Source organism: Bos indicus, chromosome 3 (assembly GCF_029378745.1).
Source record: "Bos indicus isolate NIAB-ARS_2022 breed Sahiwal x Tharparkar chromosome 3, NIAB-ARS_B.indTharparkar_mat_pri_1.0, whole genome shotgun sequence".
Lineage (NCBI taxonomy): Eukaryota > Metazoa > Chordata > Mammalia > Artiodactyla > Bovidae > Bos > Bos indicus.
The window spans coordinates 19,295,821-19,435,037 of NC_091762.1; the positions used below are offsets into that span (position 1 = coordinate 19,295,821).

At 42.7% G+C, this 139,217-nt stretch overlaps 3 protein-coding genes across 14 annotated transcripts; 1 reads left to right on the forward strand and 2 right to left on the reverse strand.

Moving 5' to 3' along the window:
• Positions 1 to 5,147: 5,147 nt before the first annotated feature.
• Positions 5,148 to 24,770, forward strand: CELF3 (CUGBP Elav-like family member 3). Of its 10 annotated transcripts, none has more exons than XM_070785672.1 (14): positions 5,148 to 5,420; positions 6,177 to 6,282; positions 7,495 to 7,577; positions 12,778 to 12,826; positions 13,164 to 13,292; positions 13,544 to 13,623; positions 14,703 to 14,846; positions 14,962 to 15,103; positions 15,338 to 15,487; positions 15,901 to 15,966; positions 16,245 to 16,373; positions 16,603 to 16,746; positions 17,674 to 17,811; positions 19,383 to 24,770. In XM_070785672.1, exons 1-13 carry the CDS (start codon positions 5,163 to 5,165, stop codon positions 17,799 to 17,801), a joined length of 1,608 nt encoding a protein of 535 aa, XP_070641773.1. In that variant the 5' UTR covers positions 5,148 to 5,162; the 3' UTR covers positions 17,802 to 17,811; positions 19,383 to 24,770. The 10 variants fall into 10 exon arrangements, with proteins under 10 accessions (XP_070641773.1, XP_070641775.1, XP_070641776.1 ...); XM_070785674.1 differs by having other exon boundaries at positions 16,248 to 16,373; XM_070785675.1 differs by having other exon boundaries at positions 13,167 to 13,292.
• A 1,057-nt stretch (positions 24,771 to 25,827) lies between these two features.
• SNX27 (sorting nexin 27) lies at positions 25,828 to 106,219 on the reverse strand. Of its 3 annotated transcripts, XR_011565688.1 has the most exons (13): positions 105,703 to 106,218; positions 79,572 to 79,803; positions 57,328 to 57,520; positions 55,707 to 55,771; positions 53,781 to 53,885; positions 50,762 to 50,840; positions 46,794 to 46,957; positions 38,558 to 38,647; positions 31,938 to 32,087; positions 31,491 to 31,619; positions 31,076 to 31,135; positions 26,764 to 29,740; positions 25,828 to 26,608 (listed from the first exon to the last, which is right to left on the reverse strand). XR_011565688.1 is itself a non-coding variant. In XM_070785671.1 (12 exons), the coding sequence occupies exons 1-12, from the start codon at positions 106,011 to 106,013 to the stop codon at positions 26,564 to 26,566; spliced, it is 1,623 nt and encodes a 540-aa protein (XP_070641772.1). In that variant the 5' UTR covers positions 106,014 to 106,219; the 3' UTR covers positions 25,828 to 26,563. The 3 variants fall into 3 exon arrangements, 2 of the variants coding, with proteins under 2 accessions (XP_070641772.1, XP_019811055.2); XM_070785671.1 differs by lacking the exon at positions 26,764 to 29,740 and having other exon boundaries at positions 105,703 to 106,219; XM_019955496.2 differs by having other exon boundaries at positions 25,828 to 29,740.
• Positions 106,220 to 113,716: 7,497 nt separating this feature from the next.
• LOC109557015 (small ribosomal subunit protein eS27-like) lies at positions 113,717 to 114,035 on the reverse strand. Its single transcript, XM_019958373.2, has one exon. The coding sequence runs from the start codon at positions 114,027 to 114,029 to the stop codon at positions 113,772 to 113,774; it is 258 nt and encodes an 85-aa protein (XP_019813932.1). The 5' UTR covers positions 114,030 to 114,035; the 3' UTR covers positions 113,717 to 113,771.
• Positions 114,036 to 139,217: the final 25,182 nt, after the last annotated feature.

The following is a 139,217-nucleotide window of genomic DNA, read 5'->3' on the forward strand; positions in this document are numbered from 1 at the left end:
GAGGAAGACAAGCGCATGACAGAGGATGACATGGTTGGATGACATCACCAACTCAATGGACATGAGTTTGAGCAAGCTCTGGGAGACGGTGAAGGACAGGGAAGCCTGGTATGCTGCCGTCTATGGGGTCACAAAGAGTTGGACATGAGTGAGTGAACAAAAAAAGAGCGAAACTGGAAAAGGGATTCCTTAAGGCAAACTCTCCCAGAATTTGGTTCCTGACCCTCTCACTTAAAGCCTTAGTAGTAGTAAAGGAGAATCTAGGCTTCTTCCCTTTCCACTGGCCCAGAAGCCAAACCCCTCCATCTATCCTGTAGACACTGAAGTCTTGGGTTCTTAACAAAACATGAAAGCACCCTATAGCAAGGAATGAACCGAGTTCTACAAAGGAAGGAACATTCTCAGACTAAAAATGCTGGACAGGACCTGGGGACTTCCTGCCAGAAGTTTCCCATCTTGGACTGACTTTCTTGTGTAGATTAACTGCTCCTTATAAATTCTAAATCATGTCTCCCACTCCCAATGATACACAGGAGGGGAAAGGCAGTTGGTCTTCAAGATGTGTTCTTCTACTAGCTAATTAAGAAGAGAAAGTGAGACAAAAAGTCAGAGAGCTGAAAATAGCACCTAGAAAGGGCAGGAGGCTGTCTGACAATACACACAAGTGCTGAGTTTCTACACCCGCAGAGATCATGCCCAGCAGATTGCCTGAGAGGCAGGGAAGAGAGGGCAAAAGGAGGCGGTCTTTTCAGATTTATGAACAACTGCATCACGTGGCACATACACCCAAGGAGCAAGGAAAGAGCTTAACAAACCCAATATCAGGCCATGGCCTGGGAGGGGTCTCTCTGCCATCTGCTTCTCAGAAAAGACTGAGGAGGGAATTCCCTGGTGGACCAGTGGTCAGGACTTGGTGCTTTTTCTGCTGGGGCCAGGTTCAATCCCAGGTCAGGGAAGTAAGATATCACAAGCTGCAGTGTGGACAAAAAAAAAAAAAGACTGAGGAAAAGAAGTGAAAATGTTGGCAGTTCTCAAGCCAGGAGAAAACCTCCAGAGGTAGATTAAATAGTGGCCTAAAAGCTTCTTCCCAGAAACCCCATCTGGGTTAGTAATCATTTGGGTTGTTTTTTAGGAGCGTGAATTATAGTGAGAGGCTGGCCAGATAAGCTGCCATCTGTCGGAAGTGATTCTTTTCGGCCAAAGCAGAGGTTAATCAGAGGTGATGCTTCTCCCGGCCAAGACCTGTCTCTGCCCACCCCTCCACTCCCCAGAGAAGTTAGTAGTAAAACCTCTAGGTTTGTACCGTCCACTGTGGTCATCACCAGACACCTGTGGCTGAAATTTGCTGCATCAGATGAGCTATAAGTGCAAAGTACCTGGATTTTGAAGACTTTATTTTTTTAATCTTTTGTTTATTTATTCTTGGCTGCACTGCATTTTTATTGCTGTGCATGGGCTTTCTTTAGTTGCTGAGGGTGGGGGCTACTCTCTATTTGCTTGTTCAGGCTTCTCATTGCAGTGGTTTCTCTTGTTGCAAAGTATGGGCTCTAGACTGCAAGGGCTTCCATAGTTGTGGCTTGAGGACTCAATTGCCCTGCAGCGTGTGGAATCTTCCTGGACCAGGAATTGAACCTGTGTCCCCTGCACTGGCAGGCAGACTGTCAACCACTGGACCACCAGGGAAGTCTGACTTTGTATTTTAAAAATGTACAATATCTCGTTATTAATCCTTATGTTGATTACATGTTGAATATTTTGGATATGTCATATAAACTCATTGAATAATATTTTGAATATATCAGTTAAATAAAATATGAAAAGATTTTTCATTTTTACTTTCTTTAATGTGGCTACTAGAAATTTTTAAATTATTTATATATATATATATATATATATATCTTGCATTATAGTAAACAGTGCTGGTCTGGACTGGAAAATCTACACGCACACGCACACACACACACACACACACACAATAGGCATATACACAGAATTCCCTCCACGCCCCCTACCCTCGTGCATAAAATGATTAATGTCCTTCTTCTAGGCTATGATCTTCTTGTGCTTTGAGAATCAATCAAACCTTTCTTGACTGACCACATCCCATGACCTAAACCCCAAATACACATATGTGGAAATAAGAGAAGCTACTTTCATTTTTTCAAACAGCTTCCCAGGTGGCACAGCGGTACAGAATCCACCTCACAGTGCAGGAGGTGCCTAAGACTTGGGTTCGATCCCTGGGTCAGGAGGATCTCCTGGAGCAGGAAATGGCAGCCCACTCCAGTATTCTTGCCTGGAGAATTCCATGGACAGAGAAGCCACGGCGTCACAAGGAGTCAGATACGACTGAGCATGCACACGAGTGAAGGGCCAGTTCTCACTATTGTAGATTGCGTTGGCCTGTCTTACCTCTCCACTTGAGGGAAGGAAGGTTATAGCATCAGTTCTCTCTGTACATTCTTATAGATTCTGCTGCAGAAGTCTTCACTCTTGATTTCAATTAGTGAGGCCAGCAAGTGTTTGGTGACCAGTCACTCTGCCCACACATGCCATCACTACATTATGTCCTTTCTGAAAAGCATCCCAATTATTTAGCACTTCTCAGTTCCTAAGAATCTAAAACCAGGAGTGTGCTCTCCCTTTATAAAGTCAATAATCTTTTAATGCAGGACATCTTAATGTTGAGCGCAAAAGCACAAGAAAGAGGATGAGCTTGCAGTGGTGGGAAGAGAAAGTACCTTGGAGGAATGAGGAGCTGGAAGCCTCATTTCCTCCAGGAAGGCAATTCCCCAGTATGGGCCTCTGGGTCATTTCCCCCCACACACACCCCCCACCCCAGCATTTACCTCATAGAGATACCCTCCCCCATGGCTGGAAAGAAAACAGAGATGTGCCCAAAGTCACCTAGCAACGAGGGCCTAAAGAGAGCTCCCACCTCTTTCCCCTAAAGCCTGCCTCTCCTCTCAGACTGAAACCTTCCATCTGGGGACCACAAACTAAACGAAGGATTGAAGACATTTTGCTGCCTTGCAGCTGTCTCCTCAGTTGCTGACTGGGAGGAGGAGTGAGGGGAGTTCATTATAATTCGCTTTTGTGAATGTTTAATATTTCAATTAATATGATTAGCCCCAAGCCTGAATGAGCAGCAGGGCGGCAGGTCTGCTGACAAGACACAGAGTAATGAGATCAACAGGGCCATGGGGTCTTCCTAGGCTCTGTCCTCAGAGGGCGAGATCTGTTTAGCATCTCCATAAATACCAAGATCAGATTAGGAGGCAAGGGAAGGAGCAGAGGGGGTGGGGAGGTGAGTGGAAAGTTACTTTTCAGATGTGTTTGCACTCTTGACTCCCTGGCACTGCCATCTCGTATTCTGGCCACTCTGGTCAGAATGCTGGTCAGGTGGTCCTCTACCATCTGCCACCACACCCATTTTAGAGGACCCTACAGGGAGGACCTGGACATTCATACAGTGAAGTATAATCATGTCTGTACACACACACACACACTTTCTCTCTCTCTCAAACATACATACCTGGAAGAATGTGACTTCAGGCCACAGGAGGGAAGGGTGGAAGGGGGTTAATGAAGGATTAAGCAGTAGAAGAAAGGATATGTCTCACCTAGGGCTCAGATGAAGACACAAGAGGAAGAAAATCCAGGCTCAACCACTCCCCGCATTCCCACTAGGAGATGTGATAGGGGAGTTAAACCCGTGGATTTGGAACCAGACTGTCCGGTCTCCGGCCTCCGCTCTCAGTTAGCTATATCTCTTTCTAATGCACGACCTTAGGGAATTCATTTAATCTCTCTGTGCCTTGATTTCCTCATCTTTACTGGGAGATAATGATAGAGCCTACATCATAGGGTGGTGCTGAGGGTTAAACAAGTTAGTCAATATAAAGCACTTGAACAATGCCTAGGACATGAACCAACACCATAAGAGCCCTCTAAGCAGTGTTACTGTTATTTCCCTTTACAGAATAAGAAGCTGGCCTGCCCAGAGAGCCTAGGAAAAGGGGTGCTGGGATTCAGGTGGGACAGGTTTCAGATGTGGAGACATCAGCCTCATTCTGGGGTGACGAAAGGGTGACAGGAGGCAGGGTGTCCCACAAAAGCTGTGAGCCCTGGTAGGTGAGCACCAGATGGCGGGCAAGGGCTGCCCCGGCTAGGAGGTTTGAGGTCAGCAGATACTCTCTGCATTGAGGGGGAGCTGTGAGCAAGCCCAGTGCATGGAGGGGTCAAGCTCCTTTGACGTCATCGGGTAAACTGATTATCTACAGTAGGGCTGTCTAGGGGAGTACTGGCCCCCAAGTGTGCTTCTGTGCGACCTGACTCGGTCTCAGAGTCCCACTCAGGGAACCTAACTGGGGCAGGGGGAGGAGAAGGAAGGAGCGTTTGGGTTTCCTCTGCACTGAAGGGGAGCTTGATGGTTGTGATTCTGCCCACTGAGGCAATCAGGAATCTACTCTCATCAGAGGTTCTTTGCTTTGACTATTTCTTCAAGAAATATTTGTTAAGCTCCTACTATGTGTGAATAAGACATTGTGCTAGACACTGTGAACAGTAAAATGCTGAATTAAACGGTGTCCTGGTCTTCAAGGAGCTTCCCAGTGAGAAAGCTGTCACCACCCGTGACGCTGTCACCACCAGCTGTCACCACCACCGCTGCCACGCTGCCCACGCGCGTATTACACACAAACCCCCCAGAGGGCAAGGAGGGGGCGTCAGCAAATGCCAGCAAGATCGAGTTTTCCTTGCTGTCTTTTCTGGAAAACATACAATTCCCTCTCTGTACTCTTCTCACCCTGCTCTCTCTTCCACAATCCCGTTTCCATATTTCTCTCTGGGTCCCTTCTGCCCTTTCCCCCAGGCTCCGTGACCTGCTTCCTTCCCCAGCTACACCCTTCTCCTCACCCGCCCCTAACCTGCCCAACTGTCTCTATGCCCTCTTCTTTCCCCTGATTTCTTTCCTTGGCTCCCCACTCTCAGTCTCCCCAGATGCCGGCTCCCCTCTCTTCCTCCCCCTTGCTCCCCTCTCCTGGGTCTTCTCTTCCAGCACCGGGGACAGCTCCAGCCCCCGGAACAATGGACCCCACCTTAGGGCTCCTCTGTAAATTCTCCATCTTAGTACCTTGCCCAACTCGTGATTGGGGAGTGAGATGGGGGAAGGGTTATTATCAACAGGACCAGCTGCTCTTCTGGGGGTGGGAAGGGAGTCAGGGAGGAAGGAGATAGAAAGAGGGCGTGGCTCTTGTCTGGATTGTGCGTCCCTCTCCAGGGTAGAGAATTTGTATTCCACCCCTGAGACTGACATCACTGATGTCAGGGGAAAGGAGGTGGGAGTGGGGAGGGGGGTGTGGAGGGGGGAGGTTTTTGTTGAGGAGAGCGCGGCCGGAGAGCAGAGCTCCGGGACCCAGGTGACCGGGAAAGCAGGCAGCCCCAGCGGCGGGAGCAGCCAGCAGCAGCCCAGGCCCGGGGACCGGGGTGGGGGTGGGAGGGGGGCTGAGGGGAGGACCTGAAGGGGGGCGGCAGGGCCAAAGGGACCCCCGGAGCCCTGCCGCCATCAGAGACCAAGCATCTGGCATCAGGGATCTTCGGACCCAGCAGAAGGACCAGCCACAGGGGAGGTGTCCTCCAGGAAAGCCAAGGAGAACTCCACCTGCCCCACATCAGGAGTGCCCCCCTCCCAGCGCTGCTGGCCACCATACCAGGACCCTCAGCCCTCAGCTCCCATCCCCGTCACGCTCCTCAGACCCCCTCTGCCCTCCACCTCCAGCTCTCATCTCAACCCCCAGTTCCCAGTGCTTCTGCTACCACCCCGACCCTCCAGGTCTTGGCCACACTGCCCCCCATCCTGGGATCTCTGCCAGCTCTCTGGGAGGGAGATCATTTGTTTGGGCTATGCCCCCTGGTGGCATGACAGTGTCTGCCTAGACCCCTGACCCCTAGCCTTCCACTCCCTGGGCCTCCTTTGTGTGAAGAGCTGCCCCTCTGCTAGCACTGTGGTTGGGGCCACAGGGAAAGCCAGCCCCGGCTGGGCCCCAGCCCCGGCCACTTGCCTCCTTGCTGGGCAGCTCCCCCTGGCCTTCGGGCCTCTCCCTGCTCCCCTCGGCCCCTTCTCCTGGGCCGCCCCGATGAAGGAACCGGATGCCATCAAGCTGTTTGTGGGGCAGATCCCGAGGCACCTGGAGGAAAAGGACCTGAAACCCATCTTCGAACAGTTTGGTCGGATCTTCGAGCTGACTGTCATCAAGGACAAGTACACCGGGCTGCACAAGGGTGAGGGGTCAGGCCAGGCTGGAGAGGCTTCAGGGAGTGGGCTGGGAGGCTGGGAGGCTGGGAGGAGGGGACAGGCCAGGCTGGAGGGATGGAGTGGCTGGAAAAGGCTGATCTGGAAGGAAAAGAGTTCCTGGGGTGGGGAGTGTGGATGGAAGAGCTAGAAGAGAACTCAGCTCGGGTGACCAGGGGACTTCAGGTGGAGGACTCAGGAGAGCCTCTTCGGGGGAAGAGTTGTCGAGGGGCTGCAGAGGTGTGGCTCCCTGAGCTGAGGCGGATGATGTGGACGTGTACGCAAGGAAGGATGGAGGAACGAGAGAGCTGGTTTGAGGGACAGAAGGTGGGCAGGGGTGTGTGTGTGAGGGAGGTGTCGCGCACAAAAGGAGAGTCTTAGTAGCCTCAGATACTACTGGGACAGGGGTATGGACCCGGGGTCACGTGCTCAACCTGGAGAGAGTGGATGGATGTTCATGGACTGGGCAGGGCAGCTCCAGAAACTAGAGAGGGGCCTGGAGTGACTGTAGAATGACAGGGGCTGGTGAAGATGTAGGAAGTGTAGGGACTGGGAAGTTAAGGGAGCTGGGGGTGAAGAGAGGCCTCAGGGCTGTGCAGCTAAGCAGGGTCAGGCCCAGGGTCAGTCAGGTCCGGAGTCAGGCTTTGGAGAGCCCCTGGTGGTGGGGCTCAAAGGGGCCACACTGCTTCCCCGTCCACCAGCCCAGGGACTCCTGTGCCCCGCTCTTCCCTTCCTTCTCTAGTCTGCTCTCCACGCTCGGAGTTGGAAAGAAAGGAAGAAATAGCGAAAATGGGAGAGGGGAGGGGTGATGACCAAGATGGAGGGAGGTGGAGGCGAAGGAGGAAGGGGAAAGAAGACCAGCTAAGGAAGAGAGGAAACCACAGACACGTACTTGTCTGGAGATCACATGCCCCTTCTCCCCCCACACAAAGCCCCAGCTTCCGACAGCCCAGGCTTCTCTCTCTTCCATCACCCCACCGTGGAAGACTCCCGGTCTCGAGGTCTCTGCCCCGTGCTCCTCAGCCCAGAGACTCCTGGGGAGAACGTGCACCCCCTCTCAGGCACCTTCCCGCCCCAGCAGGCAGAAGGTAGCAAGAAGGGAGCACTCCCTGGTCCTCAGGCTCACAGGGAAGGAGAGCCTTTTAGGGAGGGGAGATGGGGACTCACCCCAACCCGGCCTCTCTGCCCCTGCCCCTTCTCAGGATGTGCCTTCCTGACATACTGTGCCCGCGATTCAGCCCTGAAGGCCCAGAGCGCCCTGCACGAACAGAAGACGCTTCCAGGGGTGAGTCCCACTCCAGGGCCAGAGGGCTGAGAAGGGCCATAGAAGGGGCACCACCTTCCCAAGACACTGAACATATCTTCCACCTCCTCTGGTCACTAGGAGGTCACTTCCTCCTGGTAGCTCCCCTCCTCCTTGCTGAAGATGCATGCATTTCTTCCCACCGATATGGAAGGAAAACAGCAATGAGTGGAGTATATACAACCTTTGCCAGCAGCAGAGGCAGCCCCTTCCCCACCCGCCCACCCGCCCCTGGGGCCACATGTAGAGGAAGGACTCAGCTGGCTGGGTGGTGTGGGGAGAAGACTGTGGGCACCAAGTGCAGGGCAGAGGGGGGCAGGAGGCGCTCAGGCACTCTTTCTGGCTCTGGGGAGGAAATCTGTGAGATGGGAGAAGCGTGCTTGCACCCTGAGATGAGCAGCTGGTGCCTGCTGGATAGGCATCTCTGAGCTACTTCTGAGGTCGAACAAGCTCACCTCGTAGCTCCCAAGAGAAACCACAGGAACAGTGTCACAGGGCATCGGGGTGGATCAGGGCCTGGTGGGCCTGGGCTGGGAGTAAGCCCTGAGGAGGGGGGCAAGGGGCAACAGGCAAGGGCAGGCAGCCATCAGCATGGAGGATCCGGCCTGACCCCACCGAGCGTGCCTAGGGAGGCAGGGTGGCCTCCAACGTGGCCTCCCCCCGCAAGGTCAGAGCTCTTTGTCTTCCTCTCAGCCATCCTTGCAGCTTGTCCCAGGCCTGGGTGGGGGGAGGGTGAAGACAAGAATAAAGGCTCTCAGACTGTGCCCCCCAGTTATGCATCCTGGGGGAAAAGGATGAGCCATTTCTTTTCCGTATCTCTCGGCTTCTGTGGCCTCCCCTGGAAAGTACCTCTTGAGAGCTAACTCCATCCTTCCCTCCAGCCAATATTTGCTGAACAGTCTGAGTGCTGGAGACACACCTGTCACATCCCCTTGTGTGGGAAATGGAGATGCAGCCTGTTTTTCTAGCTCTTCCAGGGAGGGAAATAGACAAAACAGATGAAAAGAGGGTGCGGGGAATCCAGGAAAACAGGACTGTCTCCATCACTCCCAACTTCACACCCTCCGTGGCTCAGTGACCCTCTGTGGCCCTCGACCCTCAGTGCCCCTAGGGCAGCAGACGCACTGCCAGGTCCCCGCCTGCACCCACCATCTTCCCGGCCACAGCCCATGAAGTGAAGGATCTGGGCATGTGTGAGCAGGCTCGGGTTCTAAGAAGCACGTGTGTGTGTGTGTGTGTGCGTGCGCTCATTTGTGTGTATCTGTGTGTCTGTGTGTGTGTGCACTCCTGTGTGTGTTTGTGTCTGTGCTCATGTGTGTATGTGTCTGTGTGTGTGTGCTCGTGTGTATCTGCGTGTGCTCGTGTGTGTCTGTGTGTGTGTGTGCTTGTGTGTGTGTGTGTCTGTGTTTGGGCACAAGCATCTCCAGGAAGCCTGGTTTCCATCGCATGACCTCACGACCCTCCTTTTTCTCTTTCTTCTGTGGAGGCCCCACACAGATCAACAGTTTTCATTTCCATTGCTGTTTCTCTTTCTCTGTTGTCACCCATCTCAGAGTTCCTGTGAAAAGAGGAGTGGGGAGGGCCAAGGGAGGAGGTAGAAAGCAGGGTTGGGGGTCATGGGTGAGAGAGATGGCAGGGATGGGCAGGAGCCCCAGGGCCATCTATGCCAGCAGGGGGCTTCCTCCCTGGCCCTGTCCCCCTCCGGCCGCCTGTGTGGCTCAGGCATGGCTCCATCCTGGGTATGGAAAGATGCTGCCTCCTCTTCCTGAGGAAGTAAGGCCTGGGCTCAGAGGTGAGTGAGGAGGGCACCCCGGTTAATAATTGTCCAGCCCTGCCCCGAGCTCCCAGCTGACGCTGAGTTCTCACTCTGGCCCCTGCCCCAGATGACAGAATCCAGACACACCTCACAGAGCTTTCAGTAGGAAATGAGGGATTCTGTCCTCCAAGGGGGCCCGTGTAGGGGGGCCCGTGTTGGGGTTTGGGGGAGCAGACCAGGGCAGCCTAGGGGAGCCAAGCTCGGCCTGACCCTGTGTGCCCCAGGTCTTTTCTCAGCCACCTGCCTTTCTGTCAGCAGTGTTTTCCTTCAGATGAGTGTGCAAGTGTGTATGTGTGAGTGTATGTGTGTGTCCAGTCTCCAGCTCTGGTGCAATTGTGTTGGGAAGTTCTCCCTACTGTCTAATCTCCATGCTTCCTTCTGCAGGTTCTTTCTTTAATGGGGGTGTTTACTCTCTCTCCTTTCCCCCATCTTTGTCACCCCAGAATCTGGAAGGTACCGCCATATTTGGGTGATGTGTAATGCTGCAGAGAGAAAGAATGGGAGCTGGACCTATGGCCATGGAACCCCATTTCCTTCTCTCCTTCCTAAGAGTTCCCCGGAGAGGCTCTGTCACAGGACCCTGAATTCTCTCTGTGAGCATTCTCCCTGTGGCCTCCTGGAGGTGGTGGCGTGAAGGACTCCTTCTATCTGGCCTACCTTTCCTGCTCTACATGAGTCCCCCCTTCACCTTGCCATTGGGCAGGAGGATTATGGCTCCACGAAAGGGGCCTCTGTGTGATCTGGGACACCGGGCTTGAGTCTGGAGCTGGGAGTGGCAGGGCACCAGGCCTCTGCCTTCAGAAAAATTAGATTTGTGGGCATGGGGAACTCTTCTTGGAAGTGAGGTCTTTGCTCTTGGTGAGAAGAACTTACTTACAAGTGACCATGTTGGTGGGGGTCTTATAGATACTTGGTTGGAGTATAAATAGCCCCTTCTTCTTTGGGAGGCCCTGGGGAGGGCTTATCACCTGGCGGGTAGTAGCTAGGGAAGAGAGGCACCCGGCACCTGGTTGCCAGGTAAACACGGCCCAGCTGGACTCAGGGGAGGGGGCAGGTGTGCCCGAGCTGAGCTAACAAAGGCTGAGCTTCCCACAGGAAGTGCCAGGCCAAGAAGGAGAGGCTGGGAATGGGGCACTGGGGGCTACCAAGGGAGAAGGCTGTCTGTGGGGGAGTGGGGAGAGCCTTCCGTCAATGTGGTCTATGCTGTGGTCTGTGCACTTGTTTTTGTGCGAATCTATATCAGCTGTGGATATTTATTGATATGCTATTTTTGTGCCTGGGAGCCTTGCAGGGCAGGAACACCATTCTCTCTCTCTGGATCCCAGGTTCCCCATCCCCAACCAGAACAGCAAATCCCCAGGGGCCTGTTGGGAAGGGTTAGTGCCAAGCCTAAGAATTCCCCAAAGCTGTGACTCAGGTCCTACTGCTCCTGTAGTGAGGTTGAGATGTTGGCTGCTGAGATGCCCACGAGGGGACTTCCTGGTTGCTTAGACCAGAGAACAGGAGAGGAGGAGAGTGAAAGAACGAGAGGCTGAGTGGCTGACCACTACCCCTCACTGCATGCACACACATACACACACACACACACACACACAAACACACCCTTGAGGAGATTGAGCCTCCGATGGGATAATCCCAGATTGCTGAAGGATAAAGCTGGGGCAGATTGGCCAGAGGATTTGTGTGTCTGTTACTACCCACCCCTGCCAGCTGCTCTCAGATCCAGAGACTAGGGGGAGGGGTGGACAGGGAGAAAGCATTGGTTGAGGTGGGGCCTAGATTGGATCTGGAGCTGAGAAAACCTCACCTGCAGAGTCCAACTGGACAGACTGGCATGATCGCCACATGGGGACAAGGTGCATGTGAGAAGTGGGCAGGGACAACTACCATTCCTGCACTTCGCTGGGTGATGCGCTGACACATGAAGTCTCAAGGGCTGAGGGCAACCTGACTCTAGACTGCCAGATCCAGCCCATTTCACAGATGAGGAAGCTGAGGCCTAGAGGAGAGAAATGTCCAAGGTCACCCAGCTAGTGAGTGGCAGGGCCAGCCCTCAAAGTCTATCTAGTGCCTTTCCTGAGGGTTACTTTGGTCCCACCCTTGGAATGTGGATGGATGGTTGCTTCTGTTTATTTTTTTTGGCCACTAGAACAAGGGCAGCTCCACCAGCAGGTGAGTGGGGTGACCAGGTGTGGCCCCAACAGTCAAAGTCTTCAACAGCAAAATATATTCAGACCTGAAATACTGAGTCCTCTCCTGCCTCTCCAGTTCCTAAGATGCTCCCCACCCTGGTGAAGGAAATCAACCTGCAGGAGTCATTCCCAAGTCCTCTCACCAGACAGGAACACAGAGAAGGGAACTGTCTGCATTTCCACCGGAAGCTGAACAAAGGGAGATGCTGCAGGGGTAGGGAGAGGGTAGAGTTCAGAAGGACTTCTGGGTACCCGGAGAATCTCAAAGGAGCACGGGACAGCATTTCCCCCCCTAGAGCTGTCTTGATAGTGAGACACCAAGGATTTGATCTGGAAGAGGAAGACAGGAGATTGGACAGTATGGCTCCAGTGGAGCCTACTCAGCGCCTCCCTCCAGAATCAGGAAGCTCTCCTGGGCCCCTCCCCCACCTTTCTGCCCCCACCAAATCCTCCACCCCCAACATACCCTGTTCCCACCCCCCTCCCCACTCCTTCTCCGGGTGTGTGGAGCAGCAGAAGTGATGACGTCACCACGGTCGCCAGGGCGACGGGGACGGATAAATCAGGCTGAGTGGGCGGTTGCCATGGCGCGCATTCTCCCGTTGCCACGGAGACTGGGCATCTGCTCCCTTTGTGCTGCCCGAGTGCCTTCCCCCTGGGGTCAAGGGGTGTAGGGGGGCAGAAAAAGAGGCAGCCACACCTCCAGGGGTCAGACGGAAGTCGGAGCATCTGTGGGGTCTCCTTCAGTCTAGAGTCTTCCTTGGGGCTTGCTTGATGGGGTGGCCTCTGCTGCTCCTACTTTGTAGAACTGAGGCAGCCTTGCTGAATAGCCCTTGGTTGGGCTCTATCTCAGGACCCGGGTCCTGTGGGCAGCCCAACTCTCCCCCTAAGGAGAGCAGCACCTCTCCTTGGCCGAATCACCTGGGGCCCTACCTGAGCTTGGAGTCCTGCCCCACGAGCACCCTCCTCTCCTTCCTCTCCTTCCTCTACCTCTAATCCCCTCGGGTCCTAATCCCAAACAAGACTGAACCCCATCCCTTCCTTCCCACCAACAGTTTAGAGGGCTGGGCCTGGGGCTTACTCCCTCTAGCCTCTCTGCAGGTCCTGGCCTGGGGAGGGCACCTGGGGCGGTCAGAAGTGGTCCCCAGCAGTTCCTTTCTCTTCTCTCCTTTAGATGAACAGGCCAATCCAGGTCAAGCCAGCCGACAGCGAGAGCCGAGGAGGTAGGTTCTGTACCTTTGGAAAGGTGGGCATGAGTCAGGGTGGCCAGAGGGGATGTGATCCAGCCCACTGCTGAGATGGCAAAACTGAGGCCCACAGGGGAGTGTAAATCAGCCCTTCAGAACCGGGGTGTCCTCTCTATGTAACTGTAGCCTATCCCCCAACCATCCCCATTTCACACTCTAGAGCCATTGGTCCCCAGGGTGAGGGAAGTCCCAGGGAAGAGCGGAGGTGAAGGGGAGAAGGGGAGGGGTCTCTGCCTGTCCCAGGCTGGAGCAGGGCAGGGAAAGTGCCCCCAAGGCCCTGCATCTGCCCCTCCTCCTATGCCCTCCCCGCCAGAAGACCGGAAGCTCTTTGTGGGGATGCTAGGGAAGCAGCAGACAGATGAGGACGTCCGGAAGATGTTCGAGCCTTTCGGGACCATAGACGAGTGCACTGTGCTCCGGGGCCCAGACGGCACCAGCAAAGGTAGCCGCCGCCGGCCCTCCCCCACCGCCGGCCCTCCCCCACCGCCGGCCCTCCCCCCTGGGCCCTCCCCCGCCGCCGGCCCTCCCCACCCAGGCCCTCCCCCACCGCCGGCCCTCCCCTCCCAGGCCCTCCCCCACCGCCGGCCCTCCCCCGCCGGGCCCTCCCCCACTGGTTCCATGGGCAATGGGGACTATGGGGGCACCCTCCAGGGTGGGCACTCACCCCTTCCTCTTCCCTCTTGAACTCTTCAGGCTGCGCCTTCGTGAAGTTCCAGACCCACGCGGAGGCTCAGGCGGCCATCAACACCCTTCACAGCAGCCGGACCCTGCCGGTGAGTCCCACCGCTGCCCTAGCCCTCAGGCCTCTTCCAGCCTCACTGGGCCCAAACCAGACCCTGGCTCAGAGTGAGCAGTCCGTTCTGGATAGGATCTTTGGATTTATTAAAAAAGAATTTTCTAGTAGAAGAATCAAACTTCTTAGGGACAGCTTTCCCTTGGAAAGACCATCTCTGCCTCTTGTCCCCATGCCCATCCCCCATCTTCAGTCCAAAAGCCCTTGCCCTCCTCTCCAGGCTCCTCCAGCCCTCAGCCCTCTTCACTTTTCACTTCTTCTCCTTCCTCCCCGCCACATCCCCCGCCCCCAATGGCTGGACATCAGGACACTTGCTTAGTGGCCCCACGCCCTCTGCACCTTCATCCTGCTGCCCTACCCCTCCGCTCACATTGGCAGTGGGTTAGCTAGCTGACTGCTTTCACAGAGGGCTCCCCAGCAGAGCAAATCCCTCAAAAGAAACTAGCTAGCTCCCAAGGAAGTTTGGAGTTTGGTTTCCCCAAACTCCATCAGGTTATCTAACAGAGGCTGGGCAAGCAGGCACTTAGCAGGGACCTGGGTGAGAGGATACAGCATCAGATAGAGAAATGCGTTCCAGAGCCCAGGATTCTACAAGGATTCTTGCAAATGTTCCAGGCTAGTTTTTATTTACTAATAGCTTAGGCTGGTGTTCAATGTCGAGCTGTGTCCCCTGAGCACACCGTGAGGACTGGGACACGGGGGAGCAGCTACAAGGCAAGATGAGCTTGAGATTAAACATTTGCTATAGCTGATCCACCCCGGGGATGATTTCCGGCTCAGGATCTGCATGGAGAGGCCAGGAGTGCCCTTTGCATTCTGGGAGCATCTTCTGCTTTCCAGAACATGGCTTCATATTCCTTGACTTTTCCTGGTCTCTTGCACGACCTGTCACGGGGGGAGGGCAGGATGAAAGCCTCCCCATTTGACATCGGCGCTATGATGGCTGCCCTCCCAACGAGGCCAAGCCAGGAGTGGAGGAACTGAGGCCAGGTCCTAAAGGCTCTGGGGAGGAGAGACACTGACTCCATCCCTCTGACCACGTGTGGGGCCGGTGCTCAGGGTGCCTCATCCAGCCTGGTGGTGAAGTTTGCCGACACGGAGAAGGAGCGCGGTCTCCGCCGAATGCAGCAGGTGGCCACCCAGCTGGGCATGTTCAGCCCCATCGCTCTCCAGTTCGGCGCCTACAGCGCCTACACCCAGGCCGTGAGCATCTCCCTCCAGGGTCCTGCCCCCATCTCCCAGTGCCAAGGCCCAGGGTGGAGAGGGGAGCCGGACCAGGGTGCAGGGGCCCCACTCTCCTCTCTTCCTCTGTTCCCAGCTGATGCAGCAGCAGGCGGCCCTGGTAGCGGCTCACAGTGCCTACCTCAGCCCCATGGCCACCATGGCTGCCGTGCAGATGCAGCACATGGCCGCCATCAATGCCAACGGCCTCATCGCCACCCCCATCACCCCCTCCTCAGGTAAGGTCCAGGCAGGGCTGGGCTGGGCTGGGCTGGGGTGCAGGAGGCAGCTCATGGGAGCTTCCACATGGTGGAGGTGGGGAGGGGGGCTCAGGGAAGCGTGGGGTTTGGGAGGGGTCGGGGTCAGACAGTAGCCTGCCTCCTCCCCTCCACCTCCAGACTTGCTGACCATTTCTCTGCATCTCCGTGTGTATCTGCTTCTCTGCCCTGTCTGTGCTGCTTTCTCCTCCCCAGGAACCAGCACGCCTCCTGCCATCGCTGCCACACCCGTCTCTGCCATCCCTGCTGCCCTGGGCGTCAACGGCTACAGCCCAGTGCCTACCCAGCCCACCGGGCAGCCTGCCCCTGACGCTCTATATCCCAACGGGGTTCACCCCTACCCAGGTGGGGTTTTCTGGCCGCCTGCCCACCGCTCTCCCCAGTAACCATCCCCCACCACTCTCACTGTGGGCAGTCAGGACCCCCCTTTCCTCTCCAGACTCCGGGGTGACAAGGCACTTTCTCCTGCTCTGTCACCCAGGGCAGGGATGTTCTTTCCCCGTCTCGGCCAGGGAAGCTGAGGCATACAGAGGCGAGGCAACTTGTCCAGGGTGGCACAGCCAGCCACGACTCAAGTCTTGCTGATGCCAGGCTCTCCCCTCTGCCCGCGACTCGGTGCATGTCCACCCTCTCAGTTCACCCCCATGCCCTCCCATGAGGTTGTCCTCCCCGCCTGCCTGGCCTTGGCTCCCAGAAGCACAGGTGGGGCTCCCTGCTGCCTCTGAGCCCCCTCTCATGGTCAGCGCTGCTCTCCCCAGCCCAGAGCCCCGCGGCCCCCGTGGACCCGCTGCAGCAGGCCTATGCGGGGATGCAGCACTATACAGGTGAGGAGCTCCGGGCTCAGCCAGGGTGGAAGGGTTGGCGAGAGGAAAAGAGGCCTGGGCTTCCTGCTTTCTGCCAGTCACCCCCTCAGATTTACCTCAGGCCATACCTTCAAGGACACACCTTTATGGGCATGGTCTGAGGCAGCCCTCCTCTGACACCTCTCATCCTTGTCAGCTCCATTGGCCAGCCTATGGGCAGAGGGACAGGGTTGGTTAGGAGGGCCAGGGCCAGGGACATCTCAGAACCCCATCAACTCTGTTCTCCACAAACCTCCCAGCAGCTTACCCAGCAGCCTACAGCCTGGTGGCACCTGCGTTCCCACAGCCTCCTGCTCTGGTGGCCCAGCAGCCCCCGCCACCCCCACAGCAGCAGCAGCAGCAGCAACAGCAGCAGCAGCAACGGGAAGGTGTGGTGTGGCCTGGGGTGGGGGGTCCCAGCTAAGAGCTTTCAGGGGTGGGGTGCCCTTGTCGTGGGCTCCAAGGCTACCTCTGGCCCCGTGCATGGGGATGACAGTGGGTAGGGGACAGACGCAGTGGCTGGATCCCTGGCCTACATGTTGGGGGCTGCCTTCCCCGTCTCCTTGCAGTCTGTCTCCCCATCACTGAGCACCTCCTTCTGTCTCTGCTGCCACCCAGGCCCTGATGGCTGCAACATCTTCATCTACCACCTGCCCCAGGAGTTCACGGACTCAGAGATCCTCCAGATGTTTGTCCCCTTTGGCCATGTCATCTCAGCCAAAGTCTTTGTTGACAGAGCCACCAATCAGAGCAAGTGTTTTGGTAAGAACACAATGATCCAAAAGAGAAAATAGGGCACATTTTGCCCAGACTCCAGATGAGGACAAGGTCTGATGCATTTGAAGGCACTTTGGGTTGCAGTGGGGCTTCCCAGATGGCACTAGTAGTAAAGAATGTGCCTGCCAATGCAGGAGACTGTGAGAGACATGGGTTCAATCCCTGGATGGGAAGATCCCCTGGAGGAGGGCATGACAACCCACTCCAGTATTCTTGACTGAAGAATCCCATGAACAGAGGAGCCTGCCAGGCTACTGTCCATAGGGTCGCACAGAGTGGGACATGACTGAGTGACTTAGCATGCACACATGCACATCTGGTTGCAACAGGCCCAGTATTTGAAATCCAGATCATCCAGGAGTCTGAAAGAACCATTTTTTCCACTCCTGATATCCCATACCAGCTGCTGCCCAGGCCCATCCCTTCCTCCAGAAACCGCATCTTTCCTCCTTTAAGAGTTGGTCAAATCCATGCTCCGAGTGGACTGAAAGAGGCTCAGGAGCTGGGGTAGTTCAGTTTTCAAAAGGAAGGCTTAGGAAGCAGGGTTTAGTGGTCTTAGTTCTTTGAAAGGCTGCTTTGGGGGAGAGGGGACGTACTTGTCCTCTGGGCTTCAGATGTCATTTAGGGTCTGCAGTGGAAGTTTCAAAAGGCAGGCTCTGAGCTATCCAGGCCAAGGAGGGGCTTCCCCTCAAAGAATGCAGAAAGGAAGGTCCTGGCATATGCAAGAGGGTGGACTGGACTCATCCACTCAACTACTACTTAACTGAAAGCCTCCGGTGTGCTGGGCAGTTTCTGGGCATTTGGGAGACATGGAAAAAGTAGGGTGATTACAGGAAAGCAAAGGGTAGGCCTTGGCCTAAGCTCAGGGGAGTGAGGGGGGCTGGGCCAGGCCTTATGACCCTCTCATCTTAGGCTTTGTGAGTTTCGACAATCCAGCCAGCGCCCAGGCTGCCATCCAGGCCATGAATGGTTTCCAGATTGGCATGAAGCGCCTCAAAGTCCAGTTAAAGCGGCCTAAGGATGCCAATCGGCCCTACTGAGGGCACCCAGGTGGGTCCTGCTCCCGTCCTGTCAGCTCTCTAGCCCCTCACTGCAGCCAGGGCCCCCCCCCTTTTCCTAGCCCCCTCAGGGATGCCCACCCCTGGCTCTGGGCACTCAGCGACCTGGAGCAGCTTCCTCAGCTGTTTTCAATCACCCAGGTCTTTCTCTTTCACTTTCTCTTTCACACACACACACACACACACACACACACACACACACACACACCGTGACCCCAGAGAGAGCCAAGTCTGTATCTACCTGTGTCCACTCCCTAGAACTTCCCCAGTACCTGGTCTCGTTTGTCTGGTCAGTGTCCATGTGTCTATGTGTCTCTCTTTCTGGTTTTCCTTTGGGATGGAGTAGAATTAGGGGAGTACGGTTTGGGGACTAGGGGGACTGGTTTAGGGTACTGGAGGGTCCTAAAATCACTGGCTCCTAGAATATCTGTTGTCCTGAGGAGTGGGGACATCAGGTCATGGTGCCCTGGACCCCAAGTGGTAGCAGTAGACCCATGGCACAGGGGAGAGTGACAGAACAGACTGGGGGGAGTCTGAGTGTCAGGCCTCTGGGAAGTACCGTTGGTTCAGGTGAGGTGGCTGGAATGCTGGACTGCCTGTGAATTTTACATAACAGGCCCCCTCCTCCCCATTGCCCGCCACCACCCCAACCTCATGGCCACAGAGCTGTGAGCTTTGATTACTTTTGTGTTGTTTAATCTCTTTTGGACCAAACCCCTGAAAAAAACACAACCCAAGAACAATACCCACATTTTCTGTTTTTCCCCCTTTCCCCCCAATCCTGGCTGCTTAACTCCCCCCCAACCCTGGGGGTCCCCCAGCCCAGGGCCCGTGTCCATTGTCGGCCGAAGCCCCCATCCCCGGACCCCTGCTCCGGGCCCCTGTAAGTTGCATGGAACGAGCGTGTTGTCTTTGGAGCCGATTGTTTGTTATTTGGGGAGGGGGCCGCGGAGGGAAGCGCCCCCCAGCCCAGGGTCAGGGCCGGGGGCAGCTCGCGGGACGTGCTTGGTCAACAGTGGTTGGTGACTGTGGTCTGTGTTCCGTGCATTCTCTCTGGCTTTCTTTGTTCCTTTTCCAAAAGGAATGAGAGCACCCCCTAGGGGCTGGGGCGGGTCTCGCCCACGAGACTGCAGCCCCGGCTCCGCCCCGGCCTGCTCTGCCGCCCTTTTGCGGACGCCCCCTTGCTCTTCTCCAGGTGTCTGTCCCTGTACCTCACCCTCCTTCCTCTGAGTCCCCTCTGCCTGCCTGTGTGTCACCTTGTGTCTTTGCCTCTCCTCTGGCCCCTGTCTCCACACCCTCCAGCCTTTCTTCTCACGGGCTGTTTGAGTATTTCCTTCCTAACATCCTTCGGTTACCTGTATCATCCGCCTCACCCTCCCGTCTCCTCTCCTCCACCCTGGCCCCTTGTCGAATGGCTGGGCGGCCAGACGGTTCAGTTTGGACCGAGGCTTTCCTGATGACCTGCCTTCCTCAGCGCCCCCGGCTCCCTCTGACCCCAGGGCCCGTGACCTGCATCCGCTGCCATCTTCCCCCAGGCCTCACCTGTGTTTCCTTCCTTCACAGGTCTGGAGACACCAGAGGAAGGGGTGCCTCGCCCCTCTTCCCACGGCTGGCCCCGGCCCTCTCTGCACATCCGCCCTGGGCCTTGTCTGGGCTCTGGGGCAAACGCTGCTTCGTGGCCCTGGGGGCACAGGACACCGGCCCACTCCCATCACCCCGCCTCCCCCAAAGGGCCTTTTCCTGCCAGGTGCCCTTTTGGCCTTTTGTGAGGGAGCACGGACCAGGCTCGAAGGCTCGGGGATATCTGCCTTCTGCTGAGGCTCCTGTGATGGGCCTCCTGTGCCCAGCTTTCGCGCCTCCCTCCTCCACCACTGGGCCTCGTCTACCTGTGTGGCCCAGGAGGGCAGTGGGGGCCTCCGACACGCTCCCCACCCACCTCACCCCAGCCTCTTCCCCACATTAGGGGGTTTCTCAGAAGCTGGTTTTCACACTCCCTGCCACCCTCAGCTTGAGGTAGGATAACCCTTAACCCTGGGCTCCCAGCCCTAAAACACTGCCTCCCCTGAGGGCCCCCCTAAGGAGGGTGTGGGGGAGCCCTGAGGGCTGCCTCTCCGCCAGTCAGCCACAGAGACCCTCCTCCTTTCATGAGGAAAAGACCTCCCCCAAACCCCTAAAAATGTTTACAGTCTCTGCTGGTCCCCTCCGTGTAAATACCACTACCACCCGTGCGTTATCCAGCCCGGCCCAGCCCGGACGCTGCCATCTCTCTTTCTGGGAGTTTAGACAATATTTCCCTTGGATTTTTTCTCTCTCTTGATTTCTCCCTTTGCTTTGGGGGGTAACTGGGTATTTGGGAAGAGGGGTGCGGGGCGGGCTAAAAGGGTTTATTACCTGATCATTTTCTTTAGAAAGAGGTTTTAGGGAAAAGAAATGGGGTGGGGGTGGGGGTGGTAAGGGGAGAGTGGGGAGTCAGTTTCAGACACTTCTCTATGCTTAACTTATTTATTTATTGCATTTTACTTTTAAAGAGTTGGTCTTTTCTGTCTAAATAAAGAAAAAAGTTTAAAAGCTTCAAATAAGTGTCTTGGAAGGATGGAGGTAGAGGATCTGGTGCCCACAGTGGGTGGGGGGAGGAGGAGGTACGGAGGGTGAGGTTGGGGAGAGAAAACTCTATGAGGAAGGCCCAGACTTCCTCATAGGAAGTCCTTTGAGCACAGCCTAGGCCTTGATCATGCCTTCATGATCTTGTTCCTCTGCCCTTCTTTTGGGCTTAGTTCTGGAATGCTCTACAGAGCAGGCACAGAAGGGAGAAAGCAGGTCAGCAGGCCTCTTTCCCATAGCCAGCCCTGTCCATCTGAAGGCTGAGGACATGCGGCCTCACACTTCAGACCTCCACTTGTCCCTTGTTCACATGGGGGAGCTGTGGGATACTGGGAGCGGAGTGTGCCACTGCCATTTGTAATGCAATTCTCTGTACCTGCCTGATTCTCTTCTAGGCCCTTAATGTGCATTTCCTCATTTCAACAACCCTCTGTTCTTGCTGTTCAGTTGCTCAGTCGTGTCCAACTCTTTGCTGCCCCATGGACTGCAGCATGCGAGGCTTTCCTGTCCTTCACTATCTCCTGGAGTTTGCTCAGCTCAAATTCAGGTCCATTGAGTTGATGACATGAGGCAGGATATAATTTTACAGACAGGGAAATGGAGGATGTGGAGGTGAGCTCACTTACCCAGCATCACAGAGTGACGAAGGGATGGTGCAGGAAGGGAACCCAGGCCCCAAAGCCCATGGCACACTTGTCTCACAGCTTCACCTACCTGTCGGTGACCTGAGGCAAAGATCCCAAGAAGTATCTAGAAGGCTGGAGCAGTAACTCCTATCAAGCAGAAAGCGGATGCATTAGCCCTAGTCTCTCGGGTTTCTAGATTCCACTCTGTAAACTGCTTTCCTGCTGGGGTTCACACAGGTGTTGTCTTTAACTTCACAACATATGGGCCATTTGCTTCTAGGCGGCTACCTGCAACCTCACCCTCATAACTTGCTTACTTTCCAGCCTAGATCTGGCCTCAGACCAGAGCTCTTCCGTGAGAGGACAAGGATGAGTGAATCCCCACAACTCACCCCCATCTACGCCCCATACTTCTGCCTTTTCTTAAACTGCCCCAAATTAAGAAGAGACAGAAAGAGAAGTAACGTGTGGCACTGGAGGGACTATCTGTGGACATTGTTTCAAAAAACAAAAAAACAAAACACATCTCTTGGCTTGGTAAGACATCAGGGATGGGACTTACTCAGGATTCTGAGCCAAGTCCGCAGCATATGAAATCTCCAACAGAGACATGGGTGTGTGTGCACGTGGTCAGAGATGGGATGAGGTGTGCATGAGGAAGAAGGTCACCAGAGCTGGAATTAATATTGTGAATTTTCCCGAGCTGCTCACTGTAGCTTTGCAACAATTTCTGGGTCAGGACAGAAAGATGGAAGGTTGGGTTTAAACCAAAAGGCACCTCCAGTGATTTACTGACAGCTGGGATCTCCTGAGATGTGGGGATTGAGGGGACCAGGAAGGCTTCCCCTTCCTGGCATCTTTCTCTTCACACAAACAGGGAAGGCAGCATTCATTGCTTGTCACTGCTTGCTGCTGTCCCGCCTCCCTCAAGGCTGCAGCCAGTTTTTCTCCAGAGAAGTATTAGGCGAGTCAGGTTGGATGGGGATGAAGAAGACAGGGTTCTTCTGAGGAATCAGAACATCTGGGCAAAGATTCTCCAGGCCCTTTGATGGCAAAACAAAGGAGGCCACCTGAGACAGAAAAGGGGGCTCCTAACTTGCCTGGCAAATCCCATGAACAGAGAAGCCTGGTAGGCTGCAGTCCATGGGGTTGCTAGGAGTCGGACACGACTGAACGACTTCATTTTCACTTTTCACTTTTATGCACTGGAGAAGGCAATGGCAACCCACTCCAGTGTTCTTGCCTGGAGAATCCCAGGGACGGGGGAGCCTGGTGGGCTGCAGTCCATGGGGTCACTAGGAGTCAGACACAACTGAGCGACTTCACTTTCACTTTTCACTTTTATGCACTGGAGAAGGAAATGGCAACCCATTCCAGTGTTCTTGCCTGGAGAATCCCAGGGATGGTAGAGCCTGGTGGGCTGCCATCTGTGGGGTTGCAGAGTTAGATACGACTGAAGCGACTTAGCAGCAGCAGCAGCAGCAACTTGTAGGAACACAGATTTTTCAGACATCATACTGCTTCAAACTTAGCAAGAAAGGTATAAAGGAGAGGTAGTTCTGTTAGCTGATGAAGTTCACTAACCTTTCTTCTGAGCAGAAGAGGCCTCAAAATAAAATGCAGAACAAATAGGAAACGATGACAACAGGATCACTTACCTTCAAGCCAAACAAGAGGAAACCGCATTGGTTTCTTCTAAAATAATCAAGTTACTGTTCAAATGTTTATGGCAGCATGAAGAGAAGAGAGAAGGAAAATAACTTAAGGCAGAAGAGTGGAGTGGACAGGTTAATAGCAGGGATTGGGGGAAGCCTTCTAGTTTGAGAGATAAAAAGACATTTAGGAAAATATCCTCAGTCGGGAGGGGGCTGTGGTGATGAGAATGTGGTAAGTCCCACCATTCCTTCAGTGCATTCCCATCCCGTCTGTGTTTTCAGATCTTTAAAATACATGAATGTAATACAAGCTGTCTCGCTTCTTTAGGGTTGGACTCTTCAGTAGCTTGAGGCCCTCTCTGATTTTCAGGCTCTCCATTGTCTTTTCATTCTCCTGCTAAAATTTCAAAGGCTTTCACAGCCTTGGTTGCTTGAGTTTGTGACTGAAGCAATTCCCACTTTTGGCCAAACCTCATTCCCTTTTCCAAATTTGAGAACTTGAGCAGCCCTGGCTCAAGCTCCCAGCTCTTAGATTCTCCCCTCTCTGGCTCCTCTTTCAGTCTATCTTCCCGAGTAGTCAGCTTCCTTTTGCTCCTCATAAATGGGGTTGCATCTTCTCTTTACTCAAAGAAGATGATGGCCAGATACGTGTTTCTAACCTGCTGTTTCTCCTGAACTCTGTTTCGGTGTTGCCTCTCCTCCCTCCATCCTCCTCCAGGAGAGGCTCCAGTAGAGGCTCACTGTGAACTGGCCCAGCCCAAACTGCAGTCACACCGTTGCTCTCAGGTCTCGGATCCAACCCAACTGCAAAGCCCTACTGGCTCGCGCTCACTTACGTCTGTTTCTCCATCTCACCGCCACCCACGCTGTCCAGGTTCTCCTCACCCATTGGAGATCTAGTTTCCTCCCCACCCATCTCCACATCCCCCCTCCTGTTCTCCGGAGAAGACATCCATCTTCTACAAATTCATTCACAGGTATCTACTCTGCCTTGCTCATCTGCCATGTCCCCACCATCCGAATCAGTGCCCAGAACATTAGGAGGTGCTCAGCAAATAAGAAATAGCTGCTGGACACCTGTATCCACATTTCTCACACAGGCTTAAACTGCAACAGGTCCAAAGCTATTTTCTTCCCCAAAGTTTCACATCTTAAATATATCCATTTGCCACTGAGCCATGAAACCTTGAGAATCTTTTACTACTCTCCAGTAAACTCAATGTTTAATGCTAAATCGTAAATGATTTTACTTCCGTAATTTTTTCATATTCATTTCCCTCATTTCAAGTTAGTACTGCATCCACTTACTAATCAAGACAGTCTCCTACTGACCGACCCGTGTATGTATTCTGCAACATCAAAGTTTCTCAAGTGCAGCTGATGAAAGATGAAACTCCTCTTTTTTATTTTTTGGCCATGCTGTGCGGTTTCTGGGGTCTTAGTTCTCCAATAGGGTCTGAACCTGGGTTCTCAGCAATGAGAGCGTGGAGTTCTAACTGGGGGATCACTGGGGAAATTCTCTTTAAAAAAATGTAGAGACTTTACCTGGCATTCAAGGCTCTTCAGAGGCTTATCTTCCATTTTATTCCTATACACACCTTAGATTCTAATCAAACAGAACTGTTTGTTGTTGTCTAGACAAGTATTTTGATACCTCCAACCCATGTATTTTCATTCCCAATTACCAGTGTTGGCACATAACAGATCAATGAGGTTCGCTGAATGCCTTCTTGTTGAAATCCTGCTCTTTCTAAACAGTTCACTTTAAACACCATTTTCTTCATCAAGATTTAACTGCTTCATCCAAAGATCTTTCTCTCATCTTTTCTAGTCCTTTTGCCACTTAACCTTCCACAGCTGGGGATCACGGCCATTCCTCCAAGAGCCTGAAAGTCAGGAGAGTTTCTTACTTTGCTTTTGTATCTATTGCAGTATCTAACACAACACTCTGCACAAAGTAGATAATCAATATTTGACTTTACCTTCTGTTATTCTAACTCTGGAGTTCCACTTTCTACCCCTCTGTGGATTCTTTCCTTATTAAATAAAAAATTGTTTTTCCCAATTAACACAGTAGTATCTGTTGTTGTTCAGTTACCCAGTTGTGTCCGACTCTTTGTGACCCCATGGACTGCAGCACGCCAGGCCTCCCTGTCCCTCACCACTTTGAGAAGTTTGCCTAAGTTCATGTCCATTGCATTGGTGATGCCAGCCAGCCATCTTATCCTCTGACGCCCTCTTCTCCTTCTGCCCTCAATCTTTCCCATATCAAGGACTTTAATATCTACCAAATTTCAATTATTTAGTACTGGCGGCTGAGTGAGAGACCCATGCGATGTCTCTCCCCGAACTGCCAAGCAAAATGTCAAACTACTCCTTGCTCTCATGGTCTCTAATCAAGGAGCAAAAGCATGTGGCTCACGATTACAGAAATAAAATAGGAGGGTCTATAAAAATAATTTAAAACATCCAACCAAACAAAAACGCTGAACTTTTCACAACAGATTCAGCCCAGAAACTAACACACAGAGTAGAATAAGGATTCTAAAGTACAGGTGCTCAGTCCACAGCAGCTGAGACTCTTCTGCAAGAGCTAAAACATGCAAGACCATGTGTGCAGAGGAAGGACTCCAATCACCCGAGTACACAGTACAGAGCTGGGACTCGTTAGAGGTGACATGTACCTTTCGGTTCAGATTCCAGAGGGAAGTTTCCTGTTACTTGAAAAGTGAAAAAGAAAGTACATGTTGCTGGGCCAGGGGGACAGTGCTAAAACCTGTCCCAAGGGCTCTGCCAGACTCTATCTACATCAGGCTGAGGGAGAGATGTCCTGTGAGTCAATGTGGAGCTTCAGTGAACTGGCACAACCAATCCTGAGAGCTGGAGAAGGAACTTTCTGGAAACTGAACTGTGGACCAGGGGCCTCCCAGCTTCTCCTTTCTCCTTCTCCTTCTTCCACCTCTCCCCAACTCCTGCTCTCAAACATCCTCCTCACTAGTTGTGCAGGAGAGCCAGTTACATGTTTCTCCCCATCTTCAGATGGATCATTCAAACTCAAATCTCAAACATCCTTCTTCACCTCTTCCCACACAACCCAAAGGATTTGTAGTCAAGGAAACCAAAGAATAGTTTCATCAATAAATCAATTTATTTAAAAGAATATGTTACAATTAATTACACTAAGTGACATTACCAAACAATTTTAGAGTGGTTAGCTCTAGAACAAGGAATGAAAGAAACACTGTTAGCCATTATGTGTCTGTGTATTTTCTCTTCACATTTCCTAAATCACAAATAAAAAATACAAGATACTGCAGTGAAAATACAATTAGAGTTTCTCTCAAATAAATTAAAAGTGTGCATGGTTTGGGGAAAACTGAAGCCCAGCTCACTGGCTTACAAAGGGGGCGTGATATAAAACTGGTGTCCAAGTTTAGCAGTTGGCCAGTGCCTCCACCCACATCACTCCCCTCTTCAATTCTGTTCCTCCCCAGAACCCTAAGCTTCCCACACATCCTAGATTACTGCTGAGGAGTGAGCTGACGCCACTGCGTATGAGTGAGCCTTGGCATGACGTGCTCAGGTTTAGAGGAAGAGGAAGGCAGGAGGTGAAACCGGAAGGTGGGGGACTAACGACGCACACCAACCCCCTCTCCTCTCTGAGTATTCAACCACATCACCCTCCCAAAGGGAAGCTAATGTGACACAGTGAACCTGGAAGGAACCTAGCAGGTGTGCTGGGGCCCAACAGACCAAATGGTTTCTACTGCTGAATCAATCCAGAGAACACCAAGGACAGAAGGGAGGGCACCGCTGTCCCTCTAGGTTTGGAGACTTCCGGTCACCCAGGATGACATCCCCTTTAAGAAAACTGCCTTCCAGAGCCAGGTCCCCGAGTTGGCAAATTCTGAAATGAGAGACAGAGGTATCACCTCCCATCAGAGCCCTATACGGCTGCTCCAAGCACTGGATTTAGAGGTACAAGAGAGAGTGACCCAAAGCTACTGGCCTGGGCAAAGGATGAAACCAGATGGGCCAGGTATGGGGATGCTGAACATTTACCTAATTCCTCCCTGAGAGCTGTCCAGGCCTAGGAGCTGCCCTGAGCACACACCTGTGCTGAGCTTAGACCTAGAGCAAGGGGAGGGGAGAAAAATGGAGAGTAAAATTAAACTATAAAGAGCAGAAAACCCAAAGCACGGGCCAAGGGAAACTTTCTACAGAGATAGGTTTCTCAGGGCCTGCATTTTTCTCCTGACCCCTAACAACTTTGAGCTTTTATCAAAGAGGATGGGAACTCTCTGTGGGGGTGAAAGGAGAGGAGACCAGGGCAATCCTGCTGGCTTTGCTGCGGGCAAAGCAGGGCGCAGGGGGACTTCTCCATTTCCTGGAGACAAATTGCAAAAAAAAAGACTGAGGAGAAGCCTCCCTGAGCAGAACCCAGGACTAAGAAAGATAGTAGGGATTTGAGAAAGGAAGTGCAGAGTAATAGGGAAAGGGTATCACACGAACACTGCTTCATGCAAAGAAGAGCTTGACCCTAGGAGCTGCACAGCCCCAGAGACCTCTGCCTCCATCGCAAGACACCTGCTGTGAATGGAAGAGACGAGAAAGCCTTCCTCTGGGCCTTCCCTCCTTCCCCTTCTCCCCAAGCTGGGGCTTTGTTAATGGAACAGCCTCAAGTAGGGGCTGGCCCTCAACATATTCTCCCAACAGGCTAACCATCCAGTGGGCCCCACCCAATCTCCAAGTGCAAAGTGAGTGCCAGGTCAGGGCGGAGGGAGGGAACAGCGTCTACACACGCTAAGAGCACCCCCGCTGCTCTCACATCTGCAGGGCAGCCTTTGGGCTTCCCATGGACTCCAGGATTTGTTCATTCCTCTCCCACTCTGACAGAATAGGAGCAAACTGCTATTTTTAAAGTGTGAACGGAGCTGGGGCCAAAAACCTCTTCAGCTCCTTGGAGTGGGCAATCAACATACCTTCTTCCCGTGGTCCTCTGGCTCATTATTAAATTCACTTATGCCAGAAGAAGTTAATTCTGTGCCAAAGCCTCCAAGGCAGGGCTCTCTCTCTGCGACTTTAAGCACAGCCTCCTTACAGTTTGCACTCTGCGATCCTGCCTGGTTTGGAGAAGGCGAGGGAAGACTGGATGTCCTACATGATACCACACCCCCCGGGGCAAGTGCCTGCCAGGGTAACAGAGTGAGAGAGAAAGTAAAGTGCCTCACAACCATCTGCAGAAACAAGTTACAGAAACAGAAACTTCAAACCACCCCAACACTGCTCAGTGACTACAGCCAACTATGATTGCCTCCCAGTTAGACAAAGCAAAAGATGCCACTCTGTGAGGGCTTTTGTGCAGAAGGCAGAGAAGGAAAAAAGTAAAAGAGGCTCAAAGATGTGTTTCAGAAACAGCAGAGCCTGACTACGAGCTCTCAACACCATCTCTTTGGAGCCTGGGGGTTGAGAATGTTGCTCCTGCTGCTCTCACGCCCGGAGGGCAGCCTTTGAGAGAGCGACATTCTCAACCCCCAGTCAGCCCTGGCCCCAGACCCAGGAATGCAGTTCTTAGGTCTCAAAAGGTCTAACTGCAAGGTCGGATGAGGCGCTCTTTTAAGGGACAAAAATATTTTCCTTCAATCTCCTTTTAATTAAAAGTTGAGATCCAACCCAAATCAACCATATTCCTACTGTTCCTTTCTGGGTCCTCAGCTGGCTTAGACGGGTTATGGTTTTGCTTGGCTCAGATCACTGACCCATTCCAAGTTTCCCCAAGGCCTTGGGGATATGGTCAGATCCTTCCCCAACATGGTTGTTTAAGGAAGTCACAGAGAACCTAACAGTTACGGTGTTACTGGTAGGAACGGAGTAGGAAGAAGCTTACGTACACAGCGCCTTTCTTCTTTCCTCCCCTACCTAAGTCCAATCTTTGTGCCTAAAGATGTCAGCTTTGACTCTGGTCCTGAGTACGACCCCTGCTTTACAAACAGCAGAGAAATGGGCAATCATGACCATGAAGTGTTTCAGGCGTCTGGGCATCAACCTCCTGAGCTCCCCTTCCCGTTCATTCTAGGCCTGCTGGAAAAGCACACAGGGGGCCCTTAGGAAGCAGGAAGATGTGGAATGTGGCTAAAGGCCATGAGTGGAAGACAGAGAAATGGACCAGGAACGTTGTCTTGGAATCAAGAGAGACCACACCAAGTCTTCAGACTCTTCCTGCAGATCTGCAGCCCCACTGCCCTTGAAAAACACACTTCTGTCTCCTCCCCAGCAGCCTTTTGAAGATAAAGAAACTATGCTCCTTGCTCCTCAGACTCTATGGCAACCCATGGTCCAAAATCTTCATTCAATACAAAAAAGGGGGGAAAACCCGAGCAGGTTGTAAACTTTTCGAGTCCTTCATGAGGAGAGGTATTTTTCCCTGTAAAATTTTTTTTTTCCTTTTTAAAGTTTGTTTCAAAATAAAGAGAGCAAGAGAGAAATCATGAGTTCTAGTGAAAGGTGTGTAAAAACACAAGCTAAAAAAGGTACTGCCATCAATATGAAATTTAAAAAGAAATATATATATGTATATACGTGCAGCTAATTTGCGTATATATAATTTTTACATACATACATATATATGTCTGAACAGTGCAAATGGATGGAGTTCATAGTTCCAGTTCTAAAAATATAGTACAAGGAGAGTCTGTTGGTATGAGGCCCAGAGGAAAGGACAAAGATCCCTTTGGCGAATTGGTTGGGCTTATTTCTTTTCCTGTCTTAACTCAGCTGACTCCTGGTGCTGACCCATCTATTCTTCTCTACCAGCTCAATTACAGAGATATGAAACTCAGAAGGATTATTAATGACATTTAGTTTAGGGCTTTTGAATATAATGACTTTTTTCCTTTTTCTCTTCTTTTGTGTTAATGGTTACTCTGTCTGACATGGGAGACGAAAGGGATAAGAGGATGAAGGTGAAGAGAAGGAACAGGGTAATGAAAGGCTAGGTGGCCACATCTCTCTGTTGTGACCTCGCCATCTGGAAAATGTTCTGAAAGGAAAAAAAGACAAGAGTTACTGGGAAGCCTCGGGTGTCTTCATCTCCTCCCATCCAGAGACAACCCCTCACACAGAAAATGTACGACAGGATGACTCGACATGATGGGCCTCATCACTGGATACAACTTTCCATCAAGAATCACAGCCTTTTAGAGCTGGAAGGGACCCAGGAAATAACTTATCCAGCTCAGTCTTTCAATCTCACAGATAAGCAAAGATGAGAAAACTGAGATCCAGGGAGGCCAATTTGAACAGAATCACAGAAAGAAAAATGGTCAGGAGAGAATCCAGATCTGATCCCCAGAGCCCTGTGTGCTTCCTAAAAAACCAAGAATATAAATGTTCATATTCCTTACTTTGCTTTCTGAACCTCAAAAACATCTTCTTGGAGAGTAAGCAGCTAATTATTCAGAATCTTTTAAATTCTGTTCCATCACTAGCATGTACAGACAGCAGGAAAGCAGCAGGAGAAACCACACACACACACACACACACTCCTGGTTATCCTACACGCTCTTTAACATCTCATCTAGTCAGGACTAAAGCTAAGTACAACTGCGCTTCTGGACCAGGAACAATACGGAGGGCGACTGATAAAAAAATAGGTAGAGGAGGGTCCATGAAGCCACGGAGATGAACAGCCTGTGGCCAACAGCCACCCTCTTGACACGGGAAACAGGGATTTTTTTTTTGCATAGTCTGGTTTAGCATCCAAAGCTAATGACCTCTCTGGAAAAGTATCCTGGTTCATGTGGGATGACTGGTCTCTAATACTCCTAGAAGAGTGTCCCGGCTCACGTGGGATGACAAGTCTGTACCTAATATTCCTAGAAAGTGTCCTGGCTCATGTGGGATGACCGGTCTCTAATACTCCTAGAAGAGAATCCTGGCTCATGTGGGATGACTGGTCTCTAACTAATACTCCTAGAAGAGTGTCCTGGCTCACGTGGGATGACAAGTCTGTAACTAATACTCCTAGAAAGTGTCCTGGCTTATATGGGATAATGGGTCTCTTAACTAATACTCCTAGAAGAGCATCCTGGCTCATATGGGATGACCGGTCTCTAACTAATCCTCCTGGAGGAGTGTCCTGGCTCGTGTGGGATGACTGGTCTCTAACTAATACTCCTAGAAGATCCTGGCTCATGTGGAATGACTGATCTCTAACTAAGACTCCTCAAAGAGTGCCCTGGCTCATGTGGGATAACCAGTCTCTAATATTCCTAGAAAGATGGAAGTGAGGGTCCCAGGTATTTGGATAAAGGAGTGTACATTATAAACAAACAAATAAAGATGAAAAGGTCAATTCAAGATTGTTTAGAATTACCTCTTTTCTCCACTTGAGCTCGCAGAACACCCTCTCGAAGCATTCATGCATGTAATTAAACTGAAAAATGACAAAGCAACATTCACTGCCTTCTCCAGACCAGGCATCACAAAACCATTCCTTTAAACTCCTACCCAGAGTCACCTTCCAAACTTGCTCAGCCTGAGAACAACCTTAAGAGACTCCATAAAACCCAGGCCTGGCTCATCTCCTATTCTCTGGCTCCTTCTAGTGGTAATTGTGAGTCAAGAGGAAAGTGAAACTGCTAATCTAAAGGAAAGACAGAAGAACCTGGGGATTCAAACAGGTTCAGATCTTGACTGTTATCCCTACAGCTCCATTTATGCGTTTAGCTTTCGGAGAACTTTAAACCCAATCTACTTTCCCCAAGCATGTTTCCCCAACCATCACTCACATATGGTGTGAAGATTTTAACCCATCGAGGCTTCTTCTCTCCTCGCGCATATTCAAAACAGAAGGCCATTCCTTCTTCATCTGTATCCCATCGCTGCATCTCATCCCATTCAAATGCTATTACCTGGTTCTGAACAATCAAGAGCATAAGTTTGAGAATGCTGGGGAGCTTAGGTAAGATGGGTTCTGAACCAGGCAGCAGAAAAGAAATGTAGAGATGTCTATAGCATTTCATGGAAAAGACTGACAGAAGAATAAAAGTCAATGTAAACAGCCAGTGAAGGCAAGGAGCAGTGTGCACCCAGAGCCCAGGTATCCCAGTCAAAACAATTTTGATTCCACTCTCCCCCACCCCAAGTAGGACCAAAACGTAGCGAGTGAGCACCAAGCATTCCCTGCGTTCCCGGTCCTGCCCCGGCCTCCTGGGGCGTGCTCAGTGGGCTCTCACCTCCAGCTGTCCTTCTTCAGTGCAGGCATGCAATTTAAAGTGCGTGATGCTGATGGCTGTGATGACATGCCCCTTCCTCCTGGAGTCGCAGGCACAGTGGGGGAAGATAATTTCATTGTAGCCCTCACAAGTCCTTAGCATGTTGAGGTACTAGGGGAAAAAAAAGGAAAGAGAAACAGTGCTACTCTAGAACTATACCATCCTCAAGAGCTGCTGAGAAGGTACAAAAGAACCAAGAAAATCCTCGCAACCTATAGACCATGCCTCTGGCCTCACATGCATCGTTAAGCTGGGACAGGACTCCTGGATGATCCTTCAGCCTCCTCCTAACTTTCACTTTCATACTTCAACACTTGTCTCTTTCTCTACTTAACAAAGGTAAATAAATGAAGCCACAAAAGAGACTGCAACCAAGACTCCAAGGAGGGAACTCATAATGCCATTTAGTCCCGCCCTCTATTTTCACTGTACCTAAGGGACGAAGGCAATGGCACCCCACTCCAGTGTTCTTGCCTGGAGAATCCCAGGGACGGGGGAGCCTGGTGGGCTGCTGTCTATGGAGTCGCACAGAATCCGACACGATTGAAGTGACTTAGCAGCAGCAAGGGACAAAATCAAATTATCTGAGAACTAATGTTTCTCATGCCCTCTCCAATCAAAAGTTAGAGTGATCTCAGTGATGAGGAGTAAACCACCCAATCTCATATTCATAAAAGGTTTAAGCTGAGAGAAACTTAAAACTTAGTCACTTTATAGAAACCCAGAATAATATGAGACTTGCTTAATGTTACACGTAATAAGTGGTACAACCAGGATTACAAATCAGCTTTAGTTTCTAGGCCTCTGATCCTTTTTCTCTATTACCAACTAGTCCCCTTCAGCCCCGCTGTCCCCTGGGTCTCCAGCATATATGTCTCCTTAAAAAGCATCTGGACCCGAATCAAGTGACCTATGTGACCCTCGCAGGTACAAGGCTCCCCAGAGAGGTCTCTGAACTCTTTTGACTCTTTTCCTCCACAGTTAAGGCTAGCCTCTCTCTTCCTTAACACTACTTTGAATTGAGGGGACAGAGTAAAAGAGAAGGAGCGGGAAAGAAAGTAGGAGAGAAACAGAGAAAAGATGATAAGAACAAAAGACGACGCATGGACTCTGACCTGGTTTCCTCATAGCCTGCCTGGGAAACAAGCAAATGGTCTTGCATCTGTGTGACACCACCATCTGCATGTCACACAGGAACAACAGGCACAGTGGAAATGTGTGCAGATAGAGAGTTAGAGAGAAGACAAAGGTGGATCCCCTAGCTGATTTCAACTAGATGCGTGAGGAAGTTGGAATACACTGGAGAGCTGCCTTCTGCCTCACCAAGAGAGACACAGGCACAGAAAGACCCTACGCTGCCTACACCTGTGGCTCTGGTGCCGAGGGGCGGTGCCCAGCGCTGCTTCCTACTGCCACCAGGGACTGTGTGGGGAGGTCTAAGAGGCGGGGCGGGAAGGAGTCACACCACAGGTTCCCCTCCCTACTTTGTAGTTACTTCTGCTCAGGTAAAATAACCACCACTTTAAAGGTGAAAACTTAAAAAAGGGAAGCAAGAACACAGGGTCAGTGTCAATTCAGAAGGGCCAAAATACTTGTTTGCATCATTTTTCTTCTGTCTCCTTCCTTCCATTACCCCACTGATCACCCTTTATCATCATCCTTCCTGAGTCAGTGATAAACTGCCTAGCCCTTCTACTGGCACTATGATCAAAAGAAATCTCTGGCTACTTCATTCTGGTAAATATGACAGGCAGTGGATGATACAGGAAAGACCTCTTCTGGGGTTATGACAAGATAGGAAACTGCACCAAGGAGTGATCCAGCTCCTGGGCCCAGATGCCCTGGGCTTGAATCCTGGCCCCATCACTTCCTAAATGCGTAATCTTGGGCAAGTTATTTGAACTCAAGCAAATTACTAAACCTAGGAGCCTTAGTCTCCTCTTCCAGAAAAACAGAAATAATAACATTAAATAGCATCTATACCATACAGCTAATTGTAACCTCTGAAAGTACTTAGTACATAATTAGGTATTCAATATATGACAGCTACAAAAAATAATTTTAAAGGCTCCATTAAGGTAAAGTGTCACTGGGGAAACAAGATTTTCCCAAAATTATCAGGTCAGGTAGTATTTCTCAGCTTTAAGAGGGCAATCTCTATATTCTAGGATTTGCAGAAAGTGCAGAGAAGAAATACTTAAAATTTTACATGTATCAAAATTTCCAAAAGGGAAGTTAACCTTTATTTTCAAACATATTTACTTAAGGGTATAACTATGTATCTGTTTGTATTTCAAACAAAAATTACCCTGTCCATTCTCCTTTCATATTATATTTTTAATAAATATGTATCCTAAATTAGCTTCTCTGATTTGCATACCACTTAAGATGACTGCCCCACATTAGGCAAGAGAAGAGGACAGGTATGGCCTGAGACATTTTATAAACATTCACTGTTCAGCAAGATAGGTAAATACCAAAATAGGACAGTTATTCAGGCAGAGACAAAGTACTTAACAGAGCAAACACTTTCAGTGGGGGGATGGAAATCCATTCTGGAGAACTCTCTGTTATCCCAAACTTCCTGCGGAGGGTCAAACCAGATCTAATATTGAAATCAAGGCCTGAGAGGAACCATGGGAACCAACTCTCCCAAATTTCAAGGGCAGCAATTCTCAAGCACCTTAAGTTTCAGACTCATTAGGGTGCTTCTGTAAAAATCTTTACAAAGATTTCTAGATCTTGCCCCTAGAGATTCTGGCTTAGTATACGTGAGGCAGAGTCCAGAAATATGCACTTGAAGCAGGCTTCACAAGTGACTCCTGTGTAACTGAGCTGGGGGACTACACTTTGAGAAACACTGACCTCCACATATACCACCTTATGTGAAATCATTAAAATTACGCTGACAAACACAAACCCAGAAACCTCTATTTGTCAGTTCAATAATCGTAAGACATAAGTTACACACATTCACTATTTGAAAGAGAGTAAAAAAAGACAGAGAAAAAAGAAAAAACAAGTCTTGTATACATTATATTCTCAACCATCCAAATTTGAGATTCAATCTAACTTTGTAAATAAGTAAAAAACAAAAACATTTTGATCATACTGGGTATTACAAACTACGGCAAAGGTATGAGCTATCCTCTGTGTGTGGGGAGCAAAGGAACTTATGCAAAGCTTATTTATCTGTTAAGAACTTTGTGAGGTTTCGTCAAGACTCTACTTGATAACAAGCAATCCTAACATCCCCAATTTACAAAAAAGAAACTGAGAGTGAGAAGTTTGTGAATGGCTGAAAGTCTCACAGTTATCTGGCAAAATATCGTAGTGATCAGGCCTAATCTTAGGCCTATCAACATGCTAAGCTATTATACATAATGGTATCAAGACCCACGGGCTCTGAGGGATCCATCAGAGGTGGAAGTTTCAGTGTATTGACCATGACCACTGTCTAGGCTAATGTCTCTGAACACTAACACTTGAATAAAATCTAAGCTTTTTGGGGGGAGGGGGAGGAGAAGGCAATGGTAACCTACTCCAGTACTCTTGCCTGGAAAATCCCATGGACGGAGGAGCCTGGTGGGCTGCAGTCCATGGGGTCGCAAAGAGTCTGACACGACTGAGCGACCTCACTTTCACTTTTCACTTTCATGCACTGGAGAAGGAAATGGCAACCCACTCCGGTGTTCTTGCCTGGAGAATCCCACGGACGGGGGAGCCTGGTGGGCTGCCGTCTATGGGGTCGCACAGAGTCAGACACGACTGAAGCGACTTGGCAGCAGCAGCAGCAGCAGGAAGTCTTTAAAGTCAGGTTGCGATATTACATGGCCAGTACAAAACTGTACACTGGCACCAGGCTTTCAGGAGAGCAGACCCCATGAACGCTTAAGCATGCTTTACATGGATACTCAAGACGACCCAAGGGAACATCGACGCACGAATTGCACTTGAGTTCTTCACCTTGTATGACAAGATACAGACGAGTCTAAGAAATAACTTCAAAATAGATTACTATGTTTGTTAAACTCAGACTTGCTCTATTTTGCCACAGAACAACTCAAACCTATTTATTTCTCTAGCACCTTGCATTGTGCCTGGCACACACTTGGTGCTCAACAAATATTTTTTGTAAATGTATAAATGGAAGACAGTGCACTTAGAGTGCTATCTGTACAAAGAAACAGTATGTATTCCACATTCAGAAGCTTTTATGAAATTACTTTGATTCTATTGGTTTTGATAAAGCCAAAGAACTATTGTAGGGGTTAACAGCCCTTTTCACCAAAAGATGCAGACGTTTTGGTCAGAATTATGCATTAATATATAGAAGACAATACCATTAAAGAGGAGGTGGAAGCTCAGTTTTAAAATCTTGTCTCCCACACAGCAAAATTTCCTTAACCAAAATTCTGCGAAGACTTAATTCCATTTAAAAGACTTGGGGAATGTCTATTTCAGCCTGTTGGTATGCAGAACACTGGTAGATGGTTCCCTCTTTGTCATATGAGTGATAAAATAAATATCCCACCTAGATACAAGACTAGGAGCTAAATAACTTCAGTGACTAACTTGTTTGTATTCTTATTCCAAACATTCCCTCCTAAAAACTGCTCAGAAAGTACAAAAGAAACTCAAGTGGCCTATTAGAATTATTACCAATGCAATTATTGCCTTCTGTAAAAACTGTGCTCAACTGCTCAGTTGTATCTGACTCTTTGCAACTCCATGGACTGTAGCCCACCAGGTTCCTCTAACCATGGAATTTTCCAGGCAAGAATACTGGAGTGAACTGTGATTTCCTATTCTATCGTGTAAAAACTATATGAAAACTATTAGGAAAAACTATAATTGGAAAATTCTCAACTATATGAACTGGCCAGGAAAGAAGTTTTAAAATGATGAGTAGAGTCTTTATAAATGTTCTTTATACATTTTATTTTTGACAAGTTTCATCTCTCCATTTATGGCAGATATAAATTCAAAACTATTTTTGAAATATTCTAAGAATATAGTAGTAGCCCTCTCCAACAGAACTTTCTGTGGTGATGAAAATGTTCCGTGTCTGAGCTGTCCAATACAGTAGCTACTAGCAACTCACTCAATACCTGAAATGTGCTAATGCATCTGAGGAATTGAATTTTAAATTTTATTTAAGTTAAATAAATTTAAAATTAAATTTAAGTAGCCACACGAGGCTAGTAGCTATGGAATCAAATAGCATAGCTCTAGGATATCACACTAACCAAGAGCACTACTGAGCATAAATGTCTGAGCAACTGCAGAGATGGGAGTTGTGAAAACAAATGACTTCACCACTGCTAAACCAGAACTAAAATAATTTCTAATGTTAAAACACCTAAATATTCTCATAGAATTTTATTTTTATCATATTAAATGTTTTGCACATCTTTTAGGCCTTTTTATTATAAAAAAGAATATTGTTTAGTAATCACTAATAATAAAGTTATATACCCATATATAAAACAATAAGCTCTTAGTGTGCTAAATAGAGGAACACAATAGACTTTATATCAAGCTCTATATCCCCTCTCCTTTTTTGTTTCTTTGGCTGCACCATGTGGCACTCAGAATCTCAGCTCCCTGACCTGGGACTGAATCCATGCCGCTGCCTTGGGAGTGTGGAGTCTTAACTACTGGACTACTGGATAGTCCCAATACTACTCCTTTTTAAATCAGTTAAGTCACTGACCAGGTTGCAACATCTTTCAAAAATGACTAGAACAACATTTAAAAGATAAGAAGGGGAATTTTCAAAAAACACATGAAAAGATGCTCAACATTTTTAATTATTAGATATGCAAATCAAAACTATAATGAGGCATCACCTCATACCAGTCAGAATGGCTATCATCAAAAAGTCTACAAATAACAAATGCTGGAAAGGGTGTGGGGAAAAAGTAACCCTCCAACAACTGTTGGTGGGAATGTAAGCCAATGCAGCCACTATGGAAAATAGTATGGAGATGCCTCATAACACTAAAAATAGAATTCCCATATGATCCAGCAATCCCATTCCCAGGCATATATCCAGACAAAACTATAATTCAAAAAGAGATTATCATACTGAGTGAAGTAAGTCAGAAGGAGAAAGACAAATACCATATGATATCATTTATATGTGGAATCTAAAAAAAGGCTACAAATGGACTTATCACAACTACTTACATGTGGAATCTAAAAAATAATACAAATGAATATATACAGAAAACAGAGACTCACAGACTTGGAAAACAAACATAATTTTCAAAGGGGAAAGGTGGGGGCGGGGAGGACAAATTAGGAGTTTGGGATTAATATATAGAAACTACTATATATAAAATAGATAATCAACAAAGACCTACTGTATAGCATGGAGAACTATACTCAATATTCTGTAAAAACCTATATGGGAAAATAATCTGAAAAAGAATGGATATATGTACAACTGAATCACTTTGCTCTATACCTGAAACTAACATAACATTTTAAATCACCTGTTCTCCAATATAAAATTAAATTAAATTTAAATAGGGATAAGGGGCATTTTATAAAGAGATTATGGAACATAAACCTACCATGACCATTTTCCTTTGTTCATAGAGCTTCTGTAATTGGTAGGATTTTTCCTCTGCTTTGATGTAACCTTTTTTCACATCATCAACAGCCTGTCACCAAAACAAAGGCAAGGAAGAAAGAACTGTAAAAATTATCATCAAATACATTCTTGATAAAAATAAAGGGATACAGATTCATTTTCACAATAATTCCTATCCATCTGGACCATCATCATCATTGCCTGTGAACTCTGCAACTCTTATTCTAGGTCTGTCCTGTTAAGAGATTTAAATTCAGGTTAATTTATACATGTGAAATAATTACAGAACACTGAAAGATAGTACACAATACTGTATTAAAGATAACGATGAAGTAGCAAAAATATGTGACATAAATTGTAAGTGATGCATGCAGCCAGAACAGGAAAGCGTATTGCTAACTGTAGTTATCAAGGAAGTCTTGGTTGGACCCCACAGGATAGGCTGAATAGGAGAAACTTCAGGCTAAAGTCAGGAAACAGAAATGGGTTTGAATTTAAATATATTCAGGAGACAAACCTGCCTGATCAGAATAAAGGATACATGTTAGTGGACAATGAAAAATAATTCTGGATGCATAGATTAATAGAACATGAATGATCCCAAAGAGCAGGCATAGGAATTTAGACTTAAGGACAGTAGAGAGCTAAAACAAATAATAAAAAGTTGTTGTTTCAGAAAGATTGATCTCTACATGACTGCCAAATGACTTAAGCTAAGAAGAGAATGAAACAAGGAAGATCAATGATACTGTGGTACTTTAAGCATGAAGTGAAACAAGACCTTAGGCCAGCGGGGTAGCAACTGGAAGAGAGAAGTGATAAATATGAGACCATAAACAGAAAAGCTTCCAGCGAGAATCTGATATAAAAATGAAGGTATCCAGATATAATATACTAAACTATTCCTGGTTCAGCTGTATGAAACATACATCCCCTTCCCAATCTTACTCCACCTCTCCTCCACTCCAAGAAAAATTTTAAAAATCCAATGGAAGGGAAAACTGATCTTTGGGAGGAAAAAAAAGAAAAAGAACAAACAGAACCATTTGTCCAGGGCATTCAGGATGTACCCTCAGTGAGTTACTCCAAAGACAACCCTATGCAGACACCAGGCAGGGAACCACCTGAATCTTCATCAGAAAACTGCCGATTTCCTTCAGGTAGAAATCATTCCCCATAGTCTTTTACAGGAAAACATTTGCCAATTAGAATGAATTCAGGGTTGAAGTCAAGAGACAAGTTCAAATTCTAGCTGTCACGTACCCATATACATTTGAGTACGTCACTTAAACCCTCTCAGTCTGCAAAACAAGAATAAAATCCATATTGAAGGTAGAGAACAAAACAAGATAAAAGATGTTAACAGCTTTGTAAAATATATATAAATCATTACTATCACTGACATTGGCATCATTTGCCTGTTCTGAACCACACAAGGATATATCCTCCCTGGCACTGCCACTGGAAAGAGTATCCCAGTGTCTCCCCAGTCCTAGCCATACAAGTGAGGGTTCACTTAGGCAGAGAGATTACATTCCCAGAGGCGATGCTCAATGAGAACTGCCACCAATGTCCTGCAGAACCTGAACACTATCACCAAAAGACTTGGTGCTCCAGCTAGATCAAATTTAAATCAGTTAGACTGAAAAAGTTGGGAGAGAAGTAAAGAGGGAAAACAAACAAATATTGGTTTATCAATTCAGTATCTCTAATACCTAGAACTGTCCGACTAGTAATAGCACTTAAGTACTTACTGATGACCACTTCCCCTGGGCAGAGGTGGGCCAGAGTGAACATCTACTCCCGCAACTCTAAGTGAACTATTTTCATGTGGGGCAGTAAAAATGTTCTCTCCTCACTCATTTCTAATCAAGATTATATTGCCTGACTAGCTGAGTGGAAAACATAAATATCAGGACACTGGATTCCTTTTTCCCTTAATTGAAAAAAACTTATGAAATAAAAGAGATAATAGTTTTTAAAAATATGTATTACTGAGAGGCACCTAACCAAAACAAGTTTGATCGCACAGCCTCATTCCAGATATTGTTAAGGACTGTAAGCAGTTTTTTGTGATATTCCTTTCATAATTCTAAATGTCATGCTTATGCTAATTCCCTAACTTGTCAATTTTAGACAATGTTGAGTTGCTGCGTTAAAATAAGTTTTGGGCTTCCCTAGTGGCCCAGTGGTAAAGAATCCTCTTGCCAATGTAGAAGACATGGGTTCAACCCTTGATCCCAGAAGATCTCACATGCCTCGGAGCAACTAAGCCCGTGTGCCACAACTACTGAGCCTGTGCTCTAGCCCGGGAGCTGCAACTACTGAATCCACATGCCACAGCTACTGAAGCCTGCGCGCCCTAGAGGCCATGCTCCCCAAAAAAAGAAGTCACGCACTGTAACCAGAGAGTAGCCTCCTGCTCACCTAACTAGAGAAAGTGCTTGCACAGCAACGAAGACCCAGCATAGCCATAAATAAATAAATTATTTTTAAAAATAAATAAAAAGAGTTTTTTAAAAAAAGCTTTAGGGACTACCCTGGTGGTCCAGTGGTTGAGCATCCATGCTTCCACTGCAGAGGGCATGGGTTCAATCCCTGGTTGGGGAACTAGGATCCCGCATACCATAATGTGCAGCCAAAAATCGTAATGTTTTAGCTTTCATATACCACTCCTGCACTCTCTCTTCTTCCTCCAACATCTCAGTAAAAACTAAATCAGTAATCAGTATTGAATACTGTACTCAATACATTATTATAAGCATGTAAACATTATTCACAACTAAATCATGTGCTGTTACCAGGGCTTCTTTTCTTATACATTTCGTTCTCCTTTTAAGTTAACTGCCTTACGTTTGTAACTTTCCACATGCCTCTTACCAATTCTTCCACAATAACCAAATACCAAAGTCCTGCTGACTCATTCAAACATTCGTTTTCTAAAAAGTGTTGACCATTCTCATCTATTGTGTCCTGCCTATTCTCTTCACAGGTTTACGCCTCTTAAAATCCATTACGATTATTCTAGTAAGCTTTCAAAAAGTAGTTTAAATGTATGTTTAATCTGGTAGGTTTAGCCAGAAAATAAATATATCCTACTATAGATTTTGACTTTATCAATTTTTTAAGGAAAAGGCACATTACCAGCATTATTATCTAGTATTTCATCAATTCTAAGATGCATAGTTTTCTCACATTTTATTATTCCTATAATTGGGATGTGTCTTATAATCAATGATATATGTTGTTTAATTGATAGCTTTTTTCTCTTAGCAGTACATAAAATACTAGTGCATCTTACAACTGATGGCATCTTAGAATTGATGAGATGCATGAGACGGTCCCACCATCAAAATATGATACAAAAATATCAACTAAAATTAAGTGAGGGAAAAATTTCAGTATTATTTTCCAAAAGGCACAATTGTTTACCTAGTCAATCATAAAATCATTTGAGCTGCTGTGTACTGCTGGGAATGTAAAACGGTACAGCTGCTATGGAAAACAGTATGGCAGTTCCTCAAAAAATTAAAAACAGAATTTCCATATGATCCAGCCATTGATCATGATTCTGGGGATATTAAAAGCAGAATTTTGAAGAGACATTTACATAACCCTGTTCATAACAGCATTATTCATAATAGCCAAGAGGTAAAAGCAACCCAAATGTCCATCCACAGATGAATAAACAAAATGTGATATACACATACAATGGCATATAATTATTCAGCTTTAATAACATGAATAAGCCTTAAGGACATTATGCTAAATAAAATAAGCAAGTCACAAAAGACAAATAATATATTATTGCACTTACATGAGATATCTAAAGTAGTCAAGTTCACAGAAAGTAGAATGAGAGTTGCCATAAGTAGGGGAGAGGAAAATGAGTTGTTTAATGGGTAGAATTTTAGTTTTGCAAGAGGAAAAAGTTCTGGAGATCTATCACATAATGAAGTGAATTTAACACTACTGAACTGCACATTTTTAAACGGTTGAGTATAAAAAAAAAAAAAAAACAAAAACTTACCAAATTATAAATTTTAAATATATACAGTCTATTGTGTCAACTATACTTCAATAAAGCTGTTTAAAAAACTGAAGAAACAGAGTTGAAAAAGTTTGGGGTATGAGACACTGATACGAAAATAAAAGCTCTTCTATCTATCCACCTAAATGTTTTGGTCTGTTGTTGTTGTTTAGTTGCTAAGTTGTGTCCAACTCTTTGCAACCCCATGGACTACACAGCCCACCAGGCTTCTCTGTCCATGGGATTTCCCAGCCAAGAATACTGGAGTGGGGGTTACCATTTCCTTCTCCAGGGGATTTTCCCGACCCAGGGATCAAACCTCTGTCTATATTGGCAGGTGGATTCTTTACCACTGAGCCACCAGGGAAGCCAGCCCTACTTTTGCTTTACAGTTTTATAATTCAAAAAGTAATTTCACAACCTCTGCTTTGTTTAAAGTTTGATACTGATTAAAAAAAAAAAAAAGTGAACTACTACTATTACCCTTTAACAGATCAGAAAACAGATGTTAACAAAGCTATGTTAAGTATTTACCCAATGGAGAGCTTGTACTTGAACCAGATAGTCTGACTTCTAGAAAATAACTTTTCTACTTCAACAACACAAAGAAAAAATATTCCATTCATAACTGTAATAAAAAAATAGAATACTTGGGAATTAATTTAAAGGGGCATATGTGATCTGATGGCTCAGATGGTAAAGAATCTGCCTGCAAGGCAGAAGACTTGGGTTACACATACACGCGCGTGCACGCACGCACACACACACACACACACACACACAGTGGTATATTACTGAGCCATAAAAAAGAATGAAATAGCGACATTTTCAGCAACATAAACAGACCTAGAGATTATGATACTAAGCAAAGTCGGTCAGAAAAAGACAAATGCCATATGACATCACTTGTATGTAGAATCTAAAATATGACACAAATAAACATATCTGTAAAACAGAAAACACACTCACAGACACAGAGAACAGATCTGCAGTCACCACAGGGGAGGAAGGATTCTGAGTTTGAGATTAGCAGATGCAAACTATCATATATAGGATGAACAGAGAACAAAGTCATATTATATAGCAATGGGATCTATATTCAATATCCTGTGATAAACCATAATGGAAAAGTATACGGAAAAGAACATGTGTATACACATGCATAACTGAATCACTTTGTTGTACAGTAGAAATTAACACAATTATAAATCAACACTTCAATAAAATGAATTTTTTAAAAAATATGCTCAATATCGCTCATCATTCAGTTCAGTTCAGTCACTCAGTCCTGTCCGACTCTTTGCGACCCCATGAATCGCAGCCCGCCAGGCCTCCCTGTCCATCACCAACTCCCGGAGTTCACTCAGACTCACATCCATTGAGTCAGTGATGCCATCCAGCCATCTCATCCTCTGTCGTCCCCTTCTCCTCCTGTCCCCAATCCCTCCCAGCATCAGAGTCTTTTCCAATGAGTCAACTCTTCCCATGAGGTGGCCAAAGTACTGGAATTTCAGCTTTAGCATCATTCCTTCCAAAGAAATCCCAGGGCTGATCTCCTTCAGAATGGACTGGTTGGATCTCCCACTTCACAATGGTCAGAATAACCATCATTTAAAAGTGTACAAATAAGAAATGCTGGAGACGGTGTGGAGAAAAACAAACCCTCCTACACTGTTGGTAGGAATGTAAATTGGTGCAGCTACTGAGGAAAGTAGCTACACCAATTTTTGGGGGCTCCAAAATCACTGCAGATGGTGACTGCAGCCATGAAATTAAAAGACGCTTACTCCTTGGAAGGAAAGTTATGACCAACCTAGACAGCTTATTAAAAAGCAGAGACATTACTTTGCCAACAAAGGTCCGTCTAGTCAAGGCTATGGTTTTTCCATTGGTCATGGATGGATGTGAGAGTTGGACTATAATGAAAGCTGAGCACTGAAGAATTGATGCTTTTGAACTGTGGTGTTGGAGAAGACTCTTGAGAGTCCCTTGGACTGCAAGGAAATCCACTCAGTCCATAGTAAAGGAGATCAGTCCTGGGTGTTCATTGGAAGGACTGATGCTGAAGCTGAAACTATAATACTCAATACTTTGGCCACCTCATGCAAAGAACAGACTCATTGGAAAAGACTCTGATGCTGGGAGAGATTGACGGCAGGAGGAGAAGGGGACAACAGAGGATGAAACGGTTGGATGACACTACCAACTCAATGGGCATGAGATTGAGTGAACTCCGGGAGTTGCTGATGGACAGGGAGGCTTGGCATGCTGCAATTCATGGGGTCACAAAGAGTCGGACACGGCTGAGCAAATGAACTGAACTGAACTGTGGAAACCAGTATGGAGGTCCTTATAAAACAGAAAGTAGAGCCAAGTTACCATACAATCCAAAAATTCCACTCCTGGGCATATATATGGAGAAAACTAATTCAAAAAGATACAAGAACCCCAATATTCACTGCATTACTATTTATAACAGCCAAGTCATGGAAGCAACCTAGATGTCCATGGATAGATGAATGGATTAAGAACATGTGTGTGTGTGTGTGTGTGTGTGAGTGTGATAGAGTATTATTCAGCCATAAAATATAATGAAATAATGCCACTTGTAGTAACATGGCTGGAGAAAAACAAGTATCATATGATATCATTTATATGTGGAATCTAAAATATGATACAAATGGACTTCTTTAAAAAACAGAAACAGGGGACTTTCCTGGTAGTCCAGTGGTTAAGACTCCATGCTCCCAATATAGGGGGCATGTGTTTGATCCCTGGTCGGGGAACTAAGCTCCCACATGCTCACCAAAGGGGAAGGTGCAGGGGATAAGTTAGCTTAAGATTAACAGATACATACTACTATACACAAAATAGGTAGTTAACAAGGACCTACCATTTAGCACAGGGAACTGTATTCAATATCTTGCAATAAACCATAAGAGAAAAGACTATGAAAAAGAATATATATATGCATAGCTGAATCACTCTGCTGTACACCAGAAACTAACACAACATTGTAAATCAACTATACTTCAATAAATTTTTTTAAAAAGATGGAATAAGTAACAACAGAAAAACAAAGGTAAAAAGAGGTGAAAGTGGTTGCCTATGAGAGGAAAGAAGTGGGAATAACTAATATTTTTCATAATAACCTGTGTAGAACTATTTGATGCTTTAAGCTCTATGGATGTATAGTTTTGATGAAAAAAATTTTTAATTTATTATTTTTAATTGAAGGATAATTGCTTTATTGTGTTGGTCTCTGCCATACATCAGCATGAATCAACCATAGGTAATCCGTATGTCTCCTCCCGCTTGAACCTCCCTCCCATCTCCCACCCAAATCCACCCCTCTAGGTTGTCATAGAGCCCCAGTCTGAGTTCTTGAGTCATACAGCAAATTCCCACTGGCTATCTATTTTACATATGGTAGTGTATATGTTTCCATGCCACTCTCTTCAGTCATCCCACCCTTCTGCCTCCCATGCCCATAAGTCTGTTCTCTATGTCTGCATCTCCACTGCTGCCCTGCAATTAGGTTCCTCAGTACCATCTTTCTAGATTCCATATGCTGCTGCATATATACACATTAATATATGATACTTTTCTTTCTGACTTACTTCACTCTGTATAATAGGCTCTAGAGTCATCTACCTCATTAGCACTGGCTCAAATACATTCCCTTCCATGGCTTAGTAATATTCCGTTGTATATATGTAGCACAGCTTCTTTATCCATTCATCTGTCGCGGGATAGGCTGCTTCCATGTCCTAGCTATTGCAAACAGCACTGCAATGAACATTGGGGTACACATGCCTTTTTCAATTATGGTTTTTCTCGGGGTAGTGGGATTGTTGGGTCATATGGTAGTTTTATTTCTAGTTTTTAAAGGAATCTCCATACTGTCTGATAAAGATCTTTTTGAAAAAGTACACAGCCCCGTAATCTTCATTTGCTATTGCTTTAAAAAATAATAATAAATACATTTTGAATTCAAGGATATCCATTTCTTAAACTTATCTTTTGTGGAATTTTACGAATTTCACAAAAAAGAACATTTTATAAATTTAACTAAAATCCAGGAGGCAAAACAACTTACTCAAGGATTCACACAGGATTGGCAAATGACCATTATATACAAACAGAAAGAGAAAAAAGGCTTCTCCAGGGAGATCAATTTACCTACCTGATGAAAGAAGTACGTAACAGCAAGGTCATTGTCATTTAAGAGAATTTCTTCTTCTGTCGTAAAAAGCCACTTTCGAATGGTCAAGCAGGTACCTGGCACAGCTGATGTGTAATTCTGGACGTAGAGTTTATGGGGAAATTCATTAGGTGCCAGCTTACGCACTAGAGAGAAGACAAAACAAAGCAAGCCAGAGTGAGAAGACATAAAAGGCATTTCCTTAGTATGAACTGTGTAAAGCAGACAAGAATGGAGTTGATCATTAACCAGGACATCAGCTTAGACCATCAAGGAGCTCTGCCTTGGGACCACAAAATATCTATTTGTCTAGCCAAATCTATGCCTTCTAATATGACCGGCCAGTTGAACCTCAAGCTAACTGAAATCTATCACCTGAATGACACGCCCTTCAGTTAACATGCTGACTCTGCGGACAGCACCTACTCCAACGTCAGTTAAAATATCTGATCCATTATTGGGCAAGTTATGGCAATGACCACTGAACCTCTTTAAAGCAAGTCTCCCCTTTTATCCAGCTATAGTGTATTTTATTTACTTATGGTGCTTTTATTCTTAAGAGCTGAAAGGCTCTCCCTATCCCTCCACAAATATAAGACATTCATCAAAGTGAAAAGTGTCTTCTGGGTAGCATTATTTCCTCTTCCTAACAATGTCAAGCAAGATAAAACACTACCACTTTTAATTTCTATACTGTTTCTCTTGAAAAAGGCTGAGTTCTTTCTCTTGATGTTTACTATCTTTGAAGGAAGTGAAGTTGCTCGGTCGTGTCCCACACTTTGTGACCTGTGGACTGTAGCCCACCAGGCTCCTCCGTCCATGGGATTCTCCAGGCAAGAATACTGGAGTGGGTTGCCATTTCCTTCTCCAGGGGAATTTCCTGACCCAGGGATCGAACCCAGGTCTCCCGCATTGCAGGCAGATGCTTTATTTTAAGCTCTGAGCCACCAGGGAAGCCAGTGTTACTGTCTTTGTAACACTGCAAAAGACAGATTTTGTATTTTTCATTTTATTTGCTAACTAAAGCTTATACAGCGGAAGTAACAAATAGATTCAGGGGATTAGATCTGATAGAGTGTCTGAAGAACTATGGACAGAGGCTCGTGACATTGTACAGGAGGCAGTGATCACGACAATCCTCAAAAAAAAAAGAAATGCAAAAAGGCAAAATGGTTGCCTGAGGAGGCCTTACAAATAGCTATGAAAAGAAGAGAAGCAAAAGGAAAAGGAGAAAAGGAAAGATATGCCCATTTGAATGCAGAGTTCCAAAGAATAGCAAGGAGAGATAAGAAAGCCTTCCTCAGTGATCAGTGCAAAGAAATAGAGGAAAACAATAGAATGGGAAAGACTAGAGAAATTAGAGCTACCAAGGGAACATTTCATGCAAAGATGGGCACAATAAAGGACAGAAATGGAATGGACCTAACAGAGGCAGAAGATATTAAGAAGAGGTGGCAACAATATACAGAACTGTACAAAAAAGATCTTCATGACCCAGATAATCACGATGGTGTGATCACTCACCTAGAGCCAGACATCCAGGAATGTGAAGTCAAGTGACCTTAGGAAGTATCACTACAAACAAAGCTTAGTGGAGGTGATGGAATTCCAGTTGAGCTATTTCAAATCCTAAAAGATGATGCTATGAAAGTGCTGCACTCAATATGCCAGCAAATTTGGAAAACTCAGCAGTGGCCACAGGACTGGAAAAGGTCAGTTTTTCATTCCAATCCCAAAGAAAGGCAATGCCAAAGAATGCTTCAATTACTGCACAATTTCACTCATCTCACATGCTAGCAAAGTAATGCTCAAAATTCTCCAAGCCAGGCTTCAACACTACATGAACCGTGAACTTCCAGATGTTCAAGCTGGATTTAGAAAAGGCAGAGGAACCAGAGATCAAATTGCCAGCAGCCACTGGATCATCAAAAAAGTGAGAGAGTTCCAGGAAAACATCTACTTTTGCTTTATTGACTATGCCAAAGCCTTTGACTATGTGGATCACAACAAAATGTGGAAAATTCTGAAAGAGATGGGAATTCCAGACCACCTAACCTGCCTCCTGAGAAATCTATATGCAGGTCAAAAAGCAACAGTTAGAACTGGACATGGAACAATAGACTGGTTCCAAATCGGGAAAGAAGTATGTCAAGGCTGTCTATTGTCACCCTGCTTATTTAACTTAAATGCAGAGTACATCATGAGAAATGCTGGACTGGATGAAACACAAGCTGGAATCAAGATTTCGCCAGGAAAAATATCAATAACCTCAGATATGCAGATGACACCACCCTTATGGCAGAAAGCAAAGAAGATCTAAAGAGCCTCTTGATGAAAGTGGAGAGTGAAAAAGTTGGCTTAAAACTCAACATTCAGAAAACTAAGATCATGGCATCTGGTCCCATCACTTCATGGCAAATAGATGGGGAAACAATGGAAACAGTGACAAACTTTATTTTGTTGGGCTCCAAAATCACTGCAGATGGTGACTGCAGCCATGAAATAAAAAGACGCGTATCCTTGGAAGAAAAGCTATGACCAACCTAGACAGCTTATTAAAAAGCAGGAATGTTACTTTGCCAACAAAGGTCCATCTAGTCAAAGCTATGGTTTTTCCAGTAGTCATGGATGGATGTGAGAGTTGGACCATAAAGAAAGTTGAGCACCAAAGAACTGATGCTTTTCAACTGTGGTGTTGGAGAAGACTCTTGAGAGTCCCTTGGACTGCAAGGAGATTCAACCAGTCCATCCTAAAGGAAATCAGTCCTGAATATTCATTGGAAGGACTGATGCTGAAGCTGAAACTCCAATACTTTGGCCACCTAATGCAAAGAACTGACTCATTGGAAAAGACCCTGATGCTGTGAAAGATTAAAGGCAGGAGGTGAAGGAGATGACAGAGGATGAGATGGTTGGATGGTATCACGGACTCAATGGGCATGAGTTTGAGTAAACTCCGGGAGTTGGTGATGGACAGGAAGACCTGGCGTGCTGCAGTTCATGGGGTTGCAAAGAGTCGGACATGACTGAGTGACTGAACTGAACTGAAAAGCTTAGAAAAGAAGGATAAGATTAGAATCCAAGTGTCCTTGTTCCTTAACAATTCTTTGCAACATTTATGTCTGCCTATTAGACTACAGAGAGTTGGGAAGACAATAAATAATTGCAAAATAGCTGCGTTAGGGGGAATCAAAGTTGTTCTACCTTGACCTGGGATGACAGGGCGATTCAAATCTCCCAAACTCTCTCCCTTTCCAGAATGGGGAAATTCTGATCTATTGATATTATCTGTTGTTTCTGGCCTTACCCCTATATATGTATGATGTGGAAAAACCCATAAACCATTGGAAATCTGTCATTTGAAGACAGCCTTCCGACTTCCTCCCCTTTGTGGTCTCAATGAAACTGTCCCTATCTTTTATAAAATAATATGTAAGAGAAAATCTCTGTCACCATGCAATAAAACCTCCTAGAGGACCTGTTTACACAGAAACTTAAATACATGCATTAAAGCAAAGCCTTTTAATCAGTGTATCTCTTTCTAACTCCTGAAAAGAAAAAGCTATTCTTAAAAATCTACAAAAAGCATAAAGAACACTAAAACAAGTTGTAGTTAAATAAAATCTCCTCTTTTTAAGGTGGTTTCACTAGAATATATTAATTTTAAATCTCTGATTTTTAAAAATCTCATGAAAATATCTGCTTCAGTGCTGGGTGCAAGGAATCAACACTGACAGAAGAGGAAAAAGGCTATCAGATACCTAGACTTGGGCTTAATGGGATTTGTCCTGTCTGCTTGTTAGAAACAGGTCCAATTAGTGGGACTGCCCTGTGTCTTCAATATCTTCTTCTCTAGGCCAACAGTTTCAATCTGACAGCTTCTGGGATATTTGGTACATTAGTATTAGAATAAAATATTCCCAAACTTAATATTAGTCACTGGCACTTACCAAAGGAATGATTGATCACTTCAAATAAGGCAAAGTAATTCACTGTCGTACTGTCCATGCCAACCTTTGCTGCAATTGCCTAAAGTGTAAACGAAATAGATTAGTTTCAGGGAAACTAAGCACAGTTTCACGGGGCTGGGAAAAGATAGATGTATGCATGAGAATCAGGGAGAAGAGAAGGGCCTCATTACCTTGGTTTCATATAAACTAAATCCATGGTCCATAGCTACTCTTCTTTGTATGTATGTATACATACATGCATCAAACAAAAGGGTAAAAATACCTATAGTATTTGACCCAAATAGCTATGACCTCTAAATACAAATTTTGAAGCTATTAATAGTCTCTCCTTAAATATCAGCTTTGCTCTCTGAAATATAACTTCATCTCATAAGGCTCTTTTTTAACAGCACTTAACTGAAGTGGCTTAGCAGCGGCAGCAGCAAGGCATGTGCTTCACAAGGACAGATTTTAAGAGGAAAATATATTCTTATAAATATCTAGTCTTACACATTCAGCCTACATTTTAATACAGGCCGTTACCATACAAGATCTATATCCTTGGTTCTTGAGCTTAAAACACTGGTTATCAATTTTTTTTCATACTTCACAAATTATTCTTGTTTACTTTTCAGATAATCCATGTCTCATGCTTGGGACCTCCATTTCCTAAGAATTATTGTCATTCTTGTCCACATGAAAAAAGCAAATTGTTGGAACAACATGTCACTTTGAACAAGTATCAGTCCTCTTTAGAAACTAAGGTCCTAACGTGACAAATAAAAAGAAACTGAAAGATCTATATGCAAATAAAAGAAAACCGAAATTACATACAAACAACAACAAAACACAAAGCAAAAAACATAACTAGTAGTATCAAAGTTCCTTTTCAAGGTCAATCCCAAAATGTATAAATAAGGTGTTAATTAAACAAGAAAAAGCTGTTGAGTATTAGTGTCTCAGTAAACCAAACATAAGTATATCCTTCTTCCCAGATCTGCTCACGAAGCAGACCTAGGGTCATCCCTGAAGTGAGGTAGAAACTGGAGACTCTGAGTGATCTAAGCTACAATTCTATACTGCACCAGACAGGAACTGATATCTTTTCAGGGTCTGGAAAATGGCTTATAGCTAGAAGTCTCAGTAATCAGGTAAGGAGAGAACTGAAAAAAAAAATTACACCTTTGTAGAGAAATACTGAAAACAAAACATCATTAAGCTATATAAAATTAATGTTTTCCTTGTAATCAATCTACCATTTTATAACTTCTGAAATACCTCAGATCATGTACACACCCTTTGCCATGGTATAAAGTAAATGTCTGGGGGATAATTTATTTGCTACAAAGTAGAAATAAGCACTAATATCCAGACTAACCTGCTAGTCTCTCTGAAAACCTTTATCAAATCAAGATTAACGACCAAAGAAAAGGCCTAAAAGAAACAATTATACCCAGCACCTGGATCATGATCTTTAAATACCATTCCTCACTGAAAGGAAACAGGACTCCTTGGGGAAATGGCTGATTCTATATCTAGTATAGGAAATATACAAAGATGAGCCCAGAGCATCTTGTTGTAAGCAAGGATGCTATCATAAACAAATGAGTTGCACCAAAAAAACCCACAGAAGCAGACATGAAGGAGCTTCCAATGACCAAAGACAGAACAATGTGAGCACCAAAAAGAATACTGCTTTTGATTAAATCATGCTGAGTATCTAAAAACCCACATGATACTAAAAAAAAAAAATCTCACTGGATATCACTGGAATCAATAAGGGCACCATTTCTTTATACCACAAATTGGCAATAAAAGGGAAGAATTACATATTTATCCCCTCTTCCCTACAAACTGTATTTCAGGATACCAAATAGCCTTAGTTGATAAGGGAACATTCTTATAGAAGAATTCTAGTTAATAAACGTGAAGACATGAGAGAATTGGAAAATCAGCATTTTGCAACCCTTAATAAAATCACTGGTTACAACAGCAATCATCAGTGAAAAACTCAATGAATAAAAAAAATCAGTGGAGTAAACAATGGAGATATCAAGTTATTACCACCTAAAGCTACTAATTAATCACTAAAAGTGGATAACCAAATATTGTGTTCCTCTTTTTGAGAAGTAATATGAAGTATATAGCACAGATTATGACGTACTCTTAACAGAAAAGCAGAACCTAATCGAGCCTCTAGAGAAAAATTCATTTATAGAAAATATAAGGAAACAGAAAGACATATTAAATGACATAAACAGACAAAAGAAACAAATGGGTACATTCAGAATGTGGAACATTCCACAGGACACAGACCCAATTTCTGCAATAAAGCAAATAATCTGGGGGGAAAAGTTGGGGAAGGGGAGGAAAGGGAGCTGGCCCTATATTAAAACAAACATAAAAACCAAGTATCACATGAGGACCTTGTTTAGATCCACATTTTAACAAACCAACTGTAAAGAATCATTTTTAGACAACTGGGAAACTTGACTATGGATTTGTTATTAGTTAATACCATGCAAGTAGTTAATTTTTTAGGTTTGATAATGGTTTTGTGATTATATAAGAAGAATGTCCGTATTTTTTAGAGATGCATACAGAAATGCATACAGGTCCAATAACATGGAATTTGTCTTAAAATATTTAAACAAAGGAAAAGGAAAACTGTATATGCAACACAAATGTGGCAAAATCTTGAGGATTATTAGATATGAGTGATGAGAACATGGAACTTCATGGTACTAGTCTATTTTCATGTACATTATAAAGTTTTTACAATTAAAAAGAGGGGGTACTAATCACAACCAATACAACCTAAGACATTTATTGCCTTTCTTTTAAGAAAGACAAAGTACATTCAAATTAATAATAGTTAACATCAACAGTAGCAGCTAATATTTAATAAATTTATTACATGCCAGATACTCCACGCACTTTATATGTATTAACTCATTTAATCTATCTTTCTCCATTTTAAACCAACCAATGTAAGTCTACTTATTCAAGTTTAATTTACCTGATATACTTGGTCTGTAGTACTATTCTTTTTAACCCTGACTGTAACTGTCGTTCCATCTGGTAATGCTACTCTCAGCTCTACATCGGACACACCATTGTAATTCTGGGGAAAAGACAGAAAAAGAATTAATTAAAAAAAAATTATGACCCAGTATATCTTCACTCTCCTTGCAACATGCTAGCTAAACAACAACCTAAACTTGTGACAGAAAGAAAACGAGTTTCAATGAAAAGGGGAAAAAAGACATCTTATAAATCAATACATTTACATTTTATAAGTCAGTCATAAAGCTGACTTTCGGCTGCAGCAAAAGTTAACCTTTAAGAGGAACAGGAAGGAAAGAAATACGTTAAACTCAATGTGTTCATATCCAAAACAGAAAACTTGTGTGAAGCAGTTTAGGTCAAACACAGATGAGATTTTTGGCTTACTTTCAAACATTCAGAACTCACAAATGAGAAAAGAAAACAACTGAAAGCAGTAGTTTCAACAAATTTTCTCTGGTTTTAAATGGTCAGGCATGGGCTTCCCTGGTAACCGGTCAATGGTAAAGAATCCACCTGCCAATGCAGGAGACACAGGTCTGACGCTGGGTTGGGAAGATTCCCTGGAGGAGGAAATGGCAACCCACTCCAGTATTCTTGCCTGGGAAATCCCATGGACAGTGGAGCCTGGTGGGCTACCATCCATGGGGTCTCAAAGAGTTGGACACAACTTAGCAACTGAACAACAATATCAGACTGGCTCAAGTGGAATTCCAAGTTCCTTTCCAGACTCTGAAATAACCACCACACCTTTGAAAGGAAAAATTGATGAAACTCAGGAATCTGCATTAGTCTGGAACATGTACAATTTTCTTCAAGCAAAGAGTAAACAATTCTTATCCTCCTTAATTCAAAAGAAGTCCTTTTCTCTTACTGCTTTTGATAAATTTACACATTCCTCTAATAAACTGTGACCTTGTAATTTTTACTATAGAGAAACAACTATTTAGGAACAAATAGTTCCTAAATACCACTTTTAAAAAAGTAAAATTGCCTAAAATCATCCTAAGCATTACTTTGTTATAAGCCCTTGTCTGTAAGAACTTTTAATCCAGTTGGGAAAATAAAATATATACATATAAAATAATCAATGAATAACATACTAGTACAATAGCATTACACAGTCATTTGTCTATTCAATTAGTATTTATTAAGCACCTACAATATGTTTAACATTGTGCTACGGCACTGGGAATATAAAGATGATCAAGATTTAGCTCTTGTTCTGAAGATCTCATGTACAGCATGGTGATCATAGTTAACAATACTATTTCGTATATCTGAAATTTGCTAAAGGGCAGATCAGAAGTGAAGAAAGGAAGGAAGGGAAGATGGAAGGATGGAAGGAAGAAAAGAACAAGAAAGAAGGGAGGAAACAGTAATGAGGTGATAAATATGTTAACTTGACCATGGTGATCATTTCACAATTTATACAGATATCAAAACATTAAATCATACACCTAAATAGATACAATTCCTATCTGACAATTATATGTCAAAAAGCTGAAAAGAAAATAATTAAGATTTAGCTCTTACATACATGTAGCTCATACTCTAGTAAAGTAAAATTATAAAGTGATAACCTGACTATATGTATAAAAAATTAGAGAATGAGATAGCAACAAGGTGATAATTAAGTGGTACTGACTGCAGAAGTTCTTGGTGGAATAGAAAATTAATGACTTGAGCATCAGGAAGGAGTCAAAGAGAAGGTGGACATAGCACTAGGACATGAAGGATAAGCAGAACACGTAAAAAAAGGAAGTTGAAGAACTAGTCATTTGGAGAATTTATGGCAATTCAATCCAGAATCAATAACTTCAATTTTCCCCACAAGGAGCCAAGAGGGAAATAGTCACTGTAGTGGGTATTCACCTACCTCATCTGATTCTGATAGAAATTCCTGCATGATGTCACTTTCGCCAATGACTCGTATTGAGCACACTATAGAAAACAAAGATAGAATCTGGCATGAGGCCCTAAAATCAAGAATATATAGTCAAGAACATATCAAGATTTAAATATAAATCATCAGTAGCAGGCAATGCTGAAGTAGTATGCCATCCATGACACATGGTATTTTAAGGCACAACAAACATTTATATATGAAGTAGAACGGAGGAATAATAGAATGTACAAAGAAACAGCTTGCTAAAAACATTAAATTAGACAAATGAAGTCATTCATAAAAGAGAAATAAAAGTTCAGTAAATCCAACTTTGCTGGCTTGTGTTAATAAGCCAGAGAATAGAGCAAGAGTACGGACAATTAGGAATGTATCAAACACACAATTAAAATACAAAGAAAAATATCTATTTGGCATAGGAGAAGGTCAGTAAGAGAATCATTAACATTTAAAGCCACTTTGGGAAAAAAGGGGTAATCAAGTATTAATCTGAGTACCTCTTCTCATCTCACAAAGTTTAACTTCAAAACAACTACAAGTGAAAAAAAGAGAGAGAAAGGGAAAAGGAAGGAAAGGAAAACAGGCAGGTAGGTAGGTAATCATCTAAGAGAGTCAATTTCTTAACATTCTCATGGGGATAATAAATTACACTGCTGATTTTACTTCATTTTATTAAAAAAAACCTGTACTCTTTTTCATTTCCCAAGGGCTGTGTTTAGAGGCCATTCCACATTAGAGAAGTTAAAAATAGATGAAGTTTAACTACCTTCTATGGAGGAAACGGTTTTTCTTCAGGGAAAGCTCTCTACCAAAGTTTTAAAAAATTCAACTAGGTCAATTAGTTCTTCTATAAGGACACAGAATTACTAAATACCACATAAGACCATTATTCTATTAAATGAGTATTTTCAACAAAAAACTATTGCATGCCCAGCAAATTATATAACTCTATATCAAAGCAATGTCTCTTCTCTGTGCCACAAACTGAACCATCATATTTAGGAGATCTTTGTCATTTCTCCCTGCCTTTCTAGATAAATGAATGTCTCAGCTTCCACATACAAAGATTCCTAATGTCTTGTTTGCAAGCCCTGAGATATTAATAACAAGTTAGTTTTAATATTTCTACCTATAACCTGCTAAGAACAAGGGGACTTTAGCTCACTCACAACTCAGCAAACCTGTCCAAAAGGAATAAGGAATTTTCAAGTAGGCTATGTCAGTAAACTAAGAATCACTTTCATTAAAATGTCTTAAATACCTAGCTTCCAAATAAATTTGGCATGTTGAGTGTGTATGTGTTTGCTGGCAAATAATATAACCCTATAAATAAAGGTCCTTAATGCATAACAAAATAATTATGCATTTTTCTATTGTTGTTAAGTGTTCAGTGAATCAATAATATAGGCTATTAACTGTTGTACTGAACAGTTCAGTGTTGGGCTTTAACGCTCAGATCAATCAACATCTATAGTCAGAAATGTGACTTTCACTATTGAGTTTCCGGAAACTTAGCTATGCAGCTTAGGAGCCACAACATACTATCTTGACCAGATGTTTACTCAAGATAATAGAGTTTAATAGGCTGGCTTACCTTTTTCTAGATATTCTTCCAACCCCCGACGTCGGGCATCTAATTGCTGTTCTGATAAAGAGAATGGCCACTTCCCTGGAAGTCGGGGAAATGTAAAGTTGGCAAACTCTCTCTTCAGGTTCTGGTGTAAGATGGCAAATTCCCGGTACCGCTTAGAACACAGCTGCCTCCCTGCCATGTAAACATTGTAGACCTGGTGAGGGGGAAGGACAAAAAAAAAGCCTACTTACTACATATTAAATCACAGAATCACCTAGAGTCAGGCTCAGATTAACACTGGTTAGATCAGAGAAGGCAATGGCACCCCACTCCAGTACTCTCGCCTGGAAAATCCCATGGATGAAGGAGCCTGGTAGGCTGCAGTCCATGGGGTCATGAAGAGTCGGACACAACTGAGCGACTTCACTTTCATGCATTGGAGAAGGAAATGGCAACCCACTCCAATGTTCTTGCCTGGAGAATCCCAGGGACGAGGGAGCCTGGTGGGCTGCCATCTATGGGGTTGCAAAGTCGGACACAACTGAAGTGACTTAGCAGCAGCAGCAGCAGCAGCAGGTATATTTCTCTATATACTTAACAGAGAATTTACATTCAAGGTCACCATAAAACAAGATTTACTTTTAATAAACATGCCAGAAATTGTATGTAAAAAAGACAGATACTGCCTTCAAGGGGCCCATGATCTTATTTTTGCTATTACAATTAAACTCCAGCACACTGTTTTAAATATCTTTGGAGCCAATTATCAGTTTTTATTTTCAGAAAATTAAAAATCATTCAAAGCCAATGTGAATGAACAAGCAAGCAAATTTGGAGAGAGATGTAAAAAAGTTAGAACTGATCATAAAGCAAAGTGACTGACATTTGTGTGTGAACCACATTTCCAAAGAAAAGGTCTAAACAATGATGTAAGCAATACTGGTATTTTTGCTACCAAAAAGATCATTTTTGCCAAAGCTCCTTTTTAAAATCAGATGTCCCTAGTTTTGGTCTTCTCCTTTCCAACATTAAAACAGAGTTAACAAAAAGCTGAAGAATAAATGTACTCTAAGGACCTCCTCATAATAATAAACAGTTAATAATCCTCATAAAAAAGTAGACAGATTTTTATCTATTGTTCACAGATGCATGCCAAGCTTCTCGAATAGGGCCTGGGGCACGGTAGGCACTCAGTAAATATTTGATGGAGAAATGAATGTATATATGTGCAATTCTTAGATATGTGTCCTCATAAAGGAAAGTGGTAGGATACATGATACAAAAACATCAAGTAAGTAACTTTGTAGTCTCAGAACATATCAAATTACACAGAGATGGGAAAATTAGCCCCAAATCACACTTACTGGATTAGCAAAAATCAGTCAAAAATTTAAACGTGCACAAAACAGGTCATCTACTCGTGTAATCAAGACTTAGTCACTGAACATAGAACAGACTGGTGGTTGCTAAGAGGGAAGGGGTTGGGGGAGAGATGGGAGTAGCAGGCTGGGGTTACCAGACGTAAGCTTTTATATACAGAATGGATGAACAACAAGGTCCTACTGTACAGCATAGAGAACTATATTCAATATCCTATGATAAACCATAATGGAAAAGAACATAAAAAAGAAAGTGTATATATATATATGTATGAATGTATACAAAAAAGAATATATATATATTCTTACAAAAGAATATATATATATAACTGAATCACTTTGTTGTACAGATGTAGTTAACACAATTACTCTAAATCAACTATACTTCAATTTAATACATAAACAAAGACTTAGACACTGAGAATGTATACACCAAACCATTTCCTTCAGTCTCAAGAAGAATCTTTTCCATGCTTCTATGATTTAAGAAGTATAAATTAAATGTAATAATAATTTAGTCATTCAAAACTCCTCTCTCACAACTCTCCTCCTATGATCCTCCCATAAGCAAAGCCTCTAACTACTATCAGTGTCCAGGGAATGAATACAATCCTGATCAACAAGTTTTCTTCTTATAATTATCATGCAAATTTGTAACTGATTGTAATGAATCACACGTAATACCAAGTATTCCCATCACTGCCTTCTAAAGACTATGACTACATTTCCCCAGTGATGATCACTTGAGTGATCTCAAGTCTAACAAAACATTTCTTAGGGTAGAAAGAATCCTAAAACTTAAGAGGCCTTTGTGACGATTTCAACCCTAAAATTTCAGTTTCTCATAAGGTGAGAACAGTAACATCAAATAGCCTCTCACCACCCACCTCTTCCCACTTAAATGTGAAGTCAAAGGGAACAGAACTATAAATAGGATGCCTGACAGTTCAGTAATACATCCATGCAGGTAGGAATGGCTTCCACAAGAGCTAAACCATTTTTATATTAGCGGTGCTTAGCAAACGAAAAACATACAAAAATATATTACAACAGTGATGCTTTGTTCTTCATTTGTCCTTAAAATTAACCTATGATCCATTAGTATTCATTTCGCTGATTTGGACACACTCATTTGCAAAGAAAAGGACTGATTCCCCACTGAATCAACTCGTGAAAGTCCATGAGAAATGACCATGGTCTCATTACAAATGAGAATGGTCTGTCAAAAAATATATTTGCCAGACAAGAAGGAGATTATCATAAAATAGGGACTAAAGATATAGGCAGGCAGGCAGTACTTCTAGGATCTTTCCATCTTAATGTAAACCCCAGACTGGCTGGCTCATACATGGAATTAGACAGTTTGTCCAGCTTGCGAGAACATGTTGAATTTAACGATCACTGGTCACTGTCTTCTCCAACTGACCATATCCTACAAAACTTCAAAAGTTGGAATGTTCAGATTGCAAAGTCAGCTTCCAAGGGTAACAAGTTATTGCCCTCTTGAGATACTCTTTGCTGAGTTCGACCCCAATGAGGGAAAAGGAATGAATTATGAGTGGGCAAAGTGTAAAACTTATCTGATCGGTGATCTGGATTCTGCAAATAAAAGTTTCAAAATTCAGCTTTGAAATAATGTCTAAATTTCTGGATTCTGCAAATAAAAGTTTCAAAAATCAGCTTTGAAATAATTTTTAAATTTCTCTATATGTAAATGTTGAAAATCCATGCCATACCATTTTGCTTTATCCTCATGACTCAATTCTGTGGAATGAATGCCAGAAAGTGGTAACTGATAAATTCTCACAAAAGCACAAACCACTGTAGGGAAAGCAATTCTAGTAATATCTGGGCTCTATATTCAATATCAAAAAACAAAATTCCAGGTAACAGAGATCTTTATTTTGTTGGTTCCTTAATCCCCACTTACAGATTTCTTAAGGCTTTTAAATGGTAACATCTCATTCTGTGTAGGATCTGAATATTAAAATGTTCTTTCTCAAGTCTCTAGTAACCCACATGAATTGTGCTACTGAACACACAGAAGAGAATCTCCTTAAACAATGCAAAAGTGATCAGACACAATATTGTAAAGCAATTATCCTCCAAGAAGAAGAAAAAAAGAATGACACCACCACCCAAGTTCTGCCTCCAAATGTCAAACAGACATTCATCTGGTTCATGCTACTGATCTGCATAAATCCTCAATGTACATTAGGACCAACAAATTGTTTCCAATGCCACCTTGCCATTTAATCTTGCTTTTAGCTGAAAATTTGTCTTCCAAAGGACACCTTATTGGCTATTCACAAGCTGCTTATAACAGCAAAAGGAGATTCAGCATTCTTATCTGATTTCTGAGTGAAATGCATGAGATCCTTAACTAAGGGATTCTTTCCCAATGCTGAAGTATTTAGGTTTCTTCTTGGAAAGAAAAAAATCAAAAGACAACAAGATGCTACTAAAGAACTTAGGCTACGTGTGTGTGTTTTCCCTAATGTAGATCGTAAATGGCATCTATTTTCTTTATTTGGACCTCAGGTGTATAGAATTGGGTTAACAACAATCCTTGGTTCATAACACAGTCTCATTTTGATGAACTCTGTTTGGATATTTAATTCAGATATTTTTATCTTTTAAAATTTATTTAATTGATTTTTTTTTTTTTGCCATTCCACACTGCATGTGGGATCTTCACCAACCAGGGATTGAACTCACACCTCCTGCAGTGGAAGCACAGAGTGTCTTAATCATTGGACCACCAGGGAAATCCCAATTTAGTTATGTTTAATGTGAGAGTTGGACTGTGAAGAAAGCTGAGTGCTGAAGAACTGACGCTTTTGAACTGTGGTGTTGGAGAAGACTCTTGAAAGTCCCTTGGACTGCAAGGAGATCCAACCAGTCCATCCTAAAGGAGATCAGTCCTGGGTGTTCATTGGAAGGACTGATGCTGAAGCTGAAACTCCAATACTTTGGCCACCTCATGCCAAGAATTGACTCACTGGAAAAGACCCTGATACTGGGAGGGATTGGGGGCAGGAGGAGATGGGGACGACAGAGGATGAGATGACTGGATGGCATCACCGACTCGATGGACATGAGTTTGAGTGAATTCCGGGAGTTGGTGATGGACAGGGAGGCCTGGCATGCTGTGATTCATGGGGTAGCAAAAAGTCGGACACGACTGAGTGACTGAACTGAACTGAACTGAACACTGTAAAAAATAAACTAAAAACTAAGGCCTTGACAAAAACATCCCTAACCACATAGTCTCTGCCTCCTTCACCCCATCTCCCTGTTTCTCTCTCAAAATTATTAGGCTCAACCGTGTTTCATTATTCCTGTTTTTCTTTTCATAGTTTATTCCTACGTTTACATGTACTCTTTACATTTTTATTTTTTATGTTCATTTTTTGGCTGCCCTGGGTCTTTGTTGCTGTGTGCAGCTTTTCTCTAGCTGTGGGAAGGTGGGGCTACTCTCTAGATGTGGTGTGTGGGTTTCTCACTGCAGCAGCTTCTCCTGTTGCACAGCACAGGCTCTAGAGCACATGGGCTTCAGCAGTTGTGACACGTGGGCTCAGCAGTTGTGGTGCATGGGTTTAGCTGCCTCAAGGTACATGGAATCTTCCCAGACTAGGGATCAAACCTGTGTCCTCTGCATTGGCAGGCAGATTCTTAACCACTGGACCATCAAGAAAGTCCTTATTTTAATTTTTGAAGGATATTTCAGTTTTATTAAAAGTCTATCATGCAGAATAAGACTTTTTGGCACTTATTTTTTCACATAGTCTCATCCACAATGCTATATATCTTTGTGGTTTATTCTACTGTACATAACACTTTGTTGTTTTACATTTTTTAAAAAATCTGTTCTGTTGACATACATTTAGGTTGTTTCTGGGTTTTAATATTTCTTGGTTTTAGCCATTATGAACAATGCTACTGTGAACATTGGTGCATGTGCTGCCTGTAGTATATACAGTAATATAAGAGATTCTCCTGGATATACTCTATGTGAGGAACTTCAGAATTATAAGGTATGTGAACATTCAACCTAAGGAGACAATGCCAACTTATAAGCTAAAGCAGTTACATAAATTTATGCTCCTTACACTCCTTTTCAGTAATAATATAAAAAGATCCTCTTAATTTTTGCAAATGGAATGGGTATGAAAAGATTTCTTGCTCTGGTCCTAATTTACAGTTCCAAGATTATTAATGATGCTGATTATCGTCTCTCCATATATATTTATTGGCCAGCTGCCCAGGGATCAAGGCTCACCCACCAATGGGCCAATATCAACTGTGGAAAACCCCAGACCCCTCAGCCAGCTGAGTCAGGAACTGGCCCCACTCACCAGCAGTCTGACATCTGACCCAGAACCCTCCCAGGACACGGCCCCACCCACCAGTGGCTGATAGCTTCTGCACTAGGCAAGGCTTGGCAACCAACCCAATCAGGAGTCAGCCATGCCTACCAATGTGCCTCAAGCAGTCAGCCTGCCACAACAGAAGGGCTCATGCAGCCCATATAGATGGCACCCCTAAAGCATAAAGGTCTGGAGACCAGAAGCAAGTATGCTGCTGGCCCACAGGTATTTCCTACTTAAGGCCACTTCTCCATGATAAGGAAACATACCAACCTACCAAATACATAGAAATAAAAACACAGAACTGGCAAAATGAGGCTACAGAGGAATATGTTCCAAACAAAGGAATAAGACAAAACCCCAGAAGAAGAACTAAGTGAAATAGAGATAAGCAATTTATGCAACAAAGATTTCAAGGTAATGACCATAAAAATGTTCAAAGAACTTTGGAGAAGACTAGATGAACACAGTGAGAAGTCAGAATTTTTCTAACAGAGAGTTAGAAAATATAAAGTAGACCCAAACAGATGAAAAATACAGTAACTAAAATAAAAAATACACTAGAAGGATTCAATAACAGATTAGATGATACAGAGGAATGAATCAGAAAACTAGAAGACAGAGTAAAGAAAATAACTCAAACTGAACAGAAAAAAAGGAAAAATAATTTTTAAAAATGAGACCTTTAGGACAACATCAAGCATATAACATTCATTTAACAGGGGTCCCAGAAGGAGAAAAGAAATAAAAGGTGCTGAGAGCTTATTTGAAGATGTAGTAACTAAAAACTTTCCTAACTTAGAAAAGAAAGCAGACATCCAGATCTGGGAAGCACAGTGAGTCCCAAACAAACTAACCCAAAGAGGACCACACCAAGACACACTGTCATTAAAACAGCAAAAATTAAAGATTAAGAAAGAATATTAAAAGCAACAAAGGAAAAGCAACTAGTTATGCACAAGGGAACTAACTCCCATAAGACTATCAGTCAACTTTTCAGCAGAAACCGCAGACCAGTAGGGAGTGACACAGTATACTGTAATGATGAAAGGAAAAAAGCCACAACCAAGAATACTCTACCTGGAAAGGATATTATTCAGATTTGAAGGAGAAAATCAAAAAAGGTTTACAGACAAGCAAAAGCTAAAAGAGTTTAGCCCTATGAAACCAACTTTACAAGAAATGCTAAAGGGACTTCTCTATGCAAAAAAGGCCACAACTAGAAATAAGAAATTAGGAAAGGAAAAGACAAACATACAGTAAAGGCAGTTAGTTGATCAGTCAGTTATAAAGCTAGAAGGGAGGTTAAAAGACAAAAGTATCAAAATCACCGATATCACAATAAGCAGTTAAGAGATATACACATCAAAAAAGGATGTAAAATATGATGTTAAAAACAATAAACATGGTGAGGAGTAAAAACACAGGATTGTTAAAATGCATTCAAAATTAAGGGATCAGAAACTTAATCGAGTGACAGACTGCTATATATAAACTTCATGGTAATCACAAACCAAACGTCTACACAAGATATACACACAAAGAAGAGAAAGGAATCCAAACAGAACGCTAAAGACGTGGTAAAAAGCAAAAGACAAAGAAAAGAACAAAAAAGGGCCATAAAAACAACCCCCAAACAATTAATAAAACAACAATAAGTACAAATCTATCCAATTACTTTAAATATAAGTCGACTAGGTATTCCAATCAAAGACACAGAGCTGCTGAATGGATATACAAACAAGAACCATATATATGCTGCCTAAGAGAAACTCACTTCAGATCTAAAGACACACAGGCAGAAAAGGAGGGAATGGAAAAAGGTATGCCATATGAATGAAATGTAAAGAAAGCCAGGGTAACAATACTTATATCAAACCAAATACACTTTAAAACAAGGTCTGTAATAAGAGATAAAGCAGAAAATTACATAACAATCAATGAATCAATCCAGTAAGATGTAACAATTGTAAATATGTATGTACCCAACACGCTGTTGCTGCTGTGTTAGTCGCTCAGTCATGTCCGACTCTTTGACACCTCATGGACTATAGCCCGCCAGGCTCCTCTGTCCATGGAATTCTCCAAGCAAGAATACTGGAGTGGGTTGCTATTCCCTTCTCCAGGGGATCTTCACAACCCAGGGATCAAACCCAGGTCTTCTGCATTGCAGGCAGATTCTTTACCATCTGAGCCACCAGGGAAGCCCATGCACCCAACATAGGAGCACCTAAATACATAAAGCAAATATTAATAAATATAAAGGGGGACAAACTGACAGTAACACAATGACAGTACAGGACTTTAACACCACACCTACATCAATGGAGAGATAATCCAAAGAGAAAATCAATAATGAGGGATAGTCCCAGCATTCCAGTGGTTAAGACTCTGCACTGCCAATGCAGGAGTTGTGGGTTCAATCTCTGGGGGCGGGGGGGGGGGGGGGGCCGGCGGGGAACTAAGACCCACATGCCAAGTGCTATGGCGAAAAAAAAAAGAAGAAAATCAATAATTAACACTAGCCTTAAATGACACATCAGACCAAATGGACTTAACCAGATGGACAACTATATATATATATATATAGTTGCTGTTGTTGCTATTCAGTCACTCAGTTGTGTCCGACTCTTTGCAACCCCATGGACTGTAGCACGCCAGCCTTCCCTGTCCTTCACCATCTCCTGGAGTTTGCTCAAACTCATATTCATTAAGTTGGTGATGCCATCCAACCATCTCATCCTCTGTTACCCGCTTCTCCTCCTGCCTTCAGTCTTTCCCAGGATCAGGGTCTTTTCCAGTGAGTCAGCTCTTCCCATCAGGTGGCCAAAGGATTGGAGCTTTAGCTTTAGCATCAGTCCTTCCAATGAATATTCAGGACTGATTTCCTTTAGGATTGACTGGTTTGATCTTCTTGCAGTCCAGGGGACTCTCAAGAGTCCTTTCCAGCACCACAGTTTGAAAGCATCAGTTCTTCAGCACTCAGCTTATTTTACTGTCCAGTTCTCACATCCATCCATGACTACTGGAAAAACCATAGCTTTGACTAGATGGACCTTTGTAGGCAAAGTAATGTCTCTGCTTTTTAATATGCTGTCTAGGTTTATCATTCCCTTTCTTCCAAGGAACAAGTGTCCTTTAATTTCATGACTGCAGTCACCATCCACAGAGATTCTGGAGCTCAAGAAAATAAAGTCTGTCACTGTTTCCACTGCTTCCCCATCTATTTGCCATGAAGTGATGGGACCGGATGCCATGACTTTCATTTTTTGAATGCTGAGTTTTAAGACAACTTTTCACTCTCCTCTTTCACTTTCATCAACAGGCTCTTTAGATCTTCTTTGCTTTCAGCCATAAGGGTGGTGTCATCTGCATACTTGATATTTCTTCCCACAATCTTGATTTCAACTTGTGTTTCATCCAGCATGGCATTTCACATGATATACTCTGCATATAAGTTGAATAAGCAGGGTGACAATATACAGCCCTGTCATATTCCATTCCCAATTTTGAACCAGTCCGTTGTTCCATGTCCAGTTGTAACTGTTGCCTCTTGACCTGCATACAGGTTTCTCAGAAGGCAGGTCAGGTGGTCTGGTATTCCCATCTCTTTAAGAATTTTCCAGTTTGTTGTGATCTACACAGTCAAAGGCTTCAGCATAGTTAATGAAGCAGAAGTAATCGCTTTTCTGGAATTCTCTAGCTTTGTCTATGATTCAACAGATGTCAGCAATTAGATCTCTGGTTCCTCTGCCTTTTCCAAATCCAGCTTGTAAGTCTGGAAGTTCTAGGTTCACATACTGTTGAAGCCTAGCTTGAAGGATTCTGAGCAGTACTTTGCTAGCATGTATAACATCCCACCCAAAAGAAGCAAATTATTCATTCTTTTCAAGTGCACATAGAACAGTCTCCAGAACAGATCACATACTAGACTACAAAACAAGTCTCATGAAATTTAAGATTGAAACCATATCAAACATCTTTTCTGACCACAATGCTATGAGACTAGAAATGAATTACAGAAAAAAACTGCAAAAACCACAAACACATGGAAGCTAAACAATATGCTACTCAACAAAAACAATGGGTGAAGAAATCGAAGAGGAAATTTAAAAATACATGGAGACAAATGAAAACACAATGATCCAAAACCTATGCAAACAACAAAAGCAGTTCTAAGAGATGTTTATAACAATATAAGTCTACTTCAGGAAACAAGAAAAATCTCAAATAAACAAGCTAAACTTACACGTAAAGTAACTAGAAAAAAACACAAGCAAAACCTAAAGTTAGTAGAAGGAAAGAGACCATAAAGATCAGACCAGAAATAAATGAAAGAGACTAAATAACAACAGAATAATAGAAAAGACTGATGAAACTAAGAGCTGATTCCTTGGCATGACATTTTTAATGTACTGAAAGAAAAAAAATCATCATCCCTGAATTTTATGCCTTTCAAATATAAGGGTGAAATAAAGACTTCTTCAGATCAACAAAAGCTAAGAGAAATCACTGCCAGCAGATCTACACTACAAGAATATTAATGGAATTTCTTCAGGCAGAAGGAATATGATACCAGATGGAAACTGAAACTACAATTATACAAAGGAACGAAAAACACAAGAAATGGAAATACGTGCTTAAATATAAAGAAACTCTTCTCATTTTCAATCTCTTTAATTACTTAAAGCAAAGACAACAAAATCTCATAAAATTTATCATACATATAGAAGAAAAATGTATAACAACAGCACAAAGGATAAAAGGTAGAAATGAAATATATCATTAGTAAATTCTTACACTGAGAAGCAATAATGTATTAAAGATACTATTTATAAAGATGCATACTGTAAACCTAGAACAACCACTAACAAAATGAAACAAATTATATAGAGATAACATGGTATCATTAAAAATATTCTATTAATTGAAAAGAGCAAGAAAGGAGGAATAAAGAGCAGATGAGATACAGATAACAAAGAATAAGATGGCAGACTTAATTTTAACTATATCAATAATTATACTAAGGTAGCAGACTACGCACTGTAAATAAAAGACCAAGATTTCCAGACTGCATAAAAAAGCAAGACACAATTATATGCTATCTACAATAAACTCATTTCAAATATAATTATACAGATAGGTTAAAAAGGACGGAAGAGATATCCAATGAAAACAATAATCAAAAGAAGGCTGAAATGACTATTAGTGGCTATATGTTAACATTAGAGCAGGACTTCAGAACAAAGAACATTACAAGAGAGAATGTTTAAGGGATCAATTCATCAAAACAACATAATAGCTTCATTACACATAAAAAATGGGTAGAACTGAAGATTATGCTTCAGGTAAACTCACTATAGACCAACCCTCACAGTGAACAACCACAAACTCTGGAAAAAAATACAAAAACCAATTACTTGAGGATTCTGAATAGTACCCTAAAATTGTAGATAGGAGTCAAAACATAAAGCAACTGACAAAAAGCTGGGGAGTTTCCTACTTTTGGGAGTTTTGCTTTCATAGTAGACCTCAGTCAAAGAGTAGCATAACTTAAGCAACTAAAACTCCAACAGACCTCTTTCTGGCTGGAGGAAAGAGAGACAGGTTCTGGGCAATCACAGATGCCACCAAAATGAGTGGGGAATCCCGAAGGAGAGAGAATCAGAGAAAGAGATGCCTTAACTCTGTGAACAAACATCACATACACCTCAGGCTGATTCCTCCCTAAATGATATACACATCAGACAGACTCAAAAGCAGCACAGCAAAAGCTTAAAGAACTGTACTGAGACTTGTACAACTCACAGAAGCTGACACAGCTTACTCAGTTAACTGCCAGGTAAAATAAACACATCAACATTCCTCAGAAGAATATCACAGAATCCAGAGCCTACACAATTGTAACATTCATAATAACCAGGACACAGTCCAAAATTACTCACTATACAAAGAACTCAGAAGATATGAGCCATTCTCAAGGAAAACAAACACACTAAACAGAGGACAAACTCAAAACGACATAAATATTAAAATGTTCAGACATATACTCAATGAATACAAAAATAAGAACACACATATATGTTCAACTGATTTTCAACAATAATGTCAAGACGTTTCAATGGGGAAAGAATGGTCTTTTCAACACAACTGCTGAAACAAGATGTCCACATGACGGGGGTTGGGGGAGAATAACCTTGACCCCTAGATTATACATATAAAACAGTCAACTCAAAATGGACCACAGACCTAAACATAAGAATAAAACTGGGATTTCTCTGGCAGTCCAGTGGTTAAAACTCCACACTTCTAATACAAGGGGTGTGGGTTTGATCCCTGGTCAGGGAACTAAGATCCTGCATTCAAGCACAGAGCAGCCAAAAAAAAAACACAACAAATAAGAAAACCAGGATCCAGCCACTTTGGAAAACAATTTGGCATTTCCTCAAAAAGTTCATCATAAAAGTTATTATATAACCCAGCGATTCTACATACTCCTGAGTATTTCTTTCCAAGAGAAATGAAAACAGGTATCCACACAAAAACTTGTATACACATGCTCAATCCAGCATTATACATAAGAAGCAAAAAGTAGAAAAAACCCAAATGTCCATCAACTGAAGAACAGATAAGTTAAATGTGGTATATTCATAAAATGGAATGCCATTTGGTTGATACATGCTACAACATGGATAAACTTTGAAAACACATATGGCTCCATTTATATGAAACATCCAGAATGGGCAAATCTACAGAAATGCAAGGTAGATGCCTACGACCAGAGGGGATAGGAGGTTTGAAGAATGAAGGCTAAAGGATACAAAGTTTCTTTTTGAGAGGATGAAAATGTTCTAAAATTGTGGTGATAGTTGCACAATGCTGAGCATACCAAGAACGACTGAACTGTATACTTTAAATGGGTGACTTTATGATATGTGACTCAAACCTCAAAATAAAGTTATTGCAAAAACAGAAAGGTAAAACTATAAAACTTTCTTAAGAAAATATAAAATATTTGCATCCTTGGGGCAGGCAGATTTCTTAGAATACAAAAAAGTAACATCCATAACAGAAAGAAATTGACAAACCAGACTTCATCAAACTTTATAGCTTTTTTTTTTTTCCAAAGGCAGCTAAAAATAAAATAAAAAGGCAAGCCACAGACTGGGAAAAATATTTTACAAGGCATCTATCTGATAGAAGACATATACAGAATACATAAAGAACTCTTACACAAAATAACAAGACAAACAGCCCAATTTTTTAAATGGGCAAGAGTAGAACAGCTACCTCAACAATGAAGATATAAAAAAAGCCAGTAAGCACATGAAAATGCACTCACCATGAGTCACTAGGCAAATGCAAATTAAAATCAGAGAGAGCTACCATTATATTCAGAATGACCAGAATTTAAAACCTGAAAATACCAAGTGTTCAAGAGGTTATGGAGCAACTGGAACACTCCACTACAGATGAGAATACAAAAATAGTACAGCCTCTTTGAAAAACAGTTTATAAGGTTACTTACACTTAGCATTTGATCCTGCAATTGCCATTTCTAGCTATGTATATACTCAAGGGAAATGAAAACATAACTCTACATAAAAACTTGTACGTTAATGTTATTTCACGGCAGCTTCAGTAATAACAGCCCAAACTGGAAACAACACAAATGGGCAACAACAAGTGGATGGATAAATAAATTGTAATAAATCCATCCAATGGAATACTATCAGTAAAGGCAATAATCTATTGGTCTATGCAACCACACGCATCAATCTTAGAAGAACTACACTAAGCGAACAAACCTAGACATGAAAGATTATAGACGGTATGGTTTCACTTATTTTCAGTTCAGTTTAGTTCAGTTGCTCAGTCGTGTCCGACTCTTTGCGACCCCAGGAACCGCAGCACGCCAGGCCTCCCTGTCCATCACCAACTCCTGGAGTTCACCCAAACCCGTGTCCATTGTGTCAGTGATGCCATCCAACCATCTCATCCTCTGTCGTCCCCTTCTCCTCCTGCCCTCAACCTTTCCCAGCATCAGGGTCTTTTCAAATGAGTCAGCTCTCTGCATCAGGTGGCCAAAGGACTGGAGTTTCAGCTTCAACACCAGTCCCTCCAATGAACACCCAGGACTGATCTCCTTTACGATGGACTTGTTAGATCTCCTTGCAGTTCAAGGGACTCTCAAGAGTCTTCTCCAACACCACAGTTCAAAAGCATCAATTCTTCGGTGCTCAGCTTTCTTTATAGTCCAACTCTCACATCCATACATGACTAGAGGAAAAACCATAGCCTTGACTAGATGGACCTTTGTTGACAAAGTAGTCTCTGCTTTTTAATATGTTGTCTAGGTTGATCATAACTTTCCTTCCAAGGAGTAAGCGTCTTTTAATTTCATGGCTGCAATCACCATCTGCAGTGATTTTGGAGCCCCCAAAATATAAAGTCAGCCACGGTTTCTACTGTTTCCCCATCTATTTCCCATGAAGTGATGAGACTAGATGCCATGATCTTAGTTTTCTGAATGTTGAGCTTTAAGGCAACTTTTTCACTCTCTTCTTTCACTTCCATCAAAAGGCTCTTTAATTCTTCACTTTCTGCCATAAGAGTGGTGTCATCTGCGTATATGAGGTTGTTGATATTTCTCCCGGCAATCTTGATTCCAGTTTGTGCTTCCTCCAGCCCAGTGTTTCTCATGATGTACTCTGCGTATCACAGTAATCCAAGTCTATGCCCCAAAGAGTAATGCTGAAGAAGCTGAAGTTGAACGGTTCTATGAAGACCTACAAGACCCGCTAGAACTAACACCCAAAAAAGATGTCCTTTTCATTATAGGGGACTGGAATGCAAAAGTAAGAAGTCAAGAAATACCTGGAGTAACAGGCAAATCTGGGCTTGGAGTACAGAATGAAGCAGGGCAAAGGCTAATACAGTTCTGCCAAGAGAATGTACTGGTCATAGCAAACACTCTCTTCCAACAACACAGGAGAAGACGCTACACCTGGACATCACCAGATGGTCAACACTGAAATCAGATTGATTATATCCTTTGCAGCCAAAGATGGAGAAGCTCTATACAGTCAGCAAAAACAAGACCAGGAGCTGACTGTGGCTCAGACCATGAACTCCTTATTGCCAAATTTAGACTTAAATTGAAGAAAGTGGGGAAAACCACTAGACCATTCAGGTATGACCTAAATCAAATCCCTTACGACTATACAGTGGAAGTGAAAAATAGATTTAAGGGACTAGATCTGATAGACAGAGTGCCTGATGAACTATGGACAGAGGTTCGTGACATCGTACAGGAGACAGGGAGCAAGATCATCCCCAGGAAAAAGAAATGCAAAACAGCAAAATGGCTGTCTGAGGAGGCCTTAAATAGCTGTGAAAAGAAGAGAAGCGAAAAGCAAAGGAGAAAAGGAAAGATAAAGCATCTGAATGCAGAGTTCCAACGAATAACAAGAAGAGATAAGAAAGCCTTGCTCAGCGATCAATGCAAAGAAATAAGAGGACACAATAGAATGGGAAAGACTAGCGATCTCTTCAAGAAAATTAGAGATACCCAGGGAACATTTCATGCAAAGATGGGCTCGATAAAGGACAGAAATGGTATGGACCTAACAGAAGCAGAAGATATTAAGAACAGGTGGCAAGAATACACAGATGAACAGTACAAAAAAGATCTTCACAACCCAGATAATCAGGAAGGTGTGATCACTCACACTCACCTAGAGCCGGACATCCTGGAATGTGAAGTCAAGTGGGCCTTAGGAAGCATCACTATGAACAAAGCTAGTGGAGGTGATGGAATTCCAGTTGAGCTATTTCAAATCGTGAAAGATGATGCTGCGAAAGTGCTGCACTCAATATGCCAGCAAATTTGGAAAACTCAGCAGTGGCCACAGGACTGGAAAAGGTCAGTTTTCATTCCAATCCCAAAGAAAGGCAATGCCAAAGAATGCTCAAACTACTGCACAATTGCACTCATCTCACACGCTAGCAAAGTAATGCTCAAAATTCTCCAAGCCAGGCTTCAGCAATATGTGAACCATGAACTTCCTGATGTTCAAGCTGGTTTTAGAAACGGCAGAGGAACCAGAGATCAAATTGCCAACATCCGCTGGATCATGGAAAAAGCAAGAGAGTTCCAGAAAAACATCTATTTCTGCTTTATTGACTATGCCAAAGCCTTTGACTGTGTGGATCACAATAAACTGTGGAAAATTCTGAAAGAGATGGGAATACCAGACCACCTGACCTGCCTTTTGAGAAACCTGTATACAGGGAAAAAGCAAGAGAGTTCCAGAAAAACATCTATTTCTGCTTTACTGACTATGCCAAAGCCTTTGACTGTGTGGATCACAATAAACTGTGGAAAATTCTGAAAGAGATGGGAATACCAGACCACCTGACCTGCCTCTTGAGAAACCTGTATACAGGTCAGGAAGCAACAATTAGAACTGGACATGGAAAAAAAAAAAAAGAACTGGACTGGTTCCAAATAGGAAAAGGAGTACATCAAGGCTGTATATTGTCACCCTGCTTATTCATTTAGTTTACATTCAAGAAAAGACAAAATACAGTGACAGAAAGGTGATCAGTGGTTGATGAAAGCAGTGGAAGGAGTGAAGATGACCGCAAAGGGGTGTGAGGCAACTTCCTGGGACAACGAAAATGTTCTATATTGACTGTGGTGATTATAAAACTATGTACATTAATTAAAACTCACGAAACTGGACATTTAACAGTGATGAATGTTAATCCAAGAATATTATGCTTAATGAAGTTTATTTTTAAAAAAGGACAATTAGTAGTTTCATTCCTTTTCTAAGTCTACAGAGGTTCTCAAAGTCTTAGGCAATTCCCCAAAGGTGCCAACATCCAATGTGATCCATTTTTAGAACCTGACCTTGATTTCTACTTCTTACATGTCTTATGATTAAAAGTACCTCTATGAAGGATCGTAAGAGACTACTACGAGCAACTATGTGCCCATAAAATGGACAACCTAGAAGAAATGGACAAATTCTTAGACTAGTACAATCTCCCAAGACTGAACAGGGAAGAAATAGAAAATATGAACAGACCAATTACCAGTACCGAAATTAAATTAGGAATTTAAAAACTCCCAACAAACAAAAGTCCAAGACCAGATGGCTTAGAAGGTGAATTCTACCAAACATTTAGAGAGGAGTTAACAGCTATCCTTCTGAAACCATTCTGAAAAATTGCAGGGGAAGGAACACATCTGAACTCACTCTATGAGGCCACTATCACCCTGATACTAAAACCAAAAAAGATGTTACACACACACACACAAAATTACAGGCAGATATAAAAATCCTCAACAAAATACTAGCAAACCGACTCCAACGATACATTAAAAGGATCATAAGCCATGACCAAGTGGGATTCATTCCAGGGATGCAAGGATTTTTCAATATTCACAAATCAATCAATGTGATATACCACATTAACAAACTGAAGAATAAAAACCACAGAAAAAGCTTCTGATAAAATTCAACACCCGTTTATGATAAAAACTCTTCAGAAAGTGGGCACAGACAGAACATACTTCTACATAATAAAACCATATATCACAAATCCACAGCTAACATCATACTCAACAGTGAAAGGCTGAAAGAAAGTATTTCCTATAAGATCAGGAATAAGACAAGGATACCCATTCCTGTCACTTTTATTCAACAGTTTTAGAAGCCCTAGCCAAAAGCAATCAGAGACAAAAAGAAAAGGAATTCAAACTGGAGAAGAAGTATTCAGTTCGCTCGCTCAGTCATTTCCAACTCTTTGCGACCCCACAGACTGCAGCACACCAGACTTCCCTGTCCATCACCAACTCCGGGAGCTTACTCAAACTCATTTCCATTGAGTCAGTGATGCCATCCAACCATCTCATCCTCTGTCGCCCCCTTCTCCTCCCGCCTTCAATCTTTCCTAGCATCAGGGTCTTTTCCAATGAGTCAGTCCTTCACATCAGGTGGCCAAAGGATTGGAGTTTCAACATCAGTCCTTCCAATGAATATACAGGACTAATTTCCTTTTCGACTGACTGGTTTGATCTCCTTGCAGCCCAAGAGAATCTCAAGAGTCTACTCCAACACCACAGTTCAAAAGCATCAATTCTTCAGCACTCAGCTTTCTTTATAGTCCAACTCTCACATCCATACATGACTGCTGGAAAAACCATAGCTTTGACTAGACAGACCTTTGTTGGTTAAGTAATATCTCTGCTTTTTAATATGCTGTCTAGGTTGGTCATAGCTTTTCTTCCAAGGAGCAAGCATCTTTTAATTTCATGGCTGCAGTCACCATCTGCAGTGATTTCGGAGCCCAACAAAATAAAGTCTGTCATTGTTTCCATTGTTTCCCCATCTATTTGCCATGAAGTGATGGGACCGGATGCCATGATCTTAGTTTTCTGAATGGTGAGTTTTAAACCAACTTTTTCACTCTCCTCTTTCATTTTTATCAAGAGGCTCTTTAGTCCTTTGCTTTCTGCCATAAGGGTAATGTCATCTGCATATCTGAGGTTATTGATATTTCTCCCGGGAATCGTGACTCCAGCTTGTGCTTCATCCAGCCCAGCATTTCACATGAGGTACTCTGCATATAAGTTAAATAAGCAGAGTGACAATATACAGGTTTGCCATATTCCTTTCCTGATTTGGAACCAGTCTATTGTTCTATGTCCAGTTCTAACTGTTGCTTCTTGACCTGTAAACAGATTTCTCAGGAGGCAGGTAAGGAGGTCTGGTATTCCCATCTCTTGAAGAATTTTCCACAGTTTGTTGTGATCCACACAGTGAAAGGCTTTGGTGTAGTCAATAAAGCAGAAGTAGATGTTTTTCTGGAACTCTCTTGTTTTTTCGATGATCCACTGGATGCTGGCAATTTGATCTCTGGTTCCTCTGCCTTTTCTAAATCCAGCTTGAACACCTGGAAGTTCACGGTTCACGTATTGTTGAAGCCTGGCTTGGAGAATTTTGAGCATTACTTTGCTAGCATATTAGGAAGTATTAGGTTGGTGCAAACATAATTAAGGCTTCAAACTGTGAATTTTAAAGCATTATAACTAGGCTCAAACACATCTTTACTAATCAAAATAGAAACCATTACAATCAACACATTTTTGCCAACGAGAAACGTTTGTTTATTCCTGTAATGTAAAAATCCATGCCTCCCGGTTCAACAAACTCTTGAAAGCCGTTTTCTGCCTCCTGCTGGTTGTGGAAGCATTTTCTGCATAAAAGTTGTTGAGATGCTTGAAGTAGCAGCATTCGGTTGTTGAGAGGTCAGGTGAACACGGTGGATGAGGCAAAACTTCCTAGCCCAATTCATTCAATTTCTGAAGTGTTGGCTGTGCAATGGGCAGTCAGGCATTGTCATGGAGGACAACTGGGCCCTTTCTTTTGACCAACACCAGCTGTTGGCATTGCAGTTTTCAGGGCATCTCATTGATCTGTTGAGCAGACTTTACAGATATAATGGTTTCACTGGGATTCAGAAAGTTGGAGTGGATCAGATGGGCAGCAGACCACCAAACAGTGACCATGACCTTTTTTTTGGTGCAAGTCTGGCTTTGGGAAGTACTTTGGAGCATCTTCGCAATCCAACTACAGAGCTGGTTGTCACCTACAGTCATATAAAATCCATTTTTCATCTCAAGTCACAATTCGATTGAGAAATGGTTCACTGTTGTTGCATAGAATAAGAGAAGATGATACTTCAAAATGATTGTTTTGATTTTCAGTCAGCTCATGAGGTACCCATTTATTGAACTTCTTCACCTTTTCAATTTGCTTCAAATGCTGGCTAACTATAGAATGGCCAATGTTGAGTTCTTCAGCAACTTCTCGTGTAGTTGTAAGAGGATCAGCTCTGATGTCACTTTCAGTTGGTCACTGTCGACTTCCAATGGCCAGCCAATACGCTCCTCCTCTTCAAGGCTCTCGCGCCCTGTGAAAACTTGTTGAAGCAACACTGCACTGAAAGTTTATTAGCAGTTTCTGGGCCAAATGTGTCATTGATTTTACAAGTCATCTCTGCTGCTTTATGACCCATTTTGAACTCAAATAAGAAAATCGCTTGAATTTGCTTTTTGTCTAACATCATTTCCATAGTCTGAAATAAATATAAAATACACAGCTAATAATAAGTCATCAGAAAAAAACATACAGCAAGAAATGCACATTAACATGATGGACAACATGACCACATTTCTTTAAGAATGTATTCCAATATCAAGCAGTAATAGTTCAACAATGAATAACTGCAATTGCTGTTTCATCAACTTAATAGAACTGTCACAGTTTGCAGATGACATGATGCTATACACAGAAAATCCTAAAGATGCTATCAGAAAACTACTAGGGCTCATCAATGAATTAGGTGAAGTTGCTGGATACAAAATTAACACAGAGAAATCTGTTGCATTTCTATATACTAACAATGAAATAATAAATGCTGGAGAGGGTGTGGAGAAAAAGAAACCTTCCTATACCATTCATTAGTGGGAATGTAAATTGGTGCAGCCACTATGGAAAACAGTATGGAGGTTTCTTAAAAAATTAAAAATAGAGTTATTATAGGACTCAGAAATCCCACACCTGGGCATATATCTGAAGAAAACTCTAATTTGAAAAGATACACGCATATCAATGTTCACAGCAGCACTATTCACAACAGCCAAGACACAGAAGCAACCTAAATATCCACTGACAAATGGATAAAAAAGACATAGAACATTTATAGAATGGAATATTATTCAGCCATAAAAAGAATGAAATAATGCTATTAGGGCTTCCCAGGCAGCACTAGTGGTAAAAACCCCGCCTGTCAATGCAGGAGACATAAGAGAAGGAGGTTCAATCCCTGAGTCAGGAAGATCCCCTGGAGGAGGGCATGGCAACCCACTCCAGTGTCCTTGCCTGGGAAATCCCATGGGCAGAGGCGCCTAGCAGGCTATAGTCCATAGAATCACAGAGTCAGACACGACTGAACCAATTTAGCACGCAGTACACATGGATGGACCTACAGATTATCATACTAAACAAAGTAAGTCAGACAGAAAAAACAAATATATGATACCACTTAAATGTGGAAATTTGAAAAAAAATGATACAAATGTATTTATTTACAAAACAGAAACAGGCTCACAGGCACAGAAAACTTAATGGTTACCAAAGGGGATAGTGGGATAGCAGCGGGTGGGGGTGAGGCAGAGATAAATCAGGAGTTTGGGATTAACATATATACACTGCTGCATATAAAATAAACAAGGGCCTACTATACAGGACAGGGAACCAGATTCAGTTATCTTTTAATAACCTATAATGGAAAAGAATCTGACAAATAATAGACAGAGGGTTGGTCAAAAAGTTCATTTGAGTTTTTCCATAAAATGTCGCAGAAAAACCAGAATGAACTTTTGGCCAACCTGATATATATGTATATGTATAATTGAATCACACCTGAAATTAACACAACATTGTAAATTAACTATACTTCAATTTAAAAAACGGTTAAAGACAAAAGGTATATCACCTCTGTAAAACAAAACTCTAAATTTTGTGTGTATGGCTCTGAGAATACATACACCAGCTGACATAAAATTCTAGTAGCTCATTCCTATACAGGGGACAAATCTGTTTCAGAGACTGCAACTTTAAAGAGCTTTAAATACACGTAGTCTGTTTGCCAATACTAACAGAACATAATGTATTTTTCACAAAGATTAGTGAATTTCTCATTGTACCATTACTCCCAGACTCATCAAAGGTAAATAAAGAATACCGCAACCAAGGGAAAAATTAAGTAGATTGGGCGATCACTGCAATTAGGTTTTGAAGAACAAACAAAGGCATTTAAGAAAGGGGCTGGCACATATCATCCAAATTCAAGATGGGCTTTCCTGCATATCTACAACAGCAAGAAATTGGAAATGTATAAAGTAGCCCATGTGAATTGCATTCAGAATATAATGAGGACCTTGGAGAAAACCTGAATTAACCATTCACACAGATATCTCCAAAGAAAATGAAAAAGAACAAGACATGAAAGGGGTATAGGGCACTCGTAGGTTCTAACATGGACAAACTATATTACCCAAATGCTTTAGAAGATACCACACTTTAAAATTAATCTTGCTCTATAGCTCTACAGAGTCAACAGTGAGACACTAGGAGATATGACAACCAATAAAAGAACAAACAAAAAAAACGTACACATGATTACAATAGGCCCGAATGGAAACTTCAAACTGTCTAGAAATACTTAAGCAGAAATAGGACTCTTCTTCATTACTGCAGTTCACCCCTGCAATAAACCAGGGTCAGTGTCCTTTATTTATGTGTAAACCCACATTCCTTGTAGGCAGACTGACCTAGGTTGCAGTCATGTATCCCAGTGCGCTAATATATATCATACATTATAAGATTGGGAGAAACAAAAGCTAAGTGTTTGAGGATCGAGTTGGGCTGACACTCACCACAAATTTCTCACCATTCTGCTCCACATGTTTGTATGTGGGGACCGATATGGGCACTGCTTGCTTTTCTGTGTAATCATAAAATGATTGTCCCAACGAGTCGTCACTGGGATCTAGATTATCTGCCTCATGAGGAGGTACCGATAACACTGTCAAGATCAATTCCTTCTCGCCTGCTCGGATCAGGTCCACCACCTGCTTGTGTGTCGCCCCCTCAACATTCACGCCGTTCCTAAGGGGAAAAAGGGAAAAAGACAATCCCATAAACCAGAAGGGTCCAAACACCTTAGAGCTCCACCCTCCTGCCCCCACTCCAGTGTCATGAAGTATGAACTAGAAAAGAAGAAGGATCAGTTTGGTTCCAGAAAAGCTGTTTATGTTTTTACAAATCATAATGTGAAAAAGTGTGTGTGAACTTAAGGCAGGGGGGAAAAATGGTAACAGCTGAGAAGACCTACTCTTCCCCTATACTAGAACTCCAGCCTTAGGAAAACACACGGGAAGGAAGGGGAAGCTGAAGAGGAAAACAAAGCTTTTAAAGCCAAAGCGTCCAATTTCCTCATCCTAACTAAGCATGTATACAATAAAGTGACTTTAAACAAGCCTGTCATTTGAACTGTTCTGTGTCCTTTATAAACCTCTTGGAACTGGGAATTTCATTAAAAGAAAAATTTTACAAAATGCGCTTCCTTAATTTGTAAAGACTCAAAAAGTGTGACTGACTTAAGATAGTTATCTGGCATTTGTATCTGATTTCTCCCCATATATTCAAGTCAGACAACTTCATTTTTCCTTATATCAAGTTTCATTACCTTGGGAATTAAATGATCATATCTTCATACACACTAGTTTCTTCTATCACTCAGTTTTAAGAAAAGCAAGGAGATAACATCTCTAAAATTTTATTATCTAACCCAACATCCTTTGTTCTCTCCCAATCACTTCAATTAGTCTCTTTCAGGAGTCCATCTACTTTTTTTCTGTTCTGTGCTGTCTCAGCCCTGTGTAATCAGTTCAAACTAAAAAATGTACAGTTAAGGTTACATAGTAAATCAGCCTACGCATTCTCCTTCCTGTTCCACTGTGTATATAAAGGCTAAAACTAGGAAAAGTACAAGGTTTGGAAGAACAATAATTTTGTCAAGAAAGATGCTGAGTCTCACAAAACACTCAGCAAACTGAGCTACGTTCCCAGAATGCTGACCCAGCCTGCTATCTCAGCAAAAACCACTAGGCAGCTAGCTGACCTGGAGGTTCCCTCCATGGCTATCCCAAGAGGGTGAGGAAATACACACCTGGCCTTTAGTCAATTTGACAAAAGCTTATTTACCCTTTAAACTTTTTCAGTCCTGTTCCAAACCATTAGGGTTTTTCCTTCTTGAAAATGATGCTAAGTTTAGTAACAAGCCTTCCACCAACTTTTCAATCACTAGAATTGTCTGTCAGCATATGGTATCTGAAATATCCATTTATATAAACAGAACAGGCAGGAGATCATCCAGCCAAGCCTCCTTCCTTATTTCAGGTCTAACAATCTAGCCAGTAAATTCAGCACTCTTGACGTTTCACAACCTAAAATCTAACTTACACACATACACACACACACACACATAAATATGGCAATTTTACAACTGGCTAGCTATAGAAGAAAATCAGCCCCCGATGGAAATTTCAGCTTTTAAAGTTCAGATCAGGTCAGACCAGTGACCAGAAGAAGCAGTCAGTTCTTTGACCACAAAGCAGGATGATAAAATAGAAAATGGGCTTTGGAGCGAGACCTACATGGGCTTAAACCCTGGCCCTGCCAGAATTGATCTTAATCAAGTCATTTAATCTTTCTTACCATTGCTTTCCACATCTATAAAATGGAGACAGTAAGTCCCTAACAGATCACTGTGAAGATTAATGTAACATAACATTACATGTAATGTAACATGTAATTTGCTAAGATCAATGCCTGAACACTCACATTAGAAGGTGTATTAAGGAAAGAAGTACTATGTAGCTATGTGTTATGAACAGATTTTGGTTAAAGAAGAAATGGACAACTAAATTTGGGGACTGGTAAAGGATTTCATCTAAATCTTTGATCTAATTAGCAGTTCTGGGAAAATGTTTTGATGGTAGAAGAAATAAAATTGAAAAAGTAAAAGTTAAAAAATCAACATAGAAAATTTGATCTAGCCCTAGGAATCAGCTTAACTTACAAATATCCTTAAGTTTAAAAAAAAAAAAAAAAGTGAAAAACTAACACTTCAGAGACTGAAGAAAACACCTTATATACTAAAAATGTGATTTTTATGTGAATACAATCAACTTTATGAGATGAGCGCTTGTGAAAAAAGTTAAGAAGCAATGCTCCACTCTTATTTTTCAGCTCCCTAATTCTTCCCCTTTAAAGGATTCCTAATCTGGGGAACTCTGTTGATAGGCTCGTGGTGGCGGCGGAGGAAAATCAGTGAACCCCTACAGAAATTGTATGCAAAATTGTATTTGGCTACATATATGCATTTTTTTTTTTTTTTCAGGGAAGAGGGCTAACAGATTTCATCCACTTCAAAAAGGAGTATGTAATCTCAGAAAGGTTAAGAACTACTGCTTTCAATACACACCTCCACTCATTCAGTTTTCAAGTTAGAATACATTGCTCCTATGGGTCCCTCACAGAAATAAACCCTGAAAATCAGCAGAGAAACAGGTGAGGCTTACTCTTAAGAGCAGCCATCAAGCAAAGAAATTTGCTTGGGTTTCACTTCTTTAACAGAAAGACCACACTTCAAATTGGCTATCATCCCAAATCCCTCTTTAAAAAAAAAAAAAAAAAAAACAGGAAAGAATTACCAGTGTCATATTCTAAACACACTTGGTAATACTTATCTGGTTCAATTACAGAAGGAATACTATACATTTGACAATTTAATACAAGCTGGAAACTTCTTCAGAGAATGAGTCAGTAAAAACCCCAGGATGTCAGATTTCAAAAAGAGTCCTCCATCCTCAAGAATTAAGAGGCCTTCATACTCATAAAAATATTTATGATACCCCCTTTCTACAGGAATGCTACTATATCAGGCTCATATTAGGTGTGGCCCAGTCTGATCAATTCTGAAGACATAAATGAATGTAAAATATAAATTCTGCAATAAAGGGAACTTGCAGCACTACAGACTTCTGGTTCAAAGTGTGGGTTTTGGAGTTAAGAGAGACTTCAGTTTAAATACCAATTGTTCCATTTAACAGATGAGACATTAGGTAAATAATTCAATCTCAATCTTATTTAACTTCAATTTCTTAACCCAAATGCGTCTAATAACACCCTCAGCTAACAGAGTTGCTTTAAGACCTCAAATGAGATAAAGCTCTAGAATATAGTAGTCACTCAACAAATGGTAGTTACTCATGTGGTATTAATTATATCAGCTGGACAAGCAGGTTGGTAGTATTTGGGGCTCCTGATGATGCAAACCTTTTCTACGAACAATTTCCCTTGCTTTTGTCTATGTAACATAATCTAGTTGCCATTCATTTGAAAATAAATGACTGAACTCTCAGCCAGTGATAATAATAGGAATCACAAGATAATCAACTTCAAAAACGAACTACCACATCAGAGAACCATTAAATCCTACACCACACAAAAGTAACTAACCATCCAGTAGGTTCTACCCATCAATGCTTCTTCCACAAAGAAAGGCTTAAACACATCATCAAAATTTTTCAACAGATACATGATTAAACAAACACAGCGAAATGTTAATTACAGAATCCAGATGGTAGGTAAAACAGGTATTTGTGTGCAATTCTTCACGTTTTCTGTATTTTTGAAATTTTTCGTAATACATTGTGGAGGGGAAAAAGGCTTCTTTCCAAGCCTCCAAAAAATCCACAACTAAGGCCAATTTTTTTTTCCTTTAGGCAATTAGATGATATCCAATTAATTTGTGCCTTCAACATTTTAAAGATACACTTTGATAATTTTAATAAAATGTCCCTCAATTTTTACATAAGACCAAAATTTGGCCCTATCAAGAGGCCTTTAACTAGCTAATAAGAGTGACTTCAAGCCTTCCCTGGTGGTTCAGATAGTAAAGAATCTGCTTGCAATGCAGGAGACCTGGGTTCAATCCCTGGGTCTGCAAGATCCACCAGAGAAGGGAATAGCAACCCACTGCAGTATTCTTGCCTACAGAATTCCATGGACAGAGGAGCCTGGTGGACTACAGTCAATGGGGTCACAAAGAGTCAGACATGAATGAGCAACTAATACTTTCACTTCTCAAATTTAGCCAGCTGGGGAAACTGCAAAACTAATATAAATACTCCCAAAAAGCAAGAAAAAAAATGCTCTAAATAGTCAGGATTTGTATACAGTTTATGAAGGAACCTATATATCATGAAAGTAGGTATGGATGGAGATATGACAAAGTCAATCACTACATGTGGCACAGGAAAGAGCCCTTCCGTGTGGCAAGCACAATATCACCTTGACCCCCTGTGACATGCAGGAAAGCAGTTACAGTGTAGTTAGTCTGAAGCCTGTAAAAAACAGACAATAAATTCCTATAACTGCAAGCAGTAGGACACACTCCAATTCTAGAGGTTAAAGCATAATGGCTACATGTTCACAGAACAGTTAAATTAAAAAAGAAGTTTTGCCAAGGATATGGAAAATCAGAATTCTCCTACATTGCTGATGGGAGCATAAAACCAAAACAATCTGGCAGTTTCTTTAATACTTATTTGTATTTATTTTGCGGCTCCAGGTCTTAGGTGTAGTACCTGGGATCTTTATTTGCAGCATGCAAACTTAGTTGTGCCATGTGGAATCCGGTTCCCCCACCAGGGACTGAACCCAGGCCCCCAGCCCTGGGAGCTTGGAGTCTTAGCCACTGGACCACCAGGGGAGTCTCTGGCAGTTTCTCATCATGTTAAACATACATTTACTATATGACCTAGTATTTCCACTCATAGGTATCTACCCAAAAGAAATGAAAACATGTCCATACAGACAGTTAGAGTCAAATGTTCACTGAAGCTTTATTGATCATGGTCCAAAACTGAAAACAACCAAATGTCAAGAGGTAAACAGAAAACCTGTGGCATATTCATGAAATGGGGTATTATTTAGCAATGAAAAGGACCAAACTACTGATGTCCACAATATGGATGAAACCCAAAAACACACTGAGCAAAGAAGACAGAAAAGAATCTTTTTGATTTGATTCCATTTATTTGAAGCTCCAAAATAGACAAAACTATCCTAAAGTGATAATAATCAGATGGTAGGGAACAACACACACAAGCAAGCTTTCTCAAGTAACAGATATGTTCTGTATCTTGACTGGTGTGGTAAATCTATACTTTTCGCAAATCTAAAATTGTCAAAATGTGTGCATGTAAACTAAGTGTGTATATAAGTTAAACCTCAATAAAGCTGACTTTAAAATTATACAATATCCTCATTTATAAATGTGAAATAGTAGTCATCAGAGTGAAAGAGCCTCTATTCAACTTTTAGGTTACTTCAAATTTTTTTTTTTTGCTGTTATTGAATAATGTTATGAAGATCCTAGTAGATGAATCCATACACATATCTGCAATACAAAATTGTTTAATGGATAAAACACATACTTTTTCCTTCACCTCCCATATCTTTGTGGAAAATAAACTAAGCCTTCAATACTTTCATGTCTTACAAGCCTAGTCCACAGAAATAATAAAGACAAAATTACACCAGAACTAGTTTTATCCCTACTACTGATCTGGCATTGTCTTAACCTCCTATAAACAACAGAACACGCATGTTATTTTGAGCGCAGTGTAGCTAAGAACCTCAGCAATGGATGATTATAAAGTTAAGCCAGAGAGCAACAGCATCTCTCTCAAGTTTATTAAAACCATAATGTGAGAAACAAACTTCAAACTCACTCAACACTTAATTAATACTATTACATTCTAAATATAATCGATCTTTTTAGGAGTCCTAGAATCCCCTTGTTAAATTTTTAAGCATTCAAAACTATAAAGCATTTTCTTCCCATAGAGTATTTGAAAAAGAATTTGTTTAACCAAATAGCTAACGTTAGAAAAACTTTTAATGACACTGAAGTACATCAAGCAAATGGACTTACAACTTTTGAAAAATATTCAGGAAGACTATATGCAAACTGGGAAAAGTCTGTACAGTATGCAATATGCAAAAACAAAAGACTGTATTTTGGAGGTTTTTCCATTTAAAATATAAAAATATCCATTGTGATTATGAGCACATAAGATATTTTTGTGCCAAAAATAAGCACGATATGTAAAATATGAAAATAACTGAGTTAGGGTAATTATGGAACTACGGGTAATTTTTTAAACTTAACAAAGTTTTTCCATCTTTTCAATTATACAAAGTTTTTCAAACAAACTATCTTCTCTGTAATATATCTTCTTGGAAACTGGGTGCACACCTTACAAGTTGGAGAAAAACAGTCCCCTGACACTTTAAAAGAAAGACCTTTCCTTTGACTTTTCACTGGTTGTGACTGCCCAGTTGGGTAGTTATCCTAGACACTAGACTATAAAAAGAAACCACTCTACTGAAATGTAAAGACATGTCCTTTTAAATTCTGCAGTTAAATTGGCTGGTTTAGGTTGACTTCTTTTCATCCAACTGTGCCTCTTTGCTACCTTACTTAGGCAAACAATCAAGTCAGAGAATATTTTTATTGACTAATTGTCTCAGGAATGATACTGTACTCTGCCCTTACACTCTGGAGATAAGGGACTCAGGCATGCACAAGCAATGAAAATAGCCAAAGGAACTCAAGCTTGAACATGTCCACACCACTGTATAATTCCAGATTACTAAATATCAAGAACTTTTTGGAATTCTGTTGCAGAAGTAACATTTTAGAACACCTAATCTACTGATAGGAAAAGAGAAATACAACTAGAGAAAGTAAATGATCAAAGGTTTCTAAAATGTTTGCACTTTTTTTTAAAAAACAGTAAATCTGGTTAACAATTTTAAAGGTGCAAAACTATTATCTCAATTACGATTAACGTTAACACACGGAAAATGAGACGATGACTATATAAATAGGTAAAATCCTCTTGGAAAGCAATTTCACTGGTAATACGCATCTAAAGTCATAAAAACGTTCATGTTCTTTCAACCCCAAGTGGCCTGAGGATTTATCCTAAGGAAATTGCCAAAATATGAGTTCCATGAAGACAAGAACTTTATAGTAACATGTAGACCATTCTCAACTATTTGTGGGAAGAAACGGAACAATTCTGAACACGGAAAAAGCAAAGTGCAAGTATGCTCCTCATTATTTAGGTTGTTTCCAATTTCTGTTCTTATAAAAAGTCAACAATAGGGGAAAATGAATGGTCAAGACAATTATGGTAAAACAATTTGACTATAAAGCAATCATTGAAAATTTTAAATATGAACAAGATAATCTAGACATATGTTTGAGTCAATGCTAAGAAATGGATAACAAAAATGCAACTTCTAAGAGACAACATGGGAGAAAATCTAAGTGATGGGTATGACAATGACATTTTAAACAACATAAACGTGATCCATGAAAAAAAACTAAGATGAATTTTATTAAAATTAAAAATGTCTACTCTGCAAGATACTATTAAGAGAATGAAAAACAAGCCACAGACTAGGAGAAAATATTTGGAAAACATATCTGATAAAAGACTTGTATTCAAAATATAAAAGAACCTTAAAACTCAACAGTAAAAAAACCAAGCTAAAAACAGACAAAATGTCTGAACAGACACCTCTGAAAAAACATATACAGATGGCAAATAAGCATATAACAGTTACTCAACATCATTCATCATGAGAGAACTGCAAATAACATTAAACACCTATTTGAATGGGTTTTTTAAAAATGATAATATCAAATGATGGTTAAAATGTGAAGCAACAGCAACTCATTCAATGGTATAGCCACTCTGGAAGACAGTTTGACAGTTTCTTTAAAAGCTAAACATAGTCTCACCAATAATATCCAACAATCACACTCTTAGGTATTAACTCAATAGAGTTTACAACTTATAGTCACACAAAAACCAGCACATAAATGTTTACGGCAGTTTTATTCATAATTGCCAAAACCTGAAAGCAATCAAGATGTCTTTTATAAGTGAATGGATAGACAAAAATGGTACATCTAGACAATGGAATATTATTCAGCTATAAAAAGAAATAAGCTCTCAAGCCATGAAAAGACATGAGGGAATTTTAAATGCACATTGCCAAGGAAAAGAAGCCAATCTGAAACAGCATTGTATGATTCCAATTAATTACATGACATTCCAGAAAAGGCAAATATCAGTAGGCTGCCAGGGCTTTGGACGGAGTGGAGGGATGAATAAGTGAAGCAGGGGGGATTCTTAGTGCAGTGAAACTGCTCTGTATGAGACTGTAACACTGCATACATGACAGGATGCACTTGTCAAAACCTACAGAACTTTAAAACACAAAGTGTAAACCTTAAACCTTCAACAGAAAATCGGATTAAAGATTTACTGACCATGGCCCCGCCCATCAGAACAAGACCCAGTTTCCCCCTCAGTCTCTCCATCAGGAAGCTTCCATAAGCCTCTTATCCTTCTCTATCAGAGGGCAGACAGACTGATAGCCACAGTCACAGAAAACTAACCAATCTGATCACATGGACCACAGCCTTGTCTAACTCAATAAACTATGAGCCGTGCCATGTAAGGCCACCCAAGACAGACAGGTCATGGTGAAGAGTTCTGACAAAACGTGGCCCGCTGGAGAAGGGAATGGCAAACCACTTCAGTATTCTTGCCTTGTGAACCCCATGAAGAGTATGAAAAGGCAAAAAGATAGGACATTGAAAGATGAACTCCCCAGGTCGGTAGGTGCCCAACATGCTACTGGAGATCAGTGGAGAAATAACTCCAGAAAGAATGAAGAGACAGAGCCAAAGCAAAAACACCACCCAGTTGTGGATGTGACTGGTGATGGAAGTAGTCTAATGCTGTAAAGAACAATACTGCATAGGAACCTGGAATGTTAGGTCCATGAATCAAGGTAAATTAGTAGTAGTCAAACAGGAGACGGCAAGAGTGAACATCAACATTTTAGGAATCAGTGAACTAAAATGGACTGGAATGGGTGAATTTAACTCAAATGACCATTATATCTACTACTACTACTACCATATCTACTACTAGGCAAGAATCCTTAGAAGAAACGGAGTAGCCATCATGGTCAACAAGAGTCCAAAATGCAGTACTTGGATGCAATCTCAAAAACGACTGAATAATCTCTGTTCGTTTCCAAGGCAAACCATTCAACATCACAGTAATCCAAGTCTGTGCCCCAACCAGTAATGCTGAAGAAGCTGAAGCTGAACAGTTCTATGAACTAACACCCAAAAAAGATGTCCTTTTCATTATAGGGGACTGGAATGCAAAAGTAGGAAGTCAAGAAATACCTGGAGTAACAGGCAAATCTGGCCTTGGAGTACAGAATGAAACAGGGCAAAAGCTAATAGAGTTTTGCCAGGAGAACACACTGGTCATAGCAAACACCTTCTTCCAACAACACAACAGAAGACTCTACACATAGACATCACCAAATGGTCAACACAGAAATCAGACCGATTATATTCTTTGCAGCCAAAGATGGAGAAACTCTATACAGTCAGCAAAAACAAGACCAGGAGCTGACTGCGGCTCAGTTCATGAACTGCTTATTGCCAAATTCAGATTTAAATTGAAGGAAGTGGGGAAAACCACCAGACTAATCAGGTATGATCTAAATCAAATCCCTTACGATTATACAGTGGAAGTGACAAAAAGATTCAAGGGATTAGATCTGACAGACAAAGTGCCTGAAGAACTATGAATGGAGGTTCGTGACACTTTACAGGAGACAGGGATCAAGACCATCCCCAAGAAAATGAAATGCAAAAAGGCAAAATGGTTGTCTGAAGAGGCCTTACAAATAGCTGTAAAAAGAAGAGAAGCAAAAGCCAAAGGAGAAAAGGAAAGATACACCCATTTGAATGCAGAGTTCCAAACAATACCAGGCAGAGACAAGAAAGCCTTCCTCAGTGATCAGTGCAAAGAAATAGAGGAAAACAACAGAATGGGAAAGACTAGAGATCTCTTCAAGAAAATCAGAGGTACCAAGGGAACTTTTCATGCAAAGATGGGCACAATAAAGGACAGAAATGGTATGGACCTAACAGAAGCAGAAGATACCAAGAAGAGGTGGCAAGAATACACAGAAGAACTATACAAAAAAGATCTTCATGATGCAGATAACCACGATGGTGTGATCACTCACCTAGAGCCAGACATCCTGGAATGTGAAGTCAAATGGTCTTAGGAAACATCACTACGAACAAAGCTAGTGGAGGTGATGGAATTCCAGTTGAGCTATTTCAAATCCTAAAAGATGATGCTGTGAAAGTGCTGCACTGAATATGTCAGCAAATTTGGAAAACTCAGCGGTGGCCACAGGACTGGAAAAGGTCAGTTTTTATTCCAATCCCAAAGAAAGGCAATGCCAAAGAATGCTCAAACTACCACACAATTGCACTCATCTCACATGCTAGCAAAGTAATGCTCAAAATTCTCCAAGCCAGGCTTCAACAGTACGTGAACCGTGAACTTCCAGATGTTCAAGCTGGATTTCGAAGAGGCAAAGGAACCAGAGAATAAATTGCCAACACCCACTGGATCGTTGAAAAACCAGAGAGTTCCAGAAAAACAGATATATATTTCTGCTTTATTGACTATGCCAAAGCCTTTGACTGTGTGGATCACAACAAACTGTGGAAAATTCTTCAAGAGATGAGAATTCCAGGCCATATGACCTGCCTCTTGAGAAATATGTATGCGTGTCAAGAAGCAACAGTTAGAACTGGAACAACAGACTAGTTCCAAATTGCAAAAGGAGTACATCAAGGCTGTATATTGTCACCCTGCTTATTTAACTTATATGCAGAATACATCATGAGATGAAGCATAAGCTGAAATCAAGATTGCCGGGAGAAATATCAATAACTCAGATATGCAGATGACACCACCCTTATGGCAGAAGGCAAAGAAGAACTAAAGAGCCTCTTGATGAAAGTGAAAGAGGAGAGTGAAAAGTTGGCTTAAAACTCAACATTCAGAAAACTAAGATCATGGCATCCAGTCACATCACTTCATGGCAAATAGATGGGGAAACTGTGGAAACAGTGACAGACTATTTTGTCAGGCTCCAAAATCACTACAGATGGTGACTGCAGCCATGAAACTAAAAGACACTTGCTCCTTGGAGGAAAAACTATGACCAACCTAGATACTATATTAAAAAGTAGAGACATTACTTTGCCAACAAAGGTCCATCTAGTCAAAGCTATGGTTTTTCCAATAGTCATGTATGTATGTGAGAGTTGGACTATAAAGAAAGCTGAGCGCTGAAGGATTGATGCTTTTCAACTGTGGTGTTGGAGAAGAGTCTTGAGAGTCCCTTGGGAGCAAGGAGATTCAACCAGTCCATCCTAAAGGAAATCAGTTCTGAATATTCATTGGTAGGACTGATGCTGAAGCTGAAACTCCAATCCTTTGGCCACCGAAGCAAAGAACTGACTCATTGGAAAAGACCCTGATGCTGGCAAAGACTGAAGGCAAGAGGAGATGAGAATGACAGAGGATGAGATGGTTGGATGGCATCACCAATTCAATGGACATGAGTTTGAGTAAACTCCAGGAATTGGAGATGGACAGGGAGGCCTGGCACACTGCAGTCCATGGGGTTGCAAAGAGTCGGACACGACTGAGCGACTGAACTGAAACCTTAAGATTTGCAACTTTTTCTTAAGTCAGTAAGTCCAGAGAATTCCAGTTGTGACAAGAGAGTCTAACTGTATTTCAAATCTATTTCAAAAAGTCTCACTGAACAGGGTTGGGGCAGGGAGGAGGAGTGGGCAGGGAGATACAGATCTAAGTATCTGGAAATGAATTCAAGGCCAAAGGGATTGCATGAAAGTACTGTATTCTAGTCAATAAAGTTGTTTCTCACAGGGTACTGGTTAACAATTCTGGTACTGCTACATATGTATACTGGAACTGAACAATTAAGTAAATAAAGGGTGGATGCAGGGAGTCAAGTTCCTCAATGTCAGAGTGAAAATGAACAGATCAGCAAGGGGAAGGGGACAAAACATCCATATAGTAATGAAGAAAAGCCAGAGACATCAGAAAGAACTCATGTTTAAGTTTCTACAGATACAGATGGTTACATATAGAAATATTTATAGATATGTAGACATAAAAGTGAAATTGCTCAGTCGTGTTCGACTCTTTGCGACCCTGTGGACTGTATGTAGCCTACCAGGCTTCTCCATCCATAGGATTTTCTGGGCAAAGGTACTGGAGTGGGTTGCCATTTCCTTCTCCAGAAGGTCTTCCTGACCCAGGGATCAAACCCAGGTCTACCTGCACTGCAGGCAGACGCTTTACCCTCTGAGCCACTAGAGAAGCTCATAGATAGATATGTAGGGGTGAGTGAAAAAGTTGGCTTAAAACTCAACATTCAAAAAACTAAGATCATGGCATCCAGTCACATCACTTCATGGCAAATAGATGGAGAAACCACAGAAACAGTGACACACTATTTTGGGGGCTCCAATATCACTGCAGATGGTGACTGCAGCCATGAAATTCAAAGATGCTTTGTTCCTTGGAAGGAAAACTACAACAAACCTAGATAGCATATTAAAAAGAGACATTACTTTGCTGACAAAGGTCCATTTAGTCAAAGCTATGGTTTTTCCAATAGTCATGTATGGATGTGAGAGGTGGACTACAAAGAAAGCTGAGCACCAAAGAATTGATGTTTTTCAACTGTGGTGTTGGAGAAGACTCTTGAGATTCCCTTGGACTGCAAGGAGATCAAATCAGTCAATCCTAAAGGAAATCAGTCCTGAATCCTCATTGCAAGGACTGATGCTAAAGCTGAAACTCCAATACTCTGGCCACCTGATGCGAAGAACTGACTCATTGGCAAAGACCCTGATGCTGAGAAAGACTGAAGGCAAGAGGAGAAGGGGGCGACAGAGGATGAGATGGTTGGATGGCATCACTGACTTGATGGACATGAGTTTGAGCAAGCTCTGGGAGTTGGTAATGGACAGGGAAGCCTGGCGTGCTGCAGTCCATGGGGTTGCAAAGAGTTGGACATGACTTAGTAACTGAACTCAACTCATGAATATACACAGGGGTTTATAAACACATATATTTCTTTGCTCTGTCAGCTGAGAGGGTCTAAAAGAAGGTACACCGTTGTACCAAGAACCATACCTAATGCCCAGACCTTGGTTTCTAGTCATATGCTTCAATAAAAAGAACCAGTGCCTCTTGGAGAAATGACTGATTCTAGGACTGGAGCAGGAAATACCCAAGATGAGCCTAGAGCATTCTGTAGTACCAGAAAGGAAGAAAGTGCTCAAAAACAAAACAAAAAAACACACACTGATGAGAGGCTGGCAGAAGAGCACACAAGCCAAATGAAAAAGCTAGCAGTGGCCAATTCTGGAGCAACAAAATACAGTGGTGGTATCGGATTTTATAACCTAAGCGAAAAGCCAAAACGTTAGTCACTCAGTGGTGTCCAACTCTTTGCAACTGCATGGCCTTGTTTAGGCAAGAATACTGAAGCAGGTAGTCATTCCCTACCCAACCCAGGAATCAAACCCAGGTCTCCAGGACTGCAGGTAGATTCTTACTGTCTGAGCCACCAGGGAAGCCCCTTACATAACAAGAAGTATAAAATAAATAATTCATTATCCCATACTGATACAAATAAATGATAGAATAAATACACAAAGAAGAGACATTCTACTTCTGTGTAGAATTCCAAATACATTATATAGTTATTACATACTAAAGGGGAAGAGCCCAAGTATGGGCTGCATATATAGTGACTCCTATCCAAAGTCTACAGTATGAAAAGGGGGGAGAGGAGGATATAGTAGGGAAACCTGGCAAATACTATTTTAGCCAGATGATCAAGGTCAATATAAACAGTCACAAAGCATGATGATAAAATACACCCTTGATATGAACTGATGAAAACGGCACTTTACTTCTGTGACCGTCTTCCCAAAATTCCAATCTAATCATGAAAAAAACTCAGATAAATTCTAATAGTCAGGTGTACTATACTTGACCAGTACTCCTCAAAAATGTCAAGGTCATCAAAATCAAGGAAAAACTAAGAAACCGTCACAGCTAAGATGAGCCTAAGGAGACATGACAACTAAATGCAATGTGGTGTCCTGGATGGGATTCGGAAACAGAAAGACAACAGGTAAAAACTAAGGAAATCAGAATAAACTATGAGCTTCAGTTAGTAATAATGTATCAACATTGACTTATTTTAATAAATGTTAAAACAATTAACAAATAATCATACTAACATAAGATGTTCATAAGGAGAAACTGTTTGGGAGGAGTGGGGATATATATATGGAAACTATACTATCTCGGAAGCCCAAACTGTGGTAGAACGAGACAAAGGAATATTATTCAGCACTAGAAAGAAATGAGTTATCAAGCCATGAAAAGACATGAAGGACACTTAAATGTATATTACTGAGTAAAAGACAGTCTGAAAAGGATACATAGTATATGATTCCATCTATATGATAACCTGGGAAAGGCAAAATTATGGAGACAGTAAGAAATTAGTTGCCAGTACTTAGGGGGAGAAAGGAATGAATAAGCAGAGCACAGGGGATTTTTAGGGTAGTAAAAGTACTCTGTATGCAATAATGGCAGACACGTCCTTACAAATTTGTCCAAACCCATAGAATACGCAACACCAAGAGTGAACCCTAAAATAAATCATGGACTCTGAGTGACAATGATGTATCAATGTAGGCTCATCAATTCTAACCATCTCTGGTGGGGGATGTTTACAATGGTGGAGGTTATGCATTCTATGGAGACCCCTAATTCACAAACTCTTGGTGCCTTTTTTAAGTATCAAAAGCAAAATGCAATGTTTACACCAATATTTTAAAGTGCATCCAAAATTTTAGTGCTGGGCAAAAGAGTACCGCATTACTGTTAATAATAACAATAGAGTATTCCCTGTCGTGCATCTGGTCTTCCCAAAGAGGGAAAAAAGAATAAATAACTTGTCAAATAAGCTGCTCATCATCACTGGGACTTTTTAACCTTGGCTGGGTGTTCTATTCACAAAGAATGCTGTCTGAAGCAGTAAAAGCACAAATAAACCTCATATGACTTTCAACCATAATACCTCCAGCCACAGTTAACAAGGGTTGATTACTTGGGAAGGAGTAATAGTCCTCAAACTTTCTAGTTCCAAGGCAATCAGGGTACAAACATAATCAACACAGACAGACTTATTTCTAAATAAATAAATCTTATTTGTCATTCAATAAAAAAAGGTATAATAAGGCTTAAGGTTTTCAGACATTTTAAAAATCAATATAAAATTATAATCAAGCTATTTAGAAGAGAAGTTCATTTGTTATCTGATAATTACCTACAAGGCCAATGGAACAACTTGACACCAAGAATAAAAATAAACTTGTTCATTTCCCTCCTAACAGAACACAAAACTCTAGTCTTAGAATTTTTAAACAGCCTCCTATATTTAAAATTACCAAGGCTATAGATTTGTGTTCCAGGTGGCCAGGACACAACTAGTTTACATGTTCCTTCCTAGCATAATTAATGGGTCCCTTTCATTCTCAAATGTCTTGGTTTGTACCATCGACTACATAGTCTTCCCAGTTTTAGTATATTTTGTGCCTGGAAGGCTCCTGTTAATAGGCATATGGTCTCTGGGCACCTGCATTACTAGTTTAGATAACTAAGGGTAGAAAAGTACTTACCGGGACTTGGAGGAATTGCTCTAAACTTGTTCATTCCATTGTGGGGAGGCAGGATGGGAGAGGTTAGCAAGGAGGAATGAGACTTGAGGTCAACTGGGCTTAAGAATTGACCTGAGGCTGCCAGATTCCCCATCAGACCTAAAATTCCTTAGGGCAAAGACTACTTGTCATTCAGCTTCCTATCCCCAGTGTCCAATATTGTATATGTCATGTAGTAAGTACTCATTAAAATTTTTCCCTGGAGGTCTTCCCTGGTGGCTCCGTGGCAAAAAATCTGCTTGTCAATGGAGGTGACAAAGGTACAATCCCTAGTCCAGGAAGATCCACATGTCGCAGAGCAACTAAGCCCAAGTGCCACAACTACTGACCCTCTGTGCTCTGGAGTCAGGGAACCGCAACTACTGAGAGCACGCGCTGCGGCTACTGAAGCCCACACACTCTAGAGCCCATGCTCCGCAGCAGAGGAGCCACCACAGTGAGAAGCCTGTGCCCCGCAACAAGACTCAGCACAGCCAAAATAAGTAAGCAAATAAAAATTAAAAAAAATTTCCCCTGAATGAATGAAAGGTGATTATCAAGGCTAGCATATAAACTCATACTAGTTTTCCTTCAGGCACTTTCATAATTTCATTCCTTATTTTTAATTTTTATACTGGTTTCACTGTTTAGTAAAAGTGTGAAAGTGTTAGTCACTCGGTTGTGTCCAACCCTTTGTGACCCTGTGGACTGTTGCCTACCAGGCTTCTCTGTCCATCGAATTCTCCAGGCAAGGAAACTGGAGTGGGTTGCCATGCCCTTCTCCAGGAGATCTTCCCAACCCAGGGACCTAACTTGAGTCTCCTGCATTGCAGGAGATTCTTTACCAACTGAGCCACCAGGAAGATCCTGTTCACTATTTAGAGGGAAGTACTAAAAATATTATGCAAGCTCTACATTTTTCAAGTTTTAGTATTAGTGACAGTTTTGTTTCCTATTATGGGAAGCAATAAAAATAATGCTTAAGAATAAAATATGACATTCAATTATGTAAGCAATTTCAAAGTGAGGCTATGTTTTCCTTTACTGAAATATACTGAAAATAAAAGTTTTTATTAATTTAAAAAAATAAACCTTAATTCCAAGGATAGCAAAATGAGGTAAGAAGGAATAAGAAACAGACATGCTGACATTTAGAAAGTAGCCTTTATTTTATGTTAATTCTGGGAATAAAATCTATTACAATTATACTGTTTCATCTCATAAAAAATAAATGCACCACACTTAGCAAGAAAAAATTAAACACAATGGGTTTCCTCACATAAAAGAGGCTAAATATTACCAGTAAAGTCTTAAAGAAATTTCTGATGCTAAAGCTGTAAAGATATACATTTATTTTGTCTGGATAAGATTATTTTGCTTACTTACTTTTCAATTTTTATCTTTAAAAACTTGATCAGCATACAACAACTCTATGAAAGTGAAACTGTTAGTTGCTCTCTCATATCCAACTCTATGCGACCCCATGGACTATTGCTCTCAGAGGGTCCTCTGTCCATGGGGTTTTCCAGGCAAGAATACTGGCGTGGATAGTCATTCCCTTCTTTAGGGGATCTTTCCAACCCAGGGATGGAACCCAGGTCTCCCACATAGAAGGCAGATTCTTTACCGTCTAAGCCACCAGCTGGGTGTGAAAATGGGTTACTTCTTCGCAGTTTGGGATAATGAATGCTACAGGGAAGAAAGTTGCTAATAGCCATAATAGTTTCCCTAACTTAATTCATTCTCTTCCTATGTACCCTATTTCTGAGGACACCTCAATCAGTTATTCACCAGCAAAACAAACATAATCAGTCCTAAATCATTTCTCAACACCTAACTCAGGCTCTTGAGATCTGCTATCATTTGAACCATAGCCTTTACAGCCAATTTAAATGCAACTCTCAAATGTTTTTAGTTTGGTATACAGTGAAAGTTAAAGAATAAGATATACTTGCTTTATCAACAACCTTTGAGTTTGCAACTCAGGTAAATTACCAAAGAAGGCATCTTAATATTCTAAAGTTCTGTTTCATTACTATTTCTGGATTACCACATAAAGCAATTAAAAGCATGATTCCTCACGTGATCGGATAAGTCCATTCTGGGGTGACAGATGGCACCCTGAATCCCAACACCCATTTCCTAAATATTCAACTAGTCTTCAGAGGTACTGTATTTGAGTGTGAGTAGAAGTGTAAGTCTATCACTACTATTGAAAAAGCAGCTCAAAATACCTTCATCTTTGAAAGAAGCCCTTAGAAATTAATAAAAAGAGAGATACTTTTTAAGTGATATGACCCACTAGCAATTAAATGCACCCTTTAATCCAAATTAAATTTGTGCCATTTCTTTTGAAAGCTGAGGAACACAGACTACAGTATAGTTTTGTAAGCTATAGTCTATTTCAACATATTGAGAAAAAAGTTATAGTAAGACTTTTTCCAAATTAGTTAACATGAAAGATAATTTTGTAGGCCAGGGAAATCTAAAATAATCTATCAGCACACAATTCATAAAGAGAAACTTCAGTGTCACATTTCCTTAGATTCAAAACACCAGGTAAAACAAAATTCATTGTCATTTCTAAGAAAAGAGATGTAAGCTACATATCTTGAGAAAACAGATCCAAAAAAGTTTTTAACCCTACCAGAATCAAAATAATCATAACAGGTAAAAAGAATTAAGTAACCTTCATGGTACATTCAATAGAAAAACTATATACTTTATAAATTACAAATTTTATCATGATTAAACTGATCAGCAAAGAAGTCAAAGAAGTTTTCAGAACTTTCACAGAGCTCATCACAATTTTCCAAGATCTCCAACCATTAAACTAATCAACGTCCCAATTTTCAGAACATACTAAATAAATATAACCAGAACTAGACAGACACACAGATCTAAAAGCGCTGCGGGGGAGGTGGAGGAGTAGAGGGGAGAGAGAAAACTTCCTGGTTAATTCACTGAATAGCTCCCCCTAAGAGTAATCAAGCTCTTGAACGCAGCTGGGAGAAAATCCACACAAGCAGCTGACTCTCTGCCGACTGCTCTGTACTTTTCCAAACAGAAGTAAACTAGTTACTTGTGCTTGAAGTCCACGAATACATAAACCTGTCATTCTAGTCTTGCTCTACAGCCTGAGACAAGAATCTGCAGTTTCAGAGAGCTTAAGCAAAAACAAATCATTTTTAAAAGATGTTTTCATAATAACGGAAGTTCACTGAAGGAAGTACACACAAGAGTCCTCAAATACAGTACCTTACTCTGCAACTTCAATACCCTGCAGACAGGTGTATTTCCTCAACTATATGAGAGCTTTATTAGTTAGCAAAGAAAATAAGTAATAAACAAAAGAAGCTACACACATACTCCTTAGCATTTGACTAACGTTATATCACCTAATTTAATTAAGTACCCCTCACATTACTGACAGCAGAAATTCACTGTACAGTCTCCACCAATTCTTAAAACTTATTTGAAGAATCGTAAGAATTTTTTCATTCTAAAGGTAGACTGCACGTATAAGTCTTAGTACTGTACGTATTCAGTTCCTTAAGTCCCCCTCAAATCCCAAACATGCTGTATACGCCAAAATAGAAGATTTAAAGGAGGCATCTTCAAATCAGAGGAGTGCAGCTAAAACAGAACATCTGTACGTCAGAGCACAAGTGGGCCTGTAGGACACAGGATCAACTGTAAACACAGTAGCAAGTACAGTCACGTAAAACATAGAGAAAGAGAAAAGAACACTTGGAAGCTGAACTGGACTGTGAGATAAACTACATATACAAATTAAAGCCAACTAGCGCCTCATCTGCTACTCTCACCTCTGGGCATTAAAACTTAGTTGTCTTTAGTTCCCTTCTTTATATAACAGTACAAGACAGCCCGAGAGAGTAGATGCTCTGAAATTCTTCTAACAGTGATTCTCCTCTCCGGTCTTGTAAATGTTATTCAACTTCTTCAGATAAATAATTAAAAACTAAATGCACAGGGAGTCCTGGGTATTAATGTACATACAACCATATTCTGACCTCAAAAACAGTATAAAATCCAAACTTTATAGCACTGCAGTGAAAACTCTGTTTGATCTAACTTCAAGCAGTTAGCTCTAACCCACCTGCAGTGCAGGTTTCTCAAGGGCAGGGATGCTGGGACTCTGGGACTCTTATGAGCCTAACAGTGTTTTACACATAGCTTGTGCTTAATTGTGGTATCAGGCTGAATATGAGGTGATGTTAGTGGGCCAATATCAGCAAAGTGACACTCTAAATCATTGTTTTTCAAACAGTGGATTACAACCTAATGAGTCAGGAAATTAATGCAGTGGGTCACCATCAGCATTCAAACAAAAAAATAAAATACTGAACAGACTAAAAAATACCAGAGTGCAAGATACTAGTAAATTCAGTTTCGGGAAACTTGTTTCAGGTGGGTTGTTGGGTTGTTGTTTTTAATTGGACTGAAATACAAAATGTTATCTCTTACTATGAGTTCCAATTAATATTTTTAAACTGCCTAGATAGTGTTTTTTCCAAATGTAGGCCTGGAATAGTTTTTCCCCTAAATGTGGACCCATACATAGGCTCTTACTAGACTGCCCAAGGGAAGCACAGAAACTATCTATACAGCTGACAGTCGAAGAACAGAATGACCCTAACTGGCTCTAACCTAAACCACTACAATATCCTTTGTGCCATCATCTAACAAATGAACTCACCACAGATCATGCTCCCTAAGCGCCCTGCCGTGATCATAAATCGTAAATGTTTGCTTGTCAACTGAGCCTCTTTGCTTATCTACGGATCATAAGAATTATTCCCAATGGGACTTATCTAAAAAAACAATTATCCTTGAGAGCATGGTAACAAACTGTCTCCTGAAACAAACTGCAGAGTAGTGGCTGCAAAGAGAACTGTCCTCCACAGTAACTTACATGACCCAGACAAATCTTCTTGTTCCCAACAAAAGATCTTTTTCCTGGTCATAGCAATGTTGCGGAAGTCATTTCTGAGGGGAAAACAATGCTATTTTCAAATTTAACTGTATTATTTTGCTGCCCTACTACCTATGGAATTAAAAGTATTTCTCGGGGTTACAGTTAGAATCGTCATGTTCTCTTCACTGATAAAGACAGCAAAAAATAACAGCAAAGAATGACTATTTTGTCCCTGTCTTCCACCCAATTTAACAGTAAGAGAAACAGGGTAAATAAAGTTATAAAATAGTTCCACTTCAAAACTATAGAACTAAAGTTCAGTTGTTACCCAGCTTCACAGGAATGTGACTGGATTTTAAGAATTTTCAGTGACTTCAGTCAAGAATAGTTGACCTCCCTGTCTCACAATGCTATTATGAAGATCAAATCAAACATAAAAACACTGTGCAAACTGTGCTGTGTGCTTAGCTGCTCAGTTGTGTCTAACTCTTTGCCACCCTAGGGACCATGGCCCACCAGGCTCCTCTGTCCATAGGATTCTCCAGGCAAGAATACTGGAGTGGGCTGCCATGCCCTCCTCCAGGGGATCTTCCCAACCCAGGCTCTCCCACTGCAGGTGGATTCTTTACCATCTGAGCCACCAGGAAAGCCACTATACAAACTGCAAAGTGATATGATTATTATTACTATTAACTTGTTCTACCTCTTAACCCTCATCTTTATTACAACAGCTCAGCAAGATTCAATGGCATTATCAACTGAATGGACATGAGTTCAAGCAAACTCCCAGAGATAGTGAAGGACAGGGAAGCCTGGCGTGCTGCAGTCCATAGGGTCACAAAGAGTTGGACATGGCTAAGCAACTGAACAAGCAACATTCAATAAATAAAGTACAGATGACTAGATATAATAGTTAGTCCATTATCTACTGAACTGATTGTCCTAAGGGCTGGGATTTCACTTTGTTTGTTCTTGACTAATGACTCTCTACATAACCATGACAATAAAATGAACTGAGAATTCAAGGCCTGTAGATTCACTCCAGGTACAGGTTCGGTATGTAGACTGCATTAACCACACCTCGCAAGGGAGTAAAAAATAAAGACTTCAGGCCACCATGCAAGACCTACTGACTCATAATCTTTAAAGGGTGAGCCTGAGAATCCATACTTTTGACAAGCACACCCAGTGATTCTTATACTCACTAAAGCTTGAGAATCACTGCCATAAAAACTTCCTTTGATCAATAACCACGATTTCAAACACCATTTTCAAAATCTACCTTGAAAATCTAAGGTAAATAGACTTCAGCTACAACTGAGAAAGCAGATCTTAAGAAGGTACTTTTTAACTCATAAAAATACTTGTGGCCCCAACCTCTTTTTAGTCAATTTTCAAATAAAATGAAGCAAAAAGAGAGAATGCCTATGACATATTTATAAGTTTTAAAAATAAATTACAAATAAATATATATATACACACAAACATCTTCAATTTTTCTTATGGTTTAACACAGGAAAGTTATATTATCTTGCTGCTATCAAGAAGTAAGGCATACACCCTCTGCCTAGCATAAACATATCACAATACTGAATGCTTACAAGCCAACCTTAGGGTTCATGTTTATTGAAGACCATACTATACAAATACCAGAGACAAAACAAACTAGCCAACAGACAAACCTAATCTCTCAAAAACAGACCTATATCCATATCCAGTGCACACTTAGACCCTCCTAAAGGCATCTCTTAAGAAATCAATCAAGAGCCCATGAAACTACCTTAAGAAAAATCAACCTGAAGTCAAATATTTCATATGCTATATAATTAGTGCAAAGACATATTTATTTTGGTTCTACTGGCTGAAAGTATCCTTTCTCACTAGCCTCCAGGTATATACACATCACAGGGAAGACACTCAACATATATTACACTGTGAAAAATTACAAGGTGGAGACTAACAGTGTCATTTGAGAAAACTTTCCATCTGCAGTAAAAGTCACAGAGGCTTGTTCCTACTCTAGTATCTAGCCTTGCAACATGACTCTTTCCCAAACCAGTTAAGAATCTAGTCAGTTTTGAAGGGAGAAGGACAAACCAAACCATACTGAATTCAGTTTAATGACTTCTCCAGGATTCAGTGAGGACAAGGCCATAGTAAGGAGCCTTTAAAGAAATGCACAGAAATAATGCTCTTTTTTGTCCAAGCCTGTATTCTTTTAAATCTCAAAGTTATTCTATTCTTTCAAACTTCTGTCAGTTGTCAAAATTACTGCAACATATGGAAATTGTAATAATTTATGTATTGAAAGGAAGCAGAAAAGTCTGAAAGGGCAATTATCAAGGCCCAAACATCCACCTTTGACTCAATACAAACTACACCTATACAATAATAACCTACCTAGACCTACCCTGACCCTACCTGGCACTTCATCAACATCCAAAACTTTCCTGGGACAATAGAGAGCTTAATTAGGGAACCTGGGTGAGAGACAGAGAAAAGTGTTGCCTAAAGAACGCTTTAGGAAAATCAGCATCAATCTAACCAAGATCAAAACAAGTTCCAGATACAGATATCCCTCAAGAACCATGTCTCTGATTTCCTCCTCTCACTTGAAAACTAAGGAGAAAATATAGACTTTAGTAGAAGGAAGGAAAGAGAAAGAAGCTGTGTAGTTGAGGACCCAAACAACTTACCAACTACCTTGGCTTTGTGGTGCAACTATCACTGTTTTCACTATTAGCAGAGGTGCCTCAAAGAATTTGGAAATCAAAATACAGTTGGAAGGTGAGAAACCAATGTCGGAAGATATCTGATCATCACAACCTTCCAAGAAAGGTTCTCTAAGCAAAGAGTGCTCTTTTTGCTCTGCCCATGAAAATAAAGTTCTCCACTCACCACTAATGATGGGCTAAAATGTAATGTCTTTTCTCTAGAAGGAGAAATGGGCCTAGACTGGAACCTGTGCCTGCGGCAAGTCTTCTATAGGGAATCACCTGAGGTCTCCTTTACAATACCTAGTTTATATCTGAACTCTGGCAAAAACCACAGAAAAGGCAAGCCACCAACTACACTAGTTAGTATATATAAAATGGTCATGTTAGCTGTTGTCTTCTACAGAGTTCTTTGTTTCAGTTTAGTTCCTTTACCTCCAGTAAAGAGTACATGATTTAGAACTCTATGATAAATTTATAATTTTAAATAAACACTTCAGTTTTAAATTCAAAAATAAACAGCTGGATCCAAAATTAACTTTGAAAAGGAAAGGGAAATGACAATTCCAAGAGCTTCTACCAGAAGGAAATGTCAGTCACAGATTTTGAGTTATCTAGGAAAAAAACAAAGAATTAGGTGCCCAGGTATAAAACAAAAGGTTGAGAATAAAACCTCAAAAGATTAAGAATATTTTGCCAGAGAGAAACCAGAAAGACTGTAGGACATTAACAGAAAAATAACTCATCCAATTACAAAAAGGACAAAGGAAAGGTATAATAGCTTCAAACACTTACTTTGGTGAGCTACTCTTTCTTGAAGTGTAAGGTAAGAGGAAACAATGAAGGGATACCACAGAGTAAGAATGTCAAGGCTAAGGGTAAGAGGCCTGAGCTGAATAAAAAAGGACAGACCCTCTACAGGTCCCTCAAAACATTATTCCCCTGAAGCTTTGATCAAACCTACTGTTCTACTAGAGAAGAGGCTGAAGGTTAGGGAAATTATAGTTAAAATAACATTTATAAAAATGAGAAAGAGGGAATTCCCTCGCGGTCCAGTGGTTAGGACTCTGAGCTTTCAATTCCGTTGGGGGGGTGGGGGTGGGGGGGGGACGGAGATCCTGCAAAGAGCAAAGCAAGGTCCAAAAAGAAAAGAAAAGAGGAAGATTCATGAGGACAAATCTAAACTCTGAAAGGAAGAACAGAAGTATGGGAAAAAAGGAATATACAAGGCAGAGTCAGCAAGATTGAAGACTGCTGAGGAGAATGGAGAGACAGCGTATACACCATCTACCAGTGTATCAGCAAGAACTATAAAAATTTTAATACAAAGTATAAAAACACAAATGTAACAGCTGGATTAAAGGAGTGGAGGAGGTCTGCAAAGAAAATGCAAAACAGGGCAGCATCCCGCCAGAGTTTTAAAGGATGCAGTGAGGAAGTAAGGATGAAGGAATACGAAGGGGGAGGGGTTGCAGCGAGGAAAGAGGAAGGGCTGCAACAGCAGAAGGAGCCTAAAAAGAGAAAAAAGGGAAAGCAACCCAGAGGAGAGAAAGACTAAGATAAATATAAAGCATGAGATAACAAGGGAATACAGCAGAGAATGAAAACGGCATGCCCTGTAAAAGTGCGGAGGTCAAAGACCCAAAAAGGGCCGTAGTTTGGGGGAAGTACCAGCTAGGGAGAGTTCTACCATAAAGCTCTGACTCAAAAGAAGTATGAGTACCGTGCAGGAGTAAAGACGAGGGCCAAAACAGGTGTGCTCTCAGAGAGGTGTGATGGAACACTAGACTCAAAATCCTGATGTGATGTAGGGACTACCGTGAAGAGAAACCATCGTGTCAAAGACGACGCCGCCGCCACCACCACCAGCAAAAAAACCCAAGGGTCAGAGAAGAAGGTATTCTTGGAGTATGAACACAAAAAAAGAGGGGACACACGGTAGGATACAAAAATACAGCGAGTGCTTAACCATAAGGAGAGGGTAACTAAGGGAAGAAAAGGAAGTATAGCGTGGAGGGATATGTTTTCGGAGAAAAGTAGGAGCAGACCAAAGGTCCTGCCTCTTTGGTCTAGAGGACAGAAGGGACGGTCCACGGGGGCTGAAAGGAGTGGTAGAGAGCAAGAAACTATGATGTTCAAGATGAGAACTGGTGGGGGGGGGGGGGGGCGGCGGTGGGACACACAGTGGCTGGGTCAGAAAAAGAGACGCTGTCAGTCAGAAGCAGAAAGAGGTTCAACTAGAGGAAAGCGGAGAAGGCGGCAGCATGCCGAGGGGGAAGGCAAGCGGGGCAGAACAGAAGCCAAAGCAATGGGGGCAGGGGTAACAGCAGGAGGGACGCTGGGAGATTACAGGGAGGGAGGTGGGGGTCCCAGAAACCCAGGGTGTGGGGAGGTAAAAGGGCCAACCTCCGTGGAGGGGCAGGGGACCAGAGGGCAGGTTCGGGGGTTGCAGGGAGGTGCGGCCTGAGGGTGACAGGGTTAGAGGAGAAATGCAGGGACAGACGGAGGGGAGGGGGCGGGGTGAAACAGCGGGCAGCCCCAATACTCACACCTCCAGAATGCGGTCTCCCTTGCGCACCCCGGCCCGGTCGGCTGCCCCCCCGGGCAGCACGGCGCTCACATGCTGCAGCGGCGCGTACAGCTCTCCGTTGATGCTCCGCAGTTGCCCGCCCTCGCTCACTTGGCCCCGCACGTTGAAGCCGTAGCCGGACTCGGACTTGACGATGCGCACGACCCGCGGGCCGCCGCCTCCCCCGCCGCCGTTCCCGGCGCAGTGGAGCCCAGACCCCCCGCCGCCGCCGCCACCTCCGTTCCTGTGAGGGGCTGCGGGGTGAATCCCTTCCCCGTCCTCGTCCGCCATCTTGCGAGCTAGCAAGCCGTACTCCCACCGCCCTACACCTCCACTCCCTCCGCGCGTGCTCGCCCTTCTGAGCCGCCGCGCGACCCCCGGTGCGCGCGCCCGCTCCGCCGACCGCGGGACCCTAGTCGGCCACGGAGCTACCGGCGCGGGTTAAGGGGAGACAGGGGGCGGGGGAAAAAGAGGACGGTTAGACGCCTTGAAGCCTCCTGGGAGATGTAGTTTCTGGTTGGTGGGGGAGGGGAGAGGGCTGGGCCCGGGCCGGAGCTGAGGTTATTCGACGCAATTCGGGGCGCAAAGCCTGCTGGGGGTTGTAGTTCGTCTTTTATGCTCGTTTTATGCTGTTGGACCAGGAGTCCCTAATCCGGCCTAGAATGTAGGTGACAGATTAATCTTTTGGTGCGGGGCAAATTTAATTTTCTTTTCATTTCATAACTTCTAAAAATAATTCTATTAGGACAGATTTGACATTTGTGATTCAACACAGTGTTAAATTATAACTCGTTTGCTCAATATTTTGTGTCTACATACATCATTATTATTACTTTCTTTTTTTCCCTAAGTCCTGCCTGCCAGCATACAGAATCTTAGTTCCCCTACCAGGGATGGAACCCGTGCCTCTTGCAGTGGAAGTGCAGGAGTCTTAACCACTGCACTGCCAGGGAAGTCCCTACATACATTATTGTATTTCAGGACTCCCAACTATCTTGTGAGACAACTGGGTCATGAATGAGGAAACTGAACTAAAGACATCCAGCTATTAAGTAACAGGAACTAAAGCCCAGTTATTTTTGTGCAACGTTCTTTTCTTATATTGCAACTACATAAGAACTGTGACTCTGTGGGGCCCCATGGACTATAGCACTCCAGACCCCTCTGTCCTTGGAACTTTCCAGGCAAGAATACTGCAGCAGGTTGTCATATCCTTTTCCAGAGGATCTTCTCAACCCAGAGTGCCCCATCTATGGAAAAAGCTTATGTAGAGGAAACTATGCTGCTAAGTCGCTTCAGTCGTGTCCGACTCTGTGCGACCCCATTGACGGCAGCCCACCAGGCTCCCCCATCCCTGGGTTTCTCCAGGCAAGAACACTGGAGTGGGTTGCCATTTCATTCTCCAATGCATGGAAGTGAAAAGTGAAAGTGAAGTCACTCAGTCGTCTCCGACTCTTAGCGACCCCATGGACTACAGCCTACCAGGCTCCTCCGTCCATGGGATTTTCCAGGCAAGAGTACTGGAGTGGGGTGCCATCACCTTCTCCGAGAGGAAACTATAGTCTCGGTAATTTAGACCTGGATATTAGAGTGGCCAAGTAATAATTTCAATTGAGTAGTGATTTTGTTTTCTGGGTTTTTTTTTTAGTTTTAAAATGTTCATTTTTTTTTTCTTACTGAAATATAGTGATTTACAATATTATGTAAGTTTCAGGGATACAACATAGTGATTCACAAGTTTTAAAGATTATACTCCATTTATAGTTATTATAAAATATTGGCTATGTTCCCGGTGCTGCTCAATATATCCTTGTAACTTACCTATTTTATACCCAGTAGTTTGTACCTCTTAATTCCCAACCCCTATCACGCTCCTCCTACCTTCCCTCTCCACACTGGTAACACTAGTTTGTTTTCTGTATCTGAGAGTTTATTTGTTTCTTTCTTTCTTTCTTTTAAGAATCTGTTCCTTTTTTATTATATTCATTACTGTGTTTTATGTCTTAGATTTCATATATAAATGATAACGTAGTATTGAGCAATGATTTTGAAGTTACCTTTATTTCAAATTCATTTTGTTTCCCCCAACAGCACAGTAGTGTTCTTTGCAAATAGCAGTAATTGATGTTTTTTGGCTTAGAAACACAAACACAAGCTTATAAATATTGTGCAGAATGCCTGGCAAGCCAAGTAAGAAGAACAAGAACAAAAATATGAAAAATAGCTTGCTTAAGCACTTACTGCTCAAGTCTGGCAAGCTAATAAGTCTGTTAGTTTCATGAACGCTGAAAAAAGATCCAAGATTCCTGGGTCAGAGACAAAGGAATTTTATTCATGACAGGAGCAACAACTTCAGCCCCTTTGTATTAATTCCTCTTGCCCCACCAAGTGCCATGAGGATAACATGAAGGCTCAGATGAATGCTGTGCACTTGGTGGATTTAAACTCCACAGTTGAGGAACACTGATCTTGGGGAACCTACACTATTCTGTAGGGAGTAGTAAACAAATGTATTCTTTATCCTGGAGGGAGAGCTTATTTCATTCCTCACGTCTGCTCACTGTAAACATAACCCTGAGAAATGACCCTGGTAAAAAATGGTCAGGGCCTTGCATTCTTGTCATATGCAGGAAGGTGGATTTGGGTATGTGCATGCTCAGTTGTTTCTGACTTATTGCAACCTTATGGACTGTAGTCTGCCAAGCTCCTCTGACCATGGAAATTTTCAGGCAAGAATACTGGAACAGGTTGCCATTTCCTACTCCAGGGGATCTTCCCAACCCAGGGATCAAACCCACGTCTCTTGCAGATTCTTTACTAATGTGCCACCTGCGATGCCCCAGGAAGGTGGGTAAAAAGCATAAAAAACCCATGAAGGATTGTCTCTCTCCACATTACTATGTGCCAGACACTAAGCACTCAACACTAAATACTTTATATCTATAATTTCATTTAGTCCTTACAACTCTTTAATGTTCTGTATTTCATAGATTAAGTAAACAGGCATAGAGAGCTCACACAGCTAATAAGCTATGAATCTAGGAAAAACAACAGGGATACATAGTTAGAAGAGAATAAAAGTTAATTTACAGAGGTTTGATGACTTGTAAAAGCAACAAGCAACCCCTCCAAAGAATTTATGGACTATATAAGCACACCCGGGAGAAAAGCAGTAGAATAGGGAATTCCCTGATGACTCTGCTTTCACTGCTGAGGGTACTGGTTCAGTCCCTGGTCAGGGAACTAAGATCCCACAAGCCAAGAGATGCAGCAAAAAAAACAACCCCAGTAGAATAACTAAGATATCTTATTAAAATGTGGGATGAGGACTCAAAGTTATTGTATTATAACATAAAATTAATGTGCCATATTTTATAACCAAGCTAATGAAGAGGGGTCTTGAATAGTTAAATAAATATGGAAATGAATAGAAGTTGGAATGAGAATTTTGCTCCAAAATAATAATGGCATTTAGATTGAACATGAATCATTTGGTTTGAACAGAGCACTGGATGGGAAGAAATTTATCCAACAAAGCAAGGCATCAGAGAAAGGAAAAGAGAACTTGCACTAAAAGAGCTGGGCTTTTTTTTTTTTCTTCATTTGTGTATTTGTCAAAGATATACTGAATGCCTATCTGCTTTACACTCTGTAATAGTGGCTAGGGATCCAAACATGGTATCTACAAACTCCATGAAGGCAATATGACATGATCAAACCTACAAATGTGCATGCTCCTTGATCTGTCGGTTCCACTTACAGAAGTTCATTCTACTGTCACACTTGCACATGTGTGAAATGACATTTTTGTGAAGTTATTCACTGCAGTATTGTTTGTCTTCACAAAAGCTAGGAAATAATGTTCATTGGTTAAGATACAGCCACAATGAAAAACTGAAAAACTGTAAGTAAAGAATAAGGAAGTTCTTTACCAAAGAGGAATGACCTCATGGACACTAGGCACAATTAAATGAAAAGGTGCAGTCTGTAGAGTATGATACCACTTCTGCATAAAAGGGAACCATCAGTTCAGTTCAGTTCGGTCGCTCAGTGTTGTCCAACCCTTTGCGACCCCATGAATCACAGCACTCCAGGCCTCCCTGTCCATCACCAACTCCCAGAGTTCACCCAGACTCACATCCATCGAGTCAGTGATGCCATCCAGCCATCTCATCCTCTGTTGTCCCCTTCTCCTCCTGCCCCCAATCCCTCCCAGCATCAGAGTCTTTTCCAATGAGTCAACTCTTCAAATGAGGTGGCCAAAGTATTGGAGTTTCAGCTTTAGCATCATTCCTTCCAAAGAAATCCCAGGGCTGATCTCCTTCAGAATGGACTGGTTGGATCTCCTTGCAGTCCAAGGGACTCTCAAGAGTCTTCTCCAACACCACAGTTCAAAAGCATCAATTCTTCGGCGCTCAGCCTTCTTCACAGTCCAACTCTCACATCCATACATGACCACAGGAAGAACCATAGCCTTGACTAGACGGACCTTTGTTGGCAAAGTAATGTCTCTGCTTTTCAATACCTTATCTAGGTTGGTCATAACTTTCCTTCCAAGGAGTAAGCGTCTTTTAATTTCATGGCTGCAGTCACCATCTGCAGTGATTTTGGAGCCCCCCAAAATAAAGTCTGACACTGTTTCCACTGTTTCCCCATCTATTTCCCATGAAGTGATGGGACTGGATGCCATGATCTTCATTTTCTGAATGTTGAGCTTTAGGCCAACCTTTTCACTCTCCACTTTCACTTTCATCAAGAGGCTTTTGAGTTCCTCTTCACTTTCTGCCATAAAGGTGGTATCATCTGCATATCTGAGGTTATTGATATTTCTCCCGGCAATCTTGATTCCAGCTTGTGTTTCTTCCAGTCCAGCATTTCTCATGATGTACTCTGCATATAAGTTAAATAAGCAGAGTGACAATATACAGCCTTGACGTACTCCTTTTCCTATTTGGAACCAGTTTATTGTTCCATGTCCAGTTCTAACTGTTGCTTTCTGACCTGCATACAGATTTCTCAAGAGGCAGGTCAGGTGGTCTGGTATTCCCATCTCTTTCAGAATTTTCCACAGTTTATTGTGATCCACACAGTCAAAGGCTTTGGCATAGTCAATAAAGCAAAAATAGATGTTTTTCTGGAACTCTCTTGCTTTTTCCATGATCCAGCGGATGTTGGCAATGTGATCTCTGGTTCCTCTGCCTTTTCTCAAACCAGCTTGAACATCAGGAAGTTCACGGTTGACGTATTGCTGAAGCCTGGCTTGGAGAATTTTGAGCATTAGTTTACTAGCGTGTGAGATGATAGATATGTTTATATCTCTAGAAGTATTCACAAGAAGGTCTTCCCAGGTGGCACAGTAGTAAAGAATCCGCCTGCCAATTCAGGAGATGCAGGAAACTCAGGTTCAATCCCTGGATTGGGAATATCCCCTGGAGTAGGAAATGGCAAACCACTCCAGTATTCTTGCCTGGAAAATTCCATGGACAGAGGAGCCTGACAGGCTACAGTCCATGGGTCGCAAAGAGTCAGACAAGACTAAGCCCACACACACACATTCACAAGAAACCAATAACATTGATCACCTCTGGGAAAGGGGACCGGACAACTGCGGGGAGCAGGGAGGACAGGAGTGGGAGACATGTCACTATATGCCATTTTGTAAGTTCTTTTAGATAGATGAATGTGTTGCCTGTTCACAAAATAAATACAGAAAATACTTCGAAGGATCAGATTGGAAGAAAAGGTGATCAGAGCATCAAAATCGGAAAATAAAATAAGACACCATTACCACTCTCAAGAATCTAGCAAGAGAGACAGCAAGAGAAAAAGTGATTACAGTACAAGCCTTGGCGCTCCTGAGCAATGAGAGCTGTGACAGAGGCTGCGCCAGCTGCTCAGAGTGCACACCGGAGAGGGCTTTCACACGGAACGGCTGACTGATCGTAGAGGAGTTAGCCAGGCACGGAAGGGTAGAGGTGGAAGGGCATTCTGCCAAGGCAGAGAGAGTTTTTTTCAGCTTTTTATTTTGTATGGTGTGTAACTGATTAATGATATTGTGACAGTTTTAGGTGAACATCAAAGGGACTCAGCCATACATACACATGTATCCATTCTTCCCCAAACTTTCCTCCCATCCAGGCCACCACACAACACCGAGCAGAGTTCCATGTGCTGTCCTTGACAGCTATCCATTTTATATTTTATTTTTTATTATTATTTTTTTTACTTCCAAAGGCATAAGTCTGAAGTTTTATTGAGGACAAAATTATGTTCCCTAGAAATGACAGCCGAATAAAAAAGGACAAGTGGCTCCTGGATTTAAGAGGTCATTGTTCCAGATTAGAGGGATTAAAAGTTGAAGGATGTCACCTGGGAGTTAAAGTACATAGGAGAGATAACAGGCATTTTACAGCGGCAGAGAATTTAAACATTACTTTGCAAGTTGAAAAGAAAGGCTCAAGAATTGTAGTTTGTTACATTAGAGTGGTAAAAAGCCAAAAATGTAGAGGCACCAAGTACAGTTCACCACTTTTTCTCTGGTAAAAAACAAAAAGAATTTCCCAAAGGGCTAAGTTTTGAGTGTTTCAGCTAGACATCTCAGGATCACACAATTTTTAAATGCAACATCTGTCCTGGATATATCAAAAAACGATCTTCTTTTATTCTGCCAATGCGTAGATCAATGTGATGGTTCAGGTATTCTCCAGAAGTTCGCAGGTTCTTACCAGATTCTCCTCTTTACCCTCTCTGTGGTGTTGGCATCAACAGCTTTCCTCTTTCTAAGTAAGGAGTCCTTATATTCAGCTCTGTGGACTTTAAACTTGGAAACTGCCTTCATTTTATTTCACAAACTAAATGAGGAGGAAAATTAACCATTTATCACATCTAATTTGGGACATGCAATTGAAATGATGTAGCCTCCCTACCCTTAGTCACCTGGTGGACCAAAGATCCTGACCAACTTACTGAGAAGCAATAAACTGCATGTGGCAAACAGATACCACTCAGAAGTGGAAATCACTGCTAAACTTTAGATTATAGCTAGTTTTGCTCAAATGCATAGTGAGAGATGATTCAGGCAACACAGCACATACCATTACCTACATGTGCATTTCCCATCTTTCAGACAAAAGTTGGAATACCTCTAAAAATCACTGAATAAAAATTTCCTGTTAAATATATAGTGTTATTTAATTTGAAGCATTACTTTTTTATAGCAATACTTAAGAACAGACTTGACCCTTAAAGCCTTACTCCAGTGAAAATAGATCTCCTTCTTGCCATCTCCCTTATTCTTTTTCCAGCATACAGTGCCTTCCTGAACAAGATGCAGACAGTTTCGGTTGTTTACGTACCAACTCTAGGTACACAGTCAGGTAATGAACATCATCTGTGTCTCAAAAAGTTCAGGTATCACCCTCATTCACCTCTATTCACCTTCTCTTTCCTTTCCTCCTTTACTTCTAGGTTCTTACACATCCACACGTTCTCCCCCTCCTTTCATGAGTCCACAACCCCCACAAGCTCAGAATCAGCTGCAACACTGGCTGTGGAGAATAAGACACTAACTTCTGCCTGGACAAGTCTTTAACTATAGGAGATTTCTAGCCCCAGATCAGGTGCCTAGCAGGAACCTCTACACTCACACACCTTCAAGCAAGGCTTCTGAGAACTGTAAATAAAGCATTCTAAGCTGTTTTATATTAAAGTGGCGTGCTGGATTGCGTTTTAAGTATCAACTGTCAGTTCTTAATTCTAGGAAAACATAAAAGTGAAAGGAAATACCCCATTTACATACTATTCCAGTTTTTAATCAAGCTCTGCAGATTTACTCCATGAACCTAGGGATAGCAATGTCCCAAATGGACTTTTTAAGTACTTGGCCACTTACTTGCCCCAGACTCTAGAGTGACTCTAGAGTCCACTCTACTGGTTGCCCCTGAATATGTGAGGTAAGAGCTTCCTAGCAGTAAAACAAGACAAGAGACGGGATGTATCCAAAACGTGTTTATTGGGATGGTTTCCCGTTCGTCTTGATACAGGGTACTTTTAGTGCTGCTTCCGTCTGAAGGAGCATCCTTCTGTAAGCCTTCCTTTTTCTCCTGCAGGCTGGCAGAGGACAGTAGAGTAGCCAACACACAAAACTACTACTGTTTGTGCATGGCTAAAGACGGTGGTGATTTTATAGCATCCAAGGCATTTTACATCCATGAAATAGGAATTGGGGCTCTGCACCAGGTGCTTCTTCTTGTGTTTCTTCTTCTCCTCTTCTGGAGAGGGATGAAGAAGACTCTTTGCAAGAGGCATGTTCTCATGAGGTTGTCACTGCTGGAAAGTTATCCATTTTAAATATGGCAGGACACACAGAGATTTGTAAGAACATGGAACAATGTGAGAACTGCAAGCTAGAGCAGAAGTGACAGGGAGGAAGTGGGCACAGAGGAGACAGGAGAAGTGGGCAAGAATCAGATCCGGGAGGGTTGCAGATACTGAAGAGGGTGCCCAGGAGTTTGGATGTCATTCCAAAGTACTTGGGGGCCTCTGAATGCTTTTGAGCTGAGCAGCAGTATCATCAGATCTGTGCTTCAGAAGGTTCATTCTGTGCAGTGTGGAGATAGAATGAGATAGATCAGTTAAGAAGCGACTGCAGTGATTCAGGTGACAATTGATGAGACTCGAGCTAGGGCAGTGGTGATGGAGGGGAGAAAAGCTAAAGAAAAAGGACTTGGTGACCATTTGGCTCTTAGGTGGGTGGGGGAAGAAAGAATGATGACTTGCCAGTGGGATTCTTTAAGAGCAGGCATGAAACGGAAGAGGAAAAAGTTTGGGCGGAAAGATAATGAATTCAGTTTGGGGTATGTTGGATTTGAGGGGCCTGCAGGAGACCCAAGAAGAATTGATCAGTTACTGGTTGGATTCATGAGTCTGGCATTGGGGGAAAGGGTCTGGGCTGGAGCATAGATTTGGGAGCCATCAGTCCTGGGTGGGGCTCCTGAGGGTCCCAAGGCAGAGTGGTAGTGAGTGAGAGAAGGGACAAGGTCAGAGCCCAGAGAATCCTCTCCCTCTTCAAATTTAGGAGACTTTAAGAGGAAGGAGATTGGGGGAAAGACTGAGAAAGAGGAGTCAGAGAGTTGGGGGACCCAGAGAGAGCAGGGACGTGAAAGTTGATGAAGCTACCTTTGGAAATAGGATAATTTGCAGAGCACCTAGCCAAGAGTGTCGTTAGTCCTCACAATGACCAGGTAAATAAAAGCGTTTTTGAGAAACTAGACTTGGATAACCAGCAGACCCCAATCACACTGCTCAGTTCAGTTCAGTTCAGTTCAGTTGTTCAGTCGTGTCCGACTCTTTGCAACCCCATGAACTGCAGCACGCCAGGCCTCCCTGTCCATCACCAACTGCCGGAGTTCACTCAAACTCACGCCCATTGAGTCGGTGCCATCGAGGCATCTCATCCTCTGTCGTCCCTTTTCCTCCTGCCCCCAATCCCTCCCAGCATCAGAGTCTTTTCCAATGAGTCAACTCTTCATATCAGATGGCCAAAATACGGGAGTTTCAGCTTTAGTATCATTCCTTCCAAAGAATACCCAGGACCGATCTCCTTTAGAATGGACTGGTTGGATCTCCTTGCAGCTAGTTAATAGCAAAACTGAATCTGGAACCCAAATTTCTGACACCAAGGCCAGGACTCTCCATTATCCAGCTTCCTTTTTGGCTAAAAAAAAAAAAAAGAGTTCTTCCTATCCTTTGTGATGTACAAAGTCAGCAGGTTTCCGTTAGCTTTCTGTGTACTGTGAGGAGAACCCCACCTCCACACCATCACTCATATAATTCTTTGGTCCCTGATGGCCTGCCTCTTCTCTTCCCCTCTTTGCTGGTCTAAGTTCTACTCATCCTTCAACCTGTAGCCTAAGTCCCTCCGTAAAACCTCCCCTGAGGATTCCAGTTTACTCTGACCCCTCTCTCTCTTTTAAATTCCTGCAGCAAATACACCTTTCCATGACCCCATCACCCCCTCAGTGAGTCACATACTTGTGTAATTCCCTCGCCTTGAGTGTGGGTGGGACCTGTGACTTGCTTCTAGGCAGTAGAACATGGTGCAGATAATGATGTGTCACTCCCATGGTTACAGACACATTATATAACACTCCTTTGTTGCTGACTGGAGTGAGAGTCTCTTGCTGGCCCTGAAGAAGAACTCTGCCATGTTGTGAACGGCCTGTGGAAAAGGCTCGTGGGAGGGAACTGCAGGAGCCTCTAGGATCTGAGAGTTGCCCCCGGTGGACAGCAAGAAAAGAGGACCCTCAGTCCTAAATCTGCAAGAAACTGTTACAACCACCTCATGAGCTTGGAGGAAGATCCTGGCTTCAACTCGGGGAACATAACCCAGCCAATGACTTGTTGCAGGCTTGTGAGACCCTAAAGAGAACTCAGCTAAGCTGAACCCAGACTCCTGGATCACAAAACTTGTGAGATTATGTGTGTTGTCTTAAACCACTGAATTTGTGGTAACCTGTTACATGATGATAGGTAATAAATGTAACTCCTGTTGCATCTATGGTCAGTTTAGATTGTAACAATTTATTACCTAGTTTAGCTTTACCTTTCCAATCTGAACATAAGCTTCTTAAAAATGAGGAACTTGTCCCATGTGACTTGTCACGCCCTCAGAGTGTATCATAGTGAGAGGCACTAGAGAAGAAGTTCAACAGGGTGGATAGCGTGTTAGTTAAGGAAAGGACTGTAAAGTGGCTAATAATATCTGCTGCCTAGCGGCATGGTGGGGAGCAGATGGGAATACATGGGAAACACCTAACATAATGCTTAGCACCGGGCTATTATTAAGAATGCTAACAAATACCACATCTAGCCCTGTTTCCTCATTTTGCTGATAAAGAACTAGCTCCCTCCACTATCACCCTTTGAAAAAGGAAATAGACCCAGCAAGGTAACAATGACTGTCAAAAGTCACTCAGTAAATCAATGGCTAGCACCCAATCCTAAGTAGAAAGATGACATGATTTATGTCCCATGAAATCATGGATTGAAGAAAACAGAAAGAGGACCTCTTTCCCCTTTTTTAGGCCTCTGCCCTAATTCTGACTCTTCTTTCTTTTTCACTATTTTCTGTACTTTTTTTCTGTGAAGACCATGTGAAAAACCACCTTTTTTTTTTTTTTTTTTTTTAATGTAAACTGAGTAACTGATTTGCAAGAATGGATAATTCCGAGACTGGAGGCTTCCTGAGCTTCCTTGGTAGCTCGGCTGGTAAAGAATCTGCCTGCAATGTGGGAGACCTCGGTTTGATCCCTGGGTTGGGAAGATCACCTGGAGGAGGTCATGGTAACCCACTCCAGTATTCTTGCCTCTAGAATCCCCAGGGACAGAAGAGCCTGGCGGGCTACAGCCCATGGGGTCTCAGCGTTGGGCATGGCTAAGCGACTTAGCACAGCACAGAGGCTTCCCAGGTGGCCCTAGCGGCAAAGAACCCGCCTGCCAATGCCAGAGACATAAAAGACCCAGGTTTAATCCCTGGCTCGGGAAGATCCCCTGGAGAAGGAAATGGCAACCCACTCCAGAGTATTCTTGCCTGGAAATCCCATGGACAGAGGAGCCTGGCAGACTACAGTCCATAGGGTTGCAAAAGAGTCAGACACAACTGAAGTGACTTAGCACAGAGGGTTTATGGGGGCTTCCCAGGTGGCACCAGTGGTAAAGAATAAGATCCCCTGGAGTAGGAAATCCAGTATTCTTGCCTGGAAAATTCCATGAGCAGAGGAGACTGGTGGGTTGCAGTCCATAGGGTCTCAAAAGAGTCAGACACTTCTGAGCAACTGAGCACAGAGCGTTTATGAGTCAAGATTCCTTTAGTTGCAAAGGAAAGAAACTCATTTCAAACTAGCTTAAGCAAAAAGAATTTGTTGGTTCACGTAGTTAAGAAAGACACTGAGTATTTCTGTTAAATGTAGCTGTGTAACAAACCATCCCAAAGTTTAGTGATATAGCACCATCATTTTATTATTCTATGGACTGTATGGGTCAGGAATTCAGATAGGATACGTAGGGGTGACATTCCTGCCCCTCGATGCCTGGAAATTCAGTTGGGAAGACTGAGGCTCAAGGTGACTCGATGCCTGGGTTCATCTGGATATGTCTCATTTCTGGTTGAGGCTGTCTGCTGGGACCTCATCTAGGGCTGTTGGCATGACCCTGTGGTCTCTTCATGTAGCCCCTGTCTTCTTCAAGCATGATGCCTGGGTTCCAAGGTCAGAAGTCCCCAGAGAATAAAGCAATAGTGTATGGCATTTTTATGATTCAGTGTCAGAAGTCACATAGCACCACTTCCACCATACATTTTCAGATCAAGTGGTCACAAATGTCTGTCCAGGTACAAAAGGCAGGGATACAGACACCACCACTCCACAGAAGGAGTGTCAATGTTGCATTGTAATTAGAGTACGTGGGATGGGCTATATCCTGGTGGCCATTTCTGAAGAAAATGATCTGCCACTCTGGGGTAGTTCACAGATGTAAAACAAATGCTATAGGAGCCTAGGCCTTAAGGTCTGACACAGAGAACTCAAGGTCGCTTCCCTCTTTTTCTTCTGCCTTTTGTTTCTGCTCAACTCTGTTTCTTTATCTAGTAGTAAAAACAAAACAAAAAAAAAAAAAAAAAAACCCACCTTGTTTTTCTCAGCATCTGTATATCATTTTCTAGGGAAGGACTCTGGCCGTTCCCTGAGTCATGTGCCTCCCACTTGGACTGATTGAAGTTGCCTGGAGAATGAAGAACTATGATTATCCAAACCTGGATCACATGCCCAGCTCACATGCCTAAAAGAAAGTTTGCTGGGTAGACTCTAAAGAATAGTCCAATCGGCCACAAGTTCACCGTAAATGAGCATTGATGTCAGCTCAGTGTGTAATTCTGTTAGTTCTCTCTCAGCTTTCTGTGGTTGCAGTATTTCAAAGCCCTTTACCTAGTCATGTTCACATCACGCCCTTGTCTTCCCCTTTGTCATACACCATCTTCCGCTTTGTCACAAACCCAGGAAATGAGATTTCCTGGGTTTCTCGTTGGAGAGAAAAGCTCCCTGGCTCTTACAGCTATACTGACTGACTGACTTTTTCTCATCCCTCTCACCACACCTGACCATTGTATTTCAAAGGATCATTCCCAGATAAAATTTTTCTCCTTCCTTCCAGTTGCAACTTCCTACACAAATTTTACTCGGTTATTTGTGTCTCTCTCCATCTTCTCCCATATCTCCCCACCTCTTTCTTTTCTCAAAATCAAACTCAATTTTTCAGGAGTACTTTTTCCTAGAAATCTTTTCCCAGAGCCAACAGTTCAGAAATAATACAACAGGATGGGCTCTCTCATAACAAAAAGACCAATGCTGCCTCAATAGCATTATCCAGTGGAAAAGCTTATGAGACTTGGGTCATCTGCATTGGTTCTTATTTAGCTTTAATCTTTAGCAAACTCAGTATGCTTTTGGCTGCAAGTACATAAAATGCAAAAGTGGTTTAAATAAAAAGGAAATGTACGATCTCACATAAACAGCAAGACTAAAGGTGGGGAGTTCCAAAGTTGGTTAATTCAGAAGCTCATTCACATCATAAAGGATCCAGATTCTTTCCATCTTCCCCTCTGCCATCTTCAGTGTATTATCTGGGTGATGTGGTTAACCCTCCTCATGGTGGCAAGATGGCTGCTGAGCTCCAGGCACCGCTTCACACATGGCCACCATATAAAGAAGCAGAAAATAGGAACTGTGTATTTGTCAAAGCAAAGAAATCCTTTTCAGAATCCTTACATCAGCATTCTCTCATGTCTCATAGGCTTGAAGTGTATCACTTGCTAATCCCCATATCAATCTTTGGCAAAGGGACTGAAATTACTGTGATTGACTCAAATGCATCTAGACTTCCTCCTAGGGCTAAAAGTACCCTCTTCCCTGGGTACATACCTTGCCTGTGAATAGCAGAACAAAATTTGGGACTTGCCAAAATAAAGAAGGGGGAAAGGGAAGGGGGACCTGGCAGAATAGATTTGGATAAGTAGCCACTTGTTTCTTATGCACTGAACTTCTGTTAACTTAGTTTGTCCAGCTATAAACTAGACATGATAGTATCTACTTCATCTATATGTAGAGATACTTTTAGAAATAAGATTTTTCACAAGGACACTCTTAGGAAAAGAGTTTAATTAAAAAACAGGTTCTGCTGCTGCTGCTGCTAAGTCGCTTCAGTCGTGTCCGACTCTGTGCGACCCCATAGACGGCAGCCCACCAGGCTCCCCCGTCCCTGGGATTCTCCAGGCAAGAACACTGGAATGGGTTGCCATTTCCTTCTCCAATGCAGGAAAGTGAAACGTCAAAGTGAAGTCGCTCAGTCATGTCCGACTTTTAGCGACCCCATGGACTGCAGCCTACCAGACTCCTCTGTCCATGGAATTTTCCACCCAAGAGTAATGGAGTGGGGTGCCATTGCCTTTGATTATCCAATTCATGCAGACAGAAAGAAAGGTAGTTTCCTGGAGCTTAATGGGGGAGGAAATGCAGAGTTAGTGTTAAATGGATACAGAGTTTCAGTCAAGGAGGTTGAAAAAATTCTGGAGGCAGATGGCGGTTGCATAACAACATGAAAATACTTAATGCCATGGAAAGGTGTACTTAACAAGGGTTAAAATGGTAAGTTCTATGCTGTGTATATTCTATCACAAAAAAAAATGTTATAAAACGATGAGGCTATTTAAGATATGTTGTTGTTCAGTTGCTAAGTTGTATCTGACTCTTTGCAACCCATGGACTGCAGGCTCCTCAGTCTTCCACCATCTCCCAGAGTTTGCTCAAATTCATGTCCATTGAGTCAGTGATACTATCTAAGCATCTCACTCTCTGCCGCCCCCTTCTCCTTTTGCCTTCAATCTTTCCCAGCATCAGAAGTTTTTCCAGTGAGTTGGCTTTTCGCATCAAGTGGCCAAAGTATTGGAGCTTTCGCATCAGTCCTTCCAATGAAAGTTCAGGGTTGATTTCCTTTAAACTTGACTGGTTTGATCTCCTTGCCGTCCAGTGACTCTCAAGAGTGTTCAGCACCACAATTCGAAAGCATCAATAGAGCAAAGATATTGCGCTAAGCTTGAAAAATGTGCAATATAAATTCTTGGTACCTTAATGTTGAAACCTTAATGTTGAACTTTTGCCTAGTTTGAATTGTGGGTGGGAACCATTTCCCAGCCTCAGCCATCACTCCTGTCCAAATCATGTGCCATTCTCTCCTCTTCAGTTCAGTTCAGTTCAGTTCAGTCGCTCAGTCGTGTCCGACTCTTTGCAACCCCATGAATCGCATCATGCCAGGCCTCCTTGTCCATCACCAACTCCCGGAGTTCACTCAAACTCATGTCCATCGAGTCAGAGATGCCATCCAGCCCTCTCATCCTCTGTCATCCGTCCTCTTCTCCTCCTGCCCCCAATCCCTCCCAGCATCAGAGTCTTTTCCAATGAGTCAACTCTTCTCATGAGGTGGCCAAAGTATTGGAGTTTCAGCTTTAGCATCATTCCTCCCAAAGAAATCCCAGGGCTGATCTCCTTCAGAATGGACTGGTTGGATCTCCTTGCAGTCCAAGGGACTCTCAAGAGTCTTCTCCAACACCACAGTTCAAAAGCATCAATTCTTCAGTGCTCAGCTTTCTTCAGAGTCCAACTCTCCCATCCATACATGACCACTGGAAAAACCATAGCCTTGACTAGACGAACCTTTGTTGGCAAAGTAATGTCTCTGCTTTTGAATATGCTATATAGGTTGGTCATAACTTTCCTTTCAAGGAGCAAGCATCTTTTAATCTCATGGCTGCAGTCACCATCTGCAGTGATTTTGGAGCCCCCCAAAATAAAGTCTGACACTGTTTCCACTGTTTCCCCATCTATTTCCCATGAAGTGATGGGACCGGATGCCATGATCTTCGTTTTCTGGATGTTGAGCTTTAAGCCAACTTTTTCACTCTCCACTTTCACTTTCATCAAGAGGCTTTTGAGTTCCTCTTCACTTTCTGCCATAAGGGTGGTGTCATCTGCATATCTGAGGTTATTGATATTTCTCCCAGCAATCTTGATTTCAGCTTGTGTTTCCTCCAGTCCAGCGTTTCTCATGATGTACTCTGCATATAAGTTAAATAAGCAGGGTGACAATATACAGCCTTGACGTACTCCTTTTCCTATTTGGAACCAGTCTGTGTTCCATGTCCAGTTCTAACTGTTGCTTCCTGAACTGCATACAAGTTTCTCAAGAGGCAGATCAGGTGGTCTGGTATTCCCATCTCTTTCAGAATTTTCCAGTTTATTGTGATCCACACAGTCAAAAGCTTTGGCATAGTCAATAAAGCAGAAATAGATGTTTTTTTTTAACTCTCTTGCTTTTTCCATGATCCAGCGGATGTTGGCAATTTGATCTCTGGTTCCTCTGCCTTTTCTAAAACTAGCTTGAACATCTGGAAGTTCACGGTTCACATATTGCTAAAGCCTGGCTTGGAGAATTTTGAGCATTACTTTACTAGCGTGTGAGATGAGTGCAATTGTGCGGTAGTTTGAGCATGCTTTGGCATTGCCTTTCTTTGGGATTGGAATGAAAACTGACCTTTTCCAGTCCTGTGGCCACTGCTGAGTTTTCCAAATTTGCTGGCACATTGAGTGCAGTTATTGTGACCAAGGCGCAGATCAAGAAATCCCATCTCCAAAAAATGCCCAGAATGCAATCAGCCACGATGCCCACTTACTTGCCCCTTGAAGGTTACCTTCCCCTTCCTTCCTTTGTCTTCTAGTCCTTTTTCAATATAACTGGCTCTCCCCATGTCCATGCCAAGACGCTTTGGGACAAGGAGGCAGAGAGGGAGACTTGGAGCCAGAGAGAAGCACAAGCAAAGAGCACCAGCGGGCGTTGGCAGCTCTCACAAAATCTATTCACTGACAGCACATATGTACTAATGTTTACTGATCCCTCAGATGTTTGCAAATGAGGCAGAGCTGTGAGGAGCTGTGTAGAGAAGTGGCAGCCATGTATCCAACGCCAACACCCATTTATGGAGGACCAGGTAATTCCAAGTGCAGCTACTAAAGCCTCCGCCCCATGTCCAATGCCCAGAGCTGGGCAGTTCTATTACATAAACTTGAAAACGGAGATCATCTATTCATATTTGTTTCTTTTGTTTGTTTGTTTTTTGGCCATGTCATGCTGGATCTTATCACCAGGGATCAAACCCCTGCTACCTGCAATGGAAGTGCAGAGTCCTAACCACTGCACTGCCAGGAACGTCCTGTCATCTATTCATATTTATCTTACTCACTTTGGATGGTCTTTTCCAAAACGTTTAGATTATAAAGACCTTCAACATGGAGCACTCCTCACTCCATTAAATTCGTGTCTCAGAGCTTAATCACACTATCAGAAGGTGACTCCTTACATATAAATTTCTACTGTAATTAAAATGGATTCTGGGCAAATGGCTTCCATCAAATTTTGAGTAATGTGTGCCTTCCAATGCAATTGAATATTAGCAATCAGTTTTATGCATTTAGCTCCTGGTACTAGGCAAGCGCCCCAGGGCTCCCTCCAGGAATGATTTTCTTTTGTTCAGTGATCCTGGTTGGTCACCTTGCAAAACACCCTGCTGGTTACAGGAAAGAGAATCCATTTCTGTTCAGCCAGCATTGACTGAGGTTGCACAGTAAGCAATGGGCCAGGACTGAGGACACAGAATTTCTCAGCCCCTGCCCTTTAGGAAATCTCAAGTCTGCGGGGGAATAGCAGACATGAAAACAAACAATGACTGCACAGTGTGATAAGTTTTGAACCAGCTGCTCTGGGAGCATTGATGAAGGATGATTAACTGTCTGGGGATTCTCTGGGGAGTCAGGGAAGTTTTCACCAAACAGTGTGATTGACTGGGGTTTTGAAGGATGAGTAGAAGTTTGCTGAGCTTCCCTGATAGCTCAGTTGATAAAGAACCCACCTGCAATGCAGGAGACCCCGGGTAGATTCCTGGTTCAGAAAGACCCGCTGGAGAAGGGATAGGCTACCCACTCCAGTATTCTTGGGCTTCCCTTGTGGTGGCTCAGCTGGTAAAGAAACTGCCCACGATGCAGGAGACCTAGATTCAATCCCTGGGTTGGGAAGATTCCCTAGAAAAGGGAAAGCCTACCCACTCCAATATTCTGGCCTGGAGAATTCCACGGACTGTATAGACTGTGGCAAATAGTCAGACCCCACTGAGCAACTTTCACTTTCACAAATTTGCTGGAAAGCTAAAGCAGGGAAAGGATTTCCAGGCAGAGGGCATATGCAAAGGCAGAGAGGTGAGGAAGGACTTGGTGTGTTTCGGAAACAATTGGCAAGGTGGCAGATGCTCAGAAATGAGGCTGGACGAGTAAGGCAGTGGGCAATTTAATCCCAACCATGACCCCTCCTTGGCCCTGGGGGAGGGAGGCAAAAAACAGAGCTCTAGCTCTATTTCTGGTGAATAAGCAACGTTACCTTTCTATAGAAACCTCATATCCTTATATATCCTTTTCTGTGGGTATTCTAGGTATTTTGCAAGGTTATATTCTACTAGAAACTGTCTTCTCAAGGAATCAAATTCTTTTATATATTGAAAAAGACCCTTGAGCAGGCCATGTGGAATTTTTGGCTGCTGAGTTGATCTGAAATGTGATTATTCCTGAATGGAACTCTAAAGAGAACAAGATGGGCCAGTGCCCCACACTCCTTACCACCCTCACTGAACTCCCTCTCCATCCTCTCAGACCCCTCAGGTGCCCAGGCTGGTGCTCTTCACTCAATAAACACATGATAATTTTGGTTATTTTCACCCTTTCCAGAAAAATTGATTGATTAAGTGTTGGTTTAGCTGAGCTTTCTGGAAACTTCCAGAGCTAATTCTTTCTTGAGTAAGAGCTTATTAAACATGAACAGAATGAACAGAGACTTCTAAAGGAGCTCTAAGAAATGACGGTCTAACACACAAGCCTTACAGATGAGTTTTAACAATCATCTTTCTGCCTGCTAAAAATTTTGTTCAGTCCCTTCAGTTCAGTTCAGTTGCTCAGTCATGTCCGACTCTTCGAGACCCCATGAATCGCAGCATGCCAGGCCTCCCTGTCCACCACCACCTTCCGGAGTTCACCCAGACTCACGTCCATCGAGTCAGTGATGCCATCCAGCCATCTCATCCTCTATTGTCCCCTTCTCCTCCTGCCACCAATCCCTCCCAGCATCAGAGTCTGTTCCAATGAGTCAACTCTTTGCATGAAGTGGCCAAAGTATCGGAGTTTCAGCTTCAGCATCATTCCCTCCAAAGAAATCCCAGGGCTGATCTCCTTCAGAATGGACTGGTTGGATCTCCTTGCAGTCCAAGGGACTCTCAAGAGTCTTCTCCAACACCACAGTTCAAAAGCATCAATTCTTCAGCGCTCAGCCTTCTTCACAGTCCAACTCTCACATCCATACATGACCACAGGAAAAACCATAGCCTTGACTAGATGGACCTTTGTTGGCAAAGTAATGTCTCTGCTTTTGCATATGCTGTCTAGGTTGGACATAACTTTCCTTCCAAGGAGTAAGCGTCTTTTAATTTCATGGCTGAAGTCACCATCTGCAGTGATTTTGGAGCCCAAAAAAGTAAAGTCTGACACTGTTTCCACTGTTTCCCCATCTATTTCCCATGAAGTGATGGGACTGGATGCCATGATCTTCGTTTTCTGGATGTTGAGCTTTAGGCCAACTTTTTCACTCTCCACTTTCACTTTCATCAAGAGGCTTTTGAGTTCCTCTTCACTTTCTGCCATAAGGGTGGTGTCATCTGCATATCTGAGGTGATTGATATTTCTCCCAGCAATCTTGATTCCAGCTTGTGTTTCTTCCAGTCCAGCATTTCTCATGATGTACTCTGCATATAAGTTAAATAAACAGGGTGACAATATACAGCCTTGACGGACTCCTTTTCCTATTTGGAACCCAGTCTGTTGTTCCATGTCCAGTTCTAACTGTTGCTTCCTGACCTGCATACAGATTTCTCAAGAGGCAGGTCAGGTGGTCTGGTATTCCCATCTCTTTCAGAATTTTCCACAGTTTACTGTGATCCACACAGTCAAAGGCTTTGGCATAGTCAATAAAGCAAAAATAGATGCTTTTCTGGAACTCTCTTGCTTTTTCCATGATCCAGCGGATGTTGGCAATTTGATCTCTGGTTCCTCTGCCTTTTCTCAAACCAGCTTGAATATCAGGAAGTTCACAGTTCACGTATTGCTGAAGCCTGGCTTGGAGAATTTTGAGAATTACTTTACTAGTGTGTGAGATGAGTGCAATTGTGTGGTAGTTTGAGCATTCTTTGGCATTGCCTTTCTTTGGGATTGGAATGAAAATTGGCCTTTTCTAGTCCTGTGGCCACTGCTGAGTTTTCCAAATTTCCTGGCATACTGAGTGCAGCACTTTCACAGCATCATCGTTCAGGATTTGAAATAGCTCAACTGGAATTCCATCACCTCCACTAGCTTTGTTCGTAGTGATGCTTTCTAAGGCCCACTTGACTTCACATTCCAGGATGTCTGGCTCTAGGTCAGTGATCACACCATCGTGATTATCTGGGTCGTGAAGATCTTTTTTGTACAGTTCTTCTGTGTATTCTTGCCATCTCTTCTTAATATCTTCTGCTTCTGTTAGGTCCATACCATTTCTGTCCTTTATCGAGCCCATCTTTGCATGAAATATTCCTTTGGTATCTCTGATTTTCTTAAAGAGATCCCTAGTCTTTCCCATTCTGTTGTTTTCCTCTGTTTCTTTGCATTGATCGCTGAGGAAGGCTTTCTTATCTCTTCTTGCTATTCTTTGGTACTCTGCATTCAGATGTTTATATCTTTCCTTTTCTCCTTTGCTTTTTGCTTCTCTTCTTTTCACAGCTATTTATAAGGCCTCCCCAGACAGCCATTTTGCTTTTTTGCATTTCTTTTCCATGGGGATGGTCTTGATCCCTGTCTCCTGTACAATGTCATGAACCTCATTCCATAGTTCATCAGGCACTCTGATGAACTCTATCAGATCTAGGCCCTTAAATCTATTTCTCACTTCTACTGTATAATCATAAGGGATTTGATTTAGGTCATACCTGAATGGTCTAGTGGTTTTCCCTACTTTCTTCAATTTAAGTCTGAATTTGGCAATAAGGAATTCATGGTCTGAGCCACAGTCAGCTCCTGGTCTTGTTTTTGCTGACTGTATAGAGCTCCTCCATCTTTGGCTGCAAAGAATATAATCAGTCTGATTTCGGTGTTGACCATCTGGTGATGTCTATGTATAGAGTCTTCTCTTGTGTTGTTGGAAGAGAGTGTTTGTTATGACCAGTGCATTTTCTTGGCAAAACTCTATTAGTCTTTGCCCCTGCTTCATTCCATATTCCAAGGCCAAATTTGCCTGTTACTCCAGGTGTTTCTTGACTTCCTACTTTTGCATTCCAGTCCCCTATAATGAAAAGGACATCTTTTTTGGGTGTTAGTTCTAAAAGGTCTTATAGGTCTTCATAGAACCATTCAGTCCCTTAGTCATGTCTAATTCTTTGCAACCCCATGGACTGCAGCACGCAAAGCTACCCTGTCCTTCACTATCTCCCAGAGTTTGCTCAAATTCGTCTCCATTGACTTGATAATGCTATGTAACCACCCAACCATCTCATCCTCTGCCGTCCCCTTCTCCTGCCCTCAATCTTTCCCAGCATCAGGGTTTTTTTCCAATGAATCTCATCAGGTGACAACATATTGGAGCTTCAGCTTCAGCATCAGTCCTTCCAATGAATATTCAGGGTTGATTTCCTTTAGGATTGCTGGTTTGATCTCTTTGCAGTCCAAGGGACTCTCAAGAATCTTCTCCAGTACCACAGTTGAAAAGCATCAATTCTTTTCCCCAAACTCCCAGCTCTTTTCCAAGCACTGCTTCTGATGATGTGAACTGTAGGCAACTTAAACCAGGACAGAGATACGTTTTCAATTTTTCATAAAATATTTACTTTCCTAGAATCCAAATTCTTTTTAGGCCCAGTCTTTCATCTTTCATCTTTCTCGTGCTAGACTTAATTTGCAAAACTGCTCCCTTGTCTCACCACAGTCTGGCTGGCTGCCCTTCACTAAATAAGTGAGTTTGGGATTTACAACAGGAAAGCTCCAGGAGCCAGGCAAGGTCTGTGGAGAGTGGTTGCTTTTCTTCCTGAGGCCCAGGGTAGGCACCTGCCTAGGTGCTCAAGGACCTGCTGCCCTCTTGTGGCTGCAGCCTGGGGTGTAGTTGCCACCTCCTCTTGGCAAACAAAAAAAACCTCCCCTAGTTTTCAAGTTCACTGGCTGAATATTGTAGGGCCCTCTCCACCCCCACCCCTACAAAGATCCACGTAATTTTAGAACTGGAAGAGGCCTGGGACCAACCCAATTTTTTGATGGTGGAGGTTGTTTTTTCTTAAGAGGAGGAGCCCAAGGATAAGAGAGATTTGGTCATTTAGTTAAGGACACACCCTGGTTAGAGAAGTCATCTGGAATGGAACACTCACCCTCATTAGAAGACAAGAAAGCTAAAAGAAGTTGCCAGCTGAAATTTAGAAAGACAGCAGCTGCTAGCGTTGCAGATGCAGTGATGAGTCAACTGAGTCCGGAGGGTCTGGTGGGCTTGTCTCCATCCGTCAGCGACCACTCCTCCCATTTTCGGCTTGCCAAGGAAAGCTGCTTTGTCATTTCACACAGGCCTTTTTTGAACACTACCTTATGCCAAGGACGCAGCACTCCAGTGTAGGAGACCAGGACTTTCGTCCAAGCTTCGCTTTTTAATTACTCATACCTCACTCCCACTTTTGGGCCTCAGTTTTCTCCTCTGAAAAATGAGGGAGTTGGATTGGGTGTTTTCCCTTTTTTTAAATTAATTTATTTTTTTCATTGGAGGATAATTACACCATTGTGATGCTTTTTGCCATATATCAGTATGAATACATGTGTCCCCTCTGTCCCGAAGCCTCCTCCCACCTCCCTCCCCACCCCATCCCTCCAGGTTGTCACCAGCTTTGGATACCCTGCTTCATACATCAAACTCTCACTGGTTATGTATTTTACATATGGTAATGTATATGTTTCAATAATATTCTTTCAAATCATCCCACCCTCTCCTCCTCCCACTGAGCCCAAAAATCTGTTCTTTACATCTGTGTTTCCTTTGTCTGTGTCTCCTGTGTCTCCCTGTACGTAAGATTGTTGGTACTATCTTTCTAGATTCCATATATATGTGTAATATATGGTATTTGTCTTTCTCTTTATGACTTACTTCACTGTGTATAATAGGCTCTAGGTTCATCTACCTCATTGGAACTGACTCAAATGTATTCCTTTTTACAGCTGAGGAATATTCCATTCTGTATAGGTACCACAACTTCTTTATCCATTCATCTGCTGATTGATATCTAGGCTGTTTCTATATCCTAGCTATTGTAAATAGTGCTGCAGTAAACACTGGGGTTATAGATGGGGAAACAGTGTCAGACTTTATTTTCTGGGGCTCCAAGATCACTGCAGATGGTGATTGCAGCTATGAAATTAAAAGATGCTTACTCCTTGGAAGGAAAGTTATGACCAACCTAGATAGCATATTCAAAAGCAGAGATGTTACTTTGCCAACAAAGGTCTGTCTAGTCAAGGCTATGGTTTTTCTAGCGGTCATGTATGGATGTGAGAGTTGGACAGTGAAGAAGGCTGAGCGCTGAAGAATTGATGCTTTTGAACTGTGGTGTTGGAGAAGACTCTTGAGAGTCCCTTGAACTGCAAGGAGATCCAACCAGTCCATCCTAAAGGAGATCAGTCCTGGGTGTTCATTGGAAGGACTGATGCTGAAGCTGAAACTCCAATACTCTGGCCACCTCATGCAAAGAGTTGACTCACTGGGAAAGACCCTGATGCTGGGAGGGATTGGGGGCAGGAGGAGAAGGGGATGACAGAGGATGAGATGGCTGGATGGCATCACCAACCCGATGCACATGAGTTTGGGTGAACTCCGGGAGTTGGTGATGGACAAGAAGGCCTGGTGTGCTGAGATTCATGGGGTCGCAAAGAGTCAGACACGACTGAGCGACTGAACTGAACTGAAACACTGGGGTACATATGTCTTTTTCAGTCTCGTTTCCTCGGGGTATATGCCCAGTAGTGGGATTGCTGGTTCATATGGTGGTTTTATTCCTAGTGTTTTAAGGACTCTCCATACTGTTCTCCATAGTGGCTGCACCAGTCTGCATTCCCACCAACGGTACAAGAGGGTTCCCTTTTCTACATACCCTCTCCAGCATCGTTTGTCGACTTTTTGATGATGGCCATTCTGACTGGTGTAAGATGATACCTCCTGGTCGTTTTGATTTGCATTTCTCTAATAATGAGTGATGTTGAGCATCTTTCCATGTGTTTATTAGCCATCTGTATGTCTTCTTTGGAGAAATGTCTCTTCAGGTCTTCTGCCCACTTTTTGATTGGGTTGTTCATTTTTCTGGTATTGAGCAGCATGGGCTGCTTGTATATTTTGGAGATTAATTCTTTGTCAGTTGTTTTGTTTGCTATTATTTTCTCCCATTCTGAGAGCTGTCTTTTCACCTTGCCTACAATTTCCTTCATTGTGCAAAAGTTTTTAAGTTTAATTAGGTCCCATTTGTTTATTCTTGGATTGGATGTTTTCTAAAGTTTCCTTTAGTATTGATAGTTTATGATTGTCTGTTTGCCTCTTGGCATAGGAATATCTGGTGGCATTGTTAAACCTGGGAGAAACTTGAGGCCTGAGTCTGTATCTTTTCCTTTTCACATCCCCAAAGCCTAACCCAAACCACAGACATATTACATGCTTGAAAGTATTTGTTAACAATAATTAGCATATTCTGGGACATCCCTGGTTGTCCAGTGGCTAAGACTCTGTGTCAAATGCAGAGGGCCCAGATTTGATCCCTGGTCAGGAAACTAGATCCCACATGACACTAGGAAGACCACCCCCATCCCACAGCTAAGACCCGGAACAACCAAATAGATATATAAATATTTAAAATAGCAATAATAATAATAAGCTTATTCAGTGTCTGCTGACACTGCCAGAAACATTGCATATGATATTTAGATATGGTTTTGTATTGACAGTCGCCACGCCTGTGAGGTTATAAAGTGCAGCATTAAGCACAGGGACTCTGGGACCAGATTGCTGATGACCGACTACTGGTCCCATACTTGCTACCTGTACATCTTTTCTCTGTGTCTCAATTTCCTCGTTTGTAAAATGAGAATTAAACAGCAGTGCCCAGCACATAAGTTTTCAGTAAACGTTCTCATTAGGTAGACATGGTTGTCTTGATTTTATGGATGAGGAAATTAAAACTGGTGGTGCGAGCTCAGTCATGTCTGACTCTTTGTGACCCCATGGACTATAGCCTGCCAGGCTCTTCTGTCCATGGGATTTTGCAGGCAAGAATACTGCAGTGGGTTGTCATGCCTTCCTCTAGGGGATCTTCCCAACTCAGAGATCAAACCCATGTCTCTTATGTCTCCTGCTTGGCTGGGAGAGTGCCACCTGGGAAGCCCCCTTTACCACACTACCTGGGACCAATTAAGAGAGAAGATGAAAACAATTCGAAACAGAAAACAGAGGTAAGTGCCCTCTTCAGTACAGAAGAGAATACAGATTTCTTCTAATTGGTGAGGATTTACAGAGCATATACTTTGTGGCAGTACCAGGGCCAGGCACTGTGGGGATTAAATATCTCCTTGACCTTTCAAAGCTTGCAATCTAGTTGGTGAAACAAACATATGCAAAATTTGATTATAATATTATAATGATTACATCCTAATAGAGGATGATATTGGTTATTTGTGTTAATTGATTGCAGAAACAGAACACACAGCACAGGCCTGAGAATTCTGGGAAGGCTTCCTAGACGAGGAACTTAGGCTAAGTCTTGAACCATGCTTAAGGTTTTCTGATATCGTCTTTAATTCTTTTCTCTCCATCTCTGTAGATCTGGTTGGTCAGTCACCAAGGCCTATTGGTTCTTTCCAGATGATTCTCACACCAGTCCTTTATTTTCAAGTCCAGTAGCCATGATTCTAGTTTAGCCCCTCATTATTTCATGCCTGGAAGTACCCTAATAATCTCTTAACTTCTCTCTTTGCTGCCAGCCTCTACCTTTTCAGTCTGTGTCATCCACCTTTTTTGGATTAGCCTTTGTATTTTATGATGTCACTCCTGTGATTCATTCATCCCAACTTCCATTCAATTAATATTTATTATTGAGCATCTACTGGGTTCTAGGCACCACTCTCTATGTACTAAGGTATTCAGTATTGAACATGATAGGCAAGGAAGAACCCTGCCCACCCTGGGATGTACATGTTAGTTGTTTAAAACTCCAAAGGACAGGGCTTCCCTGGTGGTCCAGTGGTTAAGACTCCACGCTCCCAATGCAAGGGGCATGAGTTTGATCCCAGATAGAGGAACTAAGATTCTGCATGCCACATAGTGCAATCAAAATAAGTAAATTAATTAAATAAAATAAAAATTCCAGCAACGTGGCTTACCTCCCCCCTAACCTCCTACCACTTTCCAGCAGGATCTTCAGCCAGGCTCACCACCCTCCCACATGGCTCATTTATTTCCAACTCAAGCTTTCCTTGTGTCCTTTCTCCTTTAACCTTCCTGTCCCCAAACCCCCAGGGTCTGGTTCTAGCTCTGCCTCCTCCAACCCTTCTTCTCTGTTTTTCTCTTATAGCATTGACTGCCTATCTCATATCTGCATTTCACATGTTCAATTATCTATTTCTATCCATTTCTGTTCCACAACATGGTATTTCCGCCCCCCCCCCCTTTCCCATCTGATAAGATCCTAAGCTTATGGAGGACTGCAGAATGTTCTATGTTTTTCCATCCTGCCCTCCCCTAGCACCCAGAACAATATTGTCTAAATAATAGTTTTTTCTCTTCCTTTTCTTCCTCTTCTCTTTTTTTCTCCTAACAATAACAATTAACATCCGTAAAACACTTCACATAGTGCTCTCATGGACATTATACTCCATAAACTGCACAATACCCTTGTATCAATTACCATAAATATTTAATGGATTAAGAGGTCAAAAAAGGAAGGCATTTCTCATGAAGGAAATAACACCAGCAAATGTACAAGGGAGTAATGATCCTGGCATGAATGGAAGGCAGTGTGGGAACACAGCCTTACTGGAAAGGGAAGGCTGAACCCTATAGAAAATTTGGAAAATGAAGAATGAAGATAACAAAAAACAAACGGAAGAATAAATCCTGCCTGAACACTAATATGATTAGTAGTTAGGTGTGTTTAAGGTATGTTTATTTCTAGCCTTTTGGAGAAACTTTATTTTTTTTTTTTTGCAAAGCTGAAATAAGTGTCCATAAAATTTTGTGTCCTACTTTTTTTCACTTAACGTTCTAAGCACAGTTCCCTAATGTGACATAAAGGCCACTTGTAAATGCATAATATTCCAGAGTGGCTGCATCCGCAGGTACTTGTCCATTTCTTTTTTATTGGACACATTGTTTCCCATTGTATGCTATTATTAATGTAAGAAGCACAAATCTCTTGTGCAGAGAGAAGAAATGGAAGGAGATGGGTCCTTGGTGAAACCTCAAACTGTTCTGTGAAGGCTCACTTGAGCCTAAAGAGTCTCTGGACTTCCTAGTCACCTGAGCTAATCAAACTGATCCTTTATTGCTTAACCCAACTGAGCTGCATTTTCTCTGATTTGCAACCCACCTAATGCAAGGACTCCAAGGGCAGGACGGTGCTTGTCTGGCTCACTGTCGTAACCCTACCTCAATCCTCAGTCCAAGGCACGGAGTAGGAGCCTCATAAATATGTGCAGAGAAAAGAATATGAACTCTTGCATGAATTATCCATTCTAATCCTCACTGTTGATCTCTAAGGATCTTGGTACTTTTATCAGTTTGAGCTTATCAACAAAAACATTACCTCTTCATATTTGCCACTAATAATGCCTCACATTTTGGCCTTCTTTAGTTTTTTAATTTAGAACTCTTATGTTTTTATGAACTAAATTATTTTTCTTCATGGCCTTTATTTCTGTTTTTTTAACTGAGACGCAATTGACATATACCTTCTTGACCTTTAATACTAAAATGCTAAATAGATCTCTCAGAGTAGATATTCAGTTGTATTTTCTTCTAGTTTTCCTACAGTTAGGGTGTAATATTTAATTTCTTTAATTTACCTAGAACTTATTCAGGTGTACTCTTTAAGGTTAGAATTCTTTTTTTGTTTTTCAAATTCTTAACCAATTGTTCAAATACCTTTTCCCGACTGAGTTGCAATGCTTCTTTTATCCTTTTTTAATGCTTCTATAAAATTGGGTCTACTTCTGCCTTGCAAGCATGTTAAATTGATGTGTAAGCTATGTAATGTTTCAGTATCCCCAAGGCTAATAATCCCCTAATTAAACTGTCTTCAAAATTTCCTTTGCCATCTCCCCTGTTTATTTTTCCAGATGAATTTTTTTTTAATTTTATTTAATTTTTAAACTTTACATAATTGTATTAGTTTTGCCAAATATCAAAATGAATCCACCACAGGTATACATGTGTTCCCCATCCTGAACCCTCCTCCCTCCTCCCTCCCCATACCATCCCTCTGGGTCGTCCCAGTGCACTAGCCCCAAGCATCCAGTATCGTGCATCGAACCTGGACTGGCATCTCGTTTCATACATGATATTTTACATGTTTCAATGCCATTCTCTCAAATCTTCCCACCCTCTCCCTCTCCCACAGAGTCCATAAGACTGTTCTATACAATACTGTCTCTTTTGCTGTCTCGTACACAGGGTTATTGTTACCATCTTTCTAAATTCCATATATATGCGTTAGTATACTGTATTGGTGTTTTTCCTTCTGGCTTACTTCACTCCAGATGAATTTTTAAAATAATTATATCCAATTCTAAAAGGACTCTATTTGAATTTTCATTATAATTACACAAAGCCTAAAAGTAAATTAAGGAAGAAATGACATTTTTACAATTTTAACTTTGCCATCTGGGGAAATTTTTCTTCATTAAGTTTCCCATATTTCTCAACAAAATATGGTCATTTTTCTCACATAGATCACTGACACTTCAAATAAAGTTCATTTCTTGGTATATTGTATCGAATATTTGTTATTTTAGATTGCTTTCTAATTGGGAAAAATACTTGTGCATGTAGGGAAACTTGCTAACTTGTCAAGACAGTCCCATTGACACTCAAATTGTCAACTCATCCTTTTGTTTCTTAGCCATCTGCCTGCAGGTACCACCCACATGTCTGAGTTCTGCCCTCTGGAGCTAGATGGAGTAAAACTGCACCTCCTTCTATGGGACAGATTTTCATCTCTTTGGAGACTGCTATCATATTTCCATCAGCCATCTTTTGTCCTGACTAAATAAACCCATCTAGTAGGATGAAAATAGTACCTGGGAAAAATTCAGATGACAGTGGTGAGGAGAGTAGATTTGGGGTAGGTTGGGCTAGAGGTGAGGGGCCAGTAAGGACTGGTTTCTGTGGTAATCCAGGCTTACAGAGATGGGCTACAGGGACTTCCCTGGCAGTCCAGTGGTTAAGGCTCTGAGTTTCCAACGCAGGGGGCACAGGTTTGACCCCTGGTCAGGGAAATACAGTATCAATAAGATCCTGCATGGCATGCAGCATGACCAAAAAAGAGAGAGAGAGAGAGAGATGGGTGCAATGAGACTGTAAACATGAGAAAGGGAAAGTCTGGGATGTTTCTCAATAGAGGAAACATTAGGACGTGTTGACAAACTAGATATAAGGGATAAAGAAATGGAAATAAGAGTCGAGAGTGGCTTTAAATTTCTAGTTTGAATCACTGAAGACAGTGATTCTCTCTATTAAGAGGAAGTACGAGAGTTGAAAAGGGAAGTCTGTTTCAAAGGAAGTCAGTTTCATTTCTCTTGACCCTGAAATTACAACATATCCAGGGACTCCCCTGATGGTCCAGTGGTTAGGACGTGACGCTCCCAATGCTGGGGCATGGGTTCGATCCCTGGTCAGGGAACTAAGATCTCATACACCACATGGAGTGGTCAAAAAAAAAAGTACAATATATCCTAGGAGACAGTTCTATAGACTAGTTGTCCAATAGAAAACATACGTATTCGTCTGTGACCCAGTGTTCCTGGCACAGAGTTTCTAACACCTTCGTAAATTCCTGAGTGATAAAAGTACTGGGATCATCTTTTGCTCTAATGAGGAGACTTTGGATGGATTTCTGATTGGGGGCTGGTCACTAGAGAGCCTGAGCCATGATTAGAAACTTGGAATTCTCAGCTCCATCCCCCACTTATCCAGAGAGGGGAGAGGAACTAGAAATGGAATTCATAATTAATCATGCCTAGGTGAGGAAGAGTCCATAAAATCCCAACAGTATGGGATTCGGAGAACTTCCAGGTATGTGAACACATCCTTATACTAGGGAGGTGATGTACCTCAACTTCACAAAAACAAAAGCTCCTGCACTCAGGACCCTCCCAGACTTCACCCTATGAATCTCTTCACCTGGCTATTAATCTGCATCCTTTATTATATCTTTTTACAACCTGGTAAAGGTAAGTAGGTGTTTCCCTGAGTTCTGTGAGTCTCTCTAGCAAATTAATTGAACCTAAGGAAAGGGTTGTGGGAATCTCTGGTTCCCAGTCAAGTCAGGGAAAAATCCAGCTAGGGACCTGCTACTTACCTTTGGCATCTGATTTAGGGAGGGGCAGCCTCTTGCAATTTAGCCCTTAACCTTATCTCCAGGTAGATGGTATCAGAATTGAGCTAAACCCAGCTGGTGGTTGCTAAGAATTGCCTGTTGTGGGGGGCAGAAAACCCCACACACTTGGTGACCACAAGTGAAGTGGTCTGTGTATGTTGTAAAGAAGACACACAGGTGGAAAACTGAGTTTTTCCTGGTGGTTCAGTGGTTCAGAATCCACCTTGCAATGCAGGGGATGCAGGTTCATTCCTGGTCAGGAAACTAAGATCCCACATGCTGAGAAGCAAGTAAGCCCAGGCACGCAACTAGCAAGTCCATGTACCACAATGAAAGAAAGTGTAATAAAGATCATGTGTGCCACCACTAAGACTCAACACAGCCAAACAATTATTATAAAAACTGATTATATTATTGTTATATTATTTTACAATTATAACTAATAAATTATTATAAAAACTAATATTTTTCCTAAATATTAGTATTTTTCTGATTTTCCTCCATAATTATATATTTTACATAGCAGGCCAGTTCGAACACATAGAAATAGATATAAAACAGACATAAGGGTGCCCCAACTCCTGCAGACATGCACGAGTCTGGCCTGGAATACTAGTGAGAGGGAGGAAATGTGAGATGCGTAATCAGCACTGAATTGATAGATAAAGTCATGAGGACAAATGACTTCCTTCCCCTCAGCTTGTGAGGTCCTGAGGTCTAAGACTTGGAGACCAACACCCGGTCAGGAAATTAATTATCCTGCCATCATCTATCCTCAAGCCCATGTCCCAGAGGGCTCCAGAGGAAGAGAGATTCCAGGAGAAAAGGCCCACACATTTGAGAGTTCAAAGTGTAGGTCTCACTGCCAACCTGTAAGAGCACACAGAGCTAGAAATTTCTCACCTTTTGGAAAAAAAAAAAGATCTTCTTTAGCTTTAGCCTGGATAAGGATTTTCCTTGGAGAAAGAGGAGCAAGAGAATATTTAGGTCTCCAACTTTTGAGTTTCAAGGCCATGGTGCTTAGAACTGGGACAGGGAAGATATGAAATGATTTCTCTTTGCAAAGCTAGAGTCCTAAATCGAAGCATGGAAAAGAGGCCAAGGGCCCTAGGCGAACATCTGCTGTTGGGTCAGAGCCTGAACAAACTCAGGCCTGCGCTCCGCAACGCTTGGCTCTGAGGAACGAGGGAGCCCAGGGGATTAGCAGAGGCTCCACAAAAACCAGCAACACACATCAAAGCGCTGATTAGAGACACAGTATCACCCTCCTCAGTCAAGTTAAGTTGCTTTAAGCCACCTCATGTCAAACCATCTTTCCAGGTGACATAGTGGAACATTTCATAATGCAAAGTTTTTTAAAACAGAGATGATAAGTCAATCAATTTTTGGTTTCAGGTACTTAGTTTTTAAAAAAAAAAAGGCCCAATACACCATTTGGTTGAAATACCAGGTCCCGATCAGGCTTTTTTCTACCCAGGGAGGGGACAAATAAGGAGGTGGGAGAACAGGGGCAGTTATTCAGGAGGCAGGGAGCACTCTTCCAAGCTTTTCCCATGTTGGGATGATGCTCCCAGTTTACAGGGTGCTGCTGATGACGGCTGCGTGTCCGGGCAGCTCTCAGCACCCAGCTCAAAGAAACAGGCCATCATGGCAAAGATCCCAGAGAGTCAGACTCAATCTTCTGTCTACAACACATTCAGCGAGCACAGAGGAGTGGCTTACACATGACATAACACAGGCAATAAACAGGCTGCTGAAGTCAGGAGCAGCTTCTCACCACGCCCTTTCTCAGGCCTGGGCCTCTACCCGTTCTCCAGTCCCCATTCTCCATCTCTAATTGAAAAGGCTGCCAGCATATAAACTATCTTTCCCTTGCCTATTTCTCTTCCCATAGAACCTCCTTAGCCCCTGTTCCTTTTGGCAGTGGTACAACTGAACTTGGGGAAATGTACACCAGAGGTACTTTTTGGTCCCAGGAATCTCTTGGAGCTCTCTTTTCTTTTTTCCAGACATGGTGTGTAGCTTGCGGGATCTTAATTCCCCAACCAGGGATTGAACCCAGGCCCATGGCAGTGAAAACACAGAGTCCTAAGCATCAAACCACCAGGGAACTCCCGTTAGAGCTCTATCTAGTTCTATTCCCCAGAACATTTCCAGGCCATTTCATTATCTGCAAGTCTAATCTCTGCTTGTCTCACCAAGTCCTTGAGGTTCAGTCCAGAGCTTCTCTTTCCTGTATGGCGGGCTCACTCACTCCATCTTCTTCCTCACTCCATCTTCTTCCAGCTCTGCAAGTCATCCTGGCACCTTAGGCGACCCCACCCTGCTTCCACCCTCTTAATATTCTGAAAACAAGCACAGTCTAGATACACCCATGCCAGGCAAGACGGCCAAAGAAGGAAGAGAACTCAGACTGCTCAAAGACAAACCCAGGTCTGGAATGGAAGGAGGTTTCCAGTGCATTCTGAAGGCTGAATGTGAATTAGCTGAGAAGCAAAAAGGGAAGAAAAGTCACAAGGGGAAAAGATTACACTTTTCTGACTGAAGGAGAAAGGGACCGAGAGAGGAATTGGGGCCAGAGACGAAGGGGGTTTCTAGTTCCTTTGGCACAGGGAAGATTCCTGTAAATTTCGCTATGTCCCCATTGGACCCTGCAGTCAACTACATTT

Coding starts and splice junctions, on each gene's coding strand:
- SNX27 (XM_019955496.2), bottom strand. CDS start 106,013: ATGGCGGACGAGGACGGGGAAGGGATTCACCCCGCAGCCCCTCACAGG. Junction 79,804..105,702: donor GGAGACCGCATTCTGGAGGT/GTGAGTATTGGG, acceptor TTTTCCCCTTAG/GAACGGCGTGAATGTTGAGG. Junction 57,521..79,571: donor AGAATGGTGAGAAATTTGTG/GTGAGTGTCAGC, acceptor CCCCCTCACCAG/GTCTACAATGTTTACATGGC.
- CELF3 (XM_070785672.1), top strand. CDS start 5,163: ATGGGGGAAGGGTTATTATCAACAGGACCAGCTGCTCTTCTGGGGGTG. Junction 6,283..7,494: donor GTACACCGGGCTGCACAAGG/GTGAGGGGTCAG, acceptor GCCCCTTCTCAG/GATGTGCCTTCCTGACATAC. Junction 14,847..14,961: donor ACAGCGCCTACACCCAGGCC/GTGAGCATCTCC, acceptor CTCTGTTCCCAG/CTGATGCAGCAGCAGGCGGC.
- LOC109557015 (XM_019958373.2), bottom strand. CDS start 114,029: ATGCCTCTTGCAAAGAGTCTTCTTCATCCCTCTCCAGAAGAGGAGAAG.